The sequence below is a fragment of the Malania oleifera genome, chromosome 3 (genome assembly GCF_029873635.1).
Source record: "Malania oleifera isolate guangnan ecotype guangnan chromosome 3, ASM2987363v1, whole genome shotgun sequence".
Lineage (NCBI taxonomy): Eukaryota > Viridiplantae > Streptophyta > Magnoliopsida > Santalales > Ximeniaceae > Malania > Malania oleifera.
In genome coordinates, this window is record NC_080419.1 from 56,280,645 (window position 1) to 56,424,823 (window position 144,179).

The 144,179-nt window shown below is 35.3% G+C and overlaps 2 protein-coding genes across 5 annotated transcripts; one reads left to right on the forward strand and one right to left on the reverse strand.

Moving 5' to 3' along the window:
- Positions 1-16,752: 16,752 nt before the first annotated feature.
- On the reverse strand, positions 16,753-79,262 carry LOC131150645 (protein transport protein SEC23 E-like). Its single transcript, XM_058101496.1, has 12 exons — positions 78,191-79,262; positions 77,913-78,086; positions 56,853-57,014; positions 44,602-44,744; positions 38,309-38,384; positions 38,009-38,178; positions 37,816-37,897; positions 31,564-31,641; positions 29,310-29,471; positions 28,580-28,843; positions 23,712-23,816; positions 16,753-17,441 (listed from the first exon to the last, which is right to left on the reverse strand). The coding sequence occupies exons 1-12, from the start codon at positions 78,959-78,961 to the stop codon at positions 17,295-17,297; spliced, it is 2,334 nt and encodes a 777-aa protein (XP_057957479.1). The 5' UTR covers positions 78,962-79,262; the 3' UTR covers positions 16,753-17,294.
- A 38,841-nt stretch (positions 79,263-118,103) lies between these two features.
- Positions 118,104-127,699, forward strand: LOC131151896 (pentatricopeptide repeat-containing protein At4g14190, chloroplastic). Of its 4 annotated transcripts, XM_058103368.1 has the most exons (5): positions 118,138-118,655; positions 126,833-126,863; positions 126,970-126,997; positions 127,089-127,147; positions 127,248-127,699. In XM_058103368.1, exons 1-4 carry the CDS (start codon positions 118,266-118,268, stop codon positions 127,102-127,104), a joined length of 465 nt encoding a protein of 154 aa, XP_057959351.1. In that variant the 5' UTR covers positions 118,138-118,265; the 3' UTR covers positions 127,105-127,147; positions 127,248-127,699. The 4 variants fall into 4 exon arrangements, with proteins under 4 accessions (XP_057959348.1, XP_057959350.1, XP_057959351.1 ...); XM_058103367.1 differs by lacking the exon at positions 127,089-127,147 and having other exon boundaries at positions 118,112-118,655; positions 126,833-127,048; XM_058103366.1 differs by lacking the exons at positions 126,833-126,863; positions 126,970-126,997; positions 127,089-127,147 and adding an exon at positions 118,997-120,184.
- The last annotated feature ends 16,480 nt before the right edge of the window (positions 127,700-144,179 follow it).

A 144,179-nucleotide genomic window follows, 5' to 3' on the forward strand; every position in this document is an offset into this window, starting at 1 on the left:
TAACCAATGTACACCCTTTCGGTTTCCGCAACCCAAATCAAAATTAAACCTTAAGTTTATTTGATTTCCAAACATATGTAGTTTATATGATTTTAAAATTTAAACCATCCACACAATTTAAATATGCTGAAAATAAAGAGTAAGGGCAAGAGAGAATGTGACGGAGATTTTTACGAGGTTCTTCTTATACCCAGCCTACATCCTCATCTTTGAAATACCACCAAAGGATTCACTAGTTTAGTTCCGTTGACGGGTGGAACAATACCGATTACAACACTCCTTGGTTAAGGCTAGAGCCCACCTTCTCCAAATGATATCCCCTCGTTCAGTCACTCCTTACATAGGCTAGAGCCCGCCTCTCTAAGCAATATCCCCTTGCTTAGCCAACGATCCAAACACCTTGGAACTTCAATGAACTACAAGAAACACAAGATAAAATCTTCGTACAAGTATACTCTCTCAAAGAGCAAGTTAGTACAATTTCAGCACTATATACTTTGAATGTAAAATATCAATATGAAATATAATGAAGCTCAAGTGTAGAATTCACCAATATCCTTCTTAGAAGAGGATTAACAGTAGGAACTTAGAGAAAGAAGGATCAACACTTCAGAATTCTCAGAAAAATAATTTTTCAATGAGTGAACAAGAGAGCTTTGGAAGAACAAGAATACTTTCAGCTTTACAAGCAGATTTTTCAATTCTTGGATAAGTTTTGATTTGCAAAACCATGTATTTACAGGCTTTCAAACTTTTTTCCATGTTGCAAAAGTTTCCTTAGAGAGTTTCCTAAGTTTTTAGAAAATTTGAAGCTCAAACGACTATATTTTAAAACATTAGAATTTAAAAATTTTTTCCCGTTGAACAGTGTTCAGTCGTCTGAAGTGTCGAGGTCAGTCGACTGAAGTTCCTTAACCCCTTAAAAAATAGAACTGGATACAGGGTCAGTTGACTGAAATCAGGGTTCAGTCATCTAATGTCACAGGTTCAGATGACTGAAGTCGCAAGTTTAGTCATCTGAACTTGCTACTGTAACTCTCTGCCTGTTCTGTCTTGTTCTATGTCGGCAGTGACCCCACTTCAGTGTTTTGGCCATAACTTTTTTTGTATAACTCCAAATAAAAGGAAAGATAAAATTATACAACTTTCATGTTGACCACTTTTTACAATAATGGGGTTTTGATAGAGAAAAATTCACCTTAATGCGGCTGTATAAAAACTGACAGCAAATGGAAAAACTCTTTTTAATGCTTTTCATTCCAAAAATGACTCTAACGTTTTTAAAATAATTTTTGACCTTATAAAAATATTTTCCAGGTATTTTAAAAAGTATCTAGGTCTAAGTTAATCTAAGAGTTTCAAAATATTTCAAACGATATTTTAAACATTAAAGAACTTACATAAAACTACTAAAACTTTTCTCATTCTAGGTTCTTGAGTCTTCATATTTTGTTTCTTCAAACTTTCATATTTTCTTCAAGCTTTCATATTCTTTGAGCTTTCTCACTTTCCTTTTCTTTGGCTCTTTGGACTTTAATATGCCTTGGCTTTCAACAACTCATTCATGTCCTCATATTCTTCAAGGTTTCATATATCATCTTTAAATCCATGTTTTGACTCTTTTAAGCTTCATTTGATCCTTGTGAGCACTTTGACCTTGCTTTCATCATATTTGATCCTTGTGGGAACTTTAACCTTACTTTCTCATATATGAGCCCTGAAATAACATTACTCACACAAATATGTTAAATTCCACTTGTTTGTTAGCATGAAAACAAGATAAGAACATTTTAAGCCTTATAAGGCCAACAAGCTCCAAAATGTTCCAGGTTTGGTGAAATTGCCATGTCTCGGCTAATTACCGTGGGCAAACGCCATGTCTCAGCTAAATACCATGGGCGAAAGTGTTCGGCTCTAAATCCGAGTGTGTGAAATATCTCTTATTTGTTTCGATTGGTCATCGATGGGTGTGAGTGGACACCGTATTAGCAATGATATCTCTGTGGGGGCTTCAGCTAATGCCAGGTTATCGGGTGCTTCGTGTAATGCGATTGGTTTCAGCCGAAGAGTGTGACGACACTGACCGTATGTTTTGTATCGTATGTACTGGAACTGGATTGTGAAAATACTAAAATTGTATCGTGTTATGTTTTATGTCAAAATAACACTTGTATACCACATACTGATATAACCTATTTCTTCCTCATGGAGAGGTGTCTCACCCCAATTATACAAATGTTTTTCAGGTCCTTCAAGTAGCCGTCACTAGCATCCTAGCCTAACGAGAGCGTGGTTGTCAGTTAGTTGCATATAGTACTTGTGTAAGTATGGATTTTGTAACTGGGTTGTCATTATTGGGTTTTGTAGACACCCGGGGTACGTACTGTATTTTGGAACGTAGACTCTAGTTATGTGTAAACTCTGGTATGGTACACTGTATGTATTAAAAAGAACATTTTCGCTACGTATGTGATGTGTATGTATGTGTATGTGAATATGTATAGGGTATACGTGTACCTGATTACGCGTCAAAAATAGGGTAATTCGGCATTTAAATTCATGCATTAAAGGTCATAATTTTAATTAAATTCTTGAGTATGTCCATCTTTTTAATCAATGAGTTCATTCGATAATTATCCTATTTTGTTGAGGAAATTTACGGTCATTCGTGTTTTAATATTGCAGGACAATTTTTGGAGATCAAGATTGAAATTTAAAATGTACAAGAAGCCAAGCATGTACTTGTACGTTGTTGTGTTCGGAAAGAGTCGCGTACGTGAACCAAGAATCAAGTAAAGATCCGTGAGAATTAAATGAAGAAGTCATGCAATCCGTGCGCATCGATTGAGAATCTACACGCCGAAAGTCCCCTTGGACATTTAACGGAAAGAAAATCAAGAAGAAAAAAATATCCATGTGAACATATATATATATATATATATATATATGTGTGTGTGTGTGTGTGTGTGTGTGTGTGTGTGTGTGTGTGTGTGTGTGTGTGTGTCTATTGTGTAAAAGGGCTGTGTTGGGCTTGAATCAAAATACAAGGTGGGCTGGCAGCTGGAAGAAAACAAAAAGAAAAAAAAATAACAAAACAAATAAAACAAAAAAAAAAAAAAGGAGGAGTGAAGCCGTGTGTGTGTGTGTGTGCAAAAAGAAAGAGGCGCTGGAACCCATGGGTAGTGCTGGGAACCCGTGGGTACTGCTGGGTGCACAAGGGCAGCCCAGCATGTATTGTTTTGGAGGGCAAGAAAGGAAATAGGAAGAGCCATGGAGACAGCAGCCCATGTATTGTTTTGGGCACTGAGGGCAAAAGAAGGGTTTTTTGGAGGTTTTCAAAGGGGAGCCATGGAGAGCAGCTGGGGGCTGTTTTTTGGGGTTTGTGCGCTGCTACAAGGGGAGCCGTGGAGAGCAGCTGGAGGCTGTTTTTGGGTTTGCGCGCTACTGCAAGGAGCAGAAGACAGCAGCTATTGCTGCTGTGTGGGAGAGCACACCTACGCCTTCTTTCTTTCTTTCCTTTTCTCTCTCTCTTTCTACTTCTTTCTCTTTAAATAAATAGTTTAGTTGCTTTTTGTTTACTTTATTATTAACTGAATAGATGTTTTGATGTTGAGTTTATTAATCTTTCTTTCAACTTGCCTCTTTACTTTGATGTTTGTCTAAAGATTTTGTTTGAGTTGTTAATGTTGAGTTTAAGTATTAATTTTTACGTTGTTATTTCAGTGATTTGTTAGGTTAATTTAATTTTTTATCTTTTAGTTTGTTATCTTAAATGTTTCAAGATTGAAATAATTAGTTGTTTTAATTTGTTGTCTTTCATTTTATTGATGCAATGAGCCACCATGAAATTAATTTGACCCGAAAATTGTGTATTGTGAGCATGAGTGGCTAAGTTCAGTAACTCGGGTTGTGGGTCAATGTCGTTTGCTTTCCATGGTTTATTAGTTCTCCTAAGAAATTATTGATAAACTTTTATTTGGTTGAAATTGAAAATTTAAGGCATCGTTGATAAATCGCTGGCTCTTATTTCTTGTTTTGTTGTTGACATTAGGCACATCAAAACCTTGATTTAATTTAGGATTTTCATCAACTAATTTTTACATGAAATTCAGTTGATGCTTAATGAGAGTTTTTATTTTCTTCCGTTTGGATGTGGCCAATTTACTCGAGCTTTAGTAATAAAATTTCATCTTATTAATGCCTTGATTGGATTAACAAGAAGAGGAGTAAGGCCTAGGGAATGAGTAAACGGTGGAAGCAAGCAAACTTTGAACCCGTAACCCGAGTATTTGGTAAATTGTTTCAGTTAGACTGTTTAGTTTGATTGCGTTTTTAAATTTACATTGTTGGAAAATTGATAAAATTTCAGTCTCGTTTTGATAGTTTATTCAAGCTTCTCTCATTTTGTTACCTATTTTCAAAATCATAAAAGACCAAAAATATTTTCAACCCATATTTTACGGCAACAGGATTTCACTAAACTTTCACAAATACTTTGATACTCAGTGGTCCCTGTGCAATACGATCCTGGACTCATCCTTGATACAACTTGACACTTCTGCACTTGGAAGCATAACTCAAAAGGAGTCAGTACCCCACGTGGTTGGACCCTCATTCAGTGTAGTATCATGTATGTTTTAATTGATACAGAGACATGTTAGGTTACTAAATTCACACTTGGGGCCCATCCGCGGGTTCGGGGCATGACAGTATGAATATGTGAGAGTGTTTGCCAAGAAAATAATATGTAAAAATGTATACAATGAGCACAAACAAACTCCCTTCAATCTTGCAATTGATTTGCAAGAGAGGGAAATGAATAAAATCAACTCTCTCTTTTCAAAAGGATGTTTGCTAGTGAGTATCTAAGAGAGATTTTGAAATATATGCTTGGAATGTGAAAGATGTAGCAAAAAGGGATTTGAAAATTTGAGAGAGTTCGTTAATCACTTTTTTGCTTATCATCACTAATTGAGACAAATGAAAAGGTATATACAGGTGGGACTCAAAAAGTGACCATTGTGACACAATGGGGAATAATAAAAATGTTTAATTTGAGTTTTAATCCCAATTACCCTTAATTACCGTAGTAAAAATTAAAGCAACCCGAGAGATTCCGGCGCCTGCCCCTTGGTTTGATCACCCGAACAGACACATGAAGAAAATTTCTTTTTAAACATTCGGGTGCCTAAGAAAAGAGTCGGTTTGCTGAACCAAGGTAATTTTCCAAAAGACCATGGCTCAATCGCCCGGTGTCAAGTTCGGTAGCCCAAACTTGAACATTCGGTAGCCCGAGGCAAATTTGAATGTGATGTTCGAGCTTCCGAGTTGGTGGGAAAAGTCAGAATTGCAGTTCGGTTGCCCGAGGACGCTACTGTCAAATTGGCTCGGTCGCCCGAAACCAAGTCAACCTTTTGACTGGTCAAGGGTTCGGTCGCCCGAGGTGTTTTGAACACCAGGCGTTCGGTCGCCCGAAACCTCACATTGTCCTTTTATGTCCTATTCACTTCAATTAATTCCCCAGATTATATATGTGATTTTGGGGACTATATTATGTATTTGTGTAAGGACCTAAGGTCTCTTTAAGGTCTTTTTGAGTCGGCCGAAAAAATTCGGCGTATCCCTAAGGTCAGTCTATGGTCTTGAGCATTTAAACCCTATCATGCATGCAAATGCATTATTACAGACCATATTAAATATAACAGACACAAAAGAATAAATGCAAATACAATAATCAAATGGTCTTCATTATTTTTTATCCTCAATCTCTTTGCTCTTCTAAATGCCATATGTGAAGTGATATTTGCATTCCTTATGACTTCCTTGTGTTCCTACCTTCAATGCATGAAAAAAATGATCCTATTTCTAGAGCTCAGTGCACAGGTAAGAACCATTGGATTTTTTATAATCAAAACAAGGACTCATAGAGTCAACATTCTCCCCCTTTTTTATGATGACAAATACCATAAGCAAAAGTGGTAAAAGCCAAACGGACTCCCCCTGAGGATGTGCATGGTATTCAAATTTGACATTGGAGTTCAAGCATATAAGGAATGAAGATAAGAATTCAGATAGGAATTTAGAATTTATGCATTCAATTTTGGGTTTGTCAAATAAAGCATAGAAATACCATGTAGTTAGCATAGAAATACCATGTAGTTAGCTTTCTCAATTTTGCAGATACTTCTCCCCCTTTTGACATCAGCAAGAAGGGGTTAGTGTAGGAAAGTGAACACAAGGCATAGCTATTCAGGTGAATGATTTAATTTTGGGAAGACATTTAGAAATTTTGGCAGCATGCCGTTTGAAAATAGAGCATTTCCCAAAAAAAAAACTCAAGGACCTGATAGATTTCACATTATTTGTGCATCATTTAAATCAAACAAGCAATAGCCTCAAGCATGCAAAGCAAACAATTTAGTATAGTTCAAGGCAATTTATGCAATGATTCAAATACATCCAACATTTATGATCAATGTAAAGCAATCATTTTAATATACAGATAAAGAACATGAATGTAAGTGTTAGAATTATTAAGGAATTTAGAGTTGTAGAATATTAAGTTAAGTTGCATTCCCTAACAATTTGAAAGATATGTCTTAGTTGAAATGAGTTGCCTATACTAATCAAGATTCATTTCATTATTGCCTAGTAGTATAAGCCATCATTTTAAATCTCTTAAAATAAATATACTGGTAAAGGTTAATTTACTCCTTTATGCAAAAAATATAGCTAACCCAATGGATTACACATGCATCAGAAAAGATATACTAAGGCATGATTTTGTGTTCACAACCAAGAGCAACCCATATCTTATTATATAGCTTTAAGAGTTGGATATGATGTTCAGGTTTTCTGAAAACCCTCAATATTTGAAAAGCCAATTGATGCATATAAGTTCTTTACGCTCTTTCTCTAGGGATGGAGTGTAGCTCCCCTAACTATTTGATGATTATGATAAGATGAAATTTAATTATCATTTAGTTTTCACTCATCCATTCAAAAAATGTTTTATCATTTATTTTAACATAATCATCTTTGTGCAAGATTTTAGGTTAGAAAAAGTCCTATCGAAATTTCGGCAGCATGCGATTTGTAAATCAAACATTTTTCCCATAAAACCTGTACCCGATAGGTTCAAATAATCAGCAATTTATAATTCAGTTCAAAGCACACGAGATCCTATATCTACTACCAGCATGCAATTCTCTTCAACTACATCCACCATGCAAGAGGCATTCTAGACTAAGCATGAAATCAAGTAGCAAGCAACATATCATAAAATATAACCTATCCATCAAAGAATATAAATAGTAGAGAGTAGAGGATAGATTTGAGTTCAGTATAATGTCGTTATTCATTAAGGCATATAAACTATGATCATGAGAGCATTTAATATAAATAGTCGTGAAAGAGAAATGCTCCCCCTGAGTTATGTGCTTATTCATTTTATGTCTTTTCTTAATTTTCTAATTCTTTAGCCAAGTGTTTTAAGTTGTCAATGATTATATCTTGGCTTTGAATGCTTTTGGCTTAGAGGACCAAAAAGTCACAATAGATATTTCTTTAAGTGAACTAAGTCAATAATGCCTCTATTTTTTTGAGTCTCAATATGTGTGAGAGGCAAAGGTTCAAATCGTTTCTAATGTTAATCTCATGTGCATAGGTCTCCTAGAAATATATGCATTCATCTAGATAAAGACCTAGTGTAACCCATTTAGCCATCAACACAGTCAAAGGATATGAAGCTCTAATAGTTTTGCCTTGAGAGTAGAGAGCTTATGAAAGAAGTTTGAATAAATACTTTTTGATAATTAAATCACTAATGGGTACAGAAGAGTATTTAGGATAGGCGGGACATTTTTTAGTCTAGGCAGTCTAAAGATAGTCCTAACTGTTTTGGCAAAGAGCATTAAAGAGTATATGAATTTCTTTGAATACCGCTCTTTGGTTATTTTAAATTTTCCACAAATGGAGGGTATCCTCTAGATATTATCATAAATTAAAGCAAGGATACGAACCATTGAGAGGAAGAATCTCTACTTAGATATGATCGGGGTTTTGTAGAGATTTCCTATGGAAAGGAAGGTGAACCAAAATTAGACAATTTTTATATTTTAATCACAAAGGTACTAATTTAATATAACTCAGTGAAAAGTTTAAATTCCTTAATGGATGCCTCTAATCTTGTTTATAGCAGGATGTTTTGTCCATTTGGAAGTGGATTTTACTTTGATATGCAATAGCAAAAGTTTTCATATTTCACCCAATCACTGTGATATAAATGCATTAAGCTTGGATTGGATACCTTTCTTGAATTTTCATATTGGCTTGATTAACTCTAAGATTCTTAGTATAATGAAGAATGTAATGAATGTGTATACTAAGATATTTCATTTTAGGCATATACCACTTCCCAAGCTTGTAGTCATCGCTCCCCCTAAACCTAAGAACTAAGGAAGACTTGAATGATTATATTGTTTCTATTTGAATCTAATCTTCCTTGGGTCCTAAAGGGTTTGCCTTCATCACAACCCATATCATTTCCTTGTCCATGCCGCACACCTCTATGTATACAATTATATCGAATGTGCCTTTTCGTTTTACAAAATAAGCATGTTTTGTATATTTGTGAGTGAATGTGCTTACTAATCTTTTGTTTGCTTGATAAGGCATGAAAATGATAGTGAGATTTATGGGATGATCTTGAACCCTTTTTGAAAAGATTTTTATTTTTATCTCCAAAGAGTTTATTATGATTGTTCTTTTTACTTTTGGCTTTTTGGTGAACATTTTGAATCATCTTCCTTTAGGCAAAAAAAATTCAATATTTTCTTAATCTTTTTCTTCTCTCAGATAGCATGGAAATCTTTTAATTTCTTTAATTGTTTAGCTGCCCTATTAGTTTCATTTTTCAAAAATGCTTTCCTTTTAGACAACACGACTAGAATCTTGTGATTTTTAAATGATTCATTTTCTAGTCTATTACAAAAAGACATGCTATCGTTATTCATTTCAGCACATGATTCATTATTAGATTTAAAACAATTATTATGGGGATCATTACATGCTTTGCCAACAAATTTATCACAAGGAATATCAAATGATTCATTAAACGATATATCACAATATTTTTCACAAGAATCATCACATGCATCATTAATAGATTTATCACAAAACTCAATAGATGATTCAGTATGTGATATAATACAACATTTGACACAAGAATCATTAATTGAGCTGGAGTGAAAAATCATATACCTCCTTTACTGTTAATGCAATTTCTTTATGATTTACCACATCCAGATCATTTGAGCTTGACATTTCTGGGAATGTGGTCACCTTTTCCTAGGATTCACCATATTTCTTTTCAAGTTCTTCTCAGATTTCCAATGCACTTTCACATGCCATGATCTCATGAAAAATGTTAGTCTCTAAAGCACATAACAGAATATCCATGGCATTAGAATTAATCATATTAAAATCATTTTCATTTATTTATGCACATCTTCCTTTAGCAGTCACTAGCCATGCCCTCCAGCCTATAGATTTTATAAATACGCTCATCCTTATTTTCTAGGTGGTGAAATCAACACCATAAAATATAGGAGGCCTAGAAGGTGACTGTCCCTCCCCGAATGGGGATACACCAAAATGAGTCATCTCGATCTTTTGCAAAAACATTTAAGTCAATGCTACGAGGCTCTGATACTAATTGTTGACTTTGGTATATTCCCAAGAGGGGTGTGAATTGGAATTTTTAAACTTTTTCTTAGGTTAAATCCTCAGCCAGTATTATGCAACCTAGAGTCTTTCTAAGCAAATGTCAATTATCCACTAGTATAAAACTGAGCAAATGATCAAGATAAAATATAGCAAGCTCAGTATTCTCCAAATAAGTGTACGCAAATATTTAAAGCAATTAAAACATTCACAGCAGTTCAAATACAAGCATTCATGTGCACAATTGAAAGTGTGAAAATTAAATAGAGAGCCGACATAAAATATGTTATCAGGGTTCGGCCAATACTGCCAACGTCCCCACGTCTAGCTTGAAAGCCCGAGGATTCCACTAATGCTCACTTAATGGGTGGAACAGCAACGATTACAGCCAAGTCAATTAACGGGGCTGACCTCAACCTACAACCGCACCTTACCGAAATGGTGCACCTAACTTTCCTAACCAAGTCTAAGTCAATTTAAGACTATTCAACAGAGCTAGTTTCCCTCTTCAGGTCCATGCCTAGAATACAACTAATCAGCTCAAACTTTTACGTACAAATAAAGTGCTTCTATACAAGCATATATGTACCACAATTCAACTTAGTATAATCAATGCACTCACATATGATAGTGAATTAATACTCAAGTGAGATTTGTTCTAAATAGGGTATCTACTCACAGTAAGATATATATATATATATATATATATATATATATATATATATATATATATATATCAATGTGTATACGCGTGAGTGAGTAAGGTCTTCGATTCTAGAATATGTTATTTACAATATAAGCAATCACGGAATCTCAACAACCTTAAGCTAATACCTCAATAATATTTTTCACAAATTAAGCACAATAAAGGTGTTGAATTGAAGCTTGCAAAACAATATCAAAGTTTATATGCAAGCTTTCAAGTTTTGCAACTTGAAAGCTAAAAATAAGATCATCCCAATCAAATATTTATATATGAAATATTATAGGAAAGATCAACCAAGCAAGAACTCTCAAAAAAGGTTTTCAAAAACGTATGAATATGTGAGAGTGTTTGCCAAGAAAATAGTATGTAAAAATGTATACAATGAGCACAAACAAACTCCCTTCAATCTTGCAATTGATTTGCAAGAGAAGGAAATGAATAACACCAACTCTCTATGTTCAAAAGGATGTTTGCTAGTGAGTATCTAAGGGAGATTTTAAAATATATGCTTAGAATGTGAAAGATGTAGCAAAAATAGGTTTGAAAATTTGAGAGAGAATTCTTTAATCACTTTTTTTAGCTAATCATCACTAATTGAGACAAATGAAATGGTATATATAGGTGGGACTCAAAAAGTGACCGTTGGGACACAATGGGGAATACTAAAAATGTTTAATTTGAGTTTTAACCCCAATTACCCATAATTACCGCAGCAAAAATAAAGCAACCCGAGAGATTTGGGTGTCCGACCCTTAGTTCGGTCTCCCGAACAGACACATGAAGAAAAGTGCTTTTAAACATTCGGGTGCCTGAGAAAAGGGTCGGTTTGCTGAACCAAGGCAATTTTCCAAAAGACCGCAGTTCGATCACTCAATATCAAGTTCGATAACCCGAACTTGAACATTTGGTAGCCCGAGGCAGACTTGAACGCAATGTTCGAGCTACCGAGTTGGTGGGAAAAGTCAGAATAGTGGTTCGGTCGCCCGAGGATGCTACAGTCAAATTGGTTCAATCGCCCTAAACCAAGTCAATCTTCTTACTAGTCAAGGGTTCGATCGCCCGAGGTGTCTTGAACACCAAGTGTTTGATCACCTAAAACCTCACAATATCTGTCCTTTTATGTCTTATTCACTTCAATTAATTCCCCTGATTATATATGTGATTTTGGGGACTATATTATGTATCTGTGCAAGGATCTAAGGTCTTTCTAAGGTATTTTTGAGTCGGTCGAAAAAATCCGGCATATCCTTAAGGTCAGTCTATGGTCTTGAGCATTTAAACCCTATCATGCATGTAGAAGCATTATTACAGACCATAATAAATATTACAGACCCAAAAGAATAAATGCAAATACAATAATCAAATGGTGTTCATTCTTTTTTATCCTCAATCTCTTTGCTCTTCAAATGTCACATGTGATGTGGTCTTTGCGTTCCTTATGACTTCCTTGTGTTCCTACCCTCAGTGCATGCAAAGGATGATCATATTTCAAGAGCTCAGTGTACAAGTAAGAACCATTGGATTTGTCATAATCAAAATGGGAAGGACTCATTGAGTCAACAGTTTGCTCAGATTAGCAATTAATTAGCACCTTGATTAGAAAAAATACTCTTTGTATTTTTTAGAGTGCTTTTCCAAATACAAAGCCTATACCCTCACATACTACTATTCCTTTGATAAATCAATCCTTGTGAGAGTTCTTGGAGTGATTATACATTATTCACATTATTAGGAAACTCTCATTGTGTTGTATATTTGATTTTTGGATTGAGAGTTGAGTATAAGGTTTTTCCCCGATTTTAACTAATAAATTTTTGTGTGAGAAAACTTTTGTAGCTAGTGAGTCTTTGCATCGTTGTTGCAAGACTCATCAAGCTTGTGGTTTTTGATTGTGCGAAATCCTTTTCGCAAGCATATTTTTTCAAATATCTTTTGAGCTATTATTTTGAGAAAATTATCTTTGAGATATTTTGAATACTCTAATTAGAACTATTTGAAACTTGTGGTGATTGATTAATATTGATACTTTGTTTCAAAGATTGTTTGAAAATACACTCTAGGTCTTGATTGTATATTTACATTAGATTGAGTGTAAGCACACTTTATTTGCACTGAGCATAATTACTATCATCTGTGAGTTCATATTTATCTAAATTATATTGTAGTACATATATACTTGTGTAGAAGCACTTTATTTGTACACAAAATTTCATATCTAGTTGCATTCCAAGCGTGGGCTTGAAGAGGGAGACTTGCCTTGTGAAAAGTCCCATATTGGTTTTGACCCGGTTAGGAAGGCTAGGTGCACCATCCTGGTAAGATATTGTATTTGGTGTTACTGCACCCGTTAAGTGAACCTTAATCCTTGTGCTTATGAGCCAAGGCGGGGACATAGTCAGTATTGGTCGAACCCCGATATCATTTTCGGTGCCACTCTTACTTTTTCTGCATTATATTCTTCTTTTTGCTTGATTTAATTTTCCAACTGAATATACTACATATCTGATTGACACAGTATTGTATCTGGTTGAGAAATATTGAAATTGTGGTGCATGTACTAAAAATTGTTTAATATACCATATCTGCAAATTCATACATACTTAGACTGCCCCTAGGTTGTGTAATACTGTTACTGGATTAGTTGAACCTATGAGGAAATTTTTTAATCTCCAATTCACCCCCTCCTCTTTGGGATTGCACCAAAGTCAACAAAAATCATTTGAATTTGTATTCTTGAATTGAGTTTCTATTTACTTTTGGATACTCCTAAACAGACTTTTATTTTTAATTTCAGAGTTTATAAAAGGACAAGTCAAAGGCCAGTCAAATTCAAAACTCTCATGACGTTTGACAGCAATTTGGATTAAGAAAAAAAAAATCACAAAAGGAAATTGTAAGAAGCCCAAGTCCAAAATTCACTAGGAGACAAAAATATTATATAAAATAAAAATAAATAGAGGTAGGGATATAGCAGAAAATTGGACTTCTTTCACCTTATACCAGATTGCATGGGACATAAAAATAAATGATTTGATTGCAGTTGTTCTGTATGAGCCATTCTAGAACAATCATTTTGTTTGCTTCATTCTTTGACTGCTCTGCTCCGTATTTTAATCATAACTCTCTCATCTAATATAGGATTGGCATGATTCAAGTGACGTTGGAAAGCTTACGAAAAGAGCTACAATTCATTGTGAGATAGTATTTCTCTAATCCAGACATTTACTAGGTCAAAAGTGGGCCGCAATCCAAACCTGGAAACGAGAGGATATTTTTCAGCGTTGTTTTGTGTTGTTCCGTTTTTAGGGTTTTGTGAAGGGAAATATATAAGCCAAACTTTTTGGTGAAGAGAGGAGACTGGAGACTTTAAGGTTTTCTCTAGAATTTATTTGTCTTTCATCCTAGCATGGAAAACTAAAATTCTCAAGTAGGGCTAAAGATGAACTTGCACACTAGATGGTATTTTCAATTTGTTTTTAATTTATGTATTTAATTTTCAATTACTAAACTCGTTTATTTTATCATTCTCAATTCATTGTTGATGTTTTCTTCTCCGAATAATCATAGAATTTATTCTATTTATGGATTCAATCATGCTTTTTCTATTGAATGGATTAGTTCTTTGATTATGTTTGGATCAATTATTTATCTATATTGTTTTACTTCTTCGCTGCAATATCGCTCCCTGAGTATATTGTCGTCGTTGAATTTTTTTCAATAGGGATAATAATTTATGTATTCTAAAAGTGGTGAATGATTTTTCAAAGGGTTACATTTGGTTAATTTTGGTTCATAAATCTATACCTTCTATTGACTTTTTGAGTCCGATCCCTAGTTTTGATAATGACAAACCGCAAGTTACTAATATGTGTGCCTAAGTACTTGAACAGGTTAATCTTTCAGAACACATACATGAAAGTGAAGTGGATGCCAAAAAGACCTTAAAGAGCACATACTCCCAACATATTCATATATGGCATCTGAAGTAACAAAAGATTGAAGACCTCTCTCTTTATTGTATTTGCATTTATTCTTTTAGCTTTATAATATTTAATATAGTCTGTAATATCTGCATCACATACATGATAGGACTAAAAGCTCAATGACCATAGAAGGTCGACCGACACTAGGTTTTTTAGGCTAAATTAAAATGGCTAGACTTTAAATAGACCCTAGGTCCCTGCACGTAACAATACTCGAAATCAGGACCAAAATCTTAAGTGTAAACGAGTTTCCGTTGACCAAATTCAGTGCATTATAAACGCCTCGGTTGACTGAACTGACCAATAGTCAACTTGTTGACTTAGGTTCAGTCGACTATATCTTTTTGAACATGTCTTCCTCAATCGACTAAACTCGCTCGTGTCTGACACCCAATGGTTCAGCCAACCGAACTTCCAAGTTCATTTTTTATTGAGTCAACTGAACTGGAAGAATAGCATACCGAATTCAAATATAGCCGACCGAACCTCGAAGGGTTCCAAAATCACCCTAAGTCAGCATACTATATTCTTGTGCCCGCTCATAAATTCCTACACTTTATATTCCTACACATGTATGTTATATTTGATATATTGTGAATGTTGCGCATGATTTAATTTCCGCACATTATACTTATCTGTGCATTTAGGATTACATAGAAAGACCCTAAGTTGTGTATTAGTAATATCTTATTTAACCTAGGAAGAAGTTTTTAAAATCCCAATTCACTCCCTCCCCTCTTGGGAATACACCAATTCCAACACCTTCCGATTGGGAATTTTGGGAATAGAGTTCTCAATTGAGTTATTCAATGAATTAATAATAATTAAAATACCGAATTTGTGCAAGGGATTCCTAACACTTTTCGTCAAATTTGGGTACTTTTTCCGTTAGTCACTTTGATCACTTTAATTTGCATTTAAAATTAATCTTTGTTCCCTATTAATCATTTAATATTTTTCTTTAGTTTCTTTGTTCCTTCTGCTATTCTTTTAATTTGTCTCTCTATGAAATCAACAACTCAAAGTTATGGTACAACTACCACGTTATTCTTTGGGCGTAATGAGTGCCCAATGAGGATTGCCCACTTGAAAATTGTCCACCAGAGGAAAGATTACATTAGTCTTAAGAAAATTCATGAAATTGTTGTCCAATATTTCAATGGAACAAAATAGAAGTCATGTATAGATCATAAGCAAACAAAAACAAAAAATTGCATATTGTTGTTATGACTAAAAAATATGTAAAATTATGGCATCACAAGCACAAATGAGTAGAAGTACCATAGGAGTCCGCGGGCGGACTAAATACATATGGATGAACACCAACTTGACTCAAAAGTTTAAACCTAGTGGATCTTGAGCCCAATCATGTATACAAACACTCATCATCTAATCAATTTTTTCAATGTGAGACAAACTCATAGGTAGAATTCTCAATAATGAGTACCCCCCTATGGATGTGCTTGATTTAGATATTTAAATCTTGTTAAGACTAGTGAGATGTGAGTTAGTTTAATTTTATTTTTAAATTTTTTTACTTTTATTTTTATTTTTTTCCTGTCATCTCTATATGGTGAACTGGTTTGGACTTTGAGAGGCTGTATTTGAAGCTTAAATATAGAAATAGAATTCAAAAGTTGACAGCCAAGTGGGCTTTAGATGCTTGGCAGGTGATCATAATGATAAAAGAGTAATTTCAACAATATAAAACGTAGTATGCTCCCTAAGGATTCTATTTATATCCTAAAATCAAGCTTCACAGTGGAATCTTGCAACTGGTTTAGTCGTCTTTTGGATGCAATCCTTCAAAGTAATATATGGTAACATGTTCTCCCATCCGATCTGTGACGCACTCGTCAGAGTGACTAAATACCCTAAGGTGGCACACAACTGTCCTAGACCCTGCTCCCCAAAATCTTGCTCTCATACATTATCTGAAGCCAATGTTTTGGGGTTGGAAGGAGCAATAATAACACTATGATATAGGGCATACCACAAAAAGCACATTTTGGTCACGCTCGAGTCGGGGTTAAACTGAACCACGTGCGAGCACGGCAATAATTCAGCAGTACATGCAAGCTCAATTAACGGAAAGAAAGCTCATCACCATCTAGTTACCCAAAAAATATTTTAAAAAATATATATACATAATGCAACTCATATACATTGCCCTGGATTTTTAGTTTTAATGGAACAAAGGCAAGAGCAGACAATAGGACCCCATGAAATTCAAGCTTAAACTTCTGCATGGATCACGGGGAATCAATACGAAACATGTGGAGAGCGCGCACACACCCCCAGCCACACAGAGAGAGAGAGAGAGAGAGAGAGAGAGAGAGCTATATTTAAAACTTCATTGAAGAAAATTATGAGTCAAAACTAAACTGAAGAAAATAATGTGTCAACTGCTGAACTTTTCAAACTAGGCACAAATGCCCAACAAGTATATAATTAAATTCAGATACACAGCCTGTTTCGCTGACCTGTGCCGCTTACAAAAATAAATGGAGGAACAAAAAAGGCTTGACAATATTATCTTCCTGCTTGGCTTTGGCCCTGCTGCTGAATCACGGACACCTCTTTAACTTACAATTCCCATCATACCTTTTCTTTCCACGTAACTCTATCAACCAACAATAACATTTGTCACTTATTCTCGCAAGGAAACACACACCTTCCCGCCACCTCAAAAAATGATATTTGCTTTCCTTATTTTCAAATAATGTGTGGTTTCAGCTCCCACTTAAGAACGATGGAAAGAAAGCAATAGAACTGAATGGACCATGAGGATAAAATTGGGAGGTGATATACAACTCAACACTCCGGGATTTCCACAACACAACTCATAAATTAACAGTTGATATCCCAAGTTTTGCATACCCTCAAGATTGCACAGCAAGCCTTTGAAGATGCTCAAAGAACACTTGAAGGCTCACATCATCAGTGAAGATCACATCTGATCCCGCAGCCATCTCGTGAACATTATTATACGTGGCTGATGGATTCAACTTTGCCAATAGAAATCTTGCCTATTATCAGGTCATGAAATATAACAAAAATATTAGCTTTCTACTAGAAATAAAAGAAATCATAGGCCCATCCACCTACTCATTCACATAACAACAACAACGACAAAAAAAAATAAACTATAAAAAAACTAAAATAGATCAGTGCATAAATATAATAAAATCATATAGGAACCCTAGTATATATAGAGTCTAGAGACATCTTTTGGCCACATCGCCCAAATTGGATCACCCCGGGGTTTTAAAATCAATAAATTAGAATCTTAAATTTTTACCACATCAAATAGAACCTTTCACCCTTGAGCCAACAACATTGTTGAATTGTAAGCATGCAATCAGTCAAGTCTTAAGCTATGAATTGCACTTGATGAACGCTGGAAAATTATGTTTGACCTCATTTTTCATGCAGGCACATACAGGTCCTAAATAAAGGCCAAGCACCCGAGAATTTACTGTTTGAATTACCATGTTGTAGCAATGCATCGCTCATGCAGCAGTAGCAGTTTATTCTTCTAGGGAGCTCTCATGTCTTTTGAGTCTTCTATTGGGATTATTATGACCAAGTCTTTGTAAATAGAAAGAAGGAGGGCTGTGATTAAAAGCTCTCAAGGAAGATTAAAGAGTTATGACTTTAAGGTTTTGTCCAACTCAATGTTTTAAAAGGCGAAGGCGTAAGGCGAGGCGTTTTAACAATCAAAAGGCGAGGCCTAAGCCTTAAGGAGTTGGGGCGTAAGCCTTTTGAGAATTTGTCTTTTAAGATAAAAATTTGTTAAATAAATTATATATATTTTAAAAATAAAGTAAAAGTTAAGAAAATCACAAATATAATGTAAAAAAGAAAAACTAGATGTACTTCGCAAAATACTTGTTGGCCATTCAAAAATTGCTAACTTGAATACATGACATAAATCATGACAAAAGTTAGTTATACCATTACAAAGTTCAAACTATTTTTATGACGTAAGGTACAAGTCCAGTTATTTTGGAAATGTTGAGGTTCAAGAGTTTTAGAAATAAACTCATATTATGACATTCCTTTTGTAAAAACATGTACTTCAAATTTTCTAACCAATTCTAACTTGAGAATCACACACCTTAAATGTGTAAGCCTCAACTAAAAAGGCGCAAAAGGCGTGCTTTTTGTAAAAATGCGTAATCCTCAGCATGCAATGGGTTAGTCTTTTTGGAATTTGGTATTTTAGATTGAGCTTTAAGCATGCGAGCCTCAAGGCGAGCCTCAATTGAGCCTTTTAAAACACTGGTCCAACTTGTAAAAACCCTATTGCCAACACGGTAGTTTGAATTTCAACAAGAATAAGGTTGCCTCCTATAATAATAATAATAATAATAAGAAGGAGAGAAACAAAACTAAAAATAGATAGGAAAAATTGGGCTAACAAAGCCACCCGATCACACAAACGCTTCAGATCACAGAAGCAAGTATGGTAATATAGTGGGCAAGAAAGCTGTGGTGGAAAAGTTCTTTAACATCGCAACTTTTTGCGTGCTTGCCAATATGCCTTAATAGCGGAAAGACAAGCATCGTAGTATGGTGCAAGGAGGCCTTCGTAGGGAAAAGTGGAGGTGAAGAACAAGGGGATTTAGGTTCTGTTTTGTGGGGTCTTAGATGGACAAAAAGCTCGAAAGATGAGCCAGAGCACTATTGTGTCTAACAAGATAGGTGACATTGTGACAGGCATGTCACTACTGGCCAAGGCAGACAAGGAAAAGAAATAGTGAGATACGGCACACAACATCTCTGATTCCAGCTCCTTGAGGACAGAAAGCAAGTCAAGATTGCATTTTTCTCCTGTAAAGAAAAATGACACTTCATATGCATGTCCAATATGAAATATGAATTTGGCAAAATTTGAGATGGATGGTTTTCCAGATCCAATTTTTTATAAATGTCCTATTGTGAGTGCAGTATTAGGAACACCAATTGTTCTTATATATGCATAACCCACATTATAGAAGCCATTATTTATGCAGAATCAACTGGGGATACATAAATCAATTTATTCCCTACTTCTATTACCAACCAAAAGACCAAGAGTTCTTAAAGCATAAATTTGTTGATTTACCAGTTGGGAATTTTTTTTTGCAAGTTCGTGACCTGAACATTGTTGGAATTGATCAATATTTACTAATCCTCTGACTGATTGCTTCCTTCATCTTATTTTGAATTCCTTTTGACCATAGTCATTAGAATCTTACAATTCGTGATTTGATTCATACAATTCGCATAGACTCCACACCACATTGATTCAAATCTTAGTAACGAATCTAAAAACAACTAAATCATTGCCGAATCTATTGATTCACCTCATGAATCTAACAAATTGATCTGATTCCATCAATTCAAAGTTCCACACAATTCTGGACCTATCATATCCTGACATACCAAAGACTAGTTTAAAACCCCAAAAAACAACATTTTTTATGCCTTTTATTTTTACATGATTATCTTCCATTCCTTGTCTACGTCAGTTTTGTACCAAAAAAGAGAATATTGAACTTTAGGTCCTAAGTTGCTGTCACAAAATCATTCTTCACTCTTGTAGGAGTTCAGTGTTCTGCCATTGAGGGGCAGAACAGTCATCAGCTAAGGTGGTACTCATGTTTCATTGTGTTTTAAGATTCAAAAGTTGAATTTTTAAGTAGTTTGTGCAATTATTAGCACTTTTTTAGGTTATTTTTTAAAATTTTTGATTCGACAAGAATATGCATGAAATATTTTTTTTTAATTGGTCATAAACACCAAAGGTTCAGTTTTTTTATTAGCATTTCTTGATTCCTTCCCCTAAAAAACATAAAATTCATTTTTTCGACTCATTCCCCTACTTTTCATTTGTCTAGGGAAAGCATACACATGAAATGTGATCTTTTTTTATTGTCAAAATTTAAATATTTCTACTATTTTTCTTCTTCATATATCAATATATGCACACCATTTAGAATTGATTTTAGAAATTTTTACTAAATCGAAATGATTCAATTTGATTCTCGATTCCCAAAATTGGAATTTTAATTCACGATTCAAATCTCGATTTGTCAACTATGCTTTTGACAGATACTGGCACTTGAAATATATGTGGAACACTATATTGGGAATGATTTTCCATGTAGATCGGAGGAAAGCTTCAGATGGATTAATTGGACAACCTTATCAATCACAGGAAGATCAATTCAAACTTGAAGAGAAGTTTTCGGAACTCAGGGGTTTGATCCAAGAGCATCCAGGTCCAAAATAAACGCCAAACAGCCCAGAGTTTTCTGTTCACATTACAGTATTAGGTAGGGGTGTACAAAAATTACCGGAAAACCGGACCGAAATAACAAGCGGTTTGGTTTTTCGGTGTTTGGCTTCAGTTTTGGTTTCTAAAAAATTATATTTTTAGCTTCGGTTTCAGTTTCGGTTTCTACATATAACCGAACTGAAAAAAACCAAAAATTGATTTAAATAAAAATATATATAAATTAATATAATTACTTATTATATATGGGCGGGGGTCTGGGGAGTCTGGGACTAGGGTTTCATTTCTTGATTTCAGATTTGGAATCTCAGATGTCAGTTCACTGCTCCTCCTGCAGATCTGCTCTCTTGCTGACGCCAACTCTTCCTCTCTCTTGCCGATGCCGACTGTGCCTCTCTCTCGCCGTGCCAATGCCAACTCTACCTCTCTCTCGCCAACGCTGACGCCAACTCTACCTCCCTCTCACCGAAGCAGCAACGTCAACGCTTCCTCTCACTCGCCGATGCAGTGACGTCGACTCTGCCTCTCTCTCTCCGACGCAGCGACGCCGACTCTGCCTCTCTCTCGCCGACTCTGCCTTATGAAAATAAATGTTAAATATTTTGAAAATCGATTATAAACCAGAAAAACCGTAACCGAATCGCAGAATATTCGGTTCCCCATGGAATAACACATTCGGTTTGGTTTTAGTTTTGGTTCGGGAAGTTCAAAATCGCAATTTTTGGTTCGGTTTCGGTTTTGCCCAAAACCAAACCGAACCAAGTACACCCCTAGTATTAGGTACTGTTTGTGCTGCAGTACTTGCTTATTCCTTTTAACTATGTCTTTTGATACTTCCATTCAAGTCACCTTGCCCTCCATCTATAGATTGACTAAAATTAAAATCTCTTATGGAAGGGTGAAGGTTGAAATTCTAGGGTTTTCTATAAAGCAGCATGACCGTTTTTTGGAGGCCGTAGTTTCAGTTTCTCTTTAGCCAACTTGCTGCTGAATTATTGCTGGAACCTTGTATATATAGAGTCACTGAACACTAGACAGCAATTTTTACTGCTCAATGATGCATCATTTTTCCTCTTAGGGACCCTGTATTCTCAATATACTTTTCTTTGATCCCTAGAAGCAGCACATGAAATAAGAATGCAGTAAGCTTCAAGAGGAAAGATGAAGATAAATCTACCTACTATAGTTAGTCAAGTCACAAGGCATTCACAGGTCTGCACTTGCTTCCTTGCACCATAAAAACTTAACAATGCCCTATTCAGTACATAAACAAAAGCTCAGTCCTATTTGACTGATTTTAAAACCTAGAGGCAGTTTGATACAATGACCAAAGTTGAAGGGGTGATCAAATGAATCCAAAAGAATAACCATCAACCAAAGGTGGAAAAGAGTTGGACCAAAATTCCTTACAGGTTGGCTTCCAGACTTATCAGGATTAAAAACACAATGTTAAAAGGCCTATAAAGCATCCAGTGCATGCCTAAAACAGGTTCCTATAATCAACACTGCATGTGGTGGTGCATGCATTGTGTGAGCATGCAGTCCATAGCAGCTTAAGAGCTTAAAAAAATCAGTTGAAAATGTGCGAAGTAGTGTTAGTATTTCAAATTTTCAAGCAATCTTCTGATTCTTGAATTACTATTTTCAATTGCAAATCAAAATGAAGGCACTAAGCCACATAGCAAGAAAGTAACTTCTCAGTCGGATATGTAACAAAGCAACTAAATAGAACTCCCAACACCAAACCATCATACTCTACATTAAAGAGGTAGTATTGACATACAAACACAGATGACATATTCCAGCAAAGAAACGAAGAGTTTGTCAGACCAAAGCTCTAAAATTACAACTGGGGGTCATGTCGGTTTACAAAGTACATGCATTAACCATTCACTTCAAAGTTCAATTCCAATTACATTGCCCCTAATATCGATGATATATAATTAATAATGCATCTCCATGGATGCATCGGAAGTTATAGTGGAAGCAAAATCTTTTAACAAATCTTAAAACAAGGGCATAGTATGTATGTGATTGGCATAACATAAACTAAAGTAACATAGATTATCTTGTAAAAACTGAATTGATCAGTGGCATAACATAAATATAACCATAACAAGGTCTCAACATAGTCAGCAGTTCTTAATGGATTGATGGAGAGAAGTTCCATAAAACAAACCCTTGCTAATGCAAGTTTGTATTTGAAATAAAAATATGATGAACATTTTAAACTACTTAATATATATTTTTGAACTCTTTAATTTTAATGGCTCACAGCAATAGCTGACAAATGCAACATCATCTACCAATTTTTTGGCATTCTTTAGATTACCCATCTTTCACTATCTATATGCAGAAATGTAAAAAGAGAGTTTTGTTTGTGGTTTAATTTGTGTGAGAAAGACTGTCTTGTTCCTACTACTATCAAGTCTCTCACCTACCCACACAGAGTACGATATAGAACTGATTTTACATACACAATAGCTGCTTCTATACTCACTACAAACAAATATAATTTGTCTGAAAATATTGACAGTTTATAGCATTGGCACATAACTAATTGTTGAGAAAAAAAAAAATCAGCCCTATGATTAGAATCGTTGATAAGTATCTGTGACAGATATTCTAAAATATTCTTTTCATAACAATAAGTGATCACCATTTCAAATTATAATTTCATCATACAGAATCACAAAATTGTACAGATATATGGCATTACAATCCCAATAATCATTTCAAAAGTTACAGCAAGGATCAATTGTAAGCCTAAATTACAGATTTTGGATGATAAAATTCCCAACATAAAACAATCATTTGCAATGCAGTGTGCTTGTAAATAGCTTGCAATTAATTGACAAACATGAGAATTGAATGCAAAACAGAAGAATGCCTATATGCCTCAGTAGACCAGGGTAGTGTGTGCTTTGCAACTTTAATTTTGAAAAGGGAGACATAAACGCACTGAAGTTAAGGAAATAATAAAGAGGACTGGATACGCAACGGGTGGGGAACTGACCTGAGAACCATGCTGATCGCATACTACTAATCTAGGGACAGGGAACCGATCGTGGATGATCATTTGGGCATCATCATGAGGAGCTTGCAATAGCTGTGCAAACACCTATAAGAAAAATATTAAAGTACATATATCAAACAATTCAGTAAGATGAAAGTATTTCTTCCATGTATAAAATGCATTGTACGCCATAATTAAAATGGAACTTAGAACCCTGAGGAAACAATTGGACAACTTCAATCAAAAACCCCCAAAATTACAAGAGGCTCCTTTTGCAATGAGAATTTACAGATAATTTATAGGACACAAGTATTTTGAAACTATTTTTAGAATTTTCAAACATTTTGAAGAGAATTTCCAGCAAGCAGCCCACTTTGAAATAATAAAATTAAAATCCAATTACAAATGTACAACCTTAACTAGATCCAAGCTAATTTTATCTTAGCATTGCAACTTGAAAGTTCATATACAACACCAACACGATCATGATGCAGATTTTACCATAAATGTCTTCAATGGCTCCAAAGTAGCAACTCATGCCAAAACATTAGGTGTCGTGTCGTTTGTGGAATCTAAGATGCTCCGTGGAATGACATATCCCAGGAATACTATTTCTGAAATCCCATTGAATGCGGACTTACTACCAAATCACTTTCTGGCCCCTGAACAAATATTAAAATGAAATACTACAATCATGACATTCCTAGGACTCCTGCAAGATATGATCAACCAAAAGCCACCTTAAGGGGAGGTAATAAATAGAGATGGCATATATGCCCATACCGAAAAACAAATCTATTCAACTTGTGTAGATTGGGAATGAGAAAATGAGGGGAGATAATACAAGTGATGTTATTTTACCTACTTACCCAATCACTAAATCTCTTCACTCATGGTGCAGCCAGCTAAAAAGAAAATCATACCAGCTTTTAGAAGCCCAAACTTCAGTTCGAAGCTACAGCCTGCAGTTATTTTCATATTGACTCTCGCCATGCTACTGACCTAGCCTAGCGATTAGTTATTTTTTTTTTTTAGTATGTTGATTAAATTGGGATTTGTCTCTTCCAGTAGATCAGAAGTCTAACTGGGAGAATCAGTGACTGAATTTTGATTCTGATTAAGTCTCCATGAAGCCCTCTTTCTCTCTCCTCTCTTCATTTCAACATCTCTCTTCGTCTGCCTTTCGTGTGGGATCGAACTGGTTTCAAAGAAAAACTAGATCTCTCCATCTTCCCCAACGCTGTTTGGATCCTTCGATCTTCCCCTCATTCACTTTCAACTACAAGCCGCACACTGTCCACACATAAATGCAATTCATCAGGACCATTGATTTACATCACTGCAAGATCTCGGCATCCTTGGAAACCCCACAGAATCTTTCCTCTATTGCTTGCTTGCAAAATCTTTGTGCCACTGCAAGCGACATAGAACAAATGAGATTCTCAAGACCATCTCTTTGCCACTGCCCAAAAATCTCAGTCATCCAAAACCCTTGCCTATTGGAAGCATTGTTTCATCAGTCACACATCCCTACCAGTGTTGCACCCACACACACCCCCTCCCCAAAAAAATAAATAAATAAATAAATTCAGTATTTTTAAGCCTTTCAAAGGCATCCTACATTGCAGCCTTTCTTGGGTTATAAGATAACCACGCAAACCACCCAACTAGAATCTTACACCCATTTGTAACCCTTCCATGTACGTTAATCCAGGTATCTTGGATCTTTTTCTTACAATCTAGTCATAATATAGCCCAAGTCCCAGTAGCATATTACTTCAAAAAATAAATTGAGTACCATTGTGACCAACACAAAGCTCAATTCCAAAATTGAGATCATAAACTCCACTGTCAAGGCGATGGATTTCAAAATTGACTCCAGGAATAAATGGACTCCAGGGTTTAGGCGCTCCAAAGTCCAAACTATATTGAAAAGAGCATTACCAGATTTCCATGAGTAAAGATGGAAGAGGCATACAATTCACTGGTTCCTCTGCCTCCAAGATCACTCGAGCATATCATGCAACCAACAATTTTTTTTTGTAAAAAAATAACATTTATTGAAAGGAAAAAAAATATAGTGTATATATCATAAGATATTATTCTCATCACTGTGAAAAGATAAATTTATCATCGAATTATTATATAACCGTACATACAAATATTTCAAACTATTAGACTAGGTGAGTGCAGATATAATGTTTTGAATAAATATATATAAGCATAATAGGTTGTTTTACAATAAGCATGCATAGAATATCTGAAAATGTCAAAAATATAATTTACAAAAGAATGTTTTTTTTTACATATCATGCGAGTCATGCTTTTGATTTACAGAATATTGAACTATTGATTAATTTATACTAATATGGTAGAAAAGGGATCCACGACTAGAATTCATTAGTTTTGATGCACAGTCCCTTCATTTATAAATGATTAAATATTTCTTTGAATTGTGATCCGCTAACATACATTTTTATAGTTAATGATTAATTAGTGAATTTCTTCTAGTTCAAAATAAATTTGAATTCAGTTATCTAAATAGTCCTTCCAAATTTTTTTGATTTTATTATTAATTGTCATTCTCCAGAATTTAGGTTTACTGTTATCCCATGATATTAGAATTTTATCTACTTATTTGAATTTCATTATTTTTAGGAACAAATTGTCCTACTTTTAAGAACATTTTTTTCACAAAATAACTACACCATTTTTTTGTGCACCGGGCTGCCCCTTTTTTTATAATATTAAATTTCACATATAAATATATGAAAACATGATATATTGTATGAGTGATCTTTTATGGCTTCAATTAATCAAAGCATGGTATTTAAAATTGTACAATTACACAATTCTACTCACAATTTGTTATGATTGGATTCAACTAACTAAATCTAATGAACAGACTGCAGTCTCCGTAAGCAATGAGGATTTGGCCCAAATTGAGGATAGGAAGGACCTTACACAAGCCTTGAGTTGAAATTAATCTCTACTATCATTGAGGAAGATGCTCGTATGAGCAGTGGAGAGCTCTATGACATATGCTTGTTTGAGAAAGTGATTTTTTATGAGATCAAGAAACTTAAATGCTGACAAGAATTGAAACTAGAAAGCAATTGAGGATAAGAGATTTAAATAACTGCAAAAGTCAAAATGAAAAAAAGGACAGATTCCGACTGTAGATGAAGATGACTATCACGAAATTGCTGTTGAGCTAGAGGATTATCATGATTGAGATTTGGAATTACAGCCTAGCTAATGATTGAGATTTCAACTTATTGAGGCTTTTAGGATCTAAAAATCTTCACCATTGAATCGAACTGATTTTATTGTACCCCTTTTCTCATTTTACAAATAGATTTCTCATTTCATTTTTAGCAAGGTATTTATCTAAGGTAATTCCAGAGATCAACTTAATCCTGCAGCTCATAATTCATTCAATTCACAATTCAAAAACTGGGATTTTTTGGTTTACAATGTGAATCACTTTGACAACAATGATTCAGTAACCAACAGTGAATTTTATCAGCAAAACAACATGACCATACAAATCATGAACATATAAAGGTGCTGAACTCCATAGAAATAATTTATAGGTTACAGACTTACAAGTAGTGAACACAGTTGAAGTAACATATAGGTCATGTAGTCAAATAATTTTAACCTAACAGATGGTGGATTGACTAGATAATAGACTCGAATTTAGTGAAAAAATTATTCCTCAAAAGTTCTAAACTCCAAAAAAGAAGGCAATATGAAACCCCCAAACAGCATATTTTAAATATAATGAAAAAAAAAAAAAAAAGACAAGAACATATGTTTTTATTGAAAAAAAAAAAATCAGAAAACAAGTGTGAAGGCACAATAGCAACAACCATGCACCATTTATAAAGAAAATTATTATCAATTCCCAGAAGGTAAATTCATTGTTACCTAGGAAGCACTGATAGTGACATGAAACAGATAAGACACGATACTTACACGGTGATATGACAATTTTGAAAAAATGAGGACACGACACAAAAGTGAAACATTAATTAATTATTATAAAAAAAATATATATTTAGGCATGCTTTTCCCTTTAGATATGACAAATACTAGGCAATTTTGATTTAAACTGATAATATAGGCACCATTCATGCAAAATTATCAACTACACATTTTACAAACTGCACTTATACAATCATAAATTCATATTATAGAATATAGATGAACAAAATAAAAAAAAATCAAGGGCTTGGCTGATGGTGGGCAACGGGAGTTGCTTATCAAGAAATTAAAAAATAAAAATAATTAACAAAGAGTGGCAAAATGGCGACTGATTGTACAGAGGGAAGAAATTTGGGGCGCTGGGAGGCCGAACTGTGTGCTACAAGGCTGGTGCAGTGGTGCTAGGGCTCCAAAGTCCAACAACTCCAATGTCAAAGAACCTGCCTCCCAATCTCTTGACCTATACTTAAACTTTTTTTTTTTTTTTGGTTTTGTTAACAGAATTAAAGGGGCAATAAAAATGCAGTGTTTCAGTGCAAGAACATGTCGGGCAGGTTTCGGTATCCAACACATGTCGGACACTGATACTTCAGGCTTCCAGAAGTGTCCGTGCTTCCTAGATTGTCACTTTGACTCACTCATGTCCCAGAAATGGCAGTAGTAGTCATCTAACAAATATCACAGCATAAAAATACTACTAAATATCACAAAAGGGTAGAACTCCAACATATCTAACAAAATAAGGCAGCACAGTTCCCACCAGCCCTATCTTGGGGCAAGTTTGCCACTTGGACATACCCATGCAAGCATGCTAGCATTTCATTGTGGTCCTAACCAACCCAATGTTCTTCAAATTCATGTTGATAATGAATCCATACCTGGTGTTCTGGCTGATTCTGGTAACCCATACTACGCCACTGAGCTATAGTCATCCCATGGAATATAACAAGACTGAAATATGAATCCAGCAGGAGGATACGATCAGCTGCAATAGAAGCAACATCCAACAATGCTGGTTCAGGTGGCAAATTGAATGAATATGATATTAGTGATGGTTGAATCATAACAGCAGCATTTGTTATATTTTCCCGGTTCAGCAACATGCGGAAATAGGCAGTCTCATCCGGACTATTGTTAAAAACCTGTCAAAATCCAAAAATTGGGGGAGTAGAAAAAGAGAGATGAGGAAAGAAATAGAAGACACGACGAAATTAGATAAAGTATGAAACTTGACTATGCCACAATTCTCACCAACTTTGTACAAGTCTCACATTCTATTAAGCCTGGCACTAGATTAACTCAACAGTGACTACTATACAGATCAAATATTTAGTACATCAAATGTTGGTAGCAAATCAACACCCCCAACCCCCCCCCCCCCCGGCCAAAACAACTTTAATTTTGGAGCACTGAGCTATAAGTAAATTTCAAAATGTGTAATCATCCTGATATTTGCCATGCATAAAGGGGGGAACACATTAAATACAATGGTGGCTTGACAAAAGATGGACCCTACAAGAAATTACCTGCTGTGTATGACACGACTGATTCTTAAAAACAGAAGGAAATTAAAAAAATGGAAGGAAAAGAGAAGACTTCAAGTCATACTTGTACAAATTGTGATCGCCGCAAATTAAACATAAACTGGGGAAATAATGAGAAGCAAGGGTTTAACGTAAAGGAAGCAGGATCATCCTTCCGATAGTCACCAAATTTGGAACAAAGACGAATTAAAGACCGATCCAACCATCGTGTTGCATCAAAACCTTCCTGGTACAAACAGAACCCATTATTAGGTGGAAAATTCAGTCACACAATCATAATATAAGAAGAGACCTTAAGTTAGATAAGTAGAAATTTTGATGAAGAACAAGTATAAAAATTATTCTTTAAAAAACTAATAAATCTTAAAAATAGTGGAAACAAGGGAGATTAAAATATGCAACTTGCAAACAAAGACTAAAATTTCGATTTTTATGGAAATATCAAGAATCTCAAGTAACAGAAACTTCAACAGAGATCTCAATTTTGATTTAAAGAAACGTGGGAAACTTATAATAAATCATGAAAATTATGAATGGAACTTTGGGAAATGTTAAACAATGATTGTGAATAATTTAGAAACAAAATTTTAAATATATATTCGAATTTTGTTCCTTTTTTCAGCTATTATTTTTAATTTTCTGAAATTTCGGCCCGTATTCCCAAAAAACAACTGAAATTTCAAAAATTTAAGGAGTTCCAACTAAAGTTTTTTAAAAAGAGAAATTAGACTTTGATTTTGTTTTGAACCCTCCCAAAATTCAACTGCCAAAATTTAAGACCATGCAAGTAATAAGAATAAATTTGATCAGCGAATGCCCAATGTGCGTGTATCCTATTATAAAAAATACAAGCTTCAGATAGCAGAATAAGCATCATTAGCACCAACATATAATCAACAGCAGAAACCTCAAGTTTTGAGGCCAGAAATAATTGATGCGCCAACAGCAAGACAGATTCACATCAATATCAGCATCAGGTCATATAAAGTCCTATAATCATATTTCATAAATATTACATAAACTAGCAGTAAATTGGCCAGGAAAAATTTTATTATGGATTCAAAATTAAGAATTTTTTCTATTTGAAAAAAAAAAAAGTTTTTTTTTTTTTTTTTTGCATTTTGCAATTGTTGTATTTTATTAACACCGTCACCATCATTATTTTGACCTTTCTCCTTATTTTCTTTCATCTTCCATCTTTTCTTCTCTTATTTTACTTCCATTATTTTCTTTTCTTTTTTTCACTTCCTCTACTTTTATCTCTTCTTTTAATTTTTTAAAATTTTGCTGCTATTGAAAATCTTCAGAATTTTGTGGCTCCATGACCTGTGCAGCACCACAAGACTGCATCTTATCCAAACAGGCTTCTCCTAATTTCTTTTTCCTTCTTTTTCTTCCCCTAGTTTCTTTTCTTTTTTATTTCTCTGCCACCTCCAATAACTTTCCTAGTCCTTGCTCCTTTTTTATCACTCTATTTTCTTCTCTCTCTCATTCATTTTTTACCTTTTTCTTGCAGAAAAACTTCAATGAGCCCCTTTTCCTACAGAATCAGAAGTCCCAGGGAGACCTCAAGCAAACCTTCCATCCCGAGATTTTTTCTAGAGAACAAGGGTTGTAGGACAGATGCATCCTGATGATGGACCATGGCAAGGATTTTCCAGCAGAGGATAAAGGATTGGACATAGAATTAACATCTGTATGTGGCATGTGGCCCTCAGACCATTTCTGCTCTTCACTCCTGCATATTGCAATTTAGCACTGCTCTGTCTAACTTCTCCTCTCCTGGACTAGGCTTGGCCACCATAAATGGTGGCAAATTTGACAACTGAGGCAGGTCAGTTGATAAGTAGTAAGGGTACAAATGGTATACGTAATTACAGAATGCTCACATAGATATGGGGAAGCTACCACGGGTAGAACACGTGATAGGATTTTGAAGCAGGAGAAAAGGGGAAATTTAATGAAGATAGCTGGACAACATGATAGGGCATGCATAGATCTAAAACTTCATTTATTTCCTTCCAAACTGAAATGCACCATTAAAATGATTTCACTGCTTTTTTAAGAAATAATCTTGCTACATGTTGTAGTGAGAAGCCAAGATGCTGCACATGAAAGTCTTAACACATGCCATGAATAGTTTTCACTAAACTCTGATTTGATGTGGTTATGTCAATTAACTACTAAGCTTCCACATATAGGCTAAGAAAGTGAGACTAGGAGGTAATTGATGCAGCAAATGGTGAAAATTTCTGTATCTTCAAATTTTCAAAGATAAGTCAAAAGGAGTTCAAATTAAGAAAAAGGAAAGATAATACCTCCATCTCCATTTTCAGAGAAGCTAATCTTGCCATTACTACAGCAGCAGTCTCCTGGTCAAATCCTTGGACCAATTCCTGCAACAACATAGCCTAATATCAAACCTCCAACTAATGCATTTATATGAGATACAAATGTTCACACTCCACAGTGCACCGAAATGTTTAATCAAAGTTACAGGATCTATTCATATCGCAAAAAATAATAATAATAATAAAATAAAATACAGGAGCTTACATTTAGATAAATTTTGAAATTTGATTCATATAAAATTTTCAGCATGAGGTATGAACAGTTTACAGAAGTGTCACATGTTTTCTTCTCCCACAAATCTCCTTCTGCCTTCGCTAAATAAACAAACCATGTACAGTAAACAAAGGAGAGGGAAATCTACTCTTGTCCTTGACATTGTAATATCTCACTTTGCTTGTAGATCTAGAATATTTCATATTGACCAAAACTGACAATGAGTTGCATGATATGTTCATTTTCCTATTCTATTTAAAAATAATTTTTTAAAAAAATGAAAAAACCCTCCTATCAATACTAGATTATCACATTCAATTTAAATAATCTAAAAAGACACTTTCAGTAATACAGGGTACACCACATACCCTACAATTCCATGGTCCATGTTAGATTTGTCTGGGAAAATGTATTAAAATCCAGAAACCATATCAACATGCATCTATGCATTACTGACTATGACCAAGCCCTTTGCAAAAGTCTCAGGCAGCACCGCAGCAAGATATCCAGCTATATTAAATTTATCCAAGAAAATGTGCACATCCTTACCAAAGGAACACAAAGACGTGCATTTTACTTTTATATTAGTTAACACCCCTCGTGGTGCTTTCTTCAATGGCACATACTTTTATACACGAAAGCAGACATAAATGAAATGGTTTGAGAAAGCAATATAGGGCAAGTTCAGAAATTCAGAAACATAGAAAGAGAGGATTGAGTGATAGAAAGAAAATAAACATGAGAAGAAGAGAGGAAAAGAACAGACAGGCAGGCAGGCAGGAACAAGACAGAAAGATCTGGAACATAGAAAGAAAATTCAGAGACAGAATATAGAACAGAAGGAGAAGAAAGAAGAAGAAATGAGTAATAAGGAGGACTAAAGGAGAAGAAGAGTCTGCACTAGAGATGAAGAGAGAAAGAGAAGGAAACTGACAAGGAAATCTAGATTCAAATCTGATTACTCCTTCAATAGAATACAAAGAAAGTATTTATATACCCAACAATGCAACCAAAACACATAATTACAAAATAACCCCAAATAACCAGAAAGTACATAACATACACAAAATATAACTAATTTAACTAAACTACAAAAAAAACCAGAATTCCCCAAACTAAAATAAAAATTTTGGCTATGATATAAGCATCTACAGTTCTCCACCAGTGCTTCTCCATCAAACTCCCCTTATTATAGAAAATTTGACCTTGAGTTCTGTAAAGTTGTAGTAGTTTTAACTCCATGAATGGGAATAAAATCGAACATGTAGACAAATCAAGAGGTGGCATGAGCTGCATTGCGTCAGCAATCACCATTAGATGGTATCTAAAAATCCTCCAACTGCAAGTAGCATAGAAGGTTGCAATGTCCTCTAATAAAATAGCAAGTCCTAACAAGAAATCAATTTAATATCCAAATCTATTGGCAGTTCAAGCAAATATGTATTAGGACCATATTCTAGAATAATGGACAATGTTTGGCTAGATTTGGTTAAAGAAGACGTGAAGACAGATGGAGGCACAAATTTACTAGATGGAGGAGAAAAACCTCAAGGGGATTTTCAACAATAAGAACCATGATTAAAGAATACTCAACAAACTCTAGACCAAGCAAATCAATTGTTCTGCATTCCTTCGGTTAGAAATGGAAAATTGAGGTTGAAATTTGAAGCCATTGACAAACATATCTTTCCCAGTAGTTGACAACTCATCTTGAAGTTCATTGCAAGTCGTTAACCACCGTGTTTGATGCCAAGTCAAGGTCCATCCGTGACCAAGAGACACCAGCAGTGTTTAGGGTCACTAAAGACAAGTCTAAGGCCATATTTTGGTATGATGATTACACTAATAATATGCAAATCATTTATGTAGTCATAATACTCAGTTATACAATAATTTGCACGATCATTTCTGATATTTGATTGTTTATCCTCAACAATTTGAGTTTTCTCTCAAACATCAAGTGTGCCACTAGGTTTGACCATTGAGAAATTGATCTAGCCTAATGAAACTCTTTAAGACCGGAAGTGGTGAAATGGGTTGATAGCTGTAGAAATATCTCAAGTTTCAAAAGCAATGTGGTAAGCCTCAAATTGAGTAGTGAGGTGTCTATGAATTCGCAAAATAATATGCTTTGTGATTTCATCCCTTAACCCTTCTTTGAACATAATCACCCACTCTAGGTTCCTCACAAACAGCACATCAATAAATAACGTCTTTAAATTTAAGTGGTAATATTTGGTGACACTAGAAGAAAGTGGCCAAAGATAACACCGATGGTCCACTAATTGCTCCCTGTAAGAATGTGGTGCATACTTCTCATAAAATAGTCTTTGTCCCTCTAACCTTCTGTTGATATTGCTTTGCTAAACCAAGAAATTTTAATTTAGCTAAGAGGATGCTATGGTGGCCACACAATTCAAACCAATTAAAATAATTCTACACGTCATCCAACCAATTTACGAAAAGATGAGAACATGAACAGGCATCGAAATCAGAAGGGCAGCTAGGTTTTATCAATTGTTGAGAATCGCCAACTAGTTGGCAACTAGATATGTGGAATCAACTCATCATTTTCTTTCTTTAAACAAAAGAGAGCAAGTATGGACAGATGCAAATTCAAACAAGAACCAATCAGGCAAGTGACATTAAATCAATTTCAGCGGGGTTCAAGTAGTGTAAGTTTTTGCAACCTTACCAAAGGTCCTTAGATGCTCATAGATGCTCCAATAATCAACTTGAAAAATGGTACTGGAAGACTCCGAAAATATGTATCAAACAATCAAAGTTGGATTTCTCAGGACCAACATCAGAATTTCAAGGGAGAAAAAATTATTGTAGTAAATCTCAAAATACCTCAGCTTGGCCTCAATCTGAATGTTGGCAGACAATCAAAACACTAAAATTTTGCATCGGCAGTCCAAGATCTTGTAGTATAGGCTAAAATATATCTTGACGAGAAGTCCAAATATCACGAAAAAATCCAAAATATTACAGCTAAACCCAATTTTTTTTGCAATTCTGGAAAATGCAGAAGAGTCTTGCAGTCTCTCCCACGCCCATTGCCAGTGTGTGGGGGTGCGTATGCTGCCGATGAGAAGCCCCCACCAATGGTGCTCCAGGCGGTATCAGATCAGGGAGTGGAGAATCCTTTGGCAGCGGCAGTGTGTCAAGAAAACAATGGAAAGCATGGGATTTTGAAGGCTGCCGACTGGGAAAGTTCTGCAAAATGCAAAAGTCTTGCAGTCTCTCCCACGCCCATTGCCAGTGTGTGGGGGTGCGTATGCTGCCGATGAGAAGCCCCCACCAATGGTGCTCCAGGCGGTATCAGATCAGGGAGTGGAGAATCCTTTGGCAGCGGCAGTGTGTCAAGAAAACAATGGAAAGCATGGGATTTTGAAGGCTGCCGACTGGGAAAGTTCTGCAAAATGCAAAAGTCTTGCAGTCTCTCCCACGCCCATTGCCCGTGTGTGGGGGTGCGTGTGCTGCAGATGAGAAGCCTCCGCCAATGGTGCGCCAGGTGGTATTAGATCAGGAACTGGTGAATCCTTTGGCAGTGGTGGTGTGTCAAGAAAACAATGGAAAGCATGGGATTTTGAAGGCTGGTTGGCTGATAAAGTTTCACTTGGCACATGGGGCTTCACCCATAATTGGACAGAGATAAAATTTCAAGGGATGAGGTTTCAGGGGGTTTATGTTATTAATGGTGAGGGAGATATAACTACTGGCTGGAAATTCATGTTCAAATATCAGGAACACGACTATAATTTCTGGAGAAGTTGCAGGTGATGAACAGTGCTTCAAATTTTGAATTTTCTTGCTTGCTTTGCTAAATTGTTAGAAATATCTGGTTTGAAACAATGAGAGCAGAAACTGGATGTGAATTGCAGTGACTTTGGTGGTTAAGATTCGAATTTTTGACAGATTATTTGCAGTTATATATGTAGGACAGAGGAATATTGTGGATGAATCGACTTTGCTCTGATACCAAATTGATGTAAGACGGGAAACAGAAATTCAGAAACAGAGAGAGAGAGAGAGAGAGAGAGAGAGAGAGAGAGAGAGAGAATAAAGAAGAGAAGAAGAGGGGAAAAGAACAGAGGCAGACAAGAAAGAACAGAAGGATCTGGAACAGAGAAAGACCGAAGAGAGTCAGAAACAGAACAGAGAAGAACTTAATAGAAGAAAGGAGGAAGAAGGAAAGGGAGGGAGTGTGTGCATGAGAGAGAGAGAGAGAGAGAGAGAGAGCAAGCTAGAAGCACTCATACTGACATGAGATATACAAATACAACACAATACTGATACAGCAATATGATAATTTCGAAAAAAAAAAAAAATGAGGATACCACATGGCAGGGAACGCTAATTAATAAATATAATATATATAGGCATATTTTTCATTTTAGATGACAAATATTGTGGTAATTTTTATTTAAAATGAAACATAAGCACCATTCGTGCAGAATTATCAATTACACATTTTACAAGCCACATTTATACAATCATCAATTACATTCATATCATAGAATATTGGTCCAACAACTCAAGGCATGGCTGGTGGTGGCAATGGGCGTGGCTTGTCAAGAAATTAATAAAAAAAAAAAAAAAACAATGAAGAAATAAAAAAAAACAAAACAAAAAACAGACCAACTGAGACTGGAAAACTGGCAATGGCTTTATAGATAGGAAGAAATTCTTGGGGCTGGGAGATCTGGCGCAGTGGCACTAGAGCTCCAAAGACCAACCACTCCAATGTCAAAGAAACTCTTGACTCTTAGTCTCTGAGTTACCATTTTTTTTCTTGGGGTCTTGTTAATAGAATTAAAAAGGGACATCAAAGCGCATCCTTTCCATGCAGGAGTACTCCCAGAGGTGTCTCACCATGCCGGGAAGTGTCTCAGCAACATCCAAAACTAAAAATTAATTAATTAGTTAATTTTCGACACATGTCAGATACATGTCAGGCAGGTGTTGGTATCCAACACATGTTGAACACCAAGACTTAAAGCTTCAGAAGTGATTGATTACTCTTTCAATACAATACAAAGTATTTATACACCCAACAATACAACTAAAAAAATAATTAAAAAATACCCAAACTAAAACAAAATAATTACAAAATAATAAAAAATGCAAAATAAACCTAAACTAATTAAAATTTCAAAATAACCAAATTTTTCCAAACTGAAATAAAAATCTTGGCTACAATATAAACATTAAAAGTTCTCCATTAGTGATTTCCATCAAGAGCATTTATATCAAATATTTAATGCAAGGTTAAATACTTGCTCACTTTATAGCAATGTATGACTCTTAGCCAAATGGTTGGTTGCTCAATCTATATACTCGAGAGCAAGATTCAAACATCTCCAGGAGCAGTTCTCATCAAACATGGTTAAGAGATTTAAATACATTACTCATTCAGTTTATAGCAATTCACAACTCATTTTAATAAAATTCTTTACTCATTCATTTTATACATTACTCATTTTATATATTCAAGGGCAAGGTTGAACCCCACTGGGAGCAGCTACAAGGAGGCTTTTCTTGAATAAAAATAGTGGGTCAACATGGCCAGCACGCTCTGTTTGGCCGGATCAGACTGCTCTGTCGATCCTGTTATGGAAAATTCTAGATTTCCTGACTCGATCCAGCCAAGTTACCTGCTCTGGTCGGAGTCATCAGACCCAACCTGACCAACTAATACAGTCCATGTTTGGAAACTGTGGGTCTGATTTTATATGCCAAAGATTCTCCTTTTTGTTATTTCAGTAAACAATGAAGTCAGACAGAAGATTACAAATGCTCTGCAATGGAGTATTGGGCTGCATAGCACATAGAAAACCACAATACAAACTAAATGGGCCTAGGAAAAGTCAGCATTTAAACAAGATCCAAACTTCATATGTTCATGATATATAGCTAATAATTCATCCATTTCATGCGATCCAAACAAAAGGATGCCACGATAACCTAAAAAATAAGAAATTAATTTTTCACTATCTAACCTCAGAGCCAACACCACTATCTACCCATCTTCTAGTAATAGTTGTAACTCGAAGCATTGTTTGACCTTCATGGTTCTGATAGCTGCAGTTAAATACATGATTGGATAATTCAACATCAATATAAACTAGAGAAGCATATGCATTTATTTTTGACAAACAAAACAAATACTAAGAATAAAATTGTTAAGCATACTTTGTGAGAAACTGTATGTACAGCTGTGGATTTATATTTGCTGGAGGACTCTGTCCACTAGCAGATAAATCAAAGAAAACAGTCAAGCAGGTACTTTTGTCAAGGCCACACATCTTCCATACTGTGGTATTCCCCTCACCGATACTTGTATCTGCAACTGCAGGTCCTTTCTGCGATGTTTACCAAAATTGGTATCAAAATAAATGTTTAAAAAAATTTTCAATCATTTTATAGACCAAACAGAAACTAAATTGCCTCTAGCTAAAGACAAAAGATCTGCAAAATATTAAATAATCCAACCTTCTCCAAAGATGTGCAAGGCCCTATAATCCCCTGAATTTTGATGTCCTTTGAACAGTTGATCTCAAGTGTACCACTGACAGAAACAAGCTAACAGTGAGTTGGGAAAAATTATATAAAAGCATAAAATAGTCCAGCAATATAGTGAATGGCAGATGAAGCTGCACAAAAAAAGGCAAAAGGAATCAGCATGTGCACATGCATCAAGCCTGCATCCATAATTGTTAAAATCTTACATTTGCAATTCAAATATCATACAACTCAAATCAATTCCACACCAATCAATTCAAATCTTACTAGGTGAATCAAAGAACAACCGAATTTTCCATTCATACAATTCTGGGTGTATCATATCCAGAGAGACCTGACTGGTTTAAAACCCCAAAAATAACACTGGTTTTTTCATTGCTTTTATTTTTACACAACAACCTTCCATTCCTTGTCCACATCAATACTGTGCTTAAGAAAGGAGAAAACAGAACTTTAGTCTTATGTTGCCTTCACAAAACCATTTTTCTATCTTGAAGAAGCATAGTGTTCTGCCATTAAGAAGAAGGGGCACAATACTCCTCGTCTAAGGTGGTACTCGTGTTTCATTGTGTTGTTAACATTCAAAGTAGTTTTGTTTGATTATTATTAATTTTGCTTAAGGCAATTGTTTTTTCGTTCTTTTTAATCAGAGAGCACATGCATGAAATATGATTTTTTTTAATTGTAGATAAGTTAATTTTTTTATTAATTTTCCTTGACTCATCTCCCTCACTTCTTACTGTTTAGGGAAAGTGCACACATGAAATATCATTATTTTATCATCAAAATTTAAAGGTATTTTACTATTTTGCTTGTTCTTTGTATATCAATATATGCACGTCATTAAGAACAAATATTGAAATGTGTACCAAATCTTACAACTCAACTTGATTCTCATTTCTTGATTCCCAAAATAAGGATTTCAATTCTCAATTCTCTACTAATCCAAATGCAGAATATAGCTAACATGATAAAACAAACTAATTAAGTGACAATTATATGTGAATTGCAAAGCAAGGCGTTAGCTCCCCCGCCCAAAAAAAACAAAAAACAGAACAAACTCTTATTGAACAAAGTTACTTAGTTAACCATTTTCAATGAAATAAATGACCAAATGATTTTTAGAAATACAACTACCATCCATCTTCCTGATTTCCCAAAATAAAAAATAAACTAAAACTAAACAATTTTTTATTGAACAGGTTATATAATTAACCATTTTTGTGATTTAGAAATGTAACCGCCAGCTTAAAGCAACATGCACCAAGAGAATAGGTTTCAAAGTAGCACAACTAATCAAACAAAATAAGGACCAACAGGCAAATTTACCTTGCATTGTACCAAATACACATACAGTATATCTTAACAAGCGAATTTATTAGTTTATATTTTTCAAGTTTAGGTTTTATTTTTGAAGTTTTCCTTTCTTTTGAGGACTCTTTTCTAGATTGTACTTCCTCTAATAAATTTATTTTTCTGTCTCAAAAAATTTAGAGAGCATGAAGCATGTATCTATGGCTTATTCTGAGAATAAAAGTTTCCCATAACTTGAATGTCTCACTTGGATAAGTATGTATAACCTCTATAGAGACCCACCAAATTCTCCAAGCATTCTTGTAAAGGTATCCACCAGTGATTAGGGCACTTGCATGTCAAAAAACTGAACGTGATATTCAATTCAATGTGACTTTAATTCTGTGGGAGAACTGAGCAAGGAGATATCCAACCAGAATGACAACCATGTATATGCATCATGTAGCATACTGCTTCCCCCAATTCTAATACTCTTTTTTGGTGTTCCAAGCAGTAGAGCAAAATTAAATAGCTTTAGCTGTTTGTAATGCTGATATAGTTCATTAAAAGGATTAGATATCTCTCTGTGTCTGGGTGTGAGAGAGAGAATATTCAAAATCTTAAAGGTAACAACAGCATAATACTAGTCCTTAGCCAAGAGAAATGGGAAAAGATGTGGAAAAAGAAGTTGAGATTGAAACTGTAAAATTCATTGAATATTCATAAACTTCCTAGTTTTTCATACTTGTCTTGCCCATCAGCAATCAAATTGAACAAAAGGCAAAATCTTGTTTGGAATCCTATGGTAACTACATTTTTCAAGGACATGAATTTTTAGTACAACATCCCAAGACAGGCAATGTTTAGCAATGCAAGCACCCGAATCAGCCTTGGGCAATGTAACCTGCATATTATCCATGATTGTGACACCAACACACAAACAGTTAGATAAAAGAACATTGCCTAACTGATGGTGCAAGCCCCAAATTCTAGTTTAGTGGATCATGACCCAAGCATTGAAGAGTATCATTATCTTTGAATGATATGTTATTTTTCCAACTGGCATTTTATCTAAAATTTTCCAAAACACTAAATAGACAAAGGCCTTGTATATATAATTTACAAATCAAATGTAATTTTAGAAGTCCTTTAGGCAAACCTCATCAAATCTTGCACCATCCTAAGCGTACATTGCTAGTGTGCCTGGGTTCCTAGACTCTATTAAACATGATCAATGGATATTTGGCTCCTGTAAACTACATCCCAATGCAGTTGAGTTCATTGACCAACAAAAAGACATGCCATGTTAACAGTAGGAGTCTATTACATACTTTAATTTAAAATCATAAGAGTTTAGCATAAACCATTAAGTGATCCAAATCCCATTAAAAAGGGGGTATGATTAATCATCTAACAGGCTAGAAGTTAACCTTTAGAAACATTCATGTCAGCATCAGAAGGATCACAGACGAGCATCAAATTGATTCCAATCAACACATCAAAAAATTAGTCTGACTGATCAAGTTTCAGAAAAAATCAATGAAAACTCCCTCACAATCTGTTGATTATCCTAACACGCACTGCACAATTAAAATGTATAATTCTAACTTTTTTTTATTTGATCTTCAACAGAATTAGAGCAAGACATGTTAGCAAGAGGTTAAAACGTTTAACAATATAGAAAACATTAGGTGGTTGTCACTCTGTATTCATACATGCCAACTCATGGGTGTGTAAAATTTTAGCAAGATTCACAAAATGACAGAAAGTCTGAATGAATATAAACATACAGTAGATCATAAATAAAGAAGAAAACTTGAATCTTACAAGACTAATAGATTAGTAGAGACATATGGATGGGCATAGTTGGAAGCTTAGAAGGAACAAACATACTCAATTTTCGAAGCTCTAAGAGCATCAATTTAATTTGTTACTTCCCATATTTCAGTTCAAGTTAGAAAACAAAATGAATTCTTGAATGCTGTATGGTGGAAATAAATGGAAACAGCATTGAACTAGATGAAAGGTTTAAAATACAAACAACCACTAAATCCTTTTCGAATAATTGTTTCATTTCCTCCTCAGCACCTCTAATTAGACTCTTGAAATGAGAACTCTGCAGACAATTCTGTCCAAAACAATTTAAAACTTTGAATCATGACAAGAATAGAGGGATACCTCCTCCAATTGTCTTTTCTTTTCCAAAGCTGCAGAACTTTAAACAGAGGGAAATACATAATCTTTTACAAAATCTATGGATATCTGAAGACTGGATAAACAACCTCTTCTCTTGACCTTTTTTCAACCCATTAAACAGGCAAGCTCTTCTTGTAAGTTAGAAGCATACACTCTATAGCATTAAGCTTGGTTTGCTATTCATAGGAGCATTGCAGAATAAAATAAATGAGAAAAATTTTCAAATATAAGCTCTCCCCTCCACAGTTGCTCCGGGATAAATTGTTTCATAGCCTCACTTTGGGACTTATCTTCAAGTGTTTTCTTGCAGTGCATTGCTTAAGTTATTTGCAACATGACTGGAGGCCTGTTGCGCATAATTTTTTTTTTCATCTTTCTTGAGAATGCCTTGTGTTAGCCTTAGTGGCTAAAGTATCCCAATCTAGTAGGTTTTGATGATAACAACCCATCTGTGACCCTCAGGTTAACTAATCTATGCACTCTAGTGTAGTACAAGACAACAGGTCAATACTGAAGCAAGCACAAGGATAAGGTCGATTTCAATGAAGCAATGGTCAAAGCTTACACAAGGAATACCCAAGCACAACCAACTGAAGACTTATAAAGTCTTACATAAGTAATGAGTTGTGTGTGAGGTAGGATTTCTTGTAACTCTTGTGTTTATGATGTTAGTAAGAATAACTAGCAAGAGTTGAGCAAATACATATGCATATTAGTTCATACTAGTATAGAACATCAAAAATCAGTTTTCATATGCATACTAATTCATACTAGTGCATATGATATTAAAATGAGTTTTCAAATGGAATTTCACACACACAAGATATCTTATCATCTAATGGAACTTTGTAAGGACAAGCTTTAATCATCATAAGCATCAATATCTTTCATATAGACTTGTCCTAGATTGGTCTAATTCATTAAAGAGCATATTAGTATGAAAAACAGGGCAACTAGTCGACTAATTGACCCTACTCGTCGACCAATTGAAACAGTAGCTAAATGGAGTTTTCAGCCCAATCAAATTGTTGATGAATTGGTATGAATCGTCAACGAATTAGGGCAACTCGTAGACGACTAGGAGCAAATCGTCGACGAAATTTTCCAGTAGCTTAATGTGATTTTCTGCCCAGGAAAACATTGACGAATTGGGGTAACTCATCGACAAATTGAGTGTATTAGTCGACGATTTGCATCGGGAAACCGGAAACAACGAGCTTAAAACAGCTAGTTTTTACTTGTCTTATCACATTAAATGCCCAACGACCAGATAACGGCTAGCTCGTCCCTTTGCCCATAAATACAAGCTACTTGCATTTATTAAACACATTGATTAGTGATCAATTGGCTGTTGCATTCATTCCAGGTTATCATATTTCCTCAAAACTCTCTTGTTAAATATCATTTGCTCAAGAGAGTAGTGTGAGGATTTACATTGTATTATCAGTTCAAGAAGGAGTATTCTCTGTATCCTCTAAATTCATTGTGATTGTAAATTGATTCTTGGTGAACCACACTGAAGGAGGTTCTTGGTGAACTTTGTGAATTAGCTCTTGGTGAGCAGCAGGGATTTGTTCCCGGGTTGTAAAGGCTTCTTTGTCTTGAAAGGAGATTACATAGTGGATTTTGCAATCCTTGAGGTGGTCTCAAGGCGTGGGCGTAGGCTAGGTGCTGAACCATGTTAAAATCACGGTGTCAAGCTCTTCTCTCTCTCATCCACTTTATTTACTTGTGTTATTTACTTTGCAAATAATTGTAATATAAATTACTTGTTTCTTGCCAAGTTTTATTGTTTTGTAGAAAAATACAATATCCGCAAAAATAGTCTATTCACCCCCCCCCCCTCTAGACACACTCTTGGGCCGACACCTTGTCCCACATTTTTTTACAGCTTTTGAATCAACTACTTTTTCCAAAATCATTTATATATAAAAAATAAAATAAAAGAAAATAAAAATTGGAGTTCTAGAATGGATCATCACTAAGCAAGGAATTTTTGAAAACTAATAAGACATTTGGCTTGCAGTATGCTAGGATATTTTCAGGAATGCAATGCCCATGGCATTTGATGTCCATTTTTGGCCACAAAAGTCCAAAAGTGGCAGGTGTTTGAGATCTCAAGAATTTTTTATACTAACAAATAATGTGAATCATATACCCACATTCCCCCTAAATCATCTTTCATTCCCATGGCCATCCAAAGTTCTGCTTCTAGAACCAAAAATGTCCCGAGAACTCGTTGGGATAAAAATGTCCTTGGTGATAATTGAGAGAAAATCCTCAAAATCAACATTTTGTTCTCATCTCCAGAAAAATCCCCTCAGTGATATTTGAATTATTATGCGTGATTTTGTTGGATGGTTTTTATGGGACAATTTCTGAATGGAGGTGATAATTATCATGCTTGTAATGGGTCATGCCTTTAATTTGTTATATGCTCTCAAAAGTTACTGCACTGAAAATATAAATATTTATCATATATTTTTAATTTGTTTTGTGCACAAGTTCAGGGGTATTCTAGTAATATTAATGAAAAAAATTCTCATATTGAACCAACACTTACATGGGCATCCCATTTTCAATTCCCTGGGCATAGGAATTTTAGGTATCCTATTCACCACGTGTGGAGCAAATCACAGTAATTACAAGGAAAGACGTACTAGAAGATGAAATGGGCATATAAACTAGAAATACAGCTACAAAATTAATCATCAAAAAATTAAGTTAACAGAATAAAAGGAAAACTTAAAAATGTATCATAATGACGAACTCACTTGAAGGAGAGACCAAGCGATCCATCGCCATCTTCAAATATGCGCCTAAAAGAGTCTTTAAATACAGAATGACCAAAACTCTCAGCAAGAACAACAAGGCCACCAGTTCTTTCAACAGTAACTTTCATCTCTGCAACCCCAACCTACAAAACAAAATTACACAAGCATTAAAGCATGTAATTGTCAAATAATAATAAAAAATAAAAATGAGAACATATCACTGCAATTTATAAAAAATCTTGATTTTGAAAAAAAAAAAAAAAAAACTATTTATAAAAAGCAATCACTTCTAGTCACTAACAGAAAGGTTTAAAGATTAATTACTGTCAGCATGCTAAAGTTTCATTAAAACACCCAATGAAAATGTGCCTAGTCAACAATTTGACCAAAAAATAGGGCAAAAAATATGCACAAATATTAAGGAAGAACGTGCACAGGATGAGAACTAAAATTTTATGATATAGAATTTGGCAGATTAGAAATGATGCAGAAATACATAATGCAATTTAAACAGAACTTCGAAACAATGTTTCAAATGCTCTCACAGAAACCTAAAAATAATAACATAGAAAATTAATAAGCATAGATTCTATAAAATATTACATAATAATAATGCAATAATTCATAAAAGGGAAATCTTAAAACAATAACCCATCTGACAGATATGCTACACATCCATGGCCATGTAATAGTTCTTGGCATGTCAATAAATATTTGAAACTCTACTCCTAATAACTCATCAACCGATAAATTTGAACTTTCAAAGTCGGTTGATTATTAAAGTTAGTTCCCAAGTAAAATTTGACATTAGTTGAACTTTTCTCATTTCATGTTCATCCACCCTGTAAAACTTCTTCTGGATAGAAAAAGATTTATATCAAAAGATAAAGGAGATGTAAAGAATGAGAATAGGCCATCCTCGTGGACAAAAAGCTAAACACAGAAAAAAAACAAAATAAAAAAAAAAAAAAAAAGGTGGGGGAAAAATATCACTCTAGTAAAGCTTTCCAATAACACCAAAAATTATGCAAGATGATTCCTAGAAAGTCCAGAGGTATAAGTCCACGAGGAAGCAAGAAAAACTAATCTCTCCAGATGTAATGGCAAAGGCAAAAGCAACTAAGTAAAAATTCAAGTTTTCTCTTGCAACCATTGACACCAAACAGTGAAGTGCAGACAAAAACACAGACAAGAATGCAGACATGGCCGACACAATACATGTCTAACACATTGCCAAGAAAAATGAAACAAATTTTGGACAAAACACATCAAGGAAACGGGGATTAAAATTGTATTCTTAAATATATAATTTTCTTAATTAAATTTTTTTCCTTTCAACTTGATCCATTTAGAAAGAAAAAGAATTCAAACATTATTCAATTTGCACCAGCCAGGAAATGTTCTTAACTTCTAATTCACAAGCTATTGTTTAAACATTAAGGGATCATTTGGAACCACTTATAGAAAAGTACTTTCTAGAAAAAGTACTTATCTGAAAAAGTACTTATCTAAAAGTAGTCTGGGATTACTTATTATAAATAATTTTCAGATAAGTACTTTTTTCAGAAGATGCTTATTTTCTTAAAAAACAAAGTAGTTTGGAAAAGTACTTTTTGAAATAAGTACTTATTTACGAGTAAACAAAACACTGTTTATTTAAACAAGTACTTGATTTAAGTACTTTTCATTATAAGTACTTATTTCTTAAAATGTTCCAAATGGGAGCTGAAAGTTCATACCAGTTGCAGGCCTGCAGGGTCCCAGCAGTTTCAAGCTTCTAAAGAAGCAGAGAGAGAGAGAGAGAGAGAGAGAGAGAGAGAAATTCATACTTGGGTTGAAGGTTCCAAGCTCTCTGCAGTTGCAGCCTGCAGGCTTGAACGTTGCATGAGTTCTTTGCTTTACTTAGTGGTGACTAGGGCAACAAGTAGCATGCGACAACGTTGTAGAAAGTTGAAATTTTGAAATTTAAAGAAGATAATTTTTTCCTTGTTTGGTAACTTGATCAGAATATTACTTGACCAAGGAAACTTATATTTTTAAGAAATAACTCTCCTAAAAGTTGATAATATGACAACTTGGTCCCCTAAATTTTTTATTTTAAGATTTCATAATAACAGCTGTGTCCCAGAAGAGTCGGACACTACAATTTTCTGTGTCCGATAAAGAATAACAAAAAATTAAAAAATAACCCCAATGCACTCTGACATGCATGACAAGTGTCGGGCTTTATCAGACGCATGTCCATGTCAGACACAGAAATATTTTCCTGTTTGGAGGGTTAATGTCTTACAGACACCATCGCATAAGCAGCACTATCCAAGACATTGCACAAACTCACTATTCCACAACCTCTTAGCTCCATTATCCATCCTAAACTGAAATAAGCAAGCATACAAGCCCCTTCAAAAGAATCCAACCAGACCAATGTTCACAAAAAATACAAACAGTTTACTCTGCATAGAGCAGGTTACAAAGCAATGAAGATATACATGTGAATGACATTCAACATTACCAAAACACATCATTCAAATTTGGGGTGAAACTGCCTCCATTTGACCCCCTAACTTGCCTCAAATTGTTGGTATCAACTTTGTTAAGGACTTAATTGCAACAGTTACCTCAAACAAATCTTTAGCTTACCAAATACTCCTAGCCAATTGAAAAGTGCTAGAGCTCAATAATCGGGTTAAATACAAGAACATGGACCTAAAATAATAGACACCAAAACTATCCATCACCTCAGTAACATTGTTTCAGGCATTGCTTGCAACCCACCATCCACCAAACTAACTCTTGATAACTATACGCCAAAAAGAACCAGTTTTTAAGGGAACCACCATAACCATTTACCCACAACAGCAATGTACTTGGATACCAAATGACCACAGAACAGCAACCACCCCACCCCACCCCTGGGGCCAAAAAAGGAAAAAAAAAAAAAAGGTTTAGATCCTCCCAAATAACCAAATGATCCCTCCAAAAACAAAAGAAAATCCTTGTCACTTTGTAGCAACCATCAGATCCCAAAAACACACTGGTCAAAGATCACAACCAACAAAACCCCTAAAGTTAAAAGGCTAATCAAGAATCACGCATCCTGATAAATGGCAAAGTCAAAAAACAAAACATGACTCAAATTAGTTGCAACAAAACCGCTCTTTAACATACTAATTCCCAAATCCAAGACCCACTCAAGATTTGCAAAATAAAAAGTAGTAAGCAAGCACATTTAACAAAGAAAATCTAAAATCAAACAAGATGAAAATAGTAACATTTGAAATTCGCGAACAGGAAACAAGAAGCCAATCCCCGCCCATAAAAAGACTCTACACAGAACCTCTATCAATAGCACTGCCCACCATCTTAGAAAGAACACCAACAGCTACAAAAAACAGACTAAGGAGTAAAATGTTCATCCTGCCAAACTCCTCTCAAAGCTAAAAACCTAGTCACATAAGTGTATATATAGTATTTTTGTTTGGTTCACATTGTAAGATTCTTAGGAATGTACATAGGATTCTCAAATCAATGTTTGGTTCAACATGGGAATCAAACATTACACCCTTGACATGTGTGTAACCAATATATGAAGAATAATTATATTTTTCACACAAAAACCTACTAAAGATTAAATCCATCTCCTAAAATTTCCAATAACAAGACTTCAAAAAATTCAACAATTGAATAATCAGTAAATTGAAACAAATGAGGGCAGTATAGTGTCTAAATATTCACCATTATATTAAACATTATAATACAATAATAATTTTACTTTCATTTTGTCATTAATTTTATTGTTTTATATATAATAACAGTGTAACAATAATATAGTATAGTGGCATTATTATACAACCTTCCAAAATAATGAGGGCAATTTGGTCCAAAAAGTAGGACTCCTATGGGAATGGGACTCCCATCAAACTTATCCATAGGGCAGGGTGGGAATAGGATGCTCATATTTTGTGGGAATCTTTATATTCATAGGACAATGAGCACTCCCACCACGTCAAATTCCCATAAACAAATGGGGAAAAAGATGTTATGAGCATCACATTCCTGGGAATCTCGGAAGATGTCGTAGATCAAATGCCCCCAAAAGAGCAAAATACACTGAGCTCCCCCCCAAGTTTTCCAAAAAGGCACAGATGTCTCCTAACTTTAAAAATATAACGCTAACCTCCCTTGACACTTAAATGTAATGGCACTTAGACCCCCCCCCCCCCAACACTTTTGTTAGTTAAAAAGCTTTTGTAAAAATAAAAATCAGTTGACATGTCATCCTTCATTGGAACCAACGACTAAATTGTGAAATAAATTGAAGAAATGAACATAGTAGCAAATACTTGGTATACCTCCCACAAGCTTGCATGTATTCATCTACTAGTACATTTTTGACACACCAACGTGCATTGGATTGCACAATTATTCTTGCTGAAACTCATGCAAGAATAGTTTGTCAATCTGTTCTTGAAATTAGAACCTTCTCCACTCAATGAAGTCATATTCATTATTCATACAAACATGTCTCGTTGTCGTGGAGGTTAACAAAAAGAAGGGATTTAAATGCCACAATAATTAAATGTCATGAGATGCTTGGGTCATATCAGGAGAATATCATGTATTTGGCACCAAACCTCCACCCCCCCCCCCCCCCAAAAAAAAAAAAAAAGACAAAAAAAAGAAAGAAATAAGGCAACCCCAAATCACGACTTCCACCTGCACCCAAACCCTTCTATCTCCAAAAACAAGAACCTCAGCCTATAATAAAATTTCTCAAAATCCAGTTTTCCTCCTAACCACTTCCAATAAATCATTAGATACTAACACTGCATCCAAAATATTCCTTCAATCCTACTTCCAACAAAAGAACTAAAGAATCATAATAGTATCAACCAAACCTCTCTTATAACCTATGAGCTAGAACTTTCATAATGAGAATACACACTAGTCATTAAGGTAATAGCCTAAAATACTAGACCAAAAAGAATTATCTTTCTTGGGAACAAATCCATGGATGTAGAATTCATGTCCTTGCAAATCAATCTTTTAATTAAGAATTCTTGAAGAATTTTAAACAAATCGCTCTCCACAACTTCACAACAATCTCTGAAGAAAAACATAGTAAAACCAATTAGAACTCAGGATTCAACCTCTAACCATCCCAGGCGCTAACTTCCTCACCCTATCCTTCTCAAAAGGTCACTCTAACAACAAAGCTTTACTATGGAAAATGGGACATTATTCAAAACCCTGCTATAATTCATATGGCTAAAATCATTTAGAAAGGAAAAAATTTTTGTAATTTGCAATTATACCTTAGTCAATAAGAAAATAAAATAAAATAAAAACTAGAGTTCTTAACAATAACACCATAACCATTCTAAAACACTTCTATTAACCTCTTCCTCCTCTTACCACTAGCCACCCAATAAAAGGTCGCAGAACTACCATCACTATCCCTAATCCATTTAGATCTGATGTTCTTTTTCCAACTAATCTCGTCCTTTAGAATCAACTTCTCAGCTCATTTTCAAGGAAACTTCTATTAATATTATCACAAGGTAAACATCCCTATTCCTCCAACCTTCTAAGCCATCAGTCTCCTTCAAACCACCAAACACATCCACTTAACCTTACCATCACCAGACGCATCCACTTCCATCTTTTAAGTTATCCTCAAGACCACCCGACTTCATTAACTTGTACCACCCTTACAAAAAACTTCATCCAATTTATTTTTAGCTAAAACATAGACGTGAGACAATGATAAATTCTCAAATTGAAAAGGACAACCCCATCACACACAATTAAAGATTAGCACTATAGGAAAATTGCTTCACAAAGACCTAAAACGAACCCCTTGAACAAGGTTAGGAAAAGCATTCTAAAAATCAGTGCTTATATACACACTACGAGACAAACAACACTCCCTTCCCAAATCAGGTAAGTGGAGCATTGATAAGAGAATGTCTCACAAACCACAAATCCCCAATGCAGTCAACCTCTCAACAAATCCTAAACACTCCACATTTCTCAGAGATACCTACTTACATTAAAAACCATCCATATCCTATAAACAAATAGGCTTAAAGAAGAGCAATGAAGTAAGTCGTACTGAGAAGGAAAAGAAATTGGGTGATACTTCAAAAAATGAGAGTACGATAATAATTGTCTGTCATGGTGGTTTTATTATTGGAATGAGGCAATTTGGATATTTCACACGTGCCTCCTTAACCGCTTGAAAATTTGGAGGGGGTGGGTGAACAGCCGCCTGTGAGCAATCTGTTGGGGATAGGATTTTACCCACCCTTGTCAAGGAGGCTGGTGTGAAGGACATCAAAGCTCAATAGTGATGACTATGATAGAATTGAGGCTAGCTTATCCTAGAGGGAACAAAGTTTTTCTTGGATGGTGGTAAAAGTAAATTAAATAGAAGGCAGCGCCAACTAGAAAATTCATGCTTTGTCAACTATAGTGGAAAAGGTTTAAAGAATTCTCTTATTTAGAGTTTGTTGGTTTCTTTTCCTTTTGTGACCTTTTTTTTCTTTTTTCAAAGATCTTATGTCCTCCCCTAGGTTGTAATTTCACTCCTCTTTCTTAATACATTCCTTTTGTTATCTGCGCCCCCGCTAGGTTGTAATTTCACTCCTCTTTCTTAATACATTCCTTTTGTTATCTGCGCCCCCGCGCGGGGGGCGGGGGGGGGGGGGGGGTTGGGGTGGGGGAAATCCTTCCAAACCAAAATTTAGAACCATTTCCCATAGTGTTATAAGCACAAGAGATAAAGGTGGATGAATTTGTGAGAGGAAATTTCCAAAGAGTGGCATGGGAAACACTCCCTCCAACCTTGGTATCACAATCATTCCAATCGAGACCACATTTACTTTCGATTACCTTATGCCAAAGTGATTGAAATTCTCAAGGAAAAAGTTACAAGCGTAATGAGCATGGGTGGATGAATTTGTGAGAGGAAATTTCCAAAGACTAGCATGGGAAACACTCTCTCCAACCTTAGTATCACAATCATTCCTATGGAGTCCATATTTACTTTTGTATGACAAAGTAATTGAATTTCTCAAAGAAAAAGTAAACCATATTACCCTTGAAGAAATGTAACACACCAATACCTAAAACTCCTTAGATTTAGCTCACAACCTCCCTACTTAATGGCCTTTTTACCCCCCACCCCAAAAAAACAAAAGAAAATCTCTCATCAACACTCCCATTCTCTCAAGCCCCAGCCACTGATCCTAAATAAGCATGGTTTAAAATAGAAGCTCTCACCATTAAATAACGGTTTTTTGGGTTCCCAAAACCATTAGACATCGCGAAATTGGTTGGAAGAAAAATCACGGCCATAGTGGCCATTACAAACTGTGACCGTTTCGCAAAGGCAACTACAATCGTTACGTAACCGCTATAGAACTGTTACAGAAAAAAAATTTAATTTATTTCTCCTCACTTTTGTTTTTCCCCCTTTCATAAATCATACTCAATATACTACGTGGAGAGAGGGGGGAGAACATTATAATGAGAATGATAATGATACAAAATTTCCTATTTTTTTAAATACTCACACAAGATGCATTAATTAATAATTCAATAATACTAACTTGTTAAGTAAATATTTAATTTTGATAATATTAGCAATTTGATATTTATGTTCTATATTTTCAACTTTAACCTTTTGTTCTTTTCTAGTTATTGTATTATTCGTATGTCTTACGCATAATGTATTTTGTTTTATTAATTCATCACACATAAGAATTTATCAAACATAAGAATTTATCACATATGAATAATGAAAAAAAAAAATACACACACAAGCGTGATTTTTCTATTAATGTCATTTAAAAACAAATGTAAATTTCCTGCCCCTCACCAAACAACTTAGCTGAGCTAAAGGATCCAAAATACACTAAAACTCTTTCTAAGAAGGGTTAAAAGCTTAAAAAATGCAAATACACTAATAAGCATAAGGTTGTGTGTGCTTGAAAAAAATTCAGTCTTTACACTTGCTTCCGTTATGTAACATCAGCTACTCCTGCTTCTCGCTGCACCCACTACCGTTACATTATGCTACCAACTAACACAATTTAAAACCATGATAAAAAGTAAATTAGGAATATTGGACCGCAAGCTAAAACTAGAGTGATAAGACCACCTAAGAAAAACATAACAATGCTTCCACCCATCAAGCCTCTTGGCTGCTTGCTCTACAAAAAAGACCCCCAATGAAGCAATCTGATTCAAGGGCCCCTTAATTGTGCTCCTCTCTAGCTAACGCACCTTTATTCAAAACCCCCAAATTTTCTCAAAATGTCGCCAACCTTAGTTCCTAATATCCTGCAAGAATGGGCCTGGCTACTAAAGCATTCAACCCAACTTTAATTATTTATTTCCCAACATCCAAAATCCCACTAGCAAATGTTCCATTAAAAAAAGACCATGACCCCTTGAATTGAAAATGGTTTAGGAAGACAACTGAGTTGTGGAAGATTTTAAACCTTCTTATCATAAAACACTTCTCAACCAGAGTGGTACTAATTTCATGAAACCAATCTTAAGTTCCCCAAATTTTCACATAAGAAACCAGTAACATACGTAACAGATGCTCTATCTTGCTCTTTTCAAGTGTTTTGATATGAGGAAAAAAGGTTGGCTTTTAAGATGCATGAAAGAGGGAGGACCTTGGATCAACGGTAAGGTTGCTCCCTTATGACCAATTGATCATGGGTTCGAGTCCAAGAAAACAGCCTCTCAACATAAAAGCAGAGGAAAGGTTGTGTACACTGTGATGACCTTCCACCTACCCCTCCCAAAGCGGGGAGCCTTGTGGCCTGGGGACATATAAGATGAATGAAAGCATCAACCATTGTACATATGAAACTGAAAAGCCATGGGCACCTTCTCAAAAAAAATCTGCTCTTGATAACAGTGAAAAGGCTTAGAAAAGACGAATCTATACACCAAGTTTTACTCACCAATCAATTTCCTGCAATAGATGAAAGTATTTAAATCCACACAATCATTTATAACCATTTTAATAACCATAATACGTGCTTGCAGAATTTTGACGAAGATATTTTGGGAATAGAATCTTTCAAACACAACTTCTTTCCACCATTTGACGTATTAGGAGAAATAGTGGAGGACAACAAACAGAACCAAACAAACTTGAAAAAAAATTCTTATGCATTATTACAACTATAGTTTAAAAACTCGGACTGGATCTTTCAACCCAACTAGGTAGTATCGGAACCAATTGTCTCACCAGCCTGAGTTATGTTGAAAACCAGGAATTGTTTGAACTCAGGCAATTCAGCCTGAACCATCAGACCCAGTGCATCCGCTAGGTTGACCAAGATCCCTCACAAAATGTAGCGGGATGCAATAGAGAGAACTTGATACCTAAACATGCAGGAATGCAGCCAAATATCATACCACAATGCTCAAAGAATGTTCTTTGTTCAATGGTAGAATAATACACATTATATATACAAAAGCAGAACAAGGACCTCTCTATGGACTCCAAAACCTCAAATCTTAATTTTTGGTGATTTTGTTAAAAAATAAAAAATATATAAAAGCCAATCAAAACTTTTTTGTACAGTTATATAAATAAAAAATATAATTATTATAGTGTCCCACAACTGCCCGCACACACCGTCTGCACTGGTGCCTTTTTACGTTCCCAAAAAATTGGAGACGACCGGCTTCTCCAAAATTAATTGGTTTATCTGTCAAAGATAGAAGATAACAGGTGCTCATAGTTAAAAATATCCCCCCTCTGCACACACAGTCAAAGGGTTTCACACCACAAAATGGCCAAGCAAACACTAACCAAACAAGAAGCTAGAAATGCTGCATTTCAAGAAATTGTTTTCCCTAAAATAACAATAAGAAGTAAGAAGCAGATCTGCAGAAGATTTGTTATTCTACTTCTTAAGGAGATAACGACCATGATAGGTCTGGCGTGAATGTCATTGATAGCAAAGCTCTGGTCATCAATGGCAAGTGTAAAGTCTTGCTCCAGCTCCATCCATTACCTTTGCAGCGCACTCATGATCAACTCCATTTCATTTCATGTGTAGCACGGGACAGCCATGCAGCTATGCTTACTCTCCTACCCCTCCTTCCCCCCTCACTCTAAAAAGTCATTTCATGTGCAGCTATGAAATAGAATGGGCGTCATGAGGCTTGGGGCTCCCTTCTGAGGGTGGTGCAATCATGAAGCTCAAGCATCACCATGCTCAAGTGCCTCCTTCCTGTGCTCTTGCTGGCATGATGGATCCACTCAATGCTGTTGTCCAGTGTTGTCCCAGCGCACAGAGGCCAGAGCAGGTCTCCACCCTCTCTCTCTCTGTCTCTTGAAGTAAAGAATGGGCGATATTGTGTTCATGAATACATGAGAGGGGGCATTGTACTGATGCCCAAGTGAATATCCATTGCAGAGGAGCAATGTGTTTGGGAGCTTATATGTTATATATAAAATTAAATTCAAATTTTATAACATATTAATAAATTGAAACTAAGTTAATAATTCTGTTAATGAACTTTATTAAGCCATTATTCTTTTTCAATTTGAATTTTAAATCAATTTAATATTTATTTTTAAAATTTAATGATATAGTGTTACTGATTTTTATTATTAACAAATCTCAAATTTATCAAGAAATTTTTAAAATAATTTAAAACGTAAATAAAATAATATTTTTACAATAAATTCGATTTGAATAGAAATTCATATTTATGAATTTTTTGAGTTTGATTCTAATCATAATGTGAATTAATAAATTTTTTAACTAAATTTTCCCAGAAATTAATGTAAAGGAAGAAAAAAAAAAAAAAAAAGAGCAGTGATGATTTTGGTATACCATGTTGAAATGTGGGATGATTTCAGTGCCCTGTAGTTTTGTTTATTCCTCATCTGCTATGACTTTCTACAAAATTATAATAATTTTACATATTAAATTCGCAAGTTAAAAAAATTCAAATTGTCCAAGATATTAGGGGAGATGTTGCCAAAACTTTGCCATACACTTTTAATATTAATTTTCTGTAATGACTTTTGTCTCAATAAGCATATTGATCTAAATTTATAATTACAGACATACCACAAAAAAAAATTAGATTGAAATATTTGCATACGCACAGGTCTCTACTAGTATATACACAAATAGTAACCTATTCCACATGTATACCTTTTTTGATAAAGAGAGAGAATTACAGCCTAGGAGAAGACAGACCAACCTCAAAGCAGAAATACCAAAAGAAGAGAAAAAACAAGAATGAAAAATAAACTAAAAAACTGGAAAAAGAAACCCTAATTAAGAAAATCCCTCTTTAAGCCTTTTTATTCCACATATATACAATTACACATCAACATATAAAACTGAAAATAATACACACACACACACACACACATATATATATATATAGTTTGCAATATTCTTTCATCCTCATTACTTTGGCTTCTGTCTTTCCAGACATAAATGTATGTGCAAAGAAATTAAGAGACTCATTATGATTTAGTTCTTTCTGTTCTCCACTGATTGATATTTTACTGCTAAGCAAATATATAATTGCGCTCACTCTCTTTATTATCTTTTAGCATTTGTATGAAAAATAATAATAACAACAACAACAATAACAGTAATAGTAGTAGTTGTAAGTTTTAAGATTTTTTTGAAATAAGAGGAAAAATTGTTTAAAATGGACCCGGTTGTTTGCTACTCGTTCTTTTCTACTCCTTTTAATAGGCTATTAACTAATTATGACCTTTTTTGTGTCTCTATGCGTGTGTAGACATATATAAATACAAACACACACACATATGTACACAAACACACATTTATACAGACACACACATGGATATGATATATACATGCACAAACATACATAAATAATCCTGAAGTCGCCCGTTCAACACTTTCAACAATTATTTTAAGCCCCCCCCAGGTGTCCAACCAACCTGATGACTTTTGGGTTTTAAACCATGATAATAACTATAGAAAAATTGAAATTCAAAGAAAACGAAATATCTTGCTCATTAACATTGTTAGAATGATTTTGTTAAAAGGAAAAATTTAATGCACTCTATTGAAGGAAACAAGAGCTCAGAGTTGGAAAACAAATTGCAAGCATAAAAACTAAATATTCCAGGTCAATTGCATGAGCATCTGTGGTGGCAACGGCAGGCTAAAAAATTGAATAATTGTTACAGAATTTAAAGGTCAACCAGTACAAACCTGATCAAGGGCAGATGCAAAGAGGTCTAAAACATGGCCCTGGCTGACCAACTGCTTTGCAAGATTATCATAATATTTAACTGCTTTCTTAAAATAAGGTGCTGCATCCTTGTCAAGATCTTTATGGGAACGGACTGGATCTGATAGATCTTTCGATACAATCTGCAAAATTAGTTACTAGAGTCAACAACCATACGACTGCTAACACTAAAAAAGAAGAGACCAGAAATAAAGGTATCTCTGATTAAGATAAAATCAGAAACATAATTGCACATATGTCAAAACAAAACAGCATAAGATAAACTGCAATGTATTGTTTTTGCTTTGAAACTGTGGTGTCAATCCAATCAATCAAGAAAAAAAGTGGATAAAACAAACATAGGAAAACGCTTAGCTTGTAAAGACTGCTAAAATGATTCTAAATTTTGGGGAAAAAAAAAAAGGTGGACAATTAAGCGCTTAATTTAGGAAGCTTTAGTAATCCTGAGGATATCAAAGACCAAATGCTGTTTCTAGAAATTTAGGGTACTTGATATTAGAAATGATTCAAGCATAGTTGTCAAATCAAGTTTCAAATCATGAATACAATTTCATGAATCAAGAATCAAATTGAATCAAAAGATTCAGTACAAAATTTGAAAAATCGATTCCAAATTACCTGCATATATGTACAACAAGTGAAATAATAAAATACATTGAAATTTCAAAAAATATGGATCAACCATATTGATAATTGGAACGACACTTGCATTCGAAGCAAGTTTTGTACGTCTAAATCCTACAATAATCAATTTAACTCATGCATATATTGACAGAAAAGCAAAAATAGCAATATAAACAAGATATACCATGATCTAACCATTCCACCTCTATCAAGTACCAAGTTCAGCTAGTTTCTATAAAACAATAACACACGCCATGTGACTCAAAACTAAAGCACTAAGGGATCATTTGCAACCATTTCTAGAGAAGTTCTTTTTGGAAAAAATATTAGAATGGGATTACTTATTATAAATACTTTTTTAGCTTTTTTCCAAGAAATACCTACTTTCCTTTTAAAAAAAAGTTTGGAAAAGAAATTTTTGAAATAAGTACTTATTTAAGTTATTTATTGACACAAGTACTTAATTTAACTACTTTTCATAATAAGTACTTAACTTACGTAATTTTCATAATAAGTACTTATTTTTAAATACATTACAAACCGGGGCTAAGTCTAAAGGGGCGTTTGTTTGATCTGAATAACTTCCGAATAAAGGCTATGTCTAAACTAGTTCACTAAATAAGTGAATTGGATAGACATCAGAGCATTTGGTGGTAGCTTTGAATTTTCATAAAATTCCTCTAATAGAATCAAACATGGAAACAACTCCGCCTATGATGCACTTAATGTCCTATTTTTTTCACACAAAGCCGGTCCCAAACCCGGGTAAAGGAGGAGGGTTGTGTTAGGTAGTTGACAGCCAGTGTAAAATTTGTCAGATCACTATGATATGAATCCTTACCGAATATTTGCTAGGGCATCCCCTACGAGTGACGCGTTGCACTTGAACCACTTGGGTGTAGCTAAAAGTGGGTGAGGGTGGGCTAGGTCGTCGCCTCGAAGCGACGCGCCGTGCTGGCGCCCGAGTATGGTATCAAATATGCGAGGGTTCTTGCATCATTCTGGATGTGGGCAGGTAAAGACGTTAGCTCAAGAAACTAGGATTAGATTAGCAACTTGGAATATAGGGACACTTACAAGTAAAAGCATGGAAATTGTGGATACAATGATCAGAAGAAGAATTAATATAATTTGCCTTCAAGAAACTAAGTGGGTGGGGGAGAAAGTTAGAGAAATCGATAAATCAGGATTTAAACTTTGGTACACTGAAAAAGAAAAACATAAGAATGGAGTAGGCATTATTATAGACAAAAACTTAAAAGATAGCGTTGTGGATGCAACTAGAGTAGGGGATAGAATTATTAAAATCAAGATGGTATTAGGACAAGAGATACTAAATATCATTAGTGCTTATGCTCCTCAAGTCGGCTTAGCAAAAAAAATTAAGAAACAATTTTGGGAAGATATGGATAGTATTATACAAGGCATACTAGGGACTGAGAAAATATTTATAGGAGGAGATTTGAATGGACACGTTGTAAGAGATAATAAAAATTACGAGAGGATACATAGAGGATATGGATATGGAGACAAAAATGAGTCTAGGGAGATGATCTTAGACTTCCCTATGTCATATGATTTTAGTATAATGAACACTTGCTTTAAGAAGAGAGAAGAACAGTTAATAACCTTTAAAAGTGGACAAAATAGAAGGCAAATAGATTTTTTTTTTTAACTAGGAGGGTAGATCGTTTATCATGCAAGGATTGTAAAGTTATTCCAAGTGAAAGTCTAATCACACAGCATAAAATCTTAGTGTTAGATATATGTATTCAAAAAAATGAAAGAAAAAAGATAAAATAAACCAGTGTAAGAGAACTAGGTGGTGGAACCTAAAAGGAGAAAATATAATAAAATTTAAAAATAAAATAATCAAAGATGGTGATTGGACCATAGAGGACGGGATAGATACAAATACTCTTTGGAATAGATTAGCTAGCTCTATTAAAACGATAGCAAAAGAGATTTTAGGTGAATCAAGGGGAAGATTCTCGACAGCAAAGAGAGTTGGTGGTGGGATAAAGATTTACAAAAAATCATAAAGACAAAAAGAATTTGGTATAAAATGTAGCAAAAATGTAGAAACAGAGATAACTTTAAAAAATATAAGGAGGCAAGAAAAGATGCAAAAAAGGCTGTTAGTAAAGCTAAATATAGATCATTTAATAGTTTGTATGATAAATTACGTACAAAAGAAGGGAAAAGAGATATATTTAAACTTGCTAAAGCTAGAGAAAAGAGCAAGGACTTAGGAAATGTAAAATGTATAAAAAGTGAGGATGATATTGTCTTGGTTAAGGACGAAGACATTAAAGAAAGATGGCAAAGTTACTTTAGTAAGTTGTTTAATGAAAACCAAATAGAAGGCTTAAACATAGAATTGTCAAATGAGGAAAAGACTAAAAATATAAGATTTATTTGCAAAATTAGAGTTAACGAAGTTAAGTATGCACTAAAAAAGATGAAAAATGGGAAAAGTATGGGACCAGATAACATCCCAATTGAAGTTTGGAAATGCTTAGGTGATAACAGAATTATTTGGTTAACTAATTTATTTAATACAATTGTAAAAACTAAGAAAATGCCAGATGAATGGAGGAAAAGCACTTTAATACCTATATACAAAAATAAAGGAGATATTCAAAATTGTAATAACTATCGTGGAATTAAACTTATGAGTCATATGATGAAACTATGGGAAAGGTAGTTGAACAAAGATTAAGAATAGAAACGAAGATCTTAGAAAATCAATTTGGTTTTATGCCTAGGAGATCTACTACAGAAGCTATTTATCTTTTAAGAAGATTAATGGAAAAGTTTAGGGAGAAAAAGAGGGACTTGCATATGATATTTATTGACCTTGAGAAAGCATATAATAGGATACCTAGGGAAATTCTATGGTGGATTTTAGAAAAAAAGGGTGTATGTTGTAGGTATACCGATGTCATTAAGGATATGTACGATGGAATAATGACTAGTATAAGGACTATAGATGGAGAAACTAGAGAACTTCCAATCACCATAGGTGTACATCAAGGATCTGCTTTGAGTCCTTATCTTTTTGCTTTAGTGATGGACCAATTGACTAAGATTATTCAAAAGAAGGTTCTATGCTGTATGTTGTTTGCAGATGATATTATATTAATTGACGAAACTAGGGGCAGAGTAGAGGCTGAGTTAGAATTATGAAGAGAAGCTTTGGAATCTAGAGGCTTTAGGATAAGTAGAAATATGACAGAATATATGAAATGTAATTTTAGTAATGATAGGAGGAATATTGGAGACAAAGTTAAACTTGATGATGAAGAAATAAATAGCACTTGTAGATTTCGATACCTTGGATCTATCATGCAAACTGAAGGAGAAATTGAAAATGATGTAATGCATAGAGTTAAAGCAGGTTGGGTAAAATGGAGAAGTGCTTCAAGTGTGCTCTGTGATCGTAAAAAACCCTTAAAATTGAAAGGGAAGTTTTATAAGACAGCTATAAGACCAGCTATGCTATATGGATCATGTTAAGTGGTGAAAAAACATAATATCCAAAAAGTAAAAGTTGCTGAGATAAAAATGCTTAGATGGATGAGTGGTATAATATTGAAAGCTAAATTAAGGAATGAACATATTCGTGGTAAGTTAGGTATAGCTCCTATAAAAGATAAGATAAGGGAGGGACGACTCAGAAGGTATGGACACTTGCAATGTAGGCCACATAGTGCACCTGTGAGGAAGAGTGACTTAGTTACTATGGAGGGTAGTAGAAGGAGTAAGGGTAGACCTAAAATAACTTGGGAGGAGATAGTGAGTAAGGATTTAATATCCTTGAATCTATCAAAAGAAATGGTCCATGATCGCATAAATTGGCGAAAAAAGATTCATATAACTGACCCCACTTAGTGGGACTAAGGCTTGGCTTTGTTGTTGAGGATCAGACATGGAAACATCTCTAATTCATATTCAAACATCTCTTTTCAAATTGTATTCCTCATAAAAAAGAAAAATGACAAAAAAACTCAATACCCAAGTGATTAAAGTTAAAATAAAAAAATTTATTTTTATACAATATTAATTATATTATTTTTATAATCATTATTTGTTAAATATATGATAAGAAAATTTTATTTATGTTAAATTAAAAACTTTGGCTTACGTTATTGCTTACAAATTTTGTCAAATATTTATACTTTTAAGCGTTGAGAATGTTAAAATTGAAAAACAACACATATTCAAATATTAGATACCAAACAGTTAAAATAATTCAGATTTAGATTCAATGACCAGTTCAAGTTCAATTAAGAACTGGTTCACAAAATCATATTTGAATTCAATGTCTAGCACTTAAACAATTATTTTACCAAACGCCCCCTAAGAGTTCAAGATACACTTAGGATCCATTCATGATACCTATTCAAATTATCCCTTTCCTCATTATTCAGTTATTTGGATGGTTGAAGTTCCCCCGAAAATTAAATACTTGGTTGGTTGTGCTTAACAAAATTAATACCAGTAACTTGCTGCAGATTAGGAGACCTTTGAAGGCTCTTTCTCCAGATGTTTGCTTGCTCTGTCATAGGAATTCCAAAACAGCCTCTCACCTCTTTTTGCATTGTGATTTTGCACGGAGGATTTCAAATAAATTGTTCAGTTTTATGGAAGAGAGTTGGATCTGCCCCTATTCAGTGAAAGAATTATTAATCACTTCTTTTTTCATGTACGCATGTATGCAGTTTTATAATATATTTGGCTGGAACATAATGTGCAGATTTTTTCCCCAGGGAGAAGTTGAATTTGTATTTGGTGTGGGAAAAGATTTAGTTCTTGACCTCTTTATGGTGTATCAGGTTTGGAATTTTCAGAGAAGCTAGCTTTCAGGATTTAAATAGGGATTGGAAGAATTGGTTGGATTGATTTTTGTTTTTTGGTGTTTATTTTTTCTGGTTTGTTCCAGATTTTTTTGGGAGATGCCTTTTCTCCCCCCTTGTAAATTCTCTTCCTATTAATGAATTTATTTTGCTATTAAAAAAAAAATATAGCTAAGGATTCATGAAAAATTTTAAAAAGTAGACTTCATGTTTATGTGTTAAGTTGTCATGTTTAACAATAAAAAAATCATGTGTATGCTTTTTAAAAAAATAAGGGCAGGAACCAAGAAAAACTCAATGAAAAATTTAACTTTATGGTTTTTAAGGGAATGAATCAATAAAGAACAATAACAGTTTGACCTTTATGGTGTTTTATTTTTATTTATTTTTTTAAAAAATCATTTTTAATGCATGGGCTTGCTCCAACAACTAAAACAAGAAGAAAAAAGTAAATAAAAAACATTAAAAAAAAAAAAAACTTATAAAAATATAAAACTAATAAGAAGAATAGATCTTTAGATCCAGAAAGTGGAGAGGGCAACAAACCAACCAAAGCTCACCCCCTAGTCAAGTTTGGTTTTCTTCTCAAAACTGGTTACTTCTCTAACTCCAGTTTTCTTCTAATCTTATCTAGTGGCAAAAAAGAAAGGTGTAGAATGAGGGGCCAACAGCCTTCTTTCTTCTCCCTTGGAGGACAGAACTAATGTAAATAGCAAATAGAAGGCCACCATGAAAAAGGAAAAAAGTTCTAAAATCTTTTTAAGATGGGTTGTAGAGGAGTGGAATCCGAATGTTACAATTCGTACAATTTGATTTGATTCACCAATTCACCTCAAGTCACAGCCTTTTCTGATGCCCCCATGCGATCCAAACCAATTTATGCCTTTCTTGAGTCCTATACATCTAGGGGCGCTGACAAGTAACCAGATAAGTTTTTGGGTAACATTACAAAGACAAAGGAAATACCTAATGAATGGCAAGATAGTTGTCTTACTCCTTACATATAAAAGTGACCTTTGACCCAATAATTAGAAGAAGACTAATAGAACCTGTAACATTCATATCAAATGACTGAGAAAAGACTCGAACAAAAACAAAAGTATTCCAACATCACTGTGAACTCATGCTAATAAAACAACAACAGGAGCTAACTAACACGATCCCAAATGTGTACTATGAAGATTATAAAGGCACCTTTTATGGCACAAAACTCTGAGCTCCAATGAGCAAAAGCCAACAATATCTCACCAGAGTTGGGCCAAGACCGTTATATTTGGTATTAGAGCTGCCTTGAGAGCAATGTCTTGTGGGAGGATCCTATACAAAGGTGTAGGTCTCACACGTCAAAGCATCACAATCCCATGAACGTATACTACGGAGATCTTGGCCATAGACAAACAGTTTTATGCTTCAACCTTGTGAGGTGCCTTTTATGGTACAAAACTATGAGGCCCAATGGGCCAAGGCAGATGATACCGAGTTGGGCCAAGATTGCCACACTAAGCAAATAAAACCATTAGGACCATTAGGCAGACCATGCATTGCATGCGATGTTGAAAGTGAATAATATTGATCAAGTATGCCTTTGCTGTTTGATTTTATAAATGAACAAAATTATATTGCATCCAATGTTTTAAAAGGCAGAAATGCAAAGGGAGATATTTTAACTCTTAAGAGGCGAGGTGTAAGTCTTGAGGCATTGAGGCACAAGCAACAACAACAACAAGCCTATGTCGCACAGTGGGGTAATCTACATGAATCCTTTTTCACCAATTCACCCAATTGAGAGCATTTCCCTCCTCTAACTTAAGACCTATTAAATCCTTCCTTACCACCTCATTCCATGTTATTTTAGGTTTGCCCCTACCCCCTTTAATACCAAAAACAATAACTAACTCAGTCCTCCTCACAGGCATGGTTATTAAAATCGCAATTTGGATCATAGAATCGTACAATTCTACAATCCAGACTCACCCAAACGATCCAAGTCACAACAAAAATGGGAGTAAAGTAGAATCGTATAATTGGAATCATAGAATCATACGATCCAACTTTATTGCTTACATGTCTTTATTGGTCCAAAGGCCTATTTATTTCTGGTCCAAAGTCTTCAAAAACTGGAGCAAAATAACTCACAGCCTCCCATCAATGAACAGATTCAACAGAATCTGCACCTGACTTCCCTGGAGTTCGACACCTCAGACCTCTACTCCTCATTGAAGTCCAGCCAGGGCCGGCTCTTTCATTAGGCCACTGAGGTACTTGCCTTTTGGGGCCCCTAAATATTTTTTTAATATAATAATATTAACATTATTTATGGAATTCATGTGTTTGGTGGGTGGAGTGCAGATGCAGTGCAGTTAAAATTATTTGATATACTTAGAAAAATTAATTTTAAATAAAAAAAAAAATTAAATAAAATATTAAGGACCCCTAATTAAATTATTCGCCTAGGGCCCCATATTGTGAAGAGCCACTCCTGAGTCCAGCAACCCAGCACCTGAATTTCTCTCCTGTTCAACAGCCAGAGAGCCCTCCATCTGGTGACTGGTGTTTGATCAGCAGCAGCCAGCAGACTTCCTGTTTGATCAGCAGTTCTATGGTGTTCAACAACCAGAGTTCAGTCCTCAGTCCTCTTCCTTCTTTGGTGTTGTCTTTGGTGTTGATGTTCAACAAGAACACCTCAGTCCTCTTCAACATAGAGTTCTTGTTTGATCAGCTGCAGCCAAGAAAAGAGCCAAGCCAGCAGGCCCAGCAAAGCTGCAGAGGTAAGCTTCAAAACAGATCTACTTCTTGAAAAGACTCAACAGTGAACACTGTTTTTCTCCTTCTTCTCCTTTTCATGCTCTTCTTCTTTTTCTTCTTTTTATTGTTTGAACTTTTTATCGTATTTCTAAAATTTTTATACTTACTAAGTTACTAACCAAGTTTTTAGTCTTAAGACTTGTCACAAAGTTCCACATATATATAATTTTTTAATATTTATTTTACATTGAAAGTAGAATCTTACAATTCTTAATCCGATTCTATGATTCAATCCTGCAGACCCCTCCAACTAGAGGAGTAATCAGTTCCCTTAGGTTCGGTTTTGGGCTAAACCAAAAACCGAACAAAGAAAATCGGTTTTGTCAAAATTGCAAACCGACACCGTTGGTTTTTTCCAAAACGGTTAATGTGGTTATCCAGTTCGATTTGGTGTTTAACCAAAATCCCAGATGGCAAACAAAAACAGAGGCATAAAACTTTTACTCATATATACTGCCCAAGCCCAACGTGAGAACTTCCCATAAATTGCAAGCCCAGCCCACTACAAGCAAGGACTGGGGGAGTAATGAAGCCCTTCCCAGGCAGTGGCTTTCAAAGGAAACCCAAGGATTTCTGGAACTTCTGATGTGGAACAAGCATCTCCCCAATCCCAACCATGCAGCACTCTCCTCTCTTTCCCACTTCAACTTCCCAATTCCCATTCCTGATTAGCAGATGAAATCTTGTTGGGTCTCCCCTACAACTGTATAAACCAACTTCCCCGTTAGAAATGTTTCCACTGCAGTGCATTTAAAACCACTATTTGGAAATATAATAATTTTAAAGCAGAAGATTTACTTAATATATAAAATTAGAATGCAATCATTTTTAATTAATGAATATGAATATTTACAAAACTGAAAAATAAATGGTAAAAAGAAGATAAAATAGAATATTTAATTCATAAAATTTAAATGATACGTGTGTTTCAGTTTTCAGTTTTTTCCGTTCGGTTTATTTCTAAAACCGGAACCAAAATACCCAACCGAATTCTCGATTTTCCGGTAATTTTGGTACACCTACCTCCAATGATCCCACTTAGAATCCCGATTCTAGCAACCTTGCTTACAGGTGCGCTACAAAGCCTGCATTTCAAATGCCCAAATCATCTAAATTGCCCCTCCCTTATCTTGTCTTCGACCAATGCTATGACTAGTTTATTGCTAACTTTTTATATATGTATGCCTTTTAAGAATTTTATTTTTCGATATAAATATGAAAATAAATTATATATATTCTTAAAAATAAAGAAAATTACAAATCATATGTTAAAAAATGAAATATAATTTGTAAACTACTTGTTGGTTATTCAAAAAATACTAACTTGAATTCATTTAGTGAATCATACCAAGAGACAGCTATAACATTACAAAGTTCAAGTTATTTCACAATCAAAGATACAACCCTCAACTATTTTGGGAAGGTTGTTCAAGAGTTCTAGAAGTCAGCTCATATTACAGCAGTCCTTTCATATAAACATGTAGTTAAAATTTTCTACCAAATCTAACTTGAGATTCACACATCCAAAATGCGTAGGCCTCAATGAATAAAGGGTTGGCCATTTTAGATAAACAGATGTTTTATAAAAAAAAGAAGAAACTACAAGGAGAAATGCAAGATAACCTCCTGAAAAAAAAAAATAAATAAATAAATAAATAAATAGAATAAATTAATGCAATAACACCTGTCAAACTCTTTGGATGTCAAACGGCCTCGCTCCTTGAACCCCACCAAAAGAAGAGCACAAAAAGTGAATGAAAAAACCACTATGCAGGACTGCCTATAGGTTGTCATGTTGTAGCTATAGATATAGAAGTCAGAATTTCTATCTAGGTTTAAAAATTTTCATTATTGTAGAATTTTTACTTAATTCAAAGTTATCTTGGGTATTTTAGTTCTTTAGGGTTGTTCTGTAATCATTTGTTTTACTTCAAGTGTGGCGTGTATAAGTACTCTGTTTATATATTTTGCAAGGGAAATTGTATAGTTGTGAATAAAAATTAAACTTTCCCATCTCTTTCTCCCTTTCACTCCACTGTTCTCCTTCTTGCTCCTCGTCCTTCCTCCTCTTCCTCTCTCTCTCCTTTCATATTCTCTCTTCTTCCTTATTTTGTCTCTCCAATGTCTTCAATTTCTCTTCTATAGCCTTATTAGTACCCATCATCATATTGGTACCAAAGCATAACTAGAATCAAGCCCAAAACCTTGCCACTGCCATCACTACAGCAAATCAAAGCACAAATTCTATTCACCACCACACACTTCAGAGCATATTGAATTTTTGAACCACAACCACAGTATTTTGCCACAAAGCTACTGAAAAACCGAAAACCAGACCGAAACAAAACAGTTTTACACATTTTGGTTCTGTTTTTCCATTTCAGCTTTCATTTTCAGTGTTTGATTTTATAAAACTAAGTTTACAGATTTGGTTTTGACTTTACAAAACCAACCAAAAAACTAAAATATAAGTGTTATTTAATATTTTCATGTTCATATATTTATTTAATCATAAAAATATATTTCCCAATATCTTATTTTCTTTGTAAAAAAAAATGTGGTTAGTTATAGCATGTTGGGGAGGATAGGGTTTCTATGTAGGGAAGGCTCCCCAACCTTGCTTTTTGCCGATGTCAGATGAGAAAGATGCTTCCCACCAGCAGAGTTTCCAGCCCCTGTGCAGCCCTGTTGCTCCTTGCTGCAGTAATGCTATAGCACAGTGCTGCCCTCGTAGTTGTCCCACATCAACTAAGAATGAGAAGGCTCCTCCCCTATCATAAATACCCACCCCAACCATTAAGCTGACACAGATCATTTTTGGCTACCATTTGTGGTCTCAATTATTTAGTCCTGCATTGATTAATAATATCCATTATTAACCAGGTTAGACAATTTAAAAATTATTAAAACCAATAATTAACCAAATCAATTGATTAAACTAATAGTTTAGTTTTTATTGAAACATAGTTTTTGGTTCAGCTTCAGTCTATAAATGTAAAGGCCGATTAGTTGGTTCAGTCAATGAATTTAGTACCCATCATCATATTGGTACCAAAGCATAACTAGAATCAAGCCCAGTACCTTGCCACTGCCATCACTGCAGCAAATCAAAGCACAAATTCTTTTCACCAACACACACTTCAGAGCATATTGAATTTTTGAACCACAACCACAGTACCTTGCCACAAAGCTACTGAAAAACCGAAAAAGAGACCGAAACAAAACAGTTTTACACATTTTGGTTCTGTTTTTCCATTTCAGCTTTCATTTTAAGTGTTTGATTTTATAAAATTAGGTTTTACAGATTTGGTTTTGACTTTACAAGAAAACCAACCAAAAAACTAAAATATAAGTGTTATTTAATATTTTCATGTTCATAAATTTATTTAATCATAAAAATATATTTCCCAATATCTTATTTTCTTTGTAAAAAAAAAATGTGGTTAGTTATAGCATGTTGGGGAGGATAGGGTTTCTATGTAGGGAAGGCTCCCCAACCTTGCTTTTTGCCGATGTCAGATGAGAAAGATGCTTCCCACCTGCAGAGTTTCCAGCCCCTGTGCAGCCCTGTTGCTCCTTGCTGCAGTAATGCTACAGCACAATGCTGCCCTCATAGTTGTCCCACATCAACTAAAAATGAGAAGGCTGCTCCCCTATCATAAATACCCACCCCAACCATTAAGCTGACACAGATCATTTTTGGCTACCAATTTGTGGTCTCAATTATTTAGTCCTGCATTGATTAATAATATCCATTATTAACCAGGTTAGACAATTTAAAAATTATTAAAACCAATAATTAACCGAATCAATTGATTAAACTAATAGTTTAGTTTTTATTGAAACATAGTTTTTGGTTCAGTTTCAGTCTATAAATTTAAAGGCCGATTAGTTGGTTCAGTCAATGATTTTGGATAAAACCAAACCGGACTAAACCAATTACATGCCTAGCTGCATGTGAAGGCATGAGTTCAATTCATGCTACACTTCCATTCTTGCCATCTTTGTAGGTTTGAGCCTCTTCAATCAAGCCAGCAAAGCCAAGCGAAGCATCCCCAGAAATGCAAAGAAGTATAAGGCACTGCTGCACGGTTCATTGCATGAGCTTCAAGCACAGACCATTTTGGTTCCTACACTTCCAGCCATCAATTGGCGAGCACCACCATCACCATCAAATTCATAAGTCATTGACAAGCCCAAACCCAAAGTTTCACTGCTATATGACAGTTCATGTGTCCTCACGTATAGACAAAATATACAACCAATGCTGCTGCCCCTTCAAGATCTCCTCTTTCTAAGTTCTTTCTCACCACAAAACCAACAGTGCCAAGATATGCCCTCCAAGCTCTAGCCTGAAAGTGCTCGCCAGAAATGTGGCGAATTAATTTGTATATTTTGACATCCCACCAACCTCTATGTGTTGTTTTGATTTCAGAAAATTTGACCTATAGCTGCAATAAATTGATCATTTCTCATGACATTTTGATTGTGCCTTCAAGAAATTGGAATATTCATGCAAAATTTAAAAATTGGGAGGAGATAATGATTCTGAACTAAAATTATAATTCAACCAATGTTTTGGAAACCAGACCAGACTGAAAAATCCCACCGGTTGGACCGGGAACCAGTTGCCTCCCTGGTCTGAATCAACAGCAAAAAAGGATGTATATCAACCCAGATAAAACCAGCCTATACCAGTGACCCAGATGACCCCAGGTGACCTGGCCCATACCAGGGTTGACTAATAAGGCCCAATCCTGCTGTTTTTTTTTATGCTATTATTTTCCTCGCCCATCTATACTTATTTTATTGTTTTTATGGTCCAAAAACTCCATCCTTCCAGCCCTTAGCCTAAACAATATAATATTATCCTTATTCTTATTTGTTAGGGCTTATTTCCTGTCAAGTTTCATTAATTCAAGTTTCAGTTTCAGCTGCAGCTCCTTCACTGTCCACTGCAGCATTGCCTGCGTGCCATTGCTGGTTGCTGCAGCTCCTCCAACTCCATGGTTCCCAATTATTTCCAGCTTGCCACAAGCCCTATGTGCCATTGGCACAGCTCGCAGCTTCCCCATTGGCATTTTCAGATTTTTTTAATCTTTTTTTTCCTCCCTTTGAATTTCTTCTTTGCCTTTGTTTGACCACAGGGTATTATGACCAGTAAATATAATGAAGTTGCTTACTTTCTTCGCTTATTTCATTAGCATTCACAAAGGTGGCAGCAGTGATTTCGTTTTCTGATGAGCTCCTGTCCTATGCTTGTGGAAAATTGGGTTAAAATTATCTACGTATTTTTCCTTTTTTTTTATTTTACTTTTTTAAGGATTATTCATATTTTTTAGAATTTGGTGAAATAATAATATAATTATTACATCATGAATGTCATCCAGGTCAATCAGTCAGTCGGACCATGACCCGGTTAAGCTGCTGGTTTACCCTCTTGTGAGCTTTAGTGAGAAATTCTTTACAGAATGTATGAGATGAGAAACTGAAAGTCATATAGGATGGACCTCCAAGATTGCAAAGTCTGCCAAAGGAACCTCTGATGAGGCTACAAGAAGTTAAGTAACTAATGAGTGTGAATTTGCATAAATCTGTATACTTGTGCTCTTTATATTGACCTCTTATTGAAATAAAAAATAAAAAATAAAAATAAAATAAATGAAACATTCAAAACAAATAAGGTTCCCAGCCAGTTGCCAATTTTTAACAAATAACAGAAACAAAAACAGGTTTCCTTTTGATTTTGATGGCAGTTCAGACTTCAGACCCTTCCTCTTTCTTAAATTGGTTAGTTGACATGGAAAACTATGCTAATCAGTATGAATTGCACAACCGCAAGTGCATCTACTTCGTTAAATTAAACTTCTTGATTTGGCAAATAATCAAAAGGGGCACAAGTGTTATGGATAACCATTTGTAAGATTGATAGTTAAATGGATTTCTTTTCCTCGTCGATCTCGTTAGGTCTTAGAGGTAGGGCAGTAGTGGTTTTCATCTGTGTAGGCTAGGCCATCAATTAGATCATTTTCTGGGAGGAGGTTTATCCGGTTTTTGGGCTTCGTTCACCTAAGTGGTCGGTAGGGGGGATTTTAGTTTTGCCTAGGTTCCCTAGGGAGAAGAAAAGGAGAGGGATATTCACTCCTAGCATGAGTAATTTTGATAGGTTTATTAGGAAGTGTTGGTTTAAGGGACTTTCAAATGAATAATGCTTTATTTTCTTGGTCTGTGGGTGGGGAGAGAGCCGCTGATACTCGTTTCAATAGGTTCTTATTTTTGGGTGAGGGGGAAGATGAATTTCCAAATCTTTCTCAATTGTTCTTGTCTTGGCCCGTGTCTGATCATTTTCCTTTTTACTAGAGTCTAGAAAGGTTAGATGGCGCCCCACACCTTTTAGGTTTAAAAATATGTGGCTGGATCACGAGTCTTTTCTCTCTTCGATGATGGATTCCTGGAATCAGGAGGATGATAAGGGCTCGGAGTGTTTTAGGTTTATGAGAAAGCTCAAAAGGCTTAAAGCTATGTTGAAGAGGTGGAACATGGAGGTTTATGGAGACAATAGAATTAAGAAAAGTAGTATTTGGGGGGAATTTGATTTGTTCGGTAGGAAAGAAGAGGAAAGGATGCATTTTGGTGTATGAGGAGATCAAGAGGATGGGTTTCATAATTGAGTTAGAGGTTATTTTTGGGGAGGTTAGGAGTTGGGCGCAAATATTAAATACAAGGAAGTTAGGGAGGAGGATTGAAATTTAAATTTTTTCATAGTTTGGTTGAAGGTAAAAGGAAGAGAAGTGTTATTAGGGAGTCGCGGGTGAGGAAGAGAGAGGCTATTTCTGATCCAGGAACAACTGCAAGTGAGTTTACAGATATTTTTTGCAGATCTATTTCCAGAGGATGGGGAAGACCAATGGATTGAGGGCTTACATTGGAACCCCATTTCTTTTGGATCAGCAATCTTGGTTGGAGAGACCTGTTGAGGAAAGTGAGGTTGTTGTGTTTTAGATGGGTAGGGATAAGAATGCAGGTATGGATAGGTTTAATATGGCTTCTTTCCAGCATTGTCAAGATGTGGTCAGAGGGGATTTAATGAAGATTGTCACAAAATTTTTCTTTACTAGTGTTTTGAGCAGGAGCATTAATTCTACTTTCATCATTTTGGTGCCTTGGAAGAGTAAAAATCCTTTCATGTTGCCGATTTTCAGCCTATTAGTCAGGTTACTAGTGTGTATAAGATTATTGCAAAGGTGCTTGCAAATGGTCTTAGTAATAGGAAGTAAGATTTCTTAAGCTCAAAGAGCTTTTGTGGGGGTAGGCAGGTTGTGGATGCCATTTAGTGGCTAATGAGTTCTGAAGGATGTGAGGACAAATAAAGGGATAGGAAGCTGTGTTTGAATTGGATTTTGTAAAAGGCTTATAAACAAGTCAGTGAATCGTTCTTGGAGAGGAAAGATTTTAGGTTTAGATGAGGACTTGGATGAGACGTTGTTTGTCTAATGCTTCCTTTTCTATTATTATCAAAAGGGAGCTGAAATCGTGGTTTTTGGCTTTTAGCGGTGCTAGGCAAGGGATCCTTTGTCCCCGTTTTTGTTTGTCTTGGTTGACTATTAGAGGATTTATGAGAAGTATTTGAGTCAATAGTGAGTGGGTCATAGAGTCTCAACTTCAGTTTTCCCATGACACTATCTTCTTCGAGGATAGGGAGATTGGGTGTGAATGCCTAAAAGAAGTTTTTGAGTCCTTTTTTTGCATTCTCTCCTCTCTTTTCCCTTTATTGGCGCTCTCATTTTTAAGTTGAATTATTTAGTTAGTGATTTTTTTATTATAAACATCATTTTCGGGTTTTTTTTCCTTGACATTTAGTATGCATTTTTTTTAATATCATTCAAATAAACCCAACTTTTTCTCTCATTAAATTACATATTTTGTATTCTAAGGTTTTTTTTTTTTTTTTTTCTTACACCTAGTTTGGAGACTAAAATACATTCGATTGTATGCATTTTTGTTCTTCTTTAACATATGAACATTCCATACTTTATTTTTTGGATATCAAAAATTCCATCAAAGACTAAAATACAAAAATGGCATTCTATGTTTATTTTATGCCTTCATACTTACAACTTCTTAGTTTGAATTTCATATAGAATCAAAAAGTAGTAAAAATTAACAAATGCATGCTTCTTCACACCAATAGCAACAGAAGCAAACAAGATGACATCCAAGACTTGTAGTATGTGTTCTATCAAGTGATTAAAATGTACCAAAAATCGTTTAAAGCATTAGTATATTGGATTTTGGAATCATAACGTGTGAATATATATGTTTTTAAGAAGTTTGCTAATGCAAAAATAATGAATTCACAGATGCAGTATCTTTTATCCATTACGTAATGTCTGCAACATCTGTAAATGTAACACTGTGAATGTTATCATTCACAGACTGTTACCATTATCTAAAACCATGCTATCTAGTATACCTCTTTGTTTTCTTGTCTATTTGAGGCTTACTGCTTGACTTAGGAAATTGAGAAATTTCTGCAGCTACCCCACCATAACACCCACCTCTTATAAGCTAAAGAGTTCCAACAACCAAGATCAAGTTCTAAATGGTCAACAGGTAGAGATGATTCCATCCAAAATGTACAGGAGAAGACTCAATTTGGTGAGGACAAATAATCCTGTTTTAGAAGTGCTCAAGCAAATTTTTGCATAATTGAGTATCACAATTGCATTAATGAAGAGCATATTCTTATAGCACAATTTTGTATTACCCTTCTAGATAAATGAGTCAAGTCTATTTATCACAATAAGGCCTTGGACTTGTGTCTTGTGTTTCTTGATTTTAGGCAATCTTGATGCTTCTCCTAGGCCAAAGATGGATCTTCACTTGCCAATCAGACTTTTGTTGAAACTTGCAATGAACTTCAAGATGAGTTGCTAACTACAAGGGCAACAAGTCCCCACTCCTAACCCAAAGAATTGGATGCCATTGTTTGCTAAAGAGTTTGTTGAAGATCTCAATTACTGGACCTATTATCAAGAACTCCTTTGAGATGTTTCTCCTACATCCATTAAATATGTGTATTCATCACCTACTTATTTTCCCATATGTTCCTTGACCAAATCCAGTTGAAGTCTTTCCATGATTCCTACCATGGGCATTGTTAGATTACCACTTTACCTAAAATCTAAAGCTGTTAGGTTGTGGGCCAACAATGTATATAATGTTTTAACACTCCCCACATGCAGCCCGACAGCACATGGAGAGATAAACACACAATAAATAGCAACCATGATAGGAAATACAATAAACACACGCAACAAGAATAGAACCCAGGACTTCCTAGTAACCAGCTCTAATACCATCTTAGATTACCACTTTACCTAAAAGCTTAAGCTGTCAGATTAAGGGCCAACAATGTATATCAAGTTTTAATAGGCATAACGCATATTTGTGTGAGTTTCCATTAGATTTGGATAATCAAAATCTTGTTTGCAGGACCTGTTATTTTACTAGAGGAAATTGAAGCCTTCTATGTTGCTTGCAATTTAAGGGTCTTCTTCTCGCTTTCCCATGGTGATTGAGCATGCAGCCCAATTCATGCCACCACTCGATTTTGCCACTTGTTTCACTTTGTTCCAGCATATGGAACTGCCTTTCAAGAGCTTTAGGCACTCATATTGTATATAGCTACAAATTTAGAAATTAAAACTTCATTTTTTTTCTTGAAAGTTGTAGTTATTTTGTAGAAAATTTACTTAATTTTGGGATACTCAGGTTATGTGTATTGTACAGTTATTAATGCAATTGCGAATTGAATTCACTCTCACTTGCCTCACTCAGTTCTTCCTCTCCTTATTCCTCCTCTTCATTCTTCCTCCTTTACTTGTCCTTTCTGCATTCTCTCTTCTTCCCTATTTTTTCAGTCTAATCTCTTTAATTTTCTCCCATATCTATATCCTTGCTTTCCTACATCAACTACTAAAAATGAACTCGAGAGAAATCAACTTTTAAGGATCCCAATGTTCCCCTCCAACCAAATACACTAAGAATGCATATAGGAGTATAGATTTCAAGCCTTGGATTTGAACTTGCGTTAATTCGGATGAAGCTTGATATAATTGGTCACCCTAAGAAGCTTCTCTCTTTACAACTACCAAAAGCCACAAACCTTTGTGAAAAAAGGTCCCTCCAAAGAAGAATAAGCCTAATTCTCCTCAAAAAAATACAAAAGACCTACTCACATGGAATAATAGAGAGCACAGTGAAAAAAGAACAGAATGGAATTGATGAATCTAAGAAGTTTCCCAAATAATAGAATTGGTGACCCAATTCTTCCTAAATGCTACCTTAAAAAGTGCAAAAAGGAAATCCGCCATACCAAACACTTCAAATCATCTCACGCCAAACAGACTAAGGTTTGAAAGGAAGCATCAAAGCCATTTTAACCACCAAAGCAATGTTCTTGGATACAAAGTTTCTAAGGCCCCACTCTCCCTGACAAAAAGGTCTGCATTTACTTCCCCCAACTTATGGTCTTTGTAAGTATCACTCATCCCTCACCTCAAACAAAGTTCATCATCAACCTCTTCAACTTACCAGCAAACTCTCTAAGCATCACTCATTCCTAACCAAAACAAATCCCTCATCAACCTACCAACCTACTAGCAACCTGCACAAGAAATTTTAACCAAAGGTAATACAAGGAAGTGGAACAAACCTAAATCAACGTAGTACAACCCCCAAAAATAAATAATCCCCTCTTTAACAATCTAACCTTTTCAAATCGTGATTCTCACTTTTTTTTTAATAAAATAATAAAGTTCCTTTGCCTAAAAAACCCTTAACTCAAGGACATTCTTCTTTGTTTAGACCTACTAGCATACAACATGACTTAAGTGTTTCCAATTAACCGGTCCAAATTTTCTAGCACTAGTGAGTTTGGCCCCAGCTATATAGGGATTATATGATGCAACACTAACAATTGTGAGTTTGGTATTGGTGTACTGATTTTAAAGCATCATAAAGCACTTATTTCCCCACACTTACACGCCTAACACTAATACACTCAAAATGAAGGAAAAATATAACCATTAAGGTGAATAAAATGCAATATCTAATGCATTCAACTCCGAAGCCACATCTAGAGTTTCAAAAGGGCGTGATTTATGCAACCACACCTCCATATTTTAAATGGTTGCTTTCATGACTTGAATCTCTAACCTTCTTGAGTGTAAGATCCTTGCCCTAGTATTAATAAGAACACACTTGACATTTGAGTCAAGATGCACCCAAAAACCATGAAGGTGCATATGATGTAGTATTTTACAAGTATTCAAAGCCCAAGAAGGATCTTTAAATTCTTATAAGCAATTTTTATGGTATAGAATGGCCAAAAAAAAAAAAGTTTAAAAAGCCCAAGTGTACTTGGAGAATTTTTTTTCCCTTTTGGTTTTTAGTAGGCCTTCAAATCCCACAAAAGAATGTGGAGTTTGAGTCTCACCCATCATGATGACTACTACCTTGGGGTCATCATCAACAATCACCACCCAAATACGAAATATGATCAACCACTACCAAAAAAACATTATTGCCACCGCCACCAAGATCACACCACCATCACAATTGCTAATAGTAACACCAACACCACCTCCACCACCCCACCAAGGGCTGCACACAACAACAACCACTTGAACCACTACAAAGTCTATGATCTCTATTACTACACAATCGTCACCATTAAACTAGCAAGCTTGAGAACTACAGCACAATGGCCCTAGTAATTCTTTACACATTCATCTAAATGGTTGAGCTTTTGGAGCAAGGAACCTGGTTTTTTATTATTAAAAAAAAAAAGATATATTAGATAGAGAAAATAGAAATTACAACCTACATGAGGACAAGAAATCCTACAAAAATTAAAACAAAGATTTTTCAAATCTAAAATTGATATGCTTTTAGACCAATGGAATCTAGAACCCATATAATTTAGAATTCTTCCAAACTCCATATCCCTCATCCATAATTTTAAACAACGGAATCCATATGGTTTAGAATTCTTCAAGAACTCTAATTCCACCATCAATGATCTAACCAATACAGAAAATGCAAATGCAAGAGCTAGTTCATAGAGCTCCCAAACCAGATCAAGGTTTTGGGAAGAACATGGTGTGGGCAACTTTATATTCACATTTGAAGAGACTTCAACCTTTGAAACCTCCAAGTTTGGTTGCAACACCTTGGGCCAAAACATCCTCAACATACAAAATAGAACCAGCACATAATTTCAAGCAGCCTAATATTGAATTTCAATCAACTTAACTGACATTATTTGGTCTCATGTACACCATTCATGCTAAATCCACTCCTCTACCCTTTAAAATCCTAATTGCGACCAAAGAAAGCTTTTCGCAGAAGTAGTTAGCCATGTTCCTCAATATAAATATAAAGATTGCAGCTTATGACAAATATTTGGAGGAACGAATATTTCCTTTATAGCATTTGTTTCTAGTAATCATGTTGTCCTCAGAAACAGCATGCTTAATCTCCGGCTGTTTCTTATGACAATGCATGCCATTCACCATGAGAATCTCATCTGACTATATTTTACCTATGCCAAAAATGTAACATTTGCACAGCATGTAAACCATGAGAGAGCCAGGTAACTGATTGAAACAAAACATCCACTAACCATAAAAACAATATACACAAATCACATAAAAATCAGAGTTTTACCGTCCCAGGGCCTTCTGTACATGGGCCGCCCACCAATGCAATAATACGAGCACCAGTGCCAGGCAAACAAGCTCCAACCAAACTTGCTGCAACACTCAATGCCACACCAGTGCATCGCAATGCCCGATTTCCAGGTGGAACAGGCCACTGATCGGTTTGTAGCTCATCCAACAGCTGAAGTCACGAAGTTTGAAACTCAATTCCAACAGTTAATACAGAATTAGCAGTAGAAATTAAAATTAAAGCACATATAGTCACATAACTAATTAGGAACTCACTGAATTGAGAGTGTACTCGCAATCAGAAGCCGGCAACAAGAACCTTGCGACCCCAGAATTCTCAAACCCACCCTGCACGCCCTTAGCATGCCCTCCTCCTGTGGCTGCAGTCCTCCGCCCCACAACACCGAGACCCAACTGTTCCAAAACCTGCTCCTTCGAGATCTCCTTGCTTCCCCTAAACACATACACCTTCGACATATCAGAAAAGCCCAATTCGTGAACCTGCACCTGCGTCCCAAACGACACAAACCCAACTCGAGCATTATCCGGCAACAGCCCGATCGCCTGTTTCAGTGCCAATTTCACAAACCCTAATTCTTCTTCGATCATGCAGGTATCGAGCACGAACAAAAACACAGGCGACACGGATTGTGTCGAATTTTCAAGATTTGAAGGGTTATTGGTTTGATTGGAAGAGTACTGAATTGTGGTGTACTGGGGATAGAGCTCGGCAGGGAGGTTGGTATCGGAGATCATGGAGTAGTGGTGGGGAAATTGATTGCGCTGGAAGCAGAAGGGGCAGATCCATATTTTGGCGGTCAAGTCGACGCGGCAGAAGGGGTTTAGAACGGTTGGGCAGGTCCTGCAGCGGAGAGGAGCGTAGGGGAGGGTGGGGATATCAGGGTAAGGCCGGATCGGGGAGATGGAGGCGGCAAGTGGGATCACGCACTTACTAGCGTCCACTTTGGAGCGAGGCCACACGTTCCAGGTCATGCGAACACCGTCGAGGCCCTCTGGATCGGCCGCCGTCGTCGCCATCTCCGCCATCTATCTCAACCTTTTTCTTCTGCTGCTGCTGACGCCGCCGCCGCCGCCGCCGCCGCTGCGGCCTCTGGTTTTGTTTGTGATTGAGAAAGCGAGAGACGGTGGGCGACCCCTTCGGGGAGGAAGGAGAATTAAGGGGTCACCGCGAGGTGGGAGAGAGAGAGAGAGAGAGAGAGAGGTGGGGGTAAAGGGGCCTTCGAGGGGTCAGACAGAAAGATGTTCAATGCGAATGGTGAGTGGGCTTTACTGGATAAATTTCTATAGAGGTGGGGTGGAGACATTTACTCATACGTTAAGCACCGCCAAGAAGAAAAGGAAAATGCATTGTTTTTTGTAAGGTTTTTTTTTTTTTTTTTTTGGGCCAGGTGATAATTTTTTTAAAAAAAAGAAAAGGCATCAATTTTTTTTTTTTAGATTTAACAAAAAATGCATACTTCCCCCAAAGTTTCAAAAATTTTAGAAATATCTCCTCAAATTTCAAGAATTTTACAAATTTCTCTTGAAATTTCTTAAAAAGACAAATATTTTCTTGTATTTTGCAAAATGGCAAAAGACATTGACCTCTCTTAAGATTTGGTAAAAAAAATATTAACCTCCTTTGAGATTTCAAAAATTCTAAAGATCACCCCTTCGGTTTACCAAAAAAATACAAATCTCCCCTTATATTTTGTAAAAAGACAAGTCTTTTAAGAGAAGGTTTGTGTCTTGTTAGCAAACCGAAGTTAGTGACACATTTGAAACCTCCATAAGAGGCAAATGAAATTTTTGAAATCTTATATGATATCCCTATCTTTTTTCAGAATCTCAAAAGAGGTTGGTGTCTTTTTGCCCTTTGCAAAAAGACAAGAGTTTTGAGTGGTATAAGTGTCCTAAAAATCAAATTTCGATGGAGATATGTGGGAGTTTTGAAACCTTCGGGTAGGTTCATGAAATTTTTGAAATCTCATGAGAGGTTAGTGTCTTTTTATCAAACTTCAAGAGAGACTAAAGTCTTTTACCCTTTTTTTAAAGTTAATTTAAGATTAAATAACCCTCAAGATGTTTAAAATGCACTCGAACTATTGAAAATGATTGGAATCACTAAACTTTTTTACCCTTCATCGCATATGTTAAGGTGCAAGTTGTTTTAGCCTGCATGGAAATCTTACCCCATACTTTCGGCAGCCAAAGAATCATCTTCTTGGGTTAGCCTATATCCATGATGTCCTCATTTATGCTCCTACATTACAGTGACAAGAAAGAATGCTTGCATTTGAGTGGGAGATGAAAGTTATAGAACATTACAGAGCTTCAATTCAACAATTTCATCATCATGCTGGCTTTTGTGAATTTTGGTTAAAGAACCAACACATTTTCTCCATCAAACGTAAGAGGCATTATTTTACCTATATTGAAAAGACAATTTACTAAAGAACCTTTAGTTTTAGTGTAAGGTACCACTCCGAGTTTTATTGGTCCAACACTTTTTTACCTTTCATATTAATTAGGCGATCTCTAGAAATAAATTTTAACTTTTGATGCAAAGATGATGACACTACACCAGTTGTGTGAACCCAAGACCTTTCTAATAGTATATTGATTAAAGGTGCAATTTCCAACACTTGGGACATAATCTCAGAGGTATAAAGACCAATTTTAATGTTTAGAACAATCTCACCCATAATTTCTCTTATAGTCCTATCAAAAGCTTTAATCGTTAAGTTGCTTTTCCTCATTAATGATATGTCAATTCCCCAACTTCAAAATGTGGAGTATGGGCACACAATTAATGTAACACCCCGAATCCTTAAACCCCGGTCCAGTGCATTATACATGATCATATCTTGATAATCCATAATTAACATATACACAGCGGAAAACATAAATATAATCTCTCAATTATAATACCAGAGTTTTCTAAAATCTATCTATAATCCATAATAAATTATCCATCACCTGCATTTTCATAAGTACATAACTCCCGGAAATCCTGAAAAAGATAAATTCATATTTGGGTGAGACACATCTCAGTATGGGAAGAAACAATATATTAAAACAGTGTGTGGCCAACATGAGTTTATATATGACATATTATTTAACATTTGAAAATCGTTAACATAATATCTGAAATCATTCCCTGAACCTAATCAAACACATGTAAGATATTTTACCCACGAGATTACCCAAGTATAGGGGTGATTACCCGCCCAACAAGTAGCACCCCTCTGCTCTGATACTTAGGCAACCCAAAGGTCGCAGTTAAAGCATACCAGGGCACTCACCTTACTCAGTAAGCCCTCAAGTGTTAAATTGATCTCGTACTCACGCATTCAATAATAGATTACCGGCAAAGGCCCTGAGAATATGGAATTCTAGCTGCCCATACAAGTAGGTTCCCTCTGCCCTAGTGCGTTATGCAGTCACTGCCGCATCTGAAACTACTAGTGCACTCGCCTTACTCAGCAAGCCCTCAAGCGAAAAGTATGTCTCGCCCAATCACGTCATGTTCTACATACATAGATACTTCTAATATCATAATACATCATTAGTTCCATCGTTATTCAATCATTCACATTCTTTCATGTTCATAACTTAACATTTCCTTGGGTTTCACTTTAAGTAACTCTTTCTCATTTGTATCATTTACCTTTCACATTTCATTTCATTGAATTGTCATTCCTTGTCATTTCATTGCATAATATTTTCATTTCATTCATTTGTATTATAGCCGCTCTTTAGCCGTCATTTGTTAGTTCACATAGAAATGCACTAAAATCTAACACAACTCCTTTTAGCTGTCATCAGTTAGTCCACATAAAAATGTACTAGAATATGCTAACCCGGCTTTCAGCTGTCGTACCTTTACATGGTTGCATTTAACATACATATGCAACATTGTCCATATCATATTTTATTCACAATAACTTACTTACTTAGCCTGCATCTCATACATTTAACATATAATTTGCACAAATTCTCATGCCACACAATTTAGTGGTAAAATTCATACATATTTCTCATAAAATAAGCCAACCCACATTTAACATTTATATGCTCAAAATACATTTCATTTATTATTTAATTCATCAAAAACTTCCTTCCACTTTCATTCGTTCATTTTCACATATGCATAATTATATCGACAATCCTAGGCTCAGAAAATATAAATTTCATAGCTAGCAGTTTAATCTCACATAAATATATATGCATAAATAACACATAATCATTTTTAAATCATGAAAAACCTGATTTAATATATAAATTTTTCCGTTTACCTAATTTCTTGAACTACGCCAATAGGGATCCCAAAAAAATACCTGCAACGCTCACCCGGACCCTAAAATTAAATTCCTAGTTCCAATAAATTATTCCTGAATAAAATATTATTTAAATATTTTCTAGAGTCATAATTCCTAAATAAATAGTAATACCCTTAAATATAGTCAAATTTTCCAAATCCCACTCTCGCTTTGGAGTAGGGTTTAGAAAATCCCAATTGAAAAATTACCTACGTCAAATGACGATGACAACGACTAGGACCACGTGGTGGTGTCCGATCGTCGATTTAACCTCATATTAACAGCGAAATTGAGAAAATGAGGAAAAATTATCTTTCCCCAAGAGTAGAGCTTAAGTCATTCCCACGACAAATCTGCTCTAGTAGAAATGTCGGTGGCGGAGTCAGGAATCCAACGGCACCTTCCGTTTTCCGATTCGCCGCAAACTCGTCGAGGAATTAAGAGAAGGAGAGAGATGGAGACAAATGCAGGAAATAAGAATTTTAGAGAGGGGGGGTTGCGTGCGTCTGTTCTATTCTTCTTCTTCTTTCTTCTTCTTATCTTCTTTTACTTTATATATATACATATCTTATTTCAATTAGTTTTTTTTTAAATCCAATGTAAAAATGTTTAATTTAATAACTAATTATTTAATTCATCTTAATTTAATTTAATTTCTTTAATTTTAATTTTTTTTTCTTTTTCCCACGTCATTCCTTTTATTTATTTATCTGTTATTTTATTTATTTATTTATTTTCAATCATTTTAATTTTTTGGGTCTTTACAATTAAAGTCGAGCTATTGTCAACTAACACCCGCGATATGATCATCTAGCCATGCTTCATTGCTATATGTATAGCACTCACATTGCCTATTTCCCTTAGCTAGAATTTCATCATTAGCATATACTATATTGTTGTCTATTAATATGGGATTGGCTCAGTCCTTAAATTACTTAACTGGTGCATTATATGGCATGTTAACTTCATTCAGGACTTATAATATATCATTTCGATGAATTTTTGAAGCTGTGGGTTAGTTAAGTATGGAAATTTTACTTGGAATCTTAATTAATTGTTTCATAATGATATAGTCACTAATCTTGAGTTGTAGGAACTTTACCACCTCATCACTAACTTCCTTGCTATTTTCTTTGTTTGGTTGCTTTTCTCCTTACCAACTTTGTCTTTATCCTTCCTCCTTATTTCTAGCTTTTCCAAAGTACAACAGCATCCACTCCTTGTCATTCCACCAACACTAGATAAATTAGCTATATTAGCTTCATCAATTAAGCTCACTACTTCTAATACATACTTCCAAGGTATAACTTGATTGGAAAAATATGAAAATGGCATAGGCTGCTTTATGATTATGTTAGGGATTTATACTAAAAGGCATGCTTTATGTAATCGGTTTTAATATTTATTAATAACTTTAGTTATTCCATTTTAATGAGAATTTTGTGAGCAATGTTTGCCCGACATTAATTATTTAATGATTATGCATGTGTGTCCTTTATTCTATATAGTAGGTGATCTAATGTGTAGAGTACGACTTATATATAGAAGATTAGATCATCAGTTCTTATAGAATATAAGTTTATTATTCATAATCTTAAATGAAATTGGACACACCATTGGTAGGACTGTAGCACAAGTTTTTAATAGATCTGTTTTGACTATTGGGAATGATACAGTTCCAACTCCTTATGCTAGTACACTTTGTGTGTATTGAATGGGACCATCATGGGGTAATTGTTTTATACTGACTATAGAAAACATTTAATACTTCATGATTATTATGAGTGCTTATATTGTTAATCCTGATATGATTATTAGACACGTGCATATAGTGTTTATTACTTTGATTCATAGAAGAGGAAGATTCTTTATGGGTTAATAAACTTAGTGAGTTGGGTGATGACGTTATGTGTATGGTGAACATTAATTATTGATGAAATCCACGTCACGGTATCAGGATTGATGATACCTGTTGACTTTTTGAGTCCTATCTCGTTTTTGATAATGACAAATACAAGGTATTTAATGTTTGCCGAATTTGTGTGCAGGATCAAATTGACAATATCATATGGTGCACATGGACTTGAAGTGATTTGAAGACAAAGTATTTAAATTGTTGTAATCTTTATTTTAAGTCTTTTGGATTTGTAATATTTATTTATTCAGACAAGGTCTGTAATAATCTACATATCATGCATGCAACAACTATAAGCTCAAAGGCCTTAGAATGACCCTAGGTCCCTACACATCACTTGGAAATCAAAAGACCTTAGATAAGACTTCGGTCAACCGACGCCAGGATTTTTAGGCAAAGTTAAAATGCCTAAAACCTTATAAAAGACCCTAAGTCCTTACACTTACATGTAAGATAGTCCCCAAAATCACATATATATTATCAAGGGAATCAATTGAATTAAAATAGGACTTGAAGGAATAAAAGAATAGGGTTTCAGGCAACCGAACTTTAGTGTTCAAGAAACCTCGGTCGACTGAACCGTAGACTGGTCAAATAGTTGACCTGACTTTGGCGACCAAACTAAAAAAGAACTTCACCTTCCTTGGTCAGTCGAACGTATACCCTTACCTTTTCCACCAACTCGACAGCCCGAACGATCACATTCAAAACTGCATCGGGCTACCGAATGTTCAAGTTCAGTAAATCGAACTTGATACCAGGTGACCGAATAGCAGTCTTTTGGAAAATCGCCTCAGCTCAACAAATCGAACCTTTATTTAGACACCCAAACCTTGAAAAGTCACTTTTCCTGTTGTGCCTGTTCGGATGATCGAACCATAGGTTAGGCGCCCGAAACTCTCAGGTTGTCCAAATTTTTACTGTGGTTATTTTTAATTAAACAGGGTTAATTTTCTTAAACATTTTTAAAACAAATTTAATAATTCCTTGTATGTCTCAAACGATTATAATTTTAACATTTTCTATATATAGGGGTTCATTTGCTTGGATTAGCACCTAATTAGCACTTTGATTAAGTAAAAATCCTCTAAAATTTCCTAAGCCCTATTTCTTCATACAAACCTTATACACTCATATACTACCATTCTTTTGAGAAATCAAGCCTTGTGAGTGTTTATTAATTATTCTAGTGTACTAAAAACCCTCATTGGTTTATTGCATATTTGATTTTCGGATTGAGAGTTTAGTTAGGTTTTTCCTCCGATTTTATTTAATAAATTTGTATGTGGGAAAACCTTATAGCTAAGTAAGTCTTTGTGTAACGCCCTAACTTGGGTCTACCAGGGAGCACTGCATCTCTCCTCCTCCACCTGGACTAGACAACGGTGGGGCGGGCCTTATCGGACTAATGACTGGCCCCATAGATCAACATGTGTCCTTTTCAGTGTGTTTTGTCCTTACTCACACACTTCCTAATAAAACTTCCCAAGAGGTCACCCATCCCAATATTGCTCCAAGCCAAGCACGCTTAACTATGGAGTTCTTATGGGAAGGCTCCTAAAAAGAAAGGTACACCTTGTTGATATAGGTAGTAACATATAATCTTTTAAGTCTTTCATCCATGGGGTATCACATTCTCCCCCACTTATAGAACGTAATGTCCTTGTTGCGAACCCACATTTCCAAACCCAAGCGATGTGAATCTCATGACACTTCCGGCTGGGTGTTGGCTTTGATACCATTTGTAACGCCCCAACCTGGGTCTGCCAGGGAGCACTGCATCTCTCCTCCTCCACCTGGACTAGACAATGGGGGGCGGGCCTTATTGGACTAATGACTGGCCCCACAAATCAACACGTGTCCTTTTTAGTGTGTTTTGTCCTCACTCACACACTTCCTGAGAAAACTTCCTAGGAGGTCACTCATCCCAATAGTGCTTCAAGTCAAGCACGCTTAACTATGGAGTTCTTATGGGAAAGCTCTCAAAAAGAAAGGTGCACCTTATTGATATAGTAGTAACATCTAATCTTTTAAGTCTTTCATCCATGGGGTATCACACTTTGCATTATTATTACAAGACTCATTGAGCTTGCATTTTTATGTGTACAAAAATATTTTTACAAGCCTATTTTTGAATGTCTCTTTATGCTTTGATATTGAGGGAATATTTTGAGATATTCTGATTATTCTTGATACAAATCTTTGAAACCCTAAACTATGTTTGAGATTTTTATCTTTACATAGTTTCAAATATTAGCTTGTTGATACACTCTTGTGCTTAAATTGAGATAATTATTACCTTGAGTGTTGATTGCACATATACACCATTAAGTTTATTGTTCTTACATTTCTGATGTGCATTGATTATACTGTGCTAAATTGTTGTACAAATCTGCTAGTGTTAGAAGCACTTTTCATTGTATGAAAAAGTTTATCTGATTGTATTCCAAGCGTAGCCTAAGGGGGTTTGATTTAGCCCATAAGGATCAAGTTGGGGTCAGCCCTGTGAATTTGACTTATGGCCTTCTCTGCCCCGCAAGGAGAGTTTGTAAGGGTTGAGATCAACCCTGCTTTAATTTGACCTGGTTGTAACCGGTGCCGCTCCACCCATTCAGTGAACAATAGTGATAATTCTCGTGCTTGCGAGCTAAGGCGGGGATGTAGGCAGTTGGCCTAACCCCGATAACATATTGTGTGTGCACTTTACATTTTCGCAATTTATTTACTACACGTGTATGTTATATTATGAATGTTGCTCATAATTTAATTTCCGCATCTTACATTTATCTGCACATTTGGGTTGATGAGTATATAGACTGACCCTAGGTTGAGTATTACTGCTACTGATTTGGACATACCAAGGAATAAATTTTAAATACCCAATTCACCCCCTATTGGGAATACACTAATTCCAAAAATTGGTATCAGAGCCTCATGACACTGACTTAAACGTTTTTGCTAAAGATCAAGATGGCTCACATTGGTGTATCCCCATTCGGAGAGGGACGATCACCTTCTAGTCCTCCATTATTTTGTGGTGTCGGTTACACCACCTGAAAAATTAGAATAAGCATATTTATAAAATCAATAGATTGAATGGCCTGACGGGTGATTGTTAATAGAATTCGTATGCCCTTGGATGAAAATAATATTAAGTTAATGCATGGGAATTCACATGTCATGGATTTACTATATTGCACTTTAGATTCTAGTATTTTTCATGAAATTATGGCCTATAAAAATTCGAGGGAAGTCTGGGAGAAGATTGAAAAGAAATATGGAGAGTCCTAGGAGAAGGAGATCACCACTTCGATAGTGTCGAGCTCAAATGATCTAGAAGTGGTAAATCACGAGGATAGTGCAATAACAGAACGGAAGGTATATGATTCTCTCTCTAACTCGATGGATGATTCTCGTGTTCAATGTCGTGGTGCTTCATGTGCTGAATCATCTATTGAATATGATAATAATCCTGTTATTGATGCATTTGATGATTCTCTTATAGAATACGAGAATATATTATGCATTGAATCATTTGTTGAAAATTATGATTATATTATTGACATTGCATGCAATGATTCATATAATAACTATGATATATCTTATGATGAATCATGTGCTGAATTGATAAATGAAAGCATACCTTCGTATGAAAAACTAGAAAAGATTTTATTGAAAATGAATAAATTTCTAGTTAAGTTATCTAAGCAGAAATCATGTTTGAAAAGTGAGAATAAAAGGACAGCAAAGCAATTAGACAAATTAAAAAATTATCAAGCTATTCTTGAAAAGGAAAAGATTAAAAAGATTTTAAAAATCATTTGCTTAGAAGAAGTAATGGATGATTATTCTAGCATAACACTCGAAAATAAAAATGAAAAGAATAATCATAATGACCTTTAAGAATTAAAAGAAATAAATTTTTCAAAAAGGATTCATGGTTAGTAATCATGCCATGCCAAGTAAAAATGGAAGAGGCCTGGATAAAAGGATGATGTGGGTGATCATAAAAGCAAGCCTCGTAGGACCTAAGGAAAAATGGATTCCATTTGGAATCACATAATTATTTAACCCATCCTTAGTTCCTAGGTTTATGGGTTGTGATGACTATAGGCTTAGAGAGTGTTTCAGGGTTAAAATATATAAACCTAGTATTTGCATCCACTTCCAATTGGACATGGCATATTTTCCAGGTAATTAATTTCAAATTCTTAATCCATGCTTGAATGTACAATTCTTAAGTTAAGCATATATTGTCCATTGCACAAGCTTGTGGTTTAGGGAATTAATTTCACACTTTATATCACTTAATCCTAAGTGTAACAACCTACCTAATTTACTATATATATATATATATATATATTTTCATAATAACATTTAACATAATAAATCTAATATCCTGTTCAACTAAATAACATAAACAACCTGGACCTAGCTTAACAACTCACCCTTCAGACAGGGTAGCCTCACCGGTCTCTACTGTCACGGAGCTCGGTCTGCTCCTCTACCTGGATTTCTTGAAATGTTTATATAGATGGGGTGAGACACCTCTTAATAAGGGAAATAAACTAATATCAGTGTGTGGCGTTATAAGCATTTTCGTGTTATACATATAAACAGTATAATAAGCATATTCGGTAAAATCTGTCTGTAGCAGAGTTGTGTAAAACATGATTGTCATATCATAATAAGGCATACTAGATTTATATACATGAAAAATCATCTTATATAACTGTAAAATACTGAAATAACACTCATGATGGATAGCTAGCTGATGTCATGTCTTACCCCCACATGACTAGGTTGTGCAATCTGAAGGCGATACCTAGCAATGGCTGACTGACCATGCTAGATCAAATATAAGTCTGTAAGTACGATAGGCCCGTCCCTACCTAGTCTAAAACTATCAGGGGGACTACTCCACTCTATACTGAAGCCACATCGACTGCCATCTCCCACACTACTGGTCGTGTGGTAGCACTATCATAATTCTGAACATATAGCTAAGATACCATGCTCCTGAAACTATACTAAACCGTGTCATCCGGGTTCTGATATCATATAATAAATTCTATATACTGAGCATAGCTGTTTTGTATTTCATAATAATAACTGTCATGTACATATTTCATAAAATATGTCTGATCATACTTGATTATGGCATCTGCGCCAACATGAACCTCGACATTTGCACGGGCATAACATAACATGAAACACGACATCTGCGCCGGCATAACATAACATGAATCATGACATCTGCGCCGGCATAACATAATAATTGAACATAATTTTTTTGTACTGTTTAATATGTAAAATCATGATTCCTGTACTGTTTTATAATTACCATGAAAACTATCATATCATGCTTGATCTAGGAAAAACATTCTATTATGATATACATAATTATATCGAAATTAAACTCATGCCACATAGAATTAGGGTAATCTCCTAAATGTAAAATCTGTTCCAAAATCATATTTTCTGATTAAACATGTTTAAATCATATCCCTGTTCATAACAATATTTCCCAAACATAATTATATAATATACATTTTTTCTTGAAATTCAATGTTATAAAATAATAAATAATTTCATGGAAGATTCCGGCTTAGTTTATCCCCATACCTAACTCACTGAGAAGCCCACAAAACCCTTAATTCTTACACCTGCAGTGTTTCCAATACAACATCCTAAAATTAACATTCTCCCCAACAAAACTTCAGTATTTCCTTTCCTAACATATTCTCCTCAGTCCAGAAACACCAAATACCCAATAATACTGAAATTAACTTACTCAAATTTTGGGATTGTTCTCAAGTTAGCCTAACCAATGATCTACTCTAGTCTCCCCAACAAAACTTCAGTATTTCCTTTCCTAACATATTCTCCTCAGTCCAGAAACACCAAATACCCAATAATACTAAAATTAACTTACTCAAATTTTGGGATGGTTCTCAAGTTAGCCTAACGAATGATCTACTCCAGCAGATATGAAGAGAATCTTCCCAGGAGTAGTGTGATGGCTATGGATCGTCAAACCAGCGAAAACCCGAGCCAGAAACTTAGAGAGAAGATAGAGGGGATGGATTCGAGAGAGAGAAAGAGTTGCATGCAAATTTTCTGCACTGAAATCCGAATTTAGCATACTTATACACCTGCCTTTGTCGATGAGACAAGTCACTTTGTCGACAAGGTCAAGAAAGGAGTTCGTCAACAAACTCATAACCTTCATCGATGAATTTCAGGCCCTGAAATAGCCTTCTCGGTAATTCCTTATCGACGAGACACGTGTCCCCGTCGACGATCCTAATAAGCCGCTTCATCGACGAACGCGAAGCATTCGTCGATGAGATCCTGCTATGACCCCCTTTACAATTTCCTTTTCCTCTCCTTTCTTTTATTATTTAATTGTTATAATTCTTCGGTTCTCTACACTAAGTACATCCTTGAACTTAAAAGCCTTGAACAAGTTGGAGTCATCACTCATGGTATTAGCACTATTTATCAAAATTCCATATCTAGTGTGTGCTTATTAAAAATCATCATTCTCAACCAAATTAGAAGTAGCCTGGGATGGATTCAAACCGTCCATCGAATTATAATAATAAAATCCCTTTGAGCTTTAAATGTAAAAATTCTCTAATTTTGATTTATATAGAAGTTTTCTCCTTCATAAGAATTCTTTGCCCTCTAACGATCATATTCGGAAAAGACTCTTCCTATCCCTTGGTTCGTATCCTTGCTCACAATTATAATCATGTCTAAAGGATACTTTCCATTGTTCAAAGGGCATTGTTCATAAAATTTGTATACTCCTAAATGCTCTTTGGTAAGATGAGTCGGACATATTTACTAGCACGAAAACATTTTTAAATTATGTCTTGCTTCTTCATGAATGCTTTTCTAAACTTAAAGGAGATTTAATCTGTAAAGACCCAGAAAAAAAATATATATTATTAATCAATTAATTAATTAATTAAACAAATAAAATAAATAGTACGAAAAAAAAATTAAAAAAAAAACTAATTAGAATAAAGATATATATATATATATAATTGATATAATATAAGTTATATATATGTGTGTGTGTGTGTGTGTGTAATGTTATTATATTACTAATATAACATAATGGATTGCATTAAATGCAATCCAATGTTGATTTCAAATTTGGAGAAATTCAAATGCAATCCAATGTTGATTTCTAAAATTCAATTTCACCAAGTCCTTTCTCCCTGCTTCTGGAACCGTCCCAGCCCCCTGCGCCTCTCCAGTGGTTTTCTCTCTCCACGACCATCTCTCTTTCTATCTTTAAAAATTTCTCAGCGAAATGGAAGGTACTGTTAGATTCCTAACTCTACTATAGACATTTCTACTGGAGCGGATTTGTCATGTGAGCGGTGTAGACACCATTCCTGGGGTAAGACAACCTTTCCCTATTTTCTCAATTTCTCCTAAATCTGCCACTCAATCGACGATCAGACACCACTGCGGGGTCCTAGTCGCGATTGTCATCATTTTGGCATGAGTAAATTTCCAATTTGGGTTTCTTAAGCACCACTCCAAAGCAAGAGTGGATTTGTGGAATTAAGTAAATTGGTTATATTTGAGGGTATAATTATTTATTTGGAATTTAAGGGCCTAGGAAATATTAAAATAATATTTTATTTAGGATTGATTTAATTGAATTAGGGTTTTTGAACCAGGGTCTAGGTGAGCGCCGCGGGCATCTGTGTGGGATTCTTGTCGGTGTAGTTCAAGGATTCAGGTAAGGGGAAATTATATATATTAAATCAGCTTTTAATGAATTAAATAAAAAGAGATTATGTTATGTATGTATATGAGTTTTCATGTGGGTATAAAATGTCAATCATGTAAATTATGTTTTCTGAGCTTAGGGCTACTTATTTAGCTATGTATATGTGAAAATGAACCAATGAAAGTGAATAATATTTTCATGATAATTATGTAAGAAATGAAAGGTATATTTTCTGTATATGAACATTAAAAGTTGATTGGCCTATTTTACAGGGAATGTATGAATTTTACTACTAAATTGTGTGGCATGAGTAAATATAAATTCTATGCAAATATATGTTATACGTATGAGATGCATGTTATGTAATGAATGCACTGACGATAAAAATGTGATATAAATTATGCTGCTTGTGTTTGTTAATGAAACCATGTATATAATGACAGCTAAAAGGAGTTGTAGATTAATTGATGACAGTTAAAAGGAGTTGTGTTAGCAAATTTTAGTGCATTTCTATTTGGGCTAACTGATGTACAGCTAAAAGGAGCTGTAATACAAATGAATGAAATGAAATGGATATGAAATGTGAAATGTGAATGATGTAAAATGTGAAAGGTTACGTAAAGTGAGATGCTATGCAATGTTAAAGCCAAGAACATGAACGGATAAGAATTACTGAAATAACAGACAGAATAACGTACTATGGTATTATTAATATTTATGCTAGTAGAACATGTTACGTTTGGGTGGGGCAAACTCTTCACCCGAGGGCTTGCTGAGAAAGGCGAGTGCCCTAGTTGTATTAGATGTGGCACTAGGTTGCATAATGTGTTAGCGCAGAGGGAAACTATTTGTATGGGTGGGTAGATTTCCCTATTCTCGAGAGCCTTCGCTGGTAAACTTTTGTATGAACCGTGTGAGCACGAGATTAATTTATCACTTGAGGGCTTACTCAGTAAGGTGAGTGCCCTAGTATGCTTTAGCTGTGACCTTTGGGTTGCCTAATGTACCAGAGCAGAATGGTGCTACTTGTATAGGCGGGTAATCACCCATATCCTTGGGTAATCTTGTGGGTAAATATTTTGCATGTGTATGATTAGGTAGAGAAAATGATTTCAGAATTCATGTTAATGGTTTGCAAATGATATTAATATGTTATTTATAAATCTCTTGTTGACCACACACTATTTTAATATATATAGTTTTTTCCCTTACTGAGATGTATCTCACCTAATTACAAATTTATCCTTTTCAGGACCACCACGTAAATAAGCTTAGAGAAGCTTGAGGTTGATAGCATTTTTGGGGTTATAGAAAGAGAAAAGGGTATAAACATTTTAATAATAGTTTGGTATGTATATAAGTTATATTTTATGTTTTAAGTCTTCTAGATTTTATGAATGGTTGTGAAACATACTGGTGTTGGGAATATTGAATATTTTTTGAGATATGTGTATATATGGGAGTACAGGTGATGGATGACTATTATGGAATATGGATATAATTAGTAAACTCTGGTATTATATTTGTGGAGATTATATTTATATTTTCCGCTGCGTACATGATATTAGAATGTAGATTGTCCGGTAAATGAATAGATTAGTAGCACTTCGAGCCCATGTAGAGGGTCGGGGCATTACATAATCTTTAAGAGTATCCATTTAAATTCACTCCACTAGCTTTCAAACTTTATATAAAATCATTTAGAGCTTCACTTTCATGAAATTAAGTTAAATGACTTCTATGATTGGTATAGGTTTCTATCTAAAATAAAAATACATAGTTTAGAGAAATCTTTGCACTAACTATTAAATATGAAAGTCATTCTAACTTGTGCCTCTCGCACGTATTAAAATTCATATCATTTGAGGCAATATTAGCTTAGTACACTTAAAGAAATATTCATTGTGACTTTTTGGTCTAATAAGCCTAAAGCTTTCATGTCAAGTCTAAACCATTGAAAATATTAATAACCTTGAATAAAGAAAGTAGATAATTAAGAAAAGACATAAATTGAATAAGAGCACAATTCAAGGGGAGCATTCATCTTCTATGGTTTCAAATTCAAAGGCTCTCCTGATCTTATATCATATTATATGCACGTATATCTTTGTAGGAACTAAATTGTACATAACTATCCATAGTGCACTGATTGATAAAAACTGTTGGATAGTTTTGTTTTACATGATTTGTTTTTAAGCTACTTGATTGCATGCTTAGTCTAGAATGCCTCCTGCATGGCGGATGCAATTGATGTGTATTGCATGCTGGTAGTGGATATAGGTTCTCATGTGCTTTGAACTGAATTATAAATTACTTATTTGAACCTATCAGGCACATGTTTTATGGGAAAACGTTCGATTTACAGACGACATGCTGCCGAAATTTTGACAAAAATTTTCCCAAAGTAAACCCTTGTCCAAAGATAATTATAATAAAATGAAAGTTAAAATATTTTTGAAAGAATGAATGAAAATCAATTGAATAATTAAATTTCATCATTGCATAATCATCGAGAATATTTAGATGAGCTCAGCTCCATCCCTATAGAAAGAACATAAAAGACTCAAATGCATCACTTCGCCTTTTAAAATATTAAGGCTCTTTTGAAAACCTAGAACATCATATACAGCTCTTAAAGCCCAATGAACAGATATGGATTGTTCTCAGTTATGGATATTAGTGTATGCCTTAATATACATTCTTTGATGCATCTATGGTCTATAAGGACAACTATACTGATCAAGTGACAAATGCAATTGATTTTAAAGATTTATATTGATGGCTTATACTACTAGGCATAATGAAACAATTCTCTATCTAGTATAAGCAGTTTATTGTATCTAAGTTATAATTCAAATTGATAGGGGGAGCATCCAAAAATTAAAATGCCTATCTTATTATGTTCACAAACTTTTAGCTTAAATCTGTTTTGAATCAAGTGTGGCATGTGCTTAAGTGTAATGACCTTCTTAAAAATCTTAAGTTGATATACATATATGTTTATCTCTTGCCTTATTATTAATATATACATATATGTTTTTGAATTGCATAACTAGTTTGGTGGTTTCAAATGAAAATGTATACAATTCTGTTAGACTACATTTATTTCCAAATCCACTCTTTGCTATATCATATGCCGCATGTTTTGAACTTCATTCTGTTTGCGGGTCTTATGTATTGCTTACTACAATGATTTGTGAATATTTCTAGTTTAACCTAGTTTGTTTTGAACATGAAGTTCGGGCGCCCGGCGAAGGTGGAAAAAGTTACGGCCAGGGTTCGGTCGACCGAAGAAGTTCAACTCATTTTGGTTTGGTCGCCCGAACCAAGTCAAACTTTTGACCAGTTAACAGTTAGGTCCACCGAGACATTTTTAACTTGCCTAGTTCGGTCGCCCGAATCCCTTTCAAACTTAACTTTTTTTGTCCTTTTGAGTTTAAAGTTATATGCAGAGACCTAGAGTCTATCTATGGTCTAGGCTTTTCAATTAAGCCTAAAAAACCTAGCGTTGGTCGACATCCTTAAGGTCATTCTACAATCTTGAGCTTATAGTCCTTACCATGCATGACATGTATTAATTATTACAGACCTTGGAATATAATTACAGATTTGAAATAAAATATAAAATATAAAAGTACAACTTAAAATACACAAAGGCTTCATGCTCTGCTCCTTGGCAATTCCATGGATTACACTGAGAAATGTGTTCGTTCAAGTGCTTTTCGACCTCCATTTCTTATCTTTCAATCGTTCTTAGAAAATAAACTTGTTCATACACTTATTACACGGATGAGATACTGTGGTTTGTCATAATAAAACTAGGAGATGGACTCAAAAAGTCAACAATCTCCCCATTTTTGATGATGACAAACACATGAGCAAAATGTGGGTTCGCCTGACAAGGCTCCCCCTAACAATATGCACAAATACAAAATGATATTCAATTAAATTCAAACACAAGCATGAAGACTTCAGAATGATTCAAGTTGTTCATTTAAATACAGCAATCATTTTCAAATTGAATTCAGGGAGAAAGGACTAATTTTGCTCTTAACACATCTCCCGCTTTTGTCATCAGCAAAAGGACATGAAAAAAATACAACTGTTTTTGAAAAATATAGCAATTCAAGTACATAAAATAGTATAACTAGTCATTGAAAGATTTAAATGACATGAAAAACATAGTCAGACCAGAATTATCCACAAACCATTTCAGTTTAAGCATTTCATAAGACCCACATAAATTTGGAATTTGAAGACATGCGGCATATAAAAAATAGGTTTGAGCATAAACATGATTTAACTAATTCACATGCATTTTCATAAGTAGTTACCGAACCAGTTATACAATTTAAAAAAAAACATATATATGACTAATAATAAGGCAAGACATAATGGATTTTTGATTTGAAAGAATTTCTTGCCAAATAATAAAAATATAAGTAAATAGATATATATATATATATATATATGTATATATAAATATATATATATATATATATATATATATATATATATATATATATATATATATCCCCCTTAGGATGTTGTCAAGAGATATTAGGGGTGTGCTTGCTAAAAAAGAAACTTAAAGATATTGCAAGCACTATTTTTCTGGTATTTCATTTAAGTACAAAACTAAGCATGACCAGAAAAACACAACCACAATGATCCTAAAGATATCAAAGAATTTAAAAACAAGGATCTCATGGCAACACAGATGATTGTGGCAAAACTACATATATTAACTTAAGATATGCAATAAAAACAATATACTTAAATACATGCCACAACGAATTTCAATAAATATCTAAGCTTTAAAAGAGTTGGTGAGTATAGTAAAATAGAATTTTCATTTTAGATGCTCCCCCTATCAATTGGAGTACGAGCTTAGATGAACACAGTTGCTTATACTAACCAAAAATTAATTTCATTAAGCATGACACGCAGTATAAGCAATTATTTTTGCACTCCTTAAGCCAACTATACTGAATATATATCAACTATATTTATCACCTAATCGGTATAGTTGTCCCTATAGACCATAGATGCATCAGAAATGTATATTAAGGCATGTTATGTAGTTCATGACCCAAGAACAATTCATATCAAATCCAGGATATAATGTTCAAGGATATCAGAAGAGCCTCAATATTTTGAAAGACGAAAGTGATGCATGACGATCATTTATGCTCTTTCTAATGGGATGGAGCTAAGCTCCCCTAAATGTTTGATGATTATGCAAGGATGAAATTTAATATTCAATTAGTTTGCACTTATCCTTTCAAAACTATTTTATCATTAATTTTATCATAATCATCTATGTACAAGGTTTTATTTTGGGAAAATCCTGGTGAAATTTTGGCAGCATACCATTTGTATATAGGACATTTTCCCATCAAACTTGTACCTAAAATGTGGTTGTTTTCGCCAGATAAATCATATTAAGCATGCAACAACCTAACAACAACTACCAGCATACAGTTCACATCCACTGCATCCGTCATGCAGGAAGCATTCAACACAAGCATGCAATCGGGTAGCAACTATCAATTCATAAATAACAATCTATCCAACAAAAAATATAAACAATAAATAACAATGGATAGTCACGAGTTCAGTGCAGTTCTCATAAAGGCATATAAGCGAATAATAATGTGAGAGCATTAAATTTATATAGACGTGAAAGAGAGATGCTCCCCCTGAATTATGCACTTGTTCATTTTATGCCTTAATTTTCTTTCATCTTCTTGACCAAGAGATCTAAGATTCTCAATGATTCAAATTTGGCTCTAGATGCATAGGCTTTAAAGGACCAAAAAGTCACAATCAATATTCCTTCAATGAATAAAGCCTACAATTGCCTCTTTTCTTATAGTCTTCAAAATGTGAGAGGCATAAGTTCAAATGGCATTAAACTTTAAGGTTCGTGCATAGGTTTCTTGAAGCTTTGCATTTTCATATATGTTGAAACGTATATCAATCATATTAGCCATTTAACTTAATTTACAAAGATGAAGCTCTAAATGGTTTTAAATAAAGTTTGAGAGCTAGTGAAGGATATTTGAATGAATACTCTTAAAGATTAAATCTCCTTTAAGTTTAGAAAAGCATTCATGAAGAAGCAGTACATCATTTAAAATGTTTTCGTGCTAGTAAATATGTCCAACCCATCTTACCAAATAGCATTTAGGAGTATACGAATTTCATGAACAATGGAAAGTATCCCTTAGACATGATTATAATTATGAGCAAGGATACACACCAAAGAATGGGAGAAACCCTCCCGACTATGATCGTGGTTTGGTAAGGATTTCCTATGGAGGAGATGATGCATCAAAACAGAGGATTTTTATATTTAAGGTTCAAAGGGAATATTTTGATTTAATAATAAAAGTTGAATCCCTTAAAGGATGCCTCTAAATTTGATTCAGGAAGGATGTCTTTAAGTTAAGCACTGGGTAGAATAGGAATTTGTGAAGGACAGTGCTTATGTCTGAAATGATGACTAAGTTTCTAGTAGAGGCCATTACGTTAAAATATAAGCTTAGGGATAAAGGATATATAGTGGGACGTATCCCTGAACCTCAACTTTTTGAAATGGACAAAGTATGCTTAACTTAATATGTTTATATTAAAGCATGAGTTTCCATGAAAGAGCTCCCCCTAAATTTATACAAGTTATGAAACATTTAAGTTTAGGAAACTTCTCTACTATGCATTAAGCCTAGCTCACGTCTAATTTGTATGAATCTATCCTCAGGTAGTGGCTTAGTGAATATGTCGGCCCACTGTTCATTAGTGCATATAAACTCAAGAGCCACATCTCCTTTTTGCACATGATCACGAAGAAAATGATGTCTAATCTCAATGTGTTTAGTTCGTGAATGTGAGATAGGATTTTAAAAGATGTTAATTGCACTAGTATTATCACATTTAATCGGTATTATTTCATAATGCAATCCAAAATCCACAAGTTGTTGTTTCATATAGAGAGTTTGGGCACAACAACTTCCAGCCGCAATATATTCGACTTCGGCTGTGGATAAGGCAACTGAGTTTTGTTTCTTGGAGAACCAAGAAACAAGAGATTGTCCTAAGTAATGACAAGTGCCGCTCGTGCTTTTTCTATCAACCTTACTACCGGCAAAGTCAGCATCAGTGAAACTAACAATCTCAAAGGTAGTATGCTTAGGGTACCACAATCCTAATTCAATAGTCCCAACTAGATACCTAAGGATTCATTTAACAGCTTTTAGATGAGATTCCTTAGGAGCAGTCTGAAATCTAGCACACATACATACACTAAACATAATGTCGGGCCTACTAGCAGTGAGATATAGGAGACTTCCAATCATGCCATGATATAATTTTTTATTCAACAGGAATTCCTTGCTTATCTTTATCAAGTTTGATGGAAGAGTTCATAGGTGTGCCAAGAATTTTACAATCTTCCATATTAAATTTCTTTAGCAAGTCCCTAATGTATTTAGATTGGCATATGAAAGTTTTATGATTAGCTTGCTTAATTTGTAGGCCTAAGAAGAAACTAAGTTCACCCATCATGCTTATTTCAAACTCACTTTGTATGCATTTGGCAAACTCATTACACAACTCATTATTGGTTGCTCCAAAAATGATATCGTCCACATAGATTTGAACAAGGAGCATATAATCATTTTTGGACTTGATGAAGAGTGTAGTGTCAATTTTGCCATGGGTAAACTCATTTTCTAGTAGAAAACCACTAAGCCTCTCATACCAAGCTCTAGGAGCTTGTTTCAATCCATATAAGGCTTTAGACAACCGGTAAACATGATCAAGATATTTATGATTTTCAAAACAGGGTGGTTGTTCTACGTATACCTCTTCATTTATGTAGCCATTTAGAAAAGCGCTTTTAACATCCATTTGAAATAATTTAAAATTTTTAAAAGCGTCAAAGGAAAGTAACATACGAATGGCTTCTAATCTAACAACAGGAGCATATGTTTCATCAAAGTCAATCACTTCCTGTTGGTTATACCCTTGAGCAACTAGTCTAGGTTTATTCCTAGTTACTACCCCATTCTTATCTTTCTTTTTTCTATATACCCATTTAGTTCCAATGATGGTGTGCTCATTAGGCCTAGGAACTAAGGTCCACACTTTGCTTCTCTCAAATTGATTAAGCTCTTCTTACATGAACATCACCCAAGACTCATCCTCTATGACTTCTTTAATATTTTTAGGTTCTTCTTGGGATAAGAAAGCATAATGATTCACTATGTTTCTCAATGAGGATCTTGTGGCTACACCATGGGATGGTTCACCTATGATTTGATCTATAGGATGACTTCGAATATATTTCCAATCTCTAGGCAACTCCTCATTTCTATTTTCATTATCTTCAAGTGATTTTTCATTTGCTTCTTGATTTTCACTTGCATTGTTTTCAATTGACATTTTCTCTAAGCATTTTCTAATATCAATATCATATTCATCATCTTTATTAGAAAATTGATTAGACTCATCAAACACAACATGAATAGATTCAATCACAGTTAAAGTTCTTTTATTGAAAACCCTATATGATTTACTATTAAGTGCATAGCCTAGGAAGATGCCTTCATCAGATTTAGAGTCAAATTTTCCTAAATGTTCATTATCTCTAAGCACAAAATATTTACAACCAAACACATGAAAATAAGAAATATTAGGTTTATGATTGTTCCACAATTCATAAAGGGTTTTATTAATTGATGGTCTAATCAACACCCTATTCATAACATAGCATCCAGTATTAATAGCCTTAACCCAAAAATATTTAGGTAAGTTGTGCTCATTCAACATAGTTCTACCCATTTCTTGCAGTGACCTATTCTTTCTTTCTACTATACCATTTTGTTGAGGTGTCTTAGGTGCAAAGAAGTTATGTGATATGCCTTCTAAGTCATAATATTTTTCTATGCTTTCATTTTTGAATTCCGTGCCTCTATCACTTCTTATATGAATGATTTTATATCCCTTTTCATTCTGAATTCTCCTGCAAAGTTTGGTGAAATGTTCACATGATTCATTTTTGTGTGCAAGAAACAACACCCATGTGAATCTAGAAAAGTTATCCACAATTACAAAAGCATAAGATTTACCACCAAGACTTTGCACAGAATTAGGTCCAAATAAATCTAGGTGAAGCAACTCCAATGGTCTAGTAGTAGATATGAATTTCTTTTTCTTAAAACTAGATTTTGTTTGCTTACCCATTTGACATGCATCACAAATTTTATCCTTCACAAAAGACATTTTAGGCAAACCTTTAACCAATTCTTTTCTAACAAGTTTAGACAGTAAATCCATGCTAACATGCCCCAAACGCCTATGCCACAACCAATTAGCTTCATTTATAGCAGAAAAACATGTTACTTGTTGTGAAGCTAAATTATCAAGAGATGTAGTATAAACATTTTCATGTCTATCAGCAGTAAAAAGCACTTTGTGGTCCGTTTTATTTTCTACTATGGATTTGTCATTTTCAAATGATACTTTATATCCTATATCACACAATTGACTTATGCTAAGTAGATTATGTTCAATCCATCGACCAACAAAACATTATCAATAGTAGGAGAGGAATCCTTACCAACCTTACCTACCCCGATGATGCGTCCTTTGGCATTGTCGCCAAATGTCACATAGCCTCCATCCTTGGGAACAATTGTAGTGAATTCTCCCTTGTCGTCGATCATGTGTCGTGAGCATCCACTATCTAAGTACCACCGGTTCTTGGAGGAGAACGATCTTAGGCATACCTACAAAATAAGCTAAGTGACTGATGCTGGTCCCCAAATTTTGTTGGGTCCACGGGGGTTAGTAGCAGGATCTCCTTTAACTACCCATACCTTCCTAATTCTAGCATGCTTATTCCTAAGTAGACAATCAAATTGAATGTGACCAATCTGTTTACATTTAAAACATTTCAATCTACACTTAGGTTCTTTAGGAGGAATATGAGATTTTGACTCACGTGTAAAGTATCCTAAGTAAAGATTAGGTCGTCTAACATTTTCAATACCATTAAAGCCAAGACCCTCTTTACTTAAGGAGTTTCTTTGGGCACCAAGTAATTTTTCAAAATTTTCTTTGCCCTTGGTGAATTTAAAAATGATTTTGGTGCTATCCTCCAATTTCCTCTCAAGCTCAACAATAGTAATATCATTTTCTTTTAAAATAGAAGATGAGAGGTTTTTGCCATATTAAACAATTTTGACCAATTTTCACATTTCTTTTTCAAATCTTTATTCTCTTTAGTCATTTTGCCTAACAATTTTGAAACACGAATATATTCAAACTGTAATTCTCTAAATGTAGGCATGCTGTCAGAATCACAATCATCAGATGAATAATAAGAAGATGATGAACAAGAAGACAATACCTCATCCTCGTGTGCCATCAAGCACAGATTAGCAACCTCCGTGTCACTATGATCTAAATCCGAGTCGCTGCTAGTGAATTAGTCCCATGAAGTTCCAGCCTTCATGGCTTTCTTCTTTTTCTTAGCCTCCTTTTTTAGTAGTGGGCAGTCAGGTTTGATATGCCCCACCTTGTTGTAGTTGTAGCACGTAGGAGCATTAGATTTTTCTTTTCTTTTGTTGGACTCTTCCTTCTCATTAGTGGAGTCTCTATATTTTTTAAATGGCTTCCTGTTCTTCCTGAAAAATCTGCTAAACTTTCTGGTTAGCATAGCCATTTCATCATCAGTATCAGACTCACTGCACTCACTAGATGTGTTATTAGATGCTTTTACTGCAGTCACCTTCTTAGCCCTGTTATGCTCATTTAGTCTTTCATTTATGGAAAATTCATAAGTAATCCTATCAATTCATCTAAGCTCATGGCCTTAAGGTCTCTACCCTCAGCAATGGTCGTAGCCTTGGCTTCCTAAATAGGAGGTAAGCCTCTAAGGATCTTCCTGATCATCTCATATGTGGGATATGTCTTTCCTAATGCATGCAGTGAGTTTATGATGTGTGTGAATCTAGTGTACATGCTCTGAATGGACTCACCTACATTCATTTTAAAGGCCTCATACTCACTGGTCAACATATCTATCCTACTGTCTTTCACATCTCTAGTACCCTCATATGTGACCTCTAACTTATCCCATATTTCTTTTGCAGTAGAGCATGTCATAATCCTATTAAATTCATTTACATCAAGACTACAGTATAAAATATTCATGGCAATGGCATTAAGACTAACAGCTTTTATATCATCATCATCAAATTCGTCCTTAGTCTTAGGAACCCTAGCTGCACCCTCAATTTTCATAGGGACATAGTTTCCCTTAGAGACAATCCTCCACACCTTCCAATCAGTATTCTGAAGGTAGATGCGCATCCTCTGTTTCTAGAAGGTGTAATTAACACCGCTGACAGGAGATCGTGTGGAAGATGGTCCCTCAGGGAAAGGGGTCACGGAGCTATGAGCCATATGTGATCTTTTTGCAAAATGACAACTAGTCTATGCTACGTGGCTCTGATACCAATTATTAGCTTTACCGTGATCCCAAGAAGGGGGGCGGTGAATTGGTATTTTTAAAATTTATTTCTAAGGTATTCCTCCTAACAATAGTATGTTCACAAGCCTATGGTCAATCTAGTGCAAATAATGTAAATATACCAGAAATTAAATAAAGCAGTTTAAACAATCACACAAGCACCAGAAAGCAGTAAAGAGAGGATGACACGCAGATATGTTATCGAGGTTTGGCAAACTGCCTACGTCCCCACCTTGGCTAACCAGCACAAGGATTATCACAATAACTTACTCACTTAAACGGGTGGAGCGGCACCTATACAAACCAGGTCAAATTATCACAGGGCTGATCTCAACCTTAACCAATCCTTACCAAGCTAGATTACCGCCCCCTCAGGCCATGCCTAGAATCTCTCAGATATACAATCAAAAGGTACAATGTATGGGTGCTTTCACGTAAAGCAAATTTGTACCACAAATGCGCACAATCACAAACACCACAGATGATTTAATAATGTAAGCTCTGTGTGGTTTAGATATTTCAACTCTCAAATATGTTTTCTATCAGTGTAGTGAGTACGTGAGAGTGTCACCCAGCAATCTTTGTATTTCTAGATGTTCTCAATCAAGAAGCTCATACAAAGATATCATGCAATGTTCAAATATCTCAAATAGCATAATAAGTCAATCACGTGAATAGTGTATATGCTTGGTTTGCAAGATATATGTAATCTTTGTATTTCAGCAAATGATGTAGACTTGAATGGATATTGCCACAAAGATTAACATAGCACACACAAATATCTTTTTACAAATATATCGATATGAATACCATAAGATATTTGAGTACGTTTGAAAATATTTTTGCAAGCCAAAAACAAATACAAACTTCGTAAGATATTGCAATGAGAATGCAACACTTAGAAGTTCAGTAAAGTCTTCTTAGGATAGGCTTATGAGAAAAGCCCCCTAAGAATACTTAGGTAATGCTCTCGAGAAAATCAATTCAAACAATCAAAGAATAAGAAAGCAAACCTCAAACCAATAACACTCAAATACACTTACAAATGATATTAAGATGAAGTACGTAAGTTTGAGTGGATTTGGAGATAGTATAAGCAATAGGAAGTATTTAGCTTGAGAGAGAAATTTGATTCTTGGTTTTTGCTAATCTGTGTTTAATTCTCCCAAATGAAGGAGTATATATAGACAAAATGAAAATTTTGACCGTTGGGGACCTATTAGGGATTGTTAGAAAAGTTTAATGATGTTTAAGACATTTTAACCCTATTTAAAAATATTAACTATGGTAAAAAATTCAGGGCAACACGAGAGGTCCGGTCGACCAGAACAAGTTCGATCGACTAGGGGACTTTTGAACTAAAGGCTCGGTCAATCAGGAGAGGGCGATTTCCTAAATTTCTTAGGTTCAGTCGATCGAGCCATTTTGAACTTCCTGGTTTGGTCGACTAGACTGTTGGGATTTCTCCCGAGGACCCTACAGTCGACCGGGTAGTTGGAGAACAAAAGTTCTCGGTCGACCGGGAGGTCAAAATGTTGACCCCCAAGTGGTTCGATCGACCGGGGTCAAATGAACTGTAAAGGCTCGGTCGACCGGACTGTGGTCAACATGTTGACCAGGACCGATTTCGGTCGACCAGGAGGAAATGACCTGTGTGGGTCGGTTGACTGAAAGTACCAGACTTGTACATTTCTATCATTTTTCAAGCATGCAATTACCCAAGTCAAATATTCAAACATATGTATGCATGAGTGAGTGTCCTAGGATTATTTGGTCCAAAATTAAGACACCGAAAAAGTCTGGTGTCGGTCGACCGTACACCCTAAGGTCATGCTAAGGTCATTTTGCATTATGATTTGGTTTGAACTTACAAGATAAACCATGCATGTGTTGTGTGTGCTTATTACAAACCAAAAGTCCTAATTACTATTACAGACCAAATAGACCACTAAATATATTACAACTGAAAATACGAACTGGTCTTCAAGCTTTAAGCTTTTCATATGCCATTAATGATTTGCTAATATGGACCTGCACATGAACTAGATATTTATTAAATACAAGAGTATTTGTCATTATCAAAACTAGGGCGTGACCTATAAGGTCAACAATATGCATGTGAAGAATTTTGCTTACATCTCCTATTTTCATTTAATGAGGCAGTTGAATGATTATGGGCATTATGAATCAAGCCTGAACCCTTTTTAAAGTGACTTTTCTTTTTGATTCCTAATAGTTTATTATGAATCTTCTTTTCACTTCCTTCCAAGTAGACAATTTTTCAATATCTTCTCAATCTTTTTCTTTTCTAAGACAGTATGATATTCTTTCAATTTTTTGAACTGTATTGTTAGCTTTTATTTCCGTTCGTAAAAAAAAAATTCTGCTTAGATAACTTAACTAAAAATTTATTCATTTTCAATAAAGTCTTTTCTAGTTTTTCATACGACAACATGTTTTCATTATTTAATTCAGCACATAATTCATCATAAGAATTAACACAATAATTTCACATAAATCATTGCATGCATCATCAACAAATTTATCACAAAATACAATAGATGATTCATCCCATAATATTTTACAATATTCAGCATAAGAATCATCACATGCATCATTAACAAAATTATCATGATATTCAACAGATGATTTAGCATTTGACATATCACAGGATTTGGCATAAGAATCATCAATTGAGTTAGAGTGAGAATCATATACCTCTTTTTCTGTTAATTCAATTACCCTATCATTTACCACTTCTTGAGTGGTGGTCCCATTCTCCCGAGAATTTTCATATTTTCTTTTGAGTTCATCTCAGATTTCCTTTGCACTCGTGCAAGCTATGATCTCATGAAAAATGTTAGATTCTAAAGCACAATATAAAATCTCCATGGCATATGAATTTGCATGCATTAAACTATTATCATTTTTTACTGGCATACAAATTCCTTTGACAAACACCTGCCAGACCCTCTAGTCCATTGATTTTATAAATATGCTCATTCTAATTTTTCAGGCGGTGTAATCAACACCACAAAATAATGGAGGACTCGAAGGTGATCGTCCCTCTCTAAATGGGGATACACCAATGTGAGTCATTGCGATCTTTTGCAAAAAAAATGTTTAAGTCTATGTAACGAGGCTCTGATACCAATTGTTGGAATTGGTGTATTCCTAAGGGGGTGTGAATTGGGTATTAAAAATTTTCTCCTAGATTTAACGTCTAGCAGTAGTACAACACAACCTAGGGTCTGTCTATGCAATTATAAACCTAATAATTCACAATAATAAATCATAAACATTTAAGTATTGCAATTTAAATAGCAAAAATTAAAATAAGACACAAGAAATGTTATTGGGGTTCGGCCAATACTGCATACGTCCCCGCCTCAACTCATAAGCTTGAGGATTCCACTAATGCTCACTTAACAGGTGGAGCGGCACTAATTACAACCAGGTCAAATCACCAGGGTGTACCTCAACCTTTACACACTCTCCTTGCGGGACGGAGAAGGCCCTGCCGATCCTTACGGGCTAGATCAATGCCCCCTCAGGCCACACCTAGAATACAACAATGAATACAATATAAATTTTGTGTACAAATGAAGATGCTTCTAATACAAGGAGATTATGTACCAGTACGCACAAGTAATAACTAATGCACTTCCAAATGATAGAAAATATAAGCTCAATGAAGATATGTGAAACTACTCTCAATATTATGTCAATGTGCAATCAATGTATGAGAGTGTGCTAGCAAAGTTTCTTTGAAACAATCTACATAAATATATCAACCACAAATAATGTTTCAAATATTTCCAAGAGTATAATAAAATATCTCAAAATGATTTTCAAAATATTAAGCACAAGAGATATTTGCAAAGTAAGCTTGTCAAATAAAATGTCCTTCAAAAAACACAAGCAAACTCAAGAGTCTTGTAATAAAGTGCAAAGACTCACAAGCTTAACAAGTTTCCCCACAAAATGAATTTATAGATTAAATCTATGGGGAGAAATTTTGAGCTTAACTCTCCTAAAATCAACAATTAATATGAGAGTATAAGCTTGTAGATAATCTCAAAGATACTCTCACCAAATTGGTTTTAACAAAGGAATAAAAAAGGGTGGAGTATAAGGGCTTGTATGTGGAAGTGAAGCTTTAAAAATTTTAGAGAAAATTTTTTTAATCAAAAGCCCTGATCTCTCATTAATTTTTGCAAATGAACATATATATATAACCTCACTCAAAAATATTGTCATTGGGACATAAGGGTAATTCTTAAAATTATTTTAAACATGTTTAAGTAAAATAACCCTGATTTACCCTAATTAACCCACAGTAAATTTTGGCCAACCCAAGAGTTTCGGTCAACCGAGCCATAGGTTCGCTCGCCTGAACAAACACATGATGAAAAGTAATTTTTGAAGTTCAAGTGCTTGAAAATTGGTTCGGATAGCTGAGTCTAAGGCTATTTCCAACCTGCTCGAGGTTCGATCGTCTGGGCCTAAGTTCGGTTGCCCGAGGGCATTTTGAACATGAAGTTTGGGCACCTGGGAAAGGTGGAAAAATTTACGGCCAGGGTTTGGTCAACCGAGGAAGTTCAACTCATTTTGGTTCAGTCGCCCCAACCAAGTCAAACTTTTGACCAGTTAACAGTTAGGTCGACCGAGACATTTTTAACTTGCCTGGTTTGGTCACCCAAATCCCTTTCAAACTTAACATTTTTGGTCCTTTTTGAGTTTAAAGTTATATGCAAGGACCTAGAGTCTATCTATGGTCTAGGCTTTTCAATTAAGCCTAAAAAACCTGGCGTCGGTCGACATCCCTAAGGTTATTCTACGATCTTAAGCTTATAGTCCCCACCATGCATGACATGCATTAATTATTATAGATCTTGGAATATAATTACAAACCCGAAATGAAATATAAAATATAAAAATAGAATTTAAAATACATAAAGGCTTCATGCTCTACTCCTTGGCAATTCCATGGATTACACCGAAAAATGTGTTCGTTCAAGTGTTTTTTGGCCTCCATTTCTCATTTGACAACCATGCTTAGAAATGTAAACCTGTTCATACACTTAGCACATAGATAAGATACTATGGTTTGTCATAATCAAAATAGGAGACGGACTCAAAAAGTCAACAATGATGTATATATGTGTTACGTTCAGATTGGATATTTTATTTGAATTTTCATATTGGCCTCATATTCCAGGATTCTTAGTATATAAAATTTTGTGTAGTGGATGCATATACTAAGTTTCTACATTTTAATCCGGAACTACTTCCTAAGCCATTTAGTCATCACTCCCCCTGAACCTAAGAACCAAGGAAAGATTCTCTAATTAGGTAATTTCAATTTAAATCCATTTTCCTTAGGTCCTACAGGGTTTGCCTTTCTAATTACCCATATCATTTTCTTATCTATGCCTCTGGCACCTTTAAATGGAAGATTAAACCAAATGTGTCCTTCTCTTTTACAAAATAAGCAAGCTTTATTTGCATGTGAAATATTATGCTTATTTGTTTCATTTTTTACTTGACGAGGCAAGACTGTGGGTTTGATAACCTAAACTTGAACCCTTTTTAAAAATATTTTTCTTTTTAACTTCTAGGGGTTTATCATGTTTATTCTTTTCATTTTTAACTCTAAGTGAAACTCTAGAATAATCATCTACTTCTTCCTCTAAGAAAATAATTTTCAATATCTTCTTAATCTTTTTCTTCTCTAGGATAGCCTGATATTCTTTCAATTTTTTTAATTGTTTAACTATCATTTCATTTTCATTTTCAAAAATATTTTCTTCTTATTCATCCTAACTAGAAACTTATTCATTTTTAACAAAGCATTTTCCAGTTTTTCACACGAAGGCATGCTTCCATTTATCAATTTAGCACATGATTCATGACAAGAATTATTACAATTATTATCATATGAATCATTGCATGCAGCATTCTCAGGATTATCACATGTGTTCTCAAATGATTCATCACAAAATATATTGCAAGAATCAACACTAGAATCGCCAATAGAGGTAGAGATAGATACATATACCTCTTCGTCAATTAATGTTATTTGCTTATGATTTACCACCTCCTGATCAGGTGAGCTTGACATTTCTAGAGTGGTGGTTTCCATCTCTTGGGTCTCTCCATATTTCCTTTCCAGCTCCTCCCATATACCCTCGCATTTTACATGCCATGATAATATGAAAGACATTAGAATCTAAAGCACAATATAACATATCCATGGCATTTGAATTCACTGCACCAAAATCCCTTTCATTCATTCTTAAGCAATTTCCTTTAACAATCATTTTCCAGGCCTTCCAGTCCATTGATTTTATAAATATGCTCATTCTAATTTTTCAGGTGGTATAATCGACACCACAAAATAAAGGAGGACTAGTAAATGACTATCCCTCTTTGAATGGGGATACACCAACAAGAGCCATTGCGGTCTTTATCATAAGCAGTAAAGACTTTTATAGCGAGGCTTTCATACCAATCGATGTAATTGGTGTAATCCCAAGAGGGGGGTGAATTGGATATTTAAAAAATTTTCTCCTGTGTAAGGTTCAAATCCACAATCAGTAATTCGCAACCTAGGGTCTATCTAAGCAAATACCAATAACCCAACAATATAAAGCTGAGCAGATAAATAAAACATATCAAGCATGCTCAGTACTTCCCAATCATTCACAATACTAAAGATATAAACATTCAAGTGCGGAAATTTAAATAGCATAGGGAAGAAAAGTACAACACGATATGAAATCGGGGTTTGGCTAATACTACCTACGTCCCCGTCTTAAACTCAAGAGCACGAGGATTCCACTAATGCTCACTTAATGGGTGGAGTGACACCGATTACAACCTCCTCTCCTTAGTGGGTGAGGAAAACCCCAAGTCAAATTACAGGGCTAACTCCAACCTACAACTACACCTTATAGGACAGTGCTCCTAGTTCTCCTAACCGGTTTTGAACCAATCAGGGACTTTCTTAATCGGGTTTAAGTCTATCCGGTGCACATTACAGGCCAGTGCAATCCTCTTCCGATGATCACACATAGGGAATACAACAGTTAATAAAAAATTTGTACAATAGAGATGCTTCTTACACAAGAAGATATGAACAACAATTCAACCGATGCACTCTAGTATGATAAAGATTTATGCTCAGTAGAGTCTATGTGAATATATCTCTCAAAAGAGATATGTGACAGATAATGATCTTTGAGTTAAAAGAAATTTTATTTTAAGAATTCTTCAAAGATCTTAATGCACAAATAATATCTCCAAAAATATTTAAGTGTATGAGATATCATATATCTTGCTTAAAAAATATTTAGCAAAAAGCCCGAAGCAAGCTTTTGAGTCTTGCAATGATAATGCAAAAAGACTCACAAGCAAAGATGAGACTTTCACAATCAATATTTATCAACATGAAATAATATGTGAAAAATCACAATAGCTAACTCTCAAGACGAATTTTCAAATGTATATGGATATGTGAGGGTATAAGCCAAGAGATTATATACGAATATGCTTACAACAATGCTCAACAAACTCTCTTCAAGTTGCAATTGATTTGAAAATGAGGAGTATAAAATTAAAGCTCTCTTCAAAAAAGATTTTAGCAAGTAAGAATGAGAGAGAGTATATGTGATATGCTTAAAAATTGAATATCTAAGTAATGAAAGCACAAAATAATTTTAGAGAGAGTTTTTTGCTAATCAGTTGCCAATCTCCTACTTAATCAAGGGAAATTAAGGAGTATATATAAGTTTCCCAAAAAATATTACCGTTAGGGACATGGCCGGTATTTTAGAAAAGTTTAATTAAAAATTAACCCTAATTAAAGCGGTAAAAAATTAGGGAACACGAGAGGTTCGATCGACCGGAGCAAGGGTCGGTCGGCTGACCTTACTCAAAGATTTTGAATTTACTTTTGTGTTCGGTTTGTCATGGAAGGTGTCTGATTAGCTGGGCAAGGCGATTTCTTGAACCTTCGTAGGTTCGGTCGACTGTGAGTAAAGGCCAGTTTGCCGAGAGACCAATTTCGATCGGCTGACCAAATTTTAAACGTGAAGGCCGATTTGCTCATGCTTTCGAAAAACAGGCCAATTATGAGTTCGAGTGATCGAGGTTCGTAAAAGTAAAAAGGACGGTCAACCTATCAATTTTAAAAACAGTTAAATATTGAGCTCGTTTGGCTGAGGCGCTTTGAACATGCAATGTCGATCGACCGAGGCACTTTAAAAATGAAGATTTTTGTCTTGCATTGCCCTTGAACTTTTTCAACCTTGTGTGAATAAGCTTATGACTTTTAGTTTTAGGGTATTGGTCCTATGGTCAATCTATGACCTTTGAGCATAAAGTCCTATCACGCATGCAGTGTATTATTACATACCATTTAATATTATAGACCCAAAGATTTAATTACAATTACAAATGAGAAACTTGGTCTTCATTCCTTTTGCTCTTCAAGTGTCATCCTGTGATGTGAGCATCCACTGTATCCTTACCATTTGTACATGCTGTGAATATTTCTATTCAAAATCTTAGAGCACAGGTAAATGAGGATACAATCAATATGCTCATTAATTTCAAATAAATACGGTCACAAGATTGCTTTGAAAATTCCATTTTCATATCAATAGGATCTTAATCACAAGCAATAATATTATCAACATGTGTGCGAATGCTTATAGGGGATTTTAATTTTTTTTTATGTCTAAGTATTTTTTATGCTGATAGCAATATCAACGTTTCTGGGATATCTCAAGATCATCACAAACCCCCCTTTAATTCAAATATTAGTACAAAACATGCACCCAAATTTTTTTTTTATAAAATAATTTTTTAGCTGTTTAAAAAAATTCATGGTATATATCTCAGAAAATTAGGAAAAAATTTAAAAACTTGTTTAAAAAAAAAAAGTTGTAGGCTTGAGAGTGGGCCCCATGTGCCCACATGCACCTGAACCCACTTGTAGTGAAGGTTGATATACGTAGAACACTTCATCTTCTTCATCCGAATTCTAGTTTCAGGTTGCGCTTGACTTGGATTCCTCCAATTTGGGTTTGCACTTTTTTCTTCACCTTTCTTCAATATATTTGATGTTTTTTATTTTTTTCATTTAATTTTAAAAGTCCCATGTGCATTATGAAATAATTTTTTTAAAAAATAAGATACTTTTATCCATCCAAATTTCCAATAACTACGAGCTTGTGCTCGGTTCTTCTCCCATAGTTGAACCACTCAGTCTGTGTGTGTGTGTGTGTGTGTGTTGTTGGCCTAACAAGGCTTAATCTCATTTTGATAATGACAAACTAAGTCATCTAATTGTGATATCGAGTGTTTTTACAGGTATTATAGTATAAAAGCACAATGAAATATGCATAATGGAAAGCCACGAAGCACACAAGTAAATGAAAGTTGAAAACTAAGAAAAGATTGGATGAAGATCAAGTTTAAGGACATGAAGACCTAAATAGGTTGTTATGTGTATTGTACAATAGGAATTCATGTAAGTACATCTCATGTTTGTTTTTGTTATGAAGTTCTTAGGTTATTTATTTGGACCTTATATTCCTTTTAAAGTCTTGGAAAATATTTTTTACAAAGTACAAATGTTTTTTCAAAAGATCAAAATTATTTTTGGAATAAAAAATATAAAGGAATTTGAATTTCTGATAAACTGGTTTGGCATCAGAGAGTTCGAGCAACCGAACCGCAGGTTCACTCAATCGAATGGCTATTGCCATTGTAAAAGTTCCAGATACAATTAGTTTGGGCAACCAAACTTAAAGTTCAGTCAACCGAATGACTACTGTCAATTTTGAAATTCATATTCAATTGGTTCGGGGGACCAAACTATTAATTCAGTCGACTGAAGCGTTGCGATAAGTTTCGCAAATGGCAATTTTTTTTTTATTTTCAAATATAATATTACCAAAATATGCACACAAATGGCTATAATTCAAAACTACTTATAAATAGCCAACCCTAATCGTGTTTTGAACACTAAATATAACGATTTAATGCTGATCAATTGTGTTTTGCGCCGTCCTTGCTGAAATAAGTTTTTGAGTTGTTCTTTCAAGTTTACAGCTTTCAAAACCTAGAAAACTTAGCCTAACTCTTTCAGCTTCTTAGAAAATACTTTCTGAGAGTGTATTAGGGTGCTTATCATGTACAAATATACTCTATTTAGAGAGTTCTCATTGTACAAATCAGTTCTTGATTTTCTTGTGTAAATTGACGACTCTGGTATTGAGTTGTTGACAAACGGAATGGTGTTTCTCTTGAGAGGCTTCTCTGCCTACTAAAGGAGAGAGGTGGCTCCACCTATTGAAGGAGGGATTAATGAATCCTCATAACACGTTGCTTGATGCAAGGACGTAGGCACGGTTGTTAAACCTTGTAAAAAATCTTGTGTCATTCTCTACCTTAACTCTTTATTTTTCTAAGCATATTTACTCTAATTTGTGAATGTTGTGAATGTCACGCCCCGAACCCGCAAGTGGGTCCCAGGTGTGAATTTAAATAACCTAACCTGTCTCTGTATCAATTTAAAATACATGATACAATACAAATAAGAGGGTCCGACCCCGTGGGGTACACAGTTGCCCTATATACAAACACATACAAATCCATACTCATCAGATACGCAGCGGAATACGGTCTTTTATACATAAACAAGATCATACCAGAGTCTATACAAATTAGGACATACATTCCCATAATTACAACACATATCCCAGGTGTTTACAAAACTATCCAGATAACCTAGATACCAAAATTCGTACCTAAAAGGTACTAGCAGTAGCTACTACACCCCTTGCTTCCAAACGCTAGGATGCTACTTACCGTTACCTGAAGGACCTGAAAAATATTGTACGTATATTCGGGGTGAGACACCTCTCAGTAAGGAAGAAAACAGTTTATATCAATGTGTGGCATACCAGTGTCATTTTGCATACTTCATAACACTATACATACGATATAGTTTGAAACAATTCGTACAGTTTCATACAATTCCATATAGTTCCAGTATTTTTAGAAAATCATTCCAGTTCATACGATACCAAAACATACATACATACATACATACTGTCAGTGTTGTCACACTAGTTCGCAACTACAGAAGGTCACCTCGTCTCACAGCGATTACATTGCTACATACACAACTACGCTGCAATGATCAAGGCCCAATAGTGATTACATTGCTCCATACACAACTACACAAGGTCACCTAGTCTCACATCAATTACATTACTACATACGCAACTACAATGCGACGACTTAGGCCCAATAGTGATTACATTGTCACATACGCAACTACACAAGGTCACCTAGTCTCACAGCGATTACATTGCCACATGCACAATTATGCTACGACGACCTAGGCCCACAGTGATTACATTGCTACATACGGTGTATAACACACCCTTCGGTGACCAGCCGGAACATACTGGTGATATTTCACACCCCGTATATAAAGCCGGTCACTCTCGCCCGCGGTAGTTAACACATGACTCTTTTACAAAACCCTGGAATCATTTTGGAACTCACATTCCTATACATTTCAGCGTACGGTAATTAGCCGCCACATAACTGCTTTATAATTACTTGGAACAATTACATACAACCATACATACCACACTTATTTGGTTTACGACAAATCATATGATTTACAGTTTCAAGTATTCAATTTATGCAAATATGGATTACGGTCACCTCAATAATATAGTTTTAACACAACCAACAGATTTCTAAACAAAATAGAGATGATACCCGAAATCCCAATTTTTCTGAAAAACTGTAACCCGAAAATCCTGCATTTTTGCCTAATAGATTTCCCCAAATAAGTAGTCAAAACATATATACGATCGTAGCCTACAAGCTTACCGATCCCAATTTCGAAAATGAACTGATATAAACAGAATCCCCTTACCTTAACCCGAAATCCAACTACGAACTCTACGGTCCTCAAAACTACGAACCAAGACTCCGAAACCTACAAATCACAATACAGTACATGTTTACAATCCATACTACTACACATATACTGAATCAGAAATAAAAACTGAGCCTTACCTCAATTTTAGCTCAAAACTCAAAAACGCTCGAATTGATATTCCGATCCGGTAGAAACGTAGAGAATCCTTCACTAATTCTTGTAGTAACCTTGGATTCACGAACTGGGAAACAATCAACAACAAAACTAGAGAGAGAGAGAGAGAGTGTAGGGAGAGTTCTAGAGAGAGAGAGAGAGAGCTTGGGGAAAACTTAGCCCCAAAGCAAACTCAAAATATCCTTTTGTAAGACCTTTGACCCAGGGGATTTCGTCGATGAGGTATTAAGAAATTTCATCGACGAGACAGCGATTTCGTCGACGAATCCTGATATTTCCAACTTTCCAGACCTCTCAGCTTTTTCTCATCAACGAACCTATGAATTTCGTCGACGAGAAGTCTTGTACCTTCGTCGACGTATTATGGCCTCGTCAACTAAGTTTGCAGAATTCCATTTTTACCCCTCTTTTACATAATAAACCCACATCTCACGGTTTGGGTTCTTAAAGTGAATATTCTTATTGATTAAAATCTATTGTAGTTATGAATATCATATTGTTTTAATCCGTTGGAAATTTTATTGTGATTGGTTTATCACTTAATCAAGTTACAACATAGATTATCTTGTGGCTGAAGCATATCTTTATTAATATTGTTTTGTTGTGAGTGTTGTCAATATTGCAGTTTGGTTTAATATCGAAATCTTAGCTTAGACTAGTATTTAAGGATGTATAAATTGATAAAATTATTTGTTGAGAATACTGCTATTGTTAAGAAGTTAGAGCCCTTATAAATTTATAACATTTAAAATTAATTAAGCTTCTGTGCATAAAATTTTAAAAATACCCAATTCACCCCCATCTTGGGATTACACCTCGACTCACGACCATGACTCAATTGTTCAAGATTTAAATATTTTCAAATTCTCTATTCAATTGTCATACTTTTGTTATTCATGTTATGAATTAATACATGCATAATATAGGATGAAGAATTAAAAAATGAATCAAGAAGAAATTGAAATAAGCTTGAAAAACTAAGTTTTATATACATAGCGAGAAAGATTTGGGACTAGCTTTGATACCAATTGACAAACTATTTTTAAAACAATAACAATAACATTTCAGAACAATAAAATGATTTTCCAAGTCAATCACACGCACATGAACATGAAGCATAAATTAAATTCAGGACATGTACCTTGCACCTCGGATTCCATTGTTGAGATCCGAGGAGTTTCACAATGTCCAAGGAGAGCTTGTTGTCCTTTTCCCTTCCTAAATATGTGACTTGATGGGCAATATAGTGAGCTTGGGTGAGGATAGGAACTCTCCTTGATGCTTAAATACTAGTATAAGGAAACTCTATTCATCATGCACTCCTTGTGTAAATAAGATTCATACATACTAAAACTCCATAGACTGGTGCTTTAGGCCGATAATCATAATATGGTGATCACTTACCATAAGACCCATTAATTTCATGCTCTAAAATGTTCGATATTCATTTAGTATGACTTTTATAAAATAGGTTATGAAAGTCAACAAAATGTTAACACCACTTAGTGTAGGTCAATAATTGAGAGTCTCACTCTACACTCACTAAGGTGACCTTAGTATATGACTAGTCTTTCCCTTCTGTTTTGCGTTTCATCCATTTTGAACTGTGCTATTCTTGCCCTTGTCTAGTCACTAAACAAAGCACAATAAGTAAAAAAACTAACAACCTACTTTTGTTAATCTGTCAAGTGATCCTTTTCTGAACAAACACGAGAGAGAGAGAGAGAGAGAGAGAGAGAGAGAGAGAGAGAGAGAGAGAGAGAGAGAGAGAGAGAGAGAGAGAGAGAGAGAGAGAGATTGTCTTCTTTGTGACATTGAGTTCTTCTTTCCTACATTTTCCATTAGCTTGTAATTAACTTGTTCACTCCTTTACTATTGAAGTTGTGAAAATAATTTTTATTTTTTAAATCTAAAAAATTATTAAAAAAAAAATGTCCTTATTAAAAAGTGGTTCAAACTTTCTATTAAAAATAAATGAAATAAAATATTCTTATGATTTTGAAAAAAATTTAGATAAAGCCTAAATATTAGAATGAAAGTGCAATTTAAATATTTTTCAAAATTTTAAAAATAAAAAATAAAAATTGCTTTTAGTTAAATTCTAATATTTTTCTTGGACAAAAATCCTAACTTGTTGTTTTCAACATTCACTTTCTCTCAGAGTTTGTTTGGCATTTTTATGTTTTCAATTTTCTTAGTTTTTATTTCTATATAATGAAAAAATAGATATTGATAATTTACATTTCAACTCTTTTGTTTGTTTGATAATGTGTTGACATAATACTTTAATATGTAGATTAATTTTTATGAAGTAAATCATTCATTTTATATATAATTTTTCTTATCAAAATTGGAATAAAATAATTACATAAATTTAGAATATAATTAAATAAAAATATCTATAAATTTTTAAAAATTTTGAAATTGTCATGTGCAATAAAATTATTCTGCAACGCTTAAACAATGAGTTAAGAAATATAATAATAAAATAAAATAATTGCAGTAGTTTATGTCTGCATCATAAAAATCCATTGAAAAGTAAAGGGCTGAGCGAGCGAGAGGGAGAGGGGGAGGAAGAGGAAGAGGAAGAGGGAGAGGGAGAGGGAGAGAGGAGCGTGCTGAAGAGGGTGTTGACAAGCAAGAGGCAAGCATGTATCCAATCTGAGAAAGGATGAGAGCTGCAGCCAGTGAGCCACTGATTTGGAAAATGAACAGCAGCAGCAGCGAAACGCTCATTACAAAAAAACCACCCTATGCTAAAACCCAAATTCTCGTTACTTCTCTTTCCTACTCACGCCGCCCTTCACCTCCGTTTTGCTTCCAATCTCCGCACAGCCCACCACCTGCCGCAATCCAAATGAAAAGCTTCACAAAACACCACCCCCTCCCCCTCCAAATCCGTCGTCATAATCATAATCCCTTGCTTGAAAAGCTCGGCAAGAGGGTGAAGGACCTACCCGCTTCCCAGATTCTGAAAGACGTTGAACATTGGAGGGAAGACCTGTTCTGGGCTGTCATTAGATTTCTCATACAACACTCCAGGCCTGAGGAGGTTCTTCAGGTACTTTAAAATGTTGCTTCGCGCGCGCTTTTCTTCCCTCTCTCTCTCTCTCTCTCTCTCTCTCTCTCTCTCTCTCTTAGAACCCCAAAATGTCCAGAAATTGGTGTTGGGTTCTCTAAGGTTTGTGATTTGATATGTTTGTTCTATTTTTGTTGGCTATAAATGGGAGTGTGCGTGTGTAACCTCTTGTCTTTCTTTGATTTTATTTGCACCCAGCAAGGCATTAGGTAAATTTATGCTTGCCCCTCCCTATTCTTATGATATTTAATGTCTTGTTCAAGTTGAAAATCTGAGGATATGTATATATATATATATATATATATATATATAATGTTTAACAGGTGTTTGATCTCTGGACGAATACAACAGAATATTCACGTACTAATGAATACAACTATGGGAAGATTATAGGGATGTTGAGCGAAAGTGGTTTCGTGAAAGAAGCAGCAGGCGCGCTTGCAGAAATGAAGAGACTCGGGGTACACCCTTCTTTGGAGATCTACAATTTTGTAATTCATGGTTTTGCCATGAAAGGGAAATTTGATGATGCTTCATTTTTTTTCAATGAGATGGGGGAAGCTAATTTGTCACCAAATACCGAAACCTATCATGGACTCATTCAAGCTTACGGGATGTATGAAATGTATGATGAAATTGGTATGTGTCTGAAGAAGATGGAATCATCAAATCAGAGTTTCCCGGATCACATTAGTTATAACTTGTTGATTAGAGAATTTGCAAGAGGTGGGTTGTTAAAAAGAATGGAGAGAGTGTACCAAACACTGCTATCAAAGCGGTTGGGTTTGCAATCTTCTACGTTGGTTGCAATGCTCGAAGTTTATACTAGCTTTGGCTTGTTGGAAAAGATGGAAAAAGTTTATAGGAGAATTTTGAACTCGAGAATGCATTTGAAAGAAGATTTAATTAGACGATTGGCCAGAGCTTATATTAAAAACTATATGTTTTCAAGATTGGATTATTTGGGACTTGATCTCTTTGTGACTAATGGTAAAACTGATCTTGTTTGGTGTCTGCGCCTCCTTTGCCATGCTTGTCTCTCGAGTAGAAAAGGCATGGATTCTATTATATGGCAGATGGAAGCAGCAAAAGTTCCATGGAACATATCAATTGCAAACACTATTCTGCTAGCATACTTGAAAATAAAAGATTTTAAGCACTTGAGAATCTTAATCTCTGATCTACCAATTCGAGGTGTGAAACCTGATATCGTAACTGTCGGAATTATTTATGATGCGAGTATGATAGGGTTTGACGGAACTGCGTCTTTAAATGCGTGGAGAAGGATGGGTTTTCTTGATGAAGTTGTGGAAATGAACACTGATCCTCTGGTTCTCTCTGCATTTGGAAAGGGTCATTTCCTTGTAAGTTGCGAGGAGATGTACTGCTCCCTTGAAGCTGAAGCTCGGAAAAGAATTTGGACTTACCAGATGCTTATCAATTTGGTGTTTAAACTCATTGAAAAACAGCCTTCTGTTAGGGGACAGAACTTGAAGTTTAGATAAAGTATTGTAAGCACTCTGATAATCCAAATTGAAATGGGAATGTTCTTTCTTAAGCGAAGAAAGGTGACCAAATTTTCTTGTCTTTATACTATTTATTAAATAATACTATTGTCAAAATCTTCTCTTCAAGCGTGGACATCCACTGGCTTTAGGGCCTGTTTTGGAAACACTTAAAAATAAGCATATGTACATTAACTTAGAAAGTAATTATGATTAAATTAAGTAGTGTTTGGATAATTGTAATTAAGTATTTATATTAAAAGTAATTATATATTTATTAATTAAGAAGATAAACATAGGTGGAAAATCTTGACTTCTTCTTAAAACAAAACTGCTTTCCATATAATCACTTTTTTAAAAGCAACTCGATTATAATTTTTGAAAGAGTTCCCCGACACTTTCTCAACAGCCCCAACCCTTCATGCTTGAGCTTCTCTCTGTGAGGACGATGCCAACTAAAATATGAAGCGATTCTCCCATAAAAAAATTGATCTCGTGTTAACATATAAGCTTCGACTGAAATCAAGTTTGATTTGATTAATAGATTGGTTTATTCAGTTTGATTCAAGCAGGAGATTTGATTCTTCAGATTTGATTTGAACTTCAATTCAAGTTTGATTCATTTTTGAGATCTGATTTGAGCTTTAGACGATTAAGTTTTATTAATCTCTTGTTTAATTTGAACTGTTTATCCAATATCTTGCTTGATTAGATCAATTAATTCAATCTCTGACTTGAATGATCAAATTACTTGTTTAATTTTCATATTCTGATTGTGGCTGCTTTGAATGTCCCAGCTTTGTTATGGTCATTCAGATTTCTTGTACAGTTGTACTTTGGGTGTATGATTTGTGTAAGTCATATGTTAGTTCAATCATCTGAACTTAATCATCTTCTCAACTTCAATTTCTCAGGTTTTTAAAAATTTATCCCATTCTAAATTTATTGTATTTTACAGTGCATAATCAGATTGTTTATTTTCCTTTACAATTCTCATGTTTGATTATGTTTATTTCATATGTTTATTTTTGGAAATAGTAAATTTGCCGTGTATGTGCCCACATCCTACTGTTCATGCCTTCATGGAAACTCCAGGGTCTTGAATTTACTTCAGCATGAGCGTAATATGTTTGTGAAAATACCTAGCAGAAAAAATGTAGTCCAAACTCCAGGGCATTGTATTTACTTCAGCATGAGCATAACATGTTTGAGAAAATGTCTAGCAGAAAAATCTAGTGGAAGGGGTGCTTTCCTTTCTTTTCTCTTCTTCTCATTTTTATTTCTTGCCTAATTTTTGCCATAGCTCATGTTGATTGATACTGTTGCTTTGGGCTCTACTGCTGTCATGTGTTCCAAAAATACATGTTCATGAGCACAATGAGAAAATTACACAGCTTTGGCACCCGCTAGCTGCCTGCAATCTGTAGGTGGCACCACCACTCAAGTTTTTTCAAAAAGATAATTCTACCAGTAGTATTGCCTAGTGCCGTGAGTCCAACCAGCTCGATATATATGATGCAAAGGGTCCATTATGGTACACATCTCAATTGCCTTCAAGCCTATATCTTTTTAAAATCTCAAGTGTGTAGATGGTAGTAATGCCATGATTAAAATATTTTTTGTGATGTAATCTTGGAGAGTATGGTCTACAACAATGGCAGTGTTTCTGCTACTGTTACTGCAACTGCTAGATACCATTGTTCTAGGAGTGTGTAGGTATGGAAATGAATTTCCCACTTCTGGAAGGCCAAGAAAAAAATTCTGTTGATGTTAATTATATAGATTGTGTGTACATTTTTAAACTGGGAGGGAGTTGGAATCTTGCATATGTGTTTACTTGATGGGAATGGTTTGAGGAGTAGAAACAAGAAAAGCAAAGTAAGATTTGATTTGAGGGGAAGTTACCATCATTAGGAACTACTTGTGAATGCAAATGAAGTAAACTGAATGCAGCACATGGATTAGGACCAATTTTGTGAGCTGATTATAAGTTCCTTGGTTTGATTCTTATGAGGCTGATTCATTTACAAATATATAATGGATTTTCTAGTTGTCACAGGAGAAAAAATATTCTTGCTGCTCATGTGTTTTATATATTCATTGACAATAATTTATTCTATAATAAATGAGAATTCTATGTAATGCAGTCCAGAATACTTCTATACCCTGAGCAAATGAGTGGTTAACTTCCACCATATATTCACTTCTCAGCCCAAATTGGGATAAAATGATGAACTCAATCAAGAAACTCACTACATGATTTTCCATGTCAAAAACATAGTTCTACCAATAGGCTATATATGCTACAAGAAATCTGATTTGGATTCATTATACATGGATATAGGTGTGGAAAAAGAATATGAGTATCCTTCCTGACTTGGTTGAAATGCAATTACAGCTAACAGCTACCCTGCTATGTGTTTTGTTCTTCCTAATACTGAAATTGATACAGATGACCTTTAATATTGGAGATAAATTCATCTTATGTCACCTGATTCTCATTATAACATCAGTACGAGCTTGATCGCTCAAATATTACTTTGGACTATTGCTTATTCATATCCCAATACTTGATACGAATTCTGAATTTCTTTATCCATTTTCTTATTAATCTCCATTGAAGTCATCATTCTCTATAGTATGTTGCCTCAAACATGTACAGATATTCAAGGAGTGTGTTCTAACTCCCACTATCTGAGCTTTCGAACCGAGGTATTGAAATGCAAAACCTAAAAAAGTCCATGGAGTCCACATCTTCTTTCTGCTGAGCATGTCAAAACATGTTATGTGCATGCAGAAAAGGTCTCAGAATTGCATGCGCAGAACAAAGGTTTCTGAGAGCTTAAATTGGATATCATTATAAAATTATACTCCCTCTTCCAAATGCATGGATGGCATGACTGATTATTTCAAATTTCATACTGTAAAGAGTAAAGACCCAAAGAACCCTGCCCACAGCCCGAATATACCATCTTACAGAAATACATGCATAAATTTTCATAAGGTAGTGGATTTGGTCATCTTGATTAACTAAATGCTTGTATATGTTTTTCAAAGTGTAGTAAGTTAGTAACTAAAATGGAAAATGTAGAAAAGAGGGAAATATCATTGTTGATCTCTCTTTTCTAGGCCAGTCATCACACAAGCTGAACAATAATTTCATTAAGTAGTCCACAGTGAATCTAAAACTCACTGGCTTTAACTCAAAAATTGTTGGAATAAATAGGAAAAGGTAGATACAATCAGTGAGTTGTTTCTTCCAGACCACATTTTGACTCAAAAGAGTCTCAATTGTTCTGTCACTGCAAGATGGAATTAAGCTACTGGTAGCCTCTTCGTCTTCCACATCCACCCCAGCCCCTACCCCTGCCTCTTGCTGTACCACTTCTCCCAGATAAACTTTCAAAGTTAACAAGCTGGTTTTGCAAACCACCAGCACCACGTCCCTTCTTTGATGCAATATTTCCTGAACCATTAGAAGCAGTAGCAGGTTGTTTCCCTAAGAACGTAATCAAGAAAACAAGTTCTGTTCTGTCAGAAAATACGCCACATATTAAAAACAAGATCACATCTTTCCCATTATGCTAAAATTTGCATGAAGGCAAGCATTTTATTTAAATTTATGAATAAAATCTAGTGCTGAAACCCCAGGGTGGACAAAAGCAGCATGTAGCTGCAAACCACAAATTAGTTTTAAATGAAAACTTTCTGCAATGAAAACATAAGAAGCTCCATTTTGCAGTACGTAAACTTTGGAATGACTAAATAGTTTAACAGATTTTCTGTGCTGGTATGCATGATTCTAACTGTTCTGCCGTACATGAAAAAACAGAAATAGTGCTAGCAAATCTTAGTATTGAATAACATTGCAGCAGTATATCAAAGAAAATTTTCCAGCTTGCTAGGTGCTAAAAATTCCTTATTTCAGAATCCCTATTTTTTCTTGTTTACTTGTTCATAAGTGTTAGATCTGCCAATACAAGCAGGATGGTTGTTTTAGGTAGTTTTCTTACTTTGAATTTTGATCCTGTTTTGATTTCTTGCAATTGAACTACTTTTTTTTTTTAAATGGCAAACTACCAAGTGCTAGAGAGCTTTTCCAGCTTTCTGTTTGTTTGGATGGATGATGGCTTGTAATCATGCATTAACAAGGATATATTGTTTGCTGATTGTTGTGTACCGGAATCTCAGCTGAACCAACAGGGCAACCTAATGCTGTATGATGCATTTATAAGTACCTGTGTCCTCAACTCAACATGGGCTGGTATTAAAATAGTTTTAGAACTCTCTTATCATATCTTGTATAGCTGAAACTCTCTAGTGTTTTTGAGCTTACTCTTTGTATTGGGTTTCATTGAAATATGCATAAAAATCCAAATTCAAGGCAATGTTGTTGAATTATATTAGATTAATATGTTTTTTTGTTGAAAATACTAGGTTTACATATGGATAATATACAAAGGGGTCATTTTCTATTACTAGTAGCCACACTTCAACTTGTGAAGCTAAGAGTTTTAATAAAGAGTCAAATAGATATTGTAGGAACTCTGCACTTGCAGGTAATCAATTTGTATTAGAGGTGTTAAATGAGCATGGAGATTGGTGTCATCAGCAATTTTTACAATTTTGGATGGAAAAACATGTGTTTGTTAGTTTTTATCAAATGATGAAGGCTCGGGGTTTGCTTTGTCATACAAGGGTTGCTAGTGTAGAAGAGCAAATGGCCATCTTCTTATTGACTAGTGGACACAATGAAAGAAATAGGATGATAATCAATGATACAAGAACGTTTCCAGCACTCCAGCACTCCGATGAAACCACTAGTAGACACTTCAGCAAAGTCCTCCTACCCGTGACAAAGTTTCATGTGAAATTATCAATCCACATTAGAGTTTGAATTGTATTCCAAGGGAGATTCTTAGGAATAGGAAGTATTACCTGTATTTCCAGAACTATGTTGGGGCAATTGACAGGACACACATTAGTGCTTTGATACTAAAGGTTGAACGAATCCCTTATAGAGGACGGAAGATTTACTACACACAAAATATTATGCGGTATGTTCATTCGACATGTTATTCACTTTTGTAGATGCTGGATGGGAGGGCACTGCCAATGACTCTAGAATTTTGCTACACTGCATTCGAAAGAAATATCTTAACTTTCCTACGGCTCAAAAGGAGAAATATTATGTGGCTGATGCTGGCTATCCGAATATATCAGGATTTTGAGCACCATATGAGGAGAATTGGTATCACCTACTGGATTTTCGTCTTCCTCACTTTGATTAAAATTCCTCTAGTTTGTGATGTGTATTGGTGAAATAAAATGATTCTTGATGTGCCAAATCCAACATTGGTTTTTTTCTCTCTAGGAAGCATTGGCTGGTGGCAATTCTATCAAAGAAAATGTTAAGGCTAAATGGACCCCTGAGAGACATAGAAGATTTTTTATGTTGTACATTGAAGAAGTTCATAAGGGGAATGGACTAGGAACAAGTTTTAACAAAAAAGGATGGAAGAACATTATTGACAGATTTTACCAAACTGAGAAAGTTCGATATGATCAAAAACAGTTCAAGAATCATTTTTCAAATGTAAAGGACCAATGGAAGCTATTGGAATAAGCTAGTCGGACAAACAGGGATTGGGGAGGATCTAATTATAGGAGCAGTTCTCTGCAATGACCAGACCTAGCGTGCATTTGTTGCGGTAAGCATGCTCTTTTTACTTTATTGTATTTGATGCATAATTATGTTTGAAAATTCCCAATATGCTGTTGTCGACTTTGGAAAATTCTCTACTTTGGATTGGCTAGAGGGGTAGACCTCACTTTGTGTGGGATCTACCTTAATTAAATTGGGCTTTCTGCCTATATAACAATGTAAAATCTTACTGCTTACACAAGTAGAAACCATTGAAAAATCACTTGTCAGTTCCAACAATCACCATCTTCTGTTCTGTTTTTAACTCATCTAAACCAGTAAAACTTGACTTGGTCTTCCCTTTTATTGGAATCACCATCTGTTGAACAAGCAATATTACTTTGCTTTGAAGTCTCTCCCTCACATGTGATAAACTTCAGCTGACAGCACACAGGTTCTCTCAAGCCTCCAGCCCCACATTCCCAGAAGTTTAAAACAGCCCACCAAAATTTGTTTCTGAACTTCAGCTGACAGGACACAGGCAAAGAATAAGTGATTAATGTTCTCTGTGCTATTCAAGCACAGAACACAATGGAACAGGATGACATCCGTCTCTCCATAAGAATGCCTTCTGTTAACATCCTGCTCCTCAAAGTCAGACAAAAAATGAATTAACTCTGAGGAACTGTGTTTTCCTCGAATCAAATGATCGCACTGTGCCTCTAGAGAAGGCTGTCATATTTTTTTTCCTTGCATTGTTGATTCTAAATTTCTTATCAGGACATAAATCAAACCTGTCAGTGATGCCAACTCTTTTGAGGAAAATTCTCTGCATTGTTGTATGCTTTTCATATGATGATTACTGGTTGACAGCTTGTGCCCTAAATCCCTTCCCGATGCTGTTTTCTGCTTGATGATCTGCATTGTTCTATGCCTTTCATTTGATTAATAGATCAATCCTAAACCTTACATGTTTATTGTTCATACTGTTTAGATAATATTGGTTGCAGATTGAATATGGTGTAAACAGCGGCCTGCCCTGTGAGGATTGTATTGTTGTATTGAGCAAGTTTGGGATTCTAGAGAATCTTGTGTTGGTAGTTGGCTTGAAATTTGATATTTATCAGGGAAATGCTACTTGTTGCAGTTGGGATCTGGATCTCAACACAACTGAGGTGCTTGCGTATTTGTATTCAAGGTGCCTCTGCAAGACACAAGAAGATGAGGTCCAAACATTTCTTGCTAACCTATTTTTTCCATGTTCAGGTTTTCAATGGCATAATATTTGCTGATTTGAACTTTAAGGCATTGTTGTACCTGCTTTGGTAATCTTGTGAAAATATTATTTGTGGTACTTTTGCTGGATATTACCTGGTAGCTTAAATTTTTGAATGGGTTTACGGCTATTACGTGTTTGTTTTATAGAAACATCCTGACCGCAAGGATTTCCACAAAAAGGCCCATATGCAAAGGAGTTGGATGTTACGTTTGGTGGTACTGCAAACTACGGGAAAGCATTTATGGGCAACCTCTCAAAGGACATAAGGGAACACATCATTCATTTCTGAAGATTCTATGCATGTTGAGCTGGAGGAGGAAATTGCTACTGAAAGAGTTAAGTGTCGAGGTGACGATGCAAGAATAGTGTCCATTCAAGTGTGTGAAGAAAGGGTGGATCCAGTTGGTAACACAGGGGGAAAGAAGCGTAAAGAGAGTACTATAGATGGAGTTGAAAGGAGTATCCAAGAGATTTGTGATGTTTTAAGGATTTTCAAACAATTGTTGGCAATGGATTTCAGACCATTATTAGTAAACTATGATTGATTTGAGCTTGATTTGAGCTTTTATATCTTCATTTTACATAATAATTTTGTCAATTTTGGCTGGTTCGGGTAGAGTTGCTCCATTTCCAATTTTCCAATTTCACCTGAACTGGACAGTGTTAGAAATGGTCGTCCTAAGAGGAGAGGTGAATTGGGTGTTTAAAAACTTTAATTAAATATTTAAATAAATATTAACAAAGTTTAAAGCTTGTGTTCTAAATATGTAAAAGCAATCTCAATATATAATCGTAAAAGTGCAGAAATTAAAGAGTATAGGGAAAGAGAGAACAACATCGGGATTTTATAAGGTTTGGTTATATTTGCTTTCGTCCTTGCCTCAAGAAAATCACTTGAGAATTTCACTATTCTCTCCTTTGACAGGTGGAACCATCTCCTTCACTCGGCGGAAATGCCTTTTGCAAGCCCTCCTTCACACTAGTGGAGATGTCTTTACAATCCCTCTTTACCAAGCGGAGATGTCTTTACAATCCCTTCTTATTAGGCGAAGATGCCTCTACAAACAATATACCCTTGTTTGGCATGATTTACGCTCAAACTGTTGATGTAGAATGAAGAAACAAATGTTGTACAATGGATGCTCCTCAATGGAGCTAATGAGTACACTTGAAATATCAATCTAATACACTCCCAAATAAATATGAATGAAGCTCAAAGGAAAATCTAAAAGGTGAGCACTTGAAAGATAACCAAAGAATTTGTCAAGTGCTTGAAAAGATTTTTCAAATGGAGCTCAAAAACTTTGGATGTGTGTAATAGATGTATATGTCTTTCTTTCTCTTCCTAAAACAAGTTAAAAGCCTTATATTTATAAGCAAGATGGTCTACTAGCCGTTTTATGGCCGGCGCTTTTCTCAAGAGATTCGGTCGCCTAGATTTTTGGGCAATTCACCTGCGAATACCCTTCAGTATTTTGGGCATAATTTTTGTTAGAGAACTCCAAATAGGGCGATCTTGTTAGCATCAGAAAACTAAGAAAAATTTCCACAACTTTCGTGTTGAACATTTTTGAAGATGGGAAGTATTTGATCGAGAAAATCGCTCTTCAATGCGACGGTAGAAAAAAGAAGGAGATTTGAAAAATCTTGTTTTGGAGATTTTCATTCCAAAAATGATTTTAACACTTTGAAATAATTTTTGCACATTTTACAAATAATTTTCAATGAAATATAGAGTGGCTAAGGTCCAACTAAAGTCACCTATGAACTTGTTCATATAATCAATGATAGTGTACTTACATAGGTCTTATTTACAAAATACATGAAATAAGTTCTTTAAATTCTTCAAGCTTGGACTTCATGAGTTTCATAAATATTTTCATAGTCTTCAAGTTTGGTCTTAATATGCTCTATGTTCATAGCCAAATTGCGTTGTCTTGTACACTTCATGGCTTTCCAATTTATATCTAGTCTTGTGTTTAATACTTTTATGTATGTGTACACACTTAGTAGCACAATAAAATGTCTTAGTTTGTCATTATCAAAATGAGATGAAACCTAGAAAAGCCAACAGACAAGTGGTCAGTTTCAGTTGAATTGGGCTAGATTAGCCAATTCGATCTGATTTTTAAAACCATGGTTTTTGATGTAAAATACTTATCATTATAAGAAAATAAGTACTCTTTTAATTTGGACACCAAGTACATTTTTATAATATAAGCTCTTTTGATATAGAAAAGTGCTTATTGATTAATTGAATACAAACATAAATTTGATTATAAAAGTACACATAGTATAAAAGTGTATATAAAATCACTCAAGAAAAAAGTGATTATCTAGTAGTTAAGTGTTGACAAATGCAACATAAGCATCCATTTGAGAGCATTAAAAAAATACTTATAACACTTATCACTTAAAATGAAGACTTTAAAAAAAATAAAAAGAAGTGGTGTTTGACTTGTATTATAACAAGTACTTACTACAAAAGGTGCTTTTCCAAAATTGCTTTTTTGAGAATCTTTTAAGTGAATTTTGAGAATTAATGAAAGATAGTGTTTTTGGCATTATTGATAGGCAAGCTTTTTGTTGTAAATATAATAAATTTTATTAGCAATTTTTAAAAATTTTAAAAAATATATGAGGAAATAGTGATATATTATTTTATCATGTATTAATTATAGATGAAACATAATTCCATGCTATTTGAAGAAGAGCTATCTATCAATTTAAATTAATATTAAAATATTTATTTAATTATTTAATTAATAGTATTATTTTAACATAAATTAATATGCTGATTATATGTTATAAATATACATTAAGAACAAGATTATTATTGATTAAAAATAATAGTATTATTATTTTAAGAAAGACATGTAAATGTTAATAAAAAACCATAATTATTAATTAAAAAATTGCTAGTTAAACATATTGCAATTTTTAATTTAAAATACATTAAAAAATAACCATATATTAATTTATTATGTATCATGACATATTAATGAGATATAAATCAATTCTAGAACAAATAAATATCAATTAATTTAAATTAATATTAAATAAATTATAAATTTTAATTTAATTAATATTTTATTTTAATAAAAAGTAATATGATTGTCATATGTTATAAATATACATTAATAAAAAGATTATTATGATTTTTTTTTACTAGAAAATAATGAAATGTGAATTAAAAATAATTAACATAATAATTGATTAAATTGTTAATTAGAAAATATTATCATTTTTATTTTAAAATATATTTAAAATAATCACATATTTTTTTATTGTAAATTATAACAAATTAACTATTGATGAAGTATAATAATATAAATTCATATAATACCTATAATAAAAGTTAGTATCCAAATACTATTTATTTTAAATACAATCAAACGTCACATGACTTTTAGCGTTTTCTCAGTTCAACATATACTATCGACACTTATTAAATTTGATAATTTTTATGAAAAATACTTCTCCATGAGTGGTTGGAAACCATTTTTTAATCATCTTTCGCGTTTTTAAATTTTATTTGTTATTTTGTTTTGGCTTGTTGTGATTGTAATAGGCAGAAGAAAACCTTAATATTATGATTTTGCTCATCAAATATTAGAGAATAATCAATTTAAGCATGGTTTAAAAATCAAATAGGTAACCAAAATGGTGAATTTATTGAATCGGTTGAACCAGCAAAAAAGGTGCAACAAAAAAAGGTGAATCGAACAACAAGACTTTTAAGTTAAGAGCCCTTGTGTCATAGTTATTGAATTTTTAAGGAACAATGGTGCACTTGTCCTAGCATTCTAAATAAAAAATTTTAAAAGAGGCTTCAGAAAATGTATGTGGACTAGGAGACTCAAGTTAGGAAAGTTTCCCTTATATTGTAATTAAGAAAATGCACTTGTCACTGTATTGTTTAGTACCCTTTTGATTGTGATAATCAAATTTTCTATAGAAAAAATAGAGAAAGGGAATACAAAGTACTGAGTAGATTAATTGAACCAAAATAGTAAAAAAGTGTTTTATAATGAACAAGGATATTGTTGATAGATAAAAGCGTAGCAAATTCTAAATAATCAATATATATTAAAGTAAAAAAATCAAAATGAATGAAAATTATAGAGAAGATAAAGACCCACTCAAAGACAAGTATCCGATAAACCGAAATAGAATTTTAAAGTTTCTAAACAACTAACTTATTGCCTCTTTCCTGGTTGTGTTTTGAAAATTCTTTGTTTTGGGTTTCAACTTTACTTTCACACCATGTTTGACTCTCTTTGCAATAAATAAATGAGCCTACATCAAGTTTTTTTTTAAGGAAAAAAAAATAAAGAAACAAACAAGACGAAGAAGAAAGAAAGAAAGAAATCAAGTTTGTTCTTGGGCTTCATAGTAACAAAGGAAAAAACACACATCATGGATAACCCTAGAAATCTTTCAATTGATATCTTTGCCATGAATATAAGGATTGAAGCAATGCGGAAAACTTTGGCTACAATGGTGTACTGAATCAAGGAGAAAGAGAAAGCCCCAACTAACTACTTATCTCAAAATCTTGTCTCCAAATGGAGCTCCTTAGTTGCCGGACACCCTACGAGCATACCTTGGATCCCGACCACCAAGCTAGCCACTATTGGCAACCCATGGTCTTTCGCCAATCATCACAATGGACTACTTCACTACGTGGGTAGAAGCAAAAGTATTGACCTAAAAATCAGAAAAGGCCTATAAGTCCATGTACATGCTCAATTGAATGTTTGTGCCTAGTATACTTTGGTAAGCTACCCTATCTGACAAGGCAAGGTAACCAACTAGACCATCAATTCAAATAACGAGGTTCTCTAGGGAATGGGCAAAAAAGCTTCGGACCATTTAGTGGTCATACTGCACGACCCCGAGTGGCAACTAACAAGATCCTATTCAACCTTGCCTTCAATATTAAGGCAGTGGTCCAAGTGAGACTGAAATACCTTGTCAATGGATCCAATCATATAAACTTGGTACGAGCAGTGAAGATTTGAGAGAAAACTTAAATCTCCTACAAAAAAAAACAAAGGGAACAATTGTAACGCCCCGATCCCAACTTACGGCTCGGGTCTTACTGTAGTGATGTCTGTGTACCGGATATACTTCTCAACAGATATATACGCAGCGGAAAACTAGAGTTCTAACTGCCTAATAGATACATATAGCTATTCCAACATCCATATACAATACTGTATGATACTCAACACATCCTCGAGTGTTACAACATTTTACAAGTTCTGAAAACTTATAACATAATCTACAAAATCGAACTCGTGGAGACGCTCACTCAAAAACAGATCGCTACCCTGCCCCAGTCCTTGCTAATCTCAACCTCGATAAGGACTTGAAAAGACAGTTTGTATGATAAGGTGAGACACCTCTCAGTAAGGGACAATTAAGCTAATAACAATGTGTGGCCAGCATGCTTGAAGTGTTTAACAAAAACATAAACATATATAATCATCGTTCCCATAATTGTAAAATACATAGCCCATTTTCATCATATGAACAGCCTCATAGTATATAACAACAATTACATAAATGTACAAATATGCAGGATAAGACACGCCCTCAAACTCTATACCATGTATAAATCCCCACAATCGGGGTTGACCGCCCCTACTATCTCAATACAGCTTGGGTTCATATAGATCAAAAGTATGGTGCCCTCACTGGCAACAGATTCGTGCCTACACTATTTGTCCCCAGGGTTCCTAAAGCATATCGTGCAATTTAAGCAATTTAAACACTTTTTTGAAATCATTTCACAAAACACACCATTACGTGAAATCCGGCCCATAGCCGTCAAATAAACTTCCTACATTTTCACAACAATTCCAATATTTCACAACATTAACCCCTGCCACATAGTTTTCCACATTCGAAAACAACCCAAAAGTAAATATAAACAGTTAATATCATAGTATGGGTTTTAAACAACGAAAACAACATTTCCAATCAGTTAAAAGGTCCGGAATGACAAGTACAATATTATAAAAATATAACATTTGAATTTGTCCGGTTGGTTTTGAAAATAAAGCCGATTTACCAAATCGAGGCCCGAAAACCCTAAAACCGTCGTAACTCGATATCTAAAAGTTATTTTAACATTTCAATCGATTTATATTGTATAAATCACTATATTAACATAACCCCCTTACTTGCGTGTGAATCGGAGTCCGAAATGACCCGAAAATCAAGCCCTAGCTTTTCGAACCCCAAACCTAAACGGTTTAAAACAACGGCACGAAAACCCTGAAACCTAATACTCGAAGAACAACACTTCAATATAATCTCGTATATTATAGATCTACCGGACCAAAAGCAAAAATCGACCTTTACCTCGATTTTTGAGAAAAGCTCGGAAATCTCTGAAATGAAATTCTGATCCGTAGAACCTGTAAAGATTCCTTCCCTGATCCACGTAGCGACGTCGGGTCGTCGATTCCAGCAACACACGGCCTGAAAATCCTAGAGAGAGAGAGAGAGAGAATGAGAGTTTATAAAGATAAACCTAACTTAACCTTTAAGTAATCAAAATAAATATCTCCTCCAAGATATTTATATATAAATATCTTAAAATATCTTCTCCAAAATATCTCCTCCAAAAAATATTTTTATTTATTTATTATTTTTTTTTGAGTTACTACAATCCCCCCTCCTTATAAAATTTCGTCCTCAAAATTTACTAATTGTTCCTATCACATCGTCTGAACTCTAACTACTCTGTCTCTAGGAAGAGTCGGCAGCCACCCACATAGCAGTCTCTTCCCAAATTTATTACCTACCCTCATTTATGGCGGAGGAATACCGTGATTACATATAATAGTCTCGAAAGCTCACATTACATATACAAACTCTCCCAAAGACAATCCACATACCCTTACCATAAGCAAAAAAGGATACACTTACATATCTACATTACATATCTAACTCTGAACATCTCTAAAGAGTTGAAAATACTTCTGACATATCACGGCCTTTAATTCCCAAGAAGTCTTCTCAACCGCGTGGTTACGCCATAGCACCTTTACCAATGGTATCTCCTTGGTACGTAGCTTCCGTACCTTTTGATCCAAAATATGAACTAGTGCCTCACCATAAGCTAACGCTTCACTAATATCTAAAGACTCATAACTGATCACATGCAATGGATCAGACACGTACTTCCTCAACACCGACACGTGAAACACATCATGCACCCTAGATAAGGTCAAGGTAAGGCTACCGGATAAGCAACTGGACCTATCCTCTCCAGGATCTCAAACGGTCCAATCTACTGAGGACTCAACTTGTCCTTCCTCCTGAACCTCATCACTCCTTTCGTAGGAGCAACCCTCAGAAATACCATATCTCTGATATCAAATTTCAGTTCCCGTTGGCGAGTATCGGCATAACTCTTTTGCCGACTCCGAGCTGATATAATCCTTTCTCTGATAAGCTCGACCTTCGCAGAGGTCTGTTGAACCAACTCCGGTCCCAAAATCTGTCACTCACCTACCTCATCTCAGTACAACAGAAATCGGCACCAACGACCATACAAGGCCTCATATGGTGTCATCTCAACACTAGCCTAGTAGTTGTTGTTATAAGCGAATTCTACGAGCGGTAGATACCGGATCCAACTGTTACCTAAATTCAACATGCATGCCCGCAGCATATCCTCCAAAATTTGAATCATCCTTTCAGACAACCCATCCGTCTGCAGGTGAGATGTCGTGCTGAACGTGAGCTGTGACCCCAAGGCATCCTGCAACCCCTTCCAGAACTGAGACGTGAAACGTGGGTCTTGATCTGAAATGATAGACAACAGGACGCCAAGGAGTCGTACTACCTCTTGTACGTACAACTCTGCCAACCTATTCATAGAATAGTTGACTCTGATTGGAATGAAGTGTGTCATCTTCGTCAGCCAATCCACCACCACCCAGATAGCATTTTGTCTGTGCACCGCTGAAGGCAACCCCAAAACAAAATCCATCAAGATGTGTTCCCACTTTCCACTTGGGAATGTCAAGCGGCTGTAGTGGTCCTGCTGGTCTCTAATGCTTAGCCTTCACCTGCTAACATGTCAGGCATTGCTCAACAAACCCGCCACTTCCCCCTTCATATTACTCCACCAGAACGATTCTCGCAGATCTTTATACAATTTCGTGCTCCCTGGATAAACAGTATAGAGTGAGCGATGAGTCTCCTCCAGAATCATCCTCTTTATCTCTACGTCGTCTGGTACACACAGCCTGGTGTGGAATTTGAGAACTCCATCCTCAGAGACATTAAAGTCTGAATGTGGTTCACTCTGCAGTTTCTCCACAATCTTTACCAACTCCGCGTCGTTCAACTGAGCAGCTTTGATTCGTTCTCGTAAGGTCGGTTGAACCACCAACTTGGTAGCGAAGTCCTGGGGATCCCCATCCACCAGCTCTACCCTCAATCTCTTTAGATCCATCATAATCTGATGCTGCCCCACAATTGCTGAAACCGATGCCTCCACTGACTTCCAACTCAGCGCATCAGCTACCACATTAGCTTTTCCGATATGATAGCTAATGGTACAGTTGTAGTCTTTGATCAATTCGAGCCACTTGCGCTGCCTCATATTCAACTCCTTCTGGGTGAAGAAATATTTGAGACTCTTATGATGTTGCCAGCTCCAAATCATGCGTAAGGTAATTCTTCTCATACTCCTTGAGCTGACGAGAAGCGTAGGCAACTACTTTATCCTGTTGCATCAAAACACAACCTAGTCCCTTTAGGGATGCGTCATTGTAGATCACGAAGCCACCATCGCCTGATGGAATGGTCCACACTGGAGCCGTGACCAAGCGCCGCTTCAATTCTTGAAAACTCTGCTCGCAGCCTCAAGCCCACACAAACCTGCTACCTTTCCTGGTAAGCCACGTCAAAGGGCCTGACAGCTTAGAAAAGCCCTCGATGAACCGGCGATAATACCCGACCAAACCCATGAAACTACGAACCTCATACACGTTCCTTGGTCTTGCCTAGTGAAATACCGCCTCAACTTTACTTGGATCAACTGAAATCCCCTCCTTGGACACCATGTGCCCTAGGAATGCAATTTCATCAAGCCATAATTCGCATTTCTTGAATTTAGCGAGTAGTTCCTTCTCTCTAAGTACCTGAAGGACTACTCTAAGATGGGCATCATGCTCTGCTGGACTCTTCAAATACACCAAGATGTCATCAATGAATACCACCATGAATTTATCCAGGTACTCGTGGAACACCCTGTTCATCAAGTCCATGAATGCTGCAGGTGCATTCGTCAAACGAAACGGCATAACCAAAAACTCGTAATGGCCATACCGAGTTCGAAAAGCAGTCTTCAATACATCCTATGCTTTCACCTTTAGCTGGTGATACCCGGATTGCAGATTGATCTTCGAAAAGACCTGAGTGCCCTGCAACTAGTCAAACTAGTCATCAATCTGAGGCAATGTCTATGTGTTCTTCACGGTCACCTTATTGATCTCCCGATAATCGATGCACATCTTTATTGACTTGTCCTTCTTTTTCACAAACAACACAGGCGCACCCCAAGGTGACACGCTCAACTTGATGAACCCCTTGTCCAAAAGTTCTTGCAACTGCTCCTTTAGCTCTTTCAACTCAGCTGGAGCCATCCTATAAGGCGCCTTGGAGATTGGTGTCGTCCTCGGTGCTAACTCAATAGCAAACTCCACTTTCCTGTCTGGAGGCAACCCTGGCAAGTTTTCAGGAAAGACATCGGAGAACTTCTTTATCACCGAGATATCCTCCAACTTCAATCCCTCCTTAGGTGACTCTTTCACACTCATCGGGTATCCTTGACAACCCTCTAGAAGTAGCTGTCTCGCCTACATCGGTGAGAGGATCCGTGGTGCAGAACGCACACACGACCCAACAAATAGAAATTTCTGCTCTCCGGGAGGCATGAACACTACTTCCTTCCTACGACAATCAATGCTCGCAAAACTGGATGCCAGCCAATCCAACCCTAGGATTACATCAAACTCATGCATATCAAACACGATTAGACTAGCTGGCAGCCTCCTCCCTTGAATCCCTATCGAGTAACCCCTAACCATTCTACTGCATACCACTACTAACCCTGATGGTGTATGTGACCTCTAACGATTGAGCCTCCACTCCACACCGTTTAACAAATTCTTGAGATATAAAGGAGTGGATTGCACCCGAATCAAAAAGAGCTATAGCATTATATGATAAGCTGTAAATGGTACCTGTCACCACATTGTCAGCGTTCTCTACATCGCCCAGCATCATTGAGTACACCGTAGCCTGAGTGGTGCCTCCCTGGTGACCACCTTGAGGTGCCTAGTTACCACCCCGGTTCTGAGCGTGTGCTAAAGGGAGAGTCACTGTTGCCCGACAGTCTCGTATCAGATGCCTTAACTCCCTGCACCTATAGCAGCCCGTGAATTGAGACTTGCACTCGCCCCAATGTTGCTTCTGGCACTTGGGACACATTGGCTTCTCTAAACTCCCCTGGGAAGTCTAAGATCCCAACTACTGTTGTTGTTGGCCCGAAGGACCACCGGACTTCTTCCAATAACTCTTTCCGAAGCCTAACTGCGAATTCTGGGGAAAAGACCTCTTCTTCTGATTCGTCTCTCTCTCCCTCTCCTAGATGCTGGCTTCAGCCACCATGGCTCTATCCACAAGCTCGTAAAAGCCCTGGACCATCAACACTGCTACCTGCGCGCATATAGCCTGCTTTAGGCCCCTCTCAAACATACAACCCTTCTTCGGATCATCTGAAACCATATGAGGCGCAAACTGAGATTACTCCACAAACCTAGTCGTATACTGCTGCACCGACATCGATCCCTGAGTCAAGTAGAGGAACTCCTTAAACTTCGCCTTATGGGTGGCAATGGGGAAGTATCGTTCGAAGAACACCTCCCTGAAGCGACTCTAGGTAATCGACACGTATCCTAGGCACTGCTCCTCGACTAGCCTAGCTGATCGCCACCATCTCTTAGCCTCCCCCACCAGCTTGAGGGCGGCGTATTTAACCTTCTGTTCCTCTGTGCACTCAGATACCTCCAGCAGATCCTCCATCTTTTGTAAACAGTCCTCTATCGCAATCGGGTTCGGCCCTCCCAAAAATGCTGGCAGATTCGTTCTCGAGAACTGCTAGTACGTGTAGCCTCTATCTGCAACCATCTGATTCTGCTCCCTGGAACCCCTCATGGGTTCCTTCCTGGCCTACCTCGCTATATCACGGAGGAACACAAGTGTAATGACCCAAAAAATTTAATTAATAAAAAAATAATAAAAAAAGAGAAAAGAGAAGGAAGAGAAATATTTTAAAGAATGTCAGCAAAGAATCGTCAATGAACCAACTGATCTCGTCGACGAGCATTCTGTCTTGGCTCGTCAACGAGGGCACAAGTCTCGTCGATGAGGAATTACCGAAAGGGGTTTTCATATAACTGAAATTCATCAACAAGTTTACTGTTTCGTCGCCGAACTGTGTACTAGGACTCGATGACGAGTCCACGTGTCTAGTCGACGAACCCCTGCCTATAAATAGCGAATTCTTTCATTTCAGGGCGAAATATTTTGCATGTATCCTTTCTCTCATTAGAAATTCGGCCCTACTACCTTCTCTCTTCGATTCCGGGCTGGAGTTAGCTCGGTTCGACAATCGGAAGCTACCATGAGACTCCTGGGAAGATTCTCTACAATATAGGCGGAGTGGATTTTCGATTTGAGAAGTTTGGGAAACATCCCAAAACCAGGGTAAGTGAAATAATTTAAGGTATTATTATTATTTTGAGGTATTTGGAGCCTAAGAAGTGTTATAAGGGTGTTTTACTAAGATTTGAGGAATTTGGAATTTTTGAATACAGGGTCTCATTTTATTGATTTTAGGCCGAATTCCGAGGAGCAGGTAAGGGGAAATATTTTATAATAGCTTTTTAATAATTTTAAAACGACTAATTTTAGTTATATTTTCTACATATTTAGGTATAATTTTTCTAAACCATGCTGGTATTGAAAATACTGTTTATATATAATATATTGGGAAAAATCATGTGGTTGAAACCATCATTGTTAATTAAATGATTGTGAACATTGTGGATTGATGAATCATTGAGACTACAAATAGTGTTTGACTGTGATTTCTGCTTGATTGAATATATTAGTTGATTATGGATACTGATGTTGTGCATACTATGGTAGAACTGTGGATGTGTTGAATGATTGTTTTGTTGTTGACTTGTGTTGTGGTTCATGTAAATTACGATATAGCGTTGGCAATGATATGAGGAGGTCGTTATATCGTACCTGGTATAACAGTCATATAGCAATGGCAGTGGTATAAGGAGGTCGTTATATGGGCATTTATATTGGGAGGTAAACATAGGCAATGGTATGAGGAGGTTGTTTACCTATTTACTATGAACAAAGTGTTTGTTTTGTAACCTGTGTGATTGGTTAGTCCTGTGTGGACATGTATATGTAATTGACAGTCCTGTGTGGAACTTTGTGAAATGTTTGGTAATGATTGTGCATAACTTTAATTAAGTATTTTGGGTAAAGTAGATTACTCCACTCAGGGGCTTGCTGAGAAAGGCGATTACTTTGGTAATTAATTTGTGGATACCAGAGTAGAGGGAAGCCACTTGTATGGGCGGGTGACCTTCCCTATTCTCGATGACTTTACCTGGATACATAACCCGAGAGCTTACTGAGAAAGGTGAGTGCCCTAGTGTTAGCACTAGAGTAGAGGGAATCTACTTGTATAGGCGGGTAGACTTCCCTATCATTAGGAATTATCAGTAAGATATTTAAGTATGTGGTTATGTGATTGGATGACAAGGACGATGACCATGGTATGATTATGGGCGTGATATTTTGGCTACTGGTGGATTGTGAACGTGTTTGCATGGATATTTTAATATATATATATATATATATATATATATATATATATAACACTTCAGCCACATACTATTATAAATTATTTCTTCCTTACTGAGAGGTGTCTCGCCTCGTCGTTGACTTAATCTTTTCAGGTTATCCAGATGGTCAAACTTAGATAGCTCCAGGGCAGGGTAATTTTGTGAGTGGTGCTTGAACAGTTATGTTTAGTTTTTATGTTTTATGTATTTTATTCAGGTTTTTGTAATATGAAGAACGAGGTTGTAATTATTATGGAACTGCATGTGTAATATAGAACTCTGGTATATTTTGTTGAGGTTATTTTGTTATTTCCGCTGTGTGAATGGTATCAGAGACGCGTGTTGGTCTAACAACACTTCGGGGCCCACGTGGCGGATCCGGGGCATTACAACAGGAGCCTCAATCTCATCCTCACTAAAGGCATCCAGGTGATTATCGCCTCCTGCCATAATCCCCTTCCCTCTGGGTTCCATCCAGTGCACAGGTAAAAGTTGACTTAATCATTCCACATTTAACACAATAAATGCAAATATGAAATAAGAAGATTAAACAACACGAATTCGAGACACTGACAGCCCATACACACTAGACAGTCTAACCTCTCATCTTGACATCCAAGTCAAGTCTCTCAACCTAGAAATGAAACCATCGATGGATTTACCATGGTTTTCCTGAAATCATCATTCTCGGAAAAGCATAGAAGACCGTTGAAGGAAATCCCGCCTCCGAACCTCCAGACTAAAACCTGACTAACTCTCTAACTCTATCTCATTACAGCCAATACTCTGATAATTTACTCACTGACCGTTAAAGTCTGCAGAACCTTGCAAACCTAGACTCTGATACCACCCGTAACACTTGGGCCGTAAGTTGGGACCGGGGTGTTACAACAATAGACTATGTCTTAGCATAAATTGACTCAATAATACAACTGGAAGGTCAGAGAATGACTATTCAAAAAAGGGCATCCTGTCCTCCGATATCCAAAACAACCAAAGAAAGGGTGTAGGATTGAAAGCTCTAAGCTAATTAGGAAGGCCCCTGCAAGGTCCGTGAAGTGAACTACCCTAGAACTTATAATATAGACCCCTAGGGGGGAAAGTAGTCCTAAAGGAATGAAATTCCAAGAGCTTGCAAAAGTATTTCTAGTGAATTCAAGAGAAAAAGGAAATAAGGATGAGCGGTGATTGAAAAGGCAATAGCCTAGAATGGGAGTTCGCTATTTTCTATGTGTATTGTCGATAATTAATGTTAATGACAAAAGCATAGTCTAGTTTGTGCTTCTTTCTAACATTTTAACTATGGCTAAATCCTTCCTAGTGTCTACAACCCCATATTGGACATCAAATTAAGTTAAATCCCCCAAGGGGTCTATAGCTCAATATTAGTAACCAAATTGAGTTGTATTCTCTAAAGGGTCTACAACACAATATTGGGAGTTAGATTAATCTAAATCCATGCACAAGTCTACAACTCAGCATTGAGAGTCAAAATCATGCAAATCCTTCTATAAATCTACAACTTGATATTGGGAGTCAAATCCACTTGAATTCTCACATGGGTTTGCAACCTAGTATTTAGGGCTAGAAACACTAGGTTTAGAGTCAAAAGCCACTCAAGCATGTGAAAATGAAAATAACGTAGTGCAAAAGATGAAAGGAAAAACACTCCTATTAATTAAGAAATTCGATTACATTAGGAACAAAAACACACACACACACACACAAAATCCTACCACTTATGGGGTTGGGTCCCTTTCACCTCCTAAGCATCATTGTCATCAACTTTGTTGACATTTGCATCCTCAAGATCCAGTACAATCTCTACCATTTTGAATAACCAAGCTCAACCTTAGACCCAACCTCAGTCGTGGTGGCCGAGGCGGCTAGAGCAGATTCCTCATCTTCAAGGAGTACCATGGTCAAAACGTATAAACCTCCCTTGGAGATGGTTCTAAAGCTCAAGGAAGTGCAATTAAAATTAGATTGTTGTTAGCATCCCATATGTTGAAGAGTTTCTGCATTGACTCAACATTGAGCTTCTCCACCTTAGAAAGGAGTTATAGGGTGATGGTGGAGACCTTGACGGCCTAGGAAAATTAAAAGCAAAATCACAACTAGCATAAAAGTTAAGCATATTCAAAATATTTTATATATATAAAGTAGAACAAACTAGGCAAATAGTTTCGTTGCATGCTTGCTTAAGCATTTATAGGAGCAATTGCTCAGGCGTGAAGAGCTCCTTTTAGGTGGGGTGGAGTGGGGGGGGGGGGGGAACTCTCTAAGGAGTCGTATGCCTCACTAGTTTGACAACCTTTAAGGAATCAAGAATCAAACCTTTTAAGTCTCTTGGATGGTGGTCCTTGTAGGTTTTGCTACCCTCTTCTAAGATAATGCTCCCTTATAGCCTCACAAATAGCATTATTGAGCACCATCTTTTCCCCCTCTATTCCTTCTACGAAGTTAATGGGGTCGAGGACTAGGCATGTAGCTCAGGGAAGAGGTGTTGGACGTCAAACCTCAAGATACCAAATTGGACGAACCACCAAGACCCATGGGAGCTAAGCAAAATGGACCTCCTGTAAACAAGGAACTAATATGGCAAAACATGGAACAACTAAGGTACTAAATTGTGAAGAGTTGTAAGACAAAGAAGAAATTGGAGCACATGTCAATTAGCTTCCATAAGACAAAGGATGGCAAGACTTAGCCTATAATGAACAATTTTGGCCTCTGTAAGCATATCCTTGAAGGACGAGATTTATAGGATGCACAGGGTCCCTACATGCCCCCTTTGGACATTGGTCCAATGTTGGCTAAACTTGTCATCCTCAATTCAACGCTCACTATCCATTTGTTGGCAAATATGATAAAGGCAAGCGTGCCCTTCCACTTGTGAATAAACAAACTGAAAGTCGAGTAAAACCATTTTACCGAGCCTAGCACAAAATTACCACCAACCTTGCACAAGGTTAAGGAGAAAAAGAAACTTAATACACTTCACTATAAGGTGTCAACAGAACAAAAAACAGCAAAGCAAAAGATTTCTTTCCTTACTTCAGCCCACATTTAATTCCTTATATTTCAATTCATTATTTTGTATAGTTAGCATATATTTAGTTCACATGTATAGGGCTTGACAGATTATAGTTTACTTGTATATGGCTAGAATCATGCTAGACCTTATTTACTTTCCATGTATAGCATTCTTGTAAAGTCTATATATAATATACAGAACTCAAGGTTAATTCATTCGGCCATTCACAAAATATTTGACATTATATCAGAGCCAACCCACTACTAGATTTTTTTCCCTTTCGATTTTTTTTTCTTCTCGGTTTCATGGTTGTTGTGGTTTTGTTTTCTTTTCTGGAATTTTTCTCTGTTCTTTCGGTACTTCTATGCCTACATGGTTGTCAACACAACAGGTTTCAGGGTTCCCATTTATTCCTCCAGTTTATGTCCTTGTGATTCTCGGCAAGCAGGCAATAGTTTTCTGTTGCTATTTGTAACTTTCGGCAAGCAGGCACAGCATCTAATTTGCCACTTATTTCTCCAGTTTCTATTGTTGTTTGTGATTCTCAACAAGCAGGCTTGTGACTTTCGGCAAGCAAGCACAGTAGGTTTCTGGTTTGCCACTTATTTCTCCAGTTTCTATTGCTGTTTATGACACTCGACAAGCAGGCAAGAGCTTTATGTTGCTGTTTCTAGCACTTATTGTAATGACCCGGATAATTAAAATTATTAAAATAATTAGGGAGTATAAATATGAAATGGATTAATGGACGATTAAGAGAAGGAAAGATTTTAGAAGAAACAATAGGCCTCATCGACGAATGTTCTGTATTCGTCGACGAGTGTCCTTCTAGAGATCGTCAACAAACTCCAGTCCCTCGTCGACGAAGGAATCCCAAGAGAGTAAATTTTAAACTCTGAAATTCGTCGACGAAAGTATCTTCTCGTCGACGAAGTATCTATAGTGGCTCGTCAATGAACCCACGTGTCTCGTCGATGAAGTCCTGCCTATAAATTGAATTTCTCTCATTCTTAGCGAGAAAATTCGGGATTTACTCTTTCTCTCTCTTTAAAAAATGATTCCACCAGCCTCCTCTC

Bases quoted from the DNA above. Each gene is read 5' to 3' on its own strand.
- LOC131150645 (XM_058101496.1), bottom strand. From the start codon at position 78,961: ATGGCGGAGATGGCGACGACGGCGGCCGATCCAGAGGGCCTCGACGGT. The intron at 38,385-44,601 runs GTGAGTTCGTCA...TGTTTCTGTCAG, and splicing joins TCGCTTGGTCTCTCCTTCAA to TGGTACACTTGAGATCAACT. The intron at 28,844-29,309 runs GTATGACTTGAA...GGATTTTGACAG, and splicing joins GGCGATCACAATTTGTACAA to GTTTTTAACAATAGTCCGGA.
- LOC131151896 (XM_058103365.1), top strand. From the start codon at position 118,266: ATGAGAGCTGCAGCCAGTGAGCCACTGATTTGGAAAATGAACAGCAGC. The intron at 118,656-118,996 runs GTACTTTAAAAT...AATGTTTAACAG, and splicing joins GGCCTGAGGAGGTTCTTCAG to GTGTTTGATCTCTGGACGAA.